Genomic DNA, 144,179 nt, shown 5'->3' on the forward strand with positions numbered 1-144,179 from the left:
AAACACTCATGGAAGGAGTTACAGAGACACAGTTTGGAGCTGAGATGAAAGGATGGACCATCTAGAGACTGCCATATCTGGGGATCCATCCCATAAGCAGCCTCCAAACACTGACACCATTGCATACACTAGCAAGTTTTTGCTGAAAGGACCCTGATATAGCTGTCTCTTGTAAGAATATGCCGGGGCCCAGCAAACACAGAAGTGGATGCTCACATTCAGCTATTGGATGGATCACAGGGCCCCCAATGGAGGAGCTAGAGAAAGTACCCAAGGAGCTAAAGGGATCTGCAGCCCTATAGGTGGAACAACAATATGAACTACCCACTATCCCCTGCAGCTCGTGTCTCTAGCTGCATATGTAGCAGAAGATGGCCTAGTGGAAAGAGAGGCCCATTGGTTGTGCAAACTTTATCTGCCTCAGTACAGGGGAACGCCAGGGCCAAGAAGTAGGAGTGGGTGGGTGGGGGAGTGGGTGGGGGAGCAGGTGGGGAACTTTTGGGATAGCATTGGAAATGTAAATTAAATAAATACCTAATAATAAATAAATAAATAAATAAATAAATAAATAAATAAATAAATAAAGCTGTATTCTTAGCTTCATGATCACTAGCATGCTATTTCCAAGCCAATATTCTCTGATGTATAGAAAGTAAGACAAAATTTTATAATTTTATAGAATATAATTATAAAGACTGAGAATTCGCTAACATTTATTTTAAACATCTATATGTCTTGCTTTTTTGTTTCAGATACAATTGTACAATATGGCTTAGTCTGGTGTAGAAATAAAAGTACATAGCGCAGACCAGTCTCAAATTCAGAGCAATCCTCCTGTCTCAAACTCTTAGGTGCTGGAATTACAAGTGTGTATCAAGACATCCAACTTTCATAATTTAAGCATTCGAAGGTTTAAAAATGTCTTCTACAAAACAATAATGATACTTTTTTGAGCTAGCAAGGAGTGTAGTGCCACAAACCTGTAATCCCAGCACCCAGGAAGCCGAGATATCAGTAAGACCCTGTCTCAATAATTATTATTATTATTACCGTGAGCTAAATGTTGATGCCTTAAAAGCCAAATTCACTATGAGAACTTGAAAACATGATTTCCTCCCAAGCCTGTAATTCAGACTCCTTCTTTTTTGTACTTTGCAAACATGACTTAATAGAACAGCAATGAATGAGCTGCTCCAGTGTTCAACTGCAGTAACAAAGCATGCACCACAGCAGCCATATATGCAGAATGGTAAATCAGACTTTCTCTTCTAAATTAACAAGGCTATGCATTTTGTTCTTAAACAAAAGTATACAGAGACCAAGCCTCTATAACCCTGCTACCAGAGAAGCTGAGGCAGGAGTATCACATAATAAGTACAACTCCTGTCTGGACTACAGAGTTAGCACCACGTGTCACCAGCCTAGGCAATCTAAGTGAGGACTTCTCCCAAATAAAGAGGACTGGGTCATCTATCTCTGAAGTAGGCCCTTGCCTACTTTCAACTTCCAGTCTGAGGGTACGTCTCCTCAACCTTGAGTCTATCCTCTACTTTAAGGCTAACCACACTTCAAACTGATAACATCATTATCAAAATAGAAAAGTAAAGATTTAAGTAGTCTGAAATCCTTAGGGGAAAAAGGAAGAGAGAGAAGCAGTGCAACACAGCCAAGACTGCTCCAGGAGGCAGCACACCCTGACAGCTGTGTGCCCACCAGCCCTGTGCCCACCAGCCCTTATCCTTCCAATACAGCCCACCCTCACAGTTCCTTCTCCACACTGCTCTAGTGTGCTTTCAGAGCACTAATACTTGTTTACACCTATCATGATGGGGAGCCTCTTAGGAAAAGGAGGGAAGACACAGTAGGAATCTCCAAAACAAAGAAGAAAATTAAGCACAGTGGAAAGGGGTTAAATTCAGTAATTTGGAAATAAGTGAGGTTTTGCTGTTGTTGTTGTTTTAGTTTGAGAGAGAAATCTCTCTATTACAGTCCTAGCTGTCCTGGAATTCTATATGTACACTCATATGTATATTATGGCTTTGAACTCTGAGAGACTCACCTTCCTCTGCCTCTCTGAGTACTAGCATCATCAAAGGCATTCACCAGCAGGCCCACGTAAGAAGGAACTTTTTTGTAACTAAAGAACTTCATTATATATATATATATATATATATATATATATATATATATATATATATGCAGCAAATTAAAAATCAACATGGCTGTTTTCTTATACAGTTAACAAAATACTAAAAAGTTATTTACAGTATCACTAAATTCCTTTTATCCCATATTCTAAATATATATCATTGGGAGAGAGAATTAAGTTTCATAAGAGGATAAATGTCCATATTATCAGTTATAAATTCACAAGATTTCCAAATGCATTGCTCTCAGTATCAGGAAGTTCAGGAAGTTCACCACTACTTAAAGTAACATGCATATTCAAGAACTTTATCTAACTTTCAACAACTCTTTTTGCACCCTTTCCCAATGCTACCTACCATAAACAAACAAACAAAAATTACAATTAAATTGCAGAAAGGCATTTAAGAGCACTGTCCCATTTGGACAGCCACAGATGCTATTTTTAAAACTCATGTACTTAAGAAATTAAATGTCATATTACTGAGCATTAACACCCCCAAATCAAAAATTCTGAAAACTATGCTAATTAGCATACGTTTAATTATGTTTCTAAAAGGTACAAGTAGATAATGCTGAGCTGAGCCAGTATTCGCTACATTTAATGTCCGAAATGCTATTATTCCTTAAGAAGAAATTGAATGTATTTTGTCGAAGCCTGTCTTCCAATCAGATCAGTAAACCCAGCAAAGAGTAAAAATTGGACACCTGCATTAAAAAAAAATTAAAAATCTGCTTAGCCTGACACGTGAATGAGGCCCTGGCAAATGATTCTCCAAGATTCTTCCCTCTCTGAGTGCACACTGTCTCCCTAGCATTGGTGTCTTTCCTCCCAAACTGATGATCAGAAGGGCAAGCAGAAATTTAAAAAAAAAAAAAAAAGAAAAAGAAAAGAAAAGAGTAGAAAAAAAGAAGAGAAGAGAAAAGAAAAGAAAAGAAAAAAGAAGAGAAGAGAAGAGAAGAGAAGAGAAGAGAAGAGAAGAGAAGAGAAGAGAAGAGAAGAGAAGAGAAGAGAAGAGAAGAGAAGAGAAAAGAAAAGAAAAGAAAAGAAAAGAAAAGAAAAGAAAAGAAAAGAAAAGAAGAAAAGAAAAAAAGGGGGTGGGATGGTGGGAGGAGAATCACAGAATAATGTTGCCTCCCTACCAGCCATCCAATAAGTGAAGTCCCTGGCTGGCAAGTCACCTAGTCAACAGAACCTCACTAATAAACACTACATGTAATGTGACCACGTAGATGTCAGATGAGCTTTCTTGTCATATCAGCTTGCATAAGTGTCACCTCATCTTTTAACTCAAAACTTCTTCATCCATAGGAATAGAATAATAGTTGTTGTTTCATAAAGTAATTGTGTGGACTAAAAACAGGCAATGCATGTGATAATCTTTGTATAATCCATGGCCAACAGGTAATGGTCACTATTCAGCAGTTAGTATTGGAATATGCTACCAATATCAAGCATTAATGTTTAAAGATTGGTCTTGAACCTATGCATCTAAACTGGTCAAAATAAGGCTGAAGAGATGGCTCAGAACTTCAGAGTGCTCTCTGCTCTTACAGAGGAATGGAATTCAGTTCTCAGTACCCATGCTTTGTGGCCCATGACCACTTATAATTCCAGACTCAGGGATTTTAATGCCCCTTTCTGATCTCCAAGGTTATCTGAATGTATGCATTCACATGCAGACATATACACATAAATTAATGGATTTACACATAAGTAAAATAGATCATACATATACTAGATTAATAGGTTATACACATAAATAAAATAAACTAGATTCATTAAAGTGGTGGTGGTGGTGGTGGTGGTGGTGGTGGTGTGTGTATGTGTGTATTTCCCCTGTGTATTTCTGCGGATAGAATTCAGGGTTTCAAACATATGATGGCAGTGAATAATAACTACCACTTAGTTACATCCCAGCCAATTCTCTCCACTTTTAACAAACAGTTAAGATGCTGCTTAATTTTCTCCATTTCCTACCTCCTCAAGGGCCCTTTCTTTTTTTCTATAGTCAGAAATGAATTCAGATATTTTTACATATCCTTTAATAATACCTAATTTAATATGGAGAGTAAACTTTAATAGCTGGTATAATACATCTAAAGTTGATTACTGTTTCACATTGTGAGCTGGTCTTGCTCAGGCACAAAGTAGAAACAGGAAATATGCTGAATGATGATCAGAAGGGGGATGTCTGCAGCCTGTCTTTAAGCCTGATATGTAAGCAGGTAGTGATTTCACACTTGGCTGAACTATGCAGAATTGCAGGTTCTGCAGGTTGGGATCCAGGGCTATGGTGAGGCCTGTGTGTCTCATGCATATTCAAAGTGAGATGCATTTGACTCCCAGGGAGGACGAATGGTGCTGGAAACTTCCACTACCTTTGTGTGCTTTGTGCTCTCTCTCCACAAAGATGCCTCCCCGCTATGGTGCTAATTTTAACTGTGGTCTCTGGGGAGGGGCTCAGTGTTGCTTCATTTACAGATGCTATCACATACAACTCTTGACAGAACTGAATATTTGCTGAATTCTCATTGTCAAGCCCTGGAAATGATTTTTATAGCTATCTGAGTTGAAAAACTATGGACATGTGGGGCCATTGAGATGGTGCAGCAGATAAAGGTGTCTGCACCAAGCCTGGATTCCTGAGTTCAATTCCTGGGAATCCATCATGGCAGGAAGAGAGAAGCAACTCTTGCTAGTTGTCCTCTGATCACCACATGTACACAGTGGTACGCACAACCCTGTACACATGCACATGTAATAAATGGATACATATATAAAGTTAACTTTAAAGGAAAACTATTGGCATGCCACATGTCATCTTCCCCCTTATTTAATTAAAAATTTTAGGAAATAAAAAATCTCCATACTATGAAATAAATGTTAGAAAAGTCTATACAGGAATGGGGGTGAGGGTTCCACTGACACAGTACCTGTCTTGTAAGCATGGGGGACATGAGCTCAATCTCAAGAACCAATACAACCTCTAGGTACAACAACGTGAATCGGTAACCTCCGCACTGGGGAGGCAAAGACAGAAAGCCCCGAGGCCTGTTGGTGTGATAGTGGGATCTATCTCAAAAACGAACAAACAAAATCCATGGAGGCTGACTAAGGAAGACACGGACATCAGCATCTGGACTCCACATGCCTGGCAGGAATGTGCAAGTATCTCTCCTGAGTAAAAATCCAGAACAATTCTAGGATTTTTGTTGATTACACCAATGTATGGATATGGATTTGAAAAACAACCACCATGATTTGTCAGCCATTTCTGAGCACTGTGTGTGTGTGTGTGTGTGTGTGTGTGTGTGTGTGTGTGTGTGTGTTTGTGTGTATGATTTGTCATATATATGTGTGTGTGTATATATATGTGTATATATATGTATATATGTATGTATGATTTTCTGATCTATTGGGTGATCTAGTGTTGACCCTTTCCTCCCCCTAACATTCAGTTAGCTAGAGTGTAAATATCAAATATTGGAAGAGGTAAAGACCAAATGTCTGTGAGAGCCCAGACAGTGTGGAGACCATGATACATTTCCACAGCACACCCCTTAAGAGGGAGAGCTCTGATCCATTGCTGCCATGAATGAATGGAAGCCAGAGAGTGCCAGATCTGACTAAGTCAGAGAATCATGCAAACTTTACTCAAATATCCCCACATGCATTCTGGTCTTTAAGAAACTTTGGTGGGTAACATAGTTATGTCCACAGTGCTTTGTAGGCCAATAAGACTTAAGCTGGGCCTGAACCCAGGTTGGGGGGGGGGGCTGTGGTTCATAACTGCATCTGTGTGTGTGCTAATAAATGGCTTCTGGGATTTTGCCTTGACATCAATGCAGATTAAACTCACCATCATTTGACAGGACAGGTTCCCAGTGATATAAGAACAGAGGGGATATGTCCAAAGGTCTTCCCATTTAGAATGTGAGATATGCTAATTTAAGATGTAAACAGTGCTATGGTGTCTGGCTTCAACTTCGCTGAACTAATCAGTCAAAAGTTCTGCAGTAAACTACATGACACAGGCCAACCTCCACCACAAGAGTTGAACCTTAATGAGTTACACACCAAACACTACTGCAGGAAATGCACGCCAATAACCTATATGACACATGCCAAGTACTGTTCTGTGGACTACATTCCAAGAAGGACATGATTAACCATCCTTCAAAACTTAAATCTTTCTTCATCATTTGCTCTGATGCATTTTGTCTTACTTAGGGCTATTATTGCTCTGATGACACACCATGACCAAAAGCAACTTAAGGAGGAAAGGGTTTGTTTGGCTTATGTATGTTTAATGACTGTTCGTTGAGGGAAGCCAAGGCAGGAACTCAATCTGAAAGAGAAGCTGGAGGCAGAGTTGATGCAGAGGCCATGGAGGGGCACTGCTTACTGGCTTACAACTTATGACTAATTCATCCATTTTCTTCTAGAACCCAGGAACACCAACCCAGGGATGGCACCACTCACTTAGGCTGGGCCCTTCCCCATTGATCACTAATTTTTAAAAAATGCCTACAGCTCTATTTTATGGAGGCATCTTCTCAACTGAGGTTCCCCCCTCCCTGATGACTTTAGTGTGAGTGTCAAGCTGACATAAAACTAGCCAGCACACTTTTCAATTGTTGTCTCTTAGTACTAATATTAACATTAATACAAATTCTATAACAACTCTAGTTCTAGATCTAGTTAACTACCTTTTTAACTTTCTTGAGGGTGTTAGTGAGGGGTTAGAGATTAGGTTTTTCTGTGTATCCCTGGCTGTCCTGGAACTCACACTGCAGACCAGGCTGGCCATGAACTCAGAGATGCATCTGTCTCTGCCTCCTGAATGCTGGTATTAAAGCCAGCTCATCATCCTATACCTTTATGCTAACTTTTATGGAGACAGGATCTCATTACAGAATCCAAACTAATCTCAAAGGAATGAGCCTCCTGATTATTGGGATTAAAATGATTTTATCTATAGCTAATCTCTTTCTCCTTCCCTCTCTCCTCTCTCCTTTTCTCTCAGTCTCTTTTCTCACTCGAGTATTTTTAACAGCACAAAACTGTTTTTCATCTCACTTACAGAGTCGTTTTCTAACAATTACACAGACCATTTTTATTGCAAATGCAGTGCCTCCAAATAGCTAAGCAAATTAGTATAAACACAGAACCAAAAGCTGTCAGGGTAGTCTTAAATTAAGCAAGTGGCAAGCGGAGATTGTGGTTAGCAAAAAAGGTTAACCACAGACAACTCACACAAGCGCTATAGAAGGTCCGGTCCTTGGCCTATTATAGCTGCACACACTTCACTCTTAGCAAAGAGCCCTTCAGAAACCCAGTATGCTCAATACACACCTGTGGGGAACCAATGAATGGGTATGCTTGCTCCTCTCACTCACTTTCATTCTGATTCACTTTTAGTATGTGTGTGTGTGATTCACTTTTAGTGTGTGTTCACACATGCCTGTGTTTGTGTGTGTATGTGTGTGTACAAGTGTATGAGTGGAGGTTGGAGAACAACCTTTGAGAGTTGGGCTTATTCTTCCACTGTGGGCTCTGTGGTGGAACTCTGGGTACCATGCTTGTGGTGCAAGCACTTTTTAATCAACAAAACCAACTCACCAGCCCACCATGCATTCAGCTAAATGCCTCCTTTGGTTAATGTGGCTAACAGGCTGATTTCATCACATCACCGTTCAGTTAAAATATCTCTGCACTGTAGTAAAAGGTTTGTCCCGTAGTCCCTCCCCCTCTCCTGTCCCGCCCCATACACACATGTTTCATAAATGTGTGCGTGTGTATGTATTTCCATCTTGTTTGAGACAGGGTCTCTTTCCTTCAGCATCATCTGGCTAGTTGGCCTTCTGGGGATCCCCATTGGGCTATTCAAAGACAGGCTGATCTCCAGTCGAGCTGAGGTGTGGAACCCTGGGACCCAGTGGTGATAATTCACCTACATGGGACAGAAAGAGTTCCCTCATGTCTCCTGGACTCAAGGCTCCTGTCGAAGTTATCACCCCCACAGCCCCCCAAAGAGAAGTGTGTGGCTAACAGTCATGTAGACAATGTCTCAAGCTTCTAACCTTTAGGTTAGACTCCTCCCAGTTGCCTAGCAACAATAAGATAACAGCCCACCATAAGAGGGGCTGTTTGGCTCCACCTCACTCTCTCCTTTCACTCTCCCTCTTACTCTCTCTCCTCTTTCTCTCTTTCCTCTTACTTTCTCCTCTCCTCTTCTCTCTCTCCTCTTCTCTCTCTCCCCCTCTTGCTTCCTTCCTCTTACTCTAGCTTTTCTCTCTCTCTCTCTCTCTCTCTCTCTCTCTCTCTCTCTCTCTCTCTCTCTCTCTCTCTCTCCACTTCTCTCCTTGTGGCCATAGCCAGTCTCTCTCTCTTTTTTACCTTCCCTCTTTCCCTCTGCCTTTCTAAAATAAAGCTCTAAAACCATAGACTGTCTCTGTTCATCAAGGCCAGCTGTGCTTGGATGATGGGATAGGCTTTCTCCTAATGAGCCGTGTCTAATCTCTCGATGGAAGGCCTTCCTGTGCTCCACCCATGAACCAAACTAAGGACTCTCCCCTACATGGGAACCTCTCTCCTTCTGCCCTCTCTCCTGTAACTCTGGGGCCAAGGGCATCGCCCTGGGGCCCCTGGTATTGGGGGCTGCCCCTTGTCCACCCCCCATCGAATGGGGTCAGTGGCTTAGATGCCCACCCAGGGCTGAGTGGAAAGTGTCTGGCAGCCCTCCCGTGTCTGCTTGCCCAGAGCACAGGAGCTCTGGCTGGACGTGGGCTCTCTCCCTCCCCCCTTTTCCCCTACCCCAATAGTTCCCAACACACCCCACCCCCATAGAGCTTTTACCTAGGTTTTGAGGATTCAAACTCAAGTCACCAAGTTTGCATGGCAAGTGCTTTTACTTACTGAGTTGTTTCCCACCCCTGAAGGAAATCATTATAAAATCTTGCTTTTATAGTATTTTCAATTTGTCTTGTGCATGCAAATACTTTCCCCATGAAGCTTTAAATTGCACCTTCCATCCTGAATTTCCCACATTAGGCCTCACAGGCAGAGGAGAGCATGAACTTGTAGTAGTTTCTATCTAGCTATTTGGACAGTGAGTTGGGCTGTGGCCCCTATTTATTAACTAGTTCAAAATCAACTCAACACACCACTTAGATGGCTGTCAGGAGGATGATCTGGGGGGGTTACTACTGCTTTTCCATACCAAGCAGCCTAAGGGATTGACTGCTTATGAGTTAGCTGGCAGGTAAAGGGAAAAGGCACTTCCAATGTCTTATACTCCCCGTTCCTCAAGCTTCTACAGAATTATACATGCTTGGCCACTCAGAAGATCCCTCCTGGAGGCGGGGGGGGGGGATGCTTACTGCATGAATCAAATCCAAATCTTACAAATGTTTTTCAGGGTATGTTCTAAATCTCTTGACAGAACTCCTCTAATGTGGCTTTTCAACCCATGAGAAATTGTTCACAGGCAATAAATAAATAAATAAATAAATAAATAAATAGATACTGGAGCTACAAAACAGCTCTCATGGTTGACTGAGAAGCCAGCAAGAACAGAAAGCTTTTAAAAATGCAGGAGATCTTGGCAGACAAGTCTTTGTATATAACACCACAGAACTGTGCTAAATAGTTTCCAAGCTGAGAAGGATCCAAATATATCATCTATAAAGATTCCTTATTTTAGTTTGCTTTGTTTATCTTGGACTTTTTTTCTGAAACACTGTCTCCTTTCTTGACACATGAAGATGACATGGCCACTTAAGTGCCTCTGCACGCTGTGTAAAAAAGCCTTAAAAGCTAAGAAGGACAAGGAGATGCCCTAATAAGGCACATATACTGTACAAACAAAACCTAAATATACCCCAACCAGGATCCCTTTCTTCTCTCACTATCTGCCCAAAGCAATGCCAAAGATCCTTCTCTCTAGGACCAACACAGTATATGAAACACCTAGCATCCCTAGCCTTGCAGATACATTGATAATCCTCAGCCTATTGGTGGTTCTGCAAGCACAGGGAAGCAGTTTCCCTGGAAGCATGGTCACTGTTGGCTGGATGAAAAAACCCGAGATCTTGGGACTTAATGTTTCAGATGACCTAACTGGATCCCACCATATCCACCAGGGAGGCAACACTGTCTAATCAGAAACTCCAAAGGCATTGCTTAGGTGCCACGCGCTCTGGTGGAGTCAGCTTGACAAATGAAAGTCTGGAAGCTTTGTCATGAGGAAAAGAGTTTCAAGGAAACTCCCTCCTGGAGTTTGGCCATCCCCCTAACCCATAAAATTAATTTTCCACTCCCGCGTTAGTCTAGTGTATGGATCCACGTGCCCTCTATTAAGCATTACCTTATAATAAGTGCTTTTTAAGATTGAATTCTGAATTAGCTAAAACCTCTCCCAGTGTTCCAAAATTCCAGACTACAGCAAGGAGTTTAACCTATTCAGTAACTAATTAAGCACTACAATAAATCAGAGCCATTAACTCAGTTGTCTGCAGAAAGAGCCTGGGAATCTCACTGAGATAGAAATCTTTACTACAAGTTACATTCCATGCCAAGAGCAAGTTGATATACTATCCTGATAAATGGGGAATTCTTCAGACAAGATAAAATTTTACAAGACCTAGGAATTTAGAGCTCCCTGACACCACATTATTCTTGAGGCCTGTCAAGAGTTAAAACCCCCTGGTGCTATTAACACTAAAGTGTGAAATTCTTGCCTGGCACTAGGCTGATCCTAGGCAGGGCTGCTAATCTCTATTGTAAACATTTATCTAGTTCCTGCAAATTCCATTCCCAGTCAATCTCTTGTATCTGGAAAACTTCAATGTACCTTGCCTGTTATGATTTGCAATTTATGATACACTCTGTATTATAAAAAGTCTGAGGCTCGACCAGAGATTACATTCAGATTCAACACCTCTCTTGTGTGCATCTGTTTGTCAATTCCTACACTTTGCCCATCTGCTCGAGAGAACCCATTCCACGCAGACACAAGGGCCCAGAGGGTCTGCAGCACTTAGGAATACTTGGGAGGGTCTCAGAAGAAAAAGTAGACAATGAGCTAACAGCCTCGATTGATATAAATTATTTCTCAGTAAGTAATTTGGGGCAACTTGCTTCTGCTTTACATTGCATTCTGGAATTATTTTCATAGCATACTATTAAAAACTGATATATAGTTATTTTAAAAGCTGTCTATGCAATCACCTCTTATATGCTTTCCATTAATTTAATAACAACTTAATGAGCTAGTATGTAAATCTAAGGAGTAGTTAGCCTTAAGGAAGCCAATACTGTGCTCATTCACAGGAAGGAGAAAAAGCAATGCAAACAAAAGTTCCCATCATCGACAAGAACTTTAGGCTTTTATTGAAGTGTTGCAAAAATTTCCCCAAAAGCATCTATAGCAATTTATGTTAAGAAGCCAAAGTTGAGGGGTAAGGAGAATATACTCAAATTCTTTAAGGGAAAATCCACTTATTTTATGGTTGTTTTGCATAAATTTTCCCCTGCAACCTAAGTTCATAATTTGTAGACATTGCTCATTCTCTGATACATTAATACATATACTAAATATAAATAAATTAATCAAGAATGCTTAGAAATCCAAGTTAACAGGATGCTGTGCCAAAAAAAAACCCAAAAACAAAAACCAAAACAACCCCCAAGAAAGCAGAACCAAACCTTGCACAATCTACAATCTATGTAAATACCCTGACTAAAATGTCAGTGGTGCTACGCAATTCCATGTCAGTGCAAAAATGCATGGATTTGATGTACCCTTGTTGTTTTTAAGGTCTTTAGCACTTTTGTTTCTAAATATCACCTTGCTTTGAAATGATTAGTAATTGCTACCAAATCACAAATCATCACAAATCCATTTTTATTTAGTCTGAATAAAATCCAGCATAAATGTATTACTTCATTCTAAGCATAATGGCTCTGTGTCTTTCTTGCCAGCTTTCTTCTTCTGGGCAAACCACAGATGAAATTGTCATTCCAGACTTAAACTGCACAGAAAGAGACGGTGAAGTCTGTCTTTGTTTTTGTTTTCTTTTTAGGTCTCCAGATCTAGCTAGGACACCTCTTTCAGACATGTAGTTGTGGCACCTGATTGGTCATATTTGAAATAGAAGTGCTTTAAACATCAGCCAAGTTTGGTAATCTGGAGGTCCCCACTGATCTTTATGGTGTCAATTGCAGGTAATGTTTGAATACGATGATATAAATCAAAAAGGTGGTGTCCATCCACCAACACTCTGAAACACGGTTGCTGGCAAAGAATCTCTATCCTGAACGGCTGGCCTGGGACGAATGGAAAGTAAGGGAATGCCAAATTCTCTTCGTCTCTTTCTCCTGAGATACAAGAGTTTCTAAAGACCTGCCGGTTTGTAAACACAACTTTGAGTTCAATCGCCACATCCGCAGGAGGATCTTCAGAGTCACCACAGGTCAAGCTGATGCCAAAGCTTTTGGGGTTGTGATCTACGATGCCCATCACTAATACCTTCTTTCCTGGTCTCATGCCACCTTTAATATGCCCACAGAAGTACACGCCAGCTTGAACTGGAGAACCCAGGGAGTTGTTTAAGTGCCCATGATCAAGTTTCACCACGACATCACTGTTGGCTCCCAACCCCGCCATGTTCCTGCAACAAGCATCAGGGACCTAAAAAACATTCTTATTAATCCATGTTAGTTATTCGCCCACCCCAGCAATCCTCCACATAATCCTCCTGACCGTCTCCTCACATAAGCCTCTTTCCCATGATTCCCTCTTTATCTTTCTGCCTGTCCCCACCAAAGGACCCTTTATGGTTTTCCATTCCCAGGTCCTCTGAGTTAAACATAGACCTGAAAATGTGATGGGAGGTAGTGTACAAGGGAGAACTCGGCTGTTTGTCCTTCTGGGTCCGGCTTACCTCACTTGATATAGTGGTTTCCAGTCCTACACAGTTACCTCCAAATTTCATTTTTCATTACAGCTAATAATATTTCATTATACACAGGTACCGCATTTTTACTGTCCATTCATCCACTGATGGACATCTAATCTGTTTCTATGTCCTACCTATTGAGAATAGAGCCACAATGAACATGGATAAGTGTGAGTTCTTGTATTAGGAAGTAGAGTCCTTTGGGTATACAGCCTACCTGTGGGTTTTTAAAAACACAGAAAAATTGAATAACTCCTGTTTTCGAACTTGGTTTGTTTTTGTTTTAATTTTATGTGCACTGATGTTTTGACTGCATGTATGTCTATGTGGGGGTAGGATCTCTGGAACTGGAGTTACAGACAGTTATTAGCTGCCATGTGGATGCTGGGAATGGAACCTGGGTCCTTTGGAAGAGTAGCCAGTGTTTTTGCTGAGCCATCTCTCCAGCCCCATCTTTTTGGTTTTTTGTTTTTTGGTTTTTTTGAGACAGGATCTTACTAGGTAGCTGTCAGTAGTCTCCCATTGGAACAGCACTGAGAGGGAGAAGAAGGCAGTTTTACAGGGAGAGCTTTACAGAGACAGACTGAAGAAAGAACAAGCTAGACACAGGAAAGGCATTAGGAGCCAGAAGATGAGAACGAGCCAGATTAGAAAAAGATTGCTAGAGCTAGTTTGAGGCCAACCAGAGCGACTTAGAGTCCAAGAGAAAATCCACATTGAATCAGTCAGTTGGGAAAGAAGATTGAGCCAGAACAGCTGAGGTGAACCAGCCAGGCAGAGATCAGAAAGAACAAGAAAGGGTAAGCTTATTTAGCAATAAGTCTCAGAGGCTGAAAACATCCTAAGCCTAGATAAGATTGTACAGAAACTAGAAGATTCCACAACTAGGCCTAGGTTAGCTGACAGAGGCAGTAAGCCATGGTGAATACAATTACATCAGAAGAATAAAAGTTAATTTTATAGATTTGCACCACTCTTTCTGCTGCCTTCCAAATTGAAAAAGAATGAAGGTCTGTCTACAACCTACACCATAGTCCAGGGATCTGATGGAAAAGACAAAATTAGTGGCTGTTTAGAGTTCTGTAAAAAACAAAACAACAACAACAACAAAAAAAAAACCAAAAAACAAAAAACCATGATGACCAGGCAAAGAACAGCTGTGTGACAGGCAGACTGTTTTTCTCCTGTTTCCTAAGAGAAGGAGGTGACTCAGTGTCTGAAGGAAGAAACCCTAACCATAATTCGTTAAAGAAGCTGAGATAGAATCTAACTAGAGTTCAAATGAGCTATCATAATTTGCCCTGGAAGGAAACTCTCAGGTTTCTGCAGTGTTTTTCAAAGGTTTTGCACACTAGTCACAAGCTTCTTCATAAATAGCCACATGATAGTGATGGTCCATAGCACGTTAATTTGCATTTGCTTAGGATTTTTCTCTTGTGACACTTTACATTAAAAAAACAAACAAACAAACAAAAAACAAAAAAATCCCAAATACTCAAAAGCAAAACAAAAGCCCCTAAAAACCAAAACCAAAAAAATATCAGGCTATTTGTGAGTACCACATGCACCATGCTTGCTGAATTCTTTTTGCTTTGAAAATACTGTGTGAAGGGGCTAGAGAGATGGCTCGGCAGTTAAGAGTACTGACTGCTTATCCAGAGGACCCAGCACCTACATGACAGTCATAACAATCTGTAACACGAGTTTCAGGGGGTCTGGCACACACACACACACGTACATACACTCACGAAGGCAAAACAGCAATGCACATTAAAGAAATACCATATGGAATTCCCTGCCCAGCTTGAGTGGTTTGCAACCCCTTCACACACACACACACACACACACACACACACACACACACACACACACATCAACCCATGCTCTTCCAAGTGCAGGCTGAAACATGGTTGCTTCTACAATTATCTTTCTTATCAGATTAAAGCTAGAGCTTTCTCCTGCACTGCTCCACTTGTCTCACACAGCAGCTGTGACTCCCTAGAATCTTATTTCTCTGTTTGTAAACAATTTCGGGTCAAAAATATGCAAATTGCTTTGTTTTCTGATCTCCTTTGAGGATCTAAAACAGTTTACTGTATAGGTGCTAAGAAGTGATCAGTGAAAGTGTTGCAGACCTGTACAAACTAGTCTGTGAGGCGCAGTGGATCCTGAGGTTAACTGAAACCACGAGTGGGAGGTTCTCCGTTTAAAAACAAACAAACAAACCACAAAGGCAGCCAGGCAGTGGTGGTGCAGTCCTTTGATTCCAGCACTTGGGAGGCAGAGGTAGGTGGCTCTCTGAGATCGAAGCTAGCCTGATCTACAGAGTGAGTTCCAGCAAGCCAGAACTACACCAAGAAACCCTGTCTGAAAACACCTAAAACAAAACAAAACAAAAAGCACAATCGACTTCCAAAACCATATAAAACTACTTTGTAGATAGCCTCTCACTAGAGACTTGAATCTAACTGCAGATTTCTTTTTTTTTTTACTTAAACTAATAAAATTTATTTTAAAATATGTCAATAAGGATTGACATTTTAAGTCATCAAAATAATTTATAATAAATGATTCTTAAATAGAACAAAAGGAAGCAAATTCACCCAAGAGGAGTAGACGGCAGGAAATAATCAAACTCAGGGGCGAAATCAACCAAGTGGAAACAAGAAAAACTATTCAAAGAATCAACCAATCAAGGAGCTGGTTCTTTGAGAAAATCAACAAGATAGATAAACCCTTAGCCAGACTCACTAGAGGGCACAGGGAAAGCATCCTAATTAACAAAATCAGAAATGAAAAAGGAGACATAACAACAGATCCTGAAGACATCCAAAACACCATCAGATCCTTCTACCAAAGGCTATACTCAACAAAACTGGAGAACCTGGATGAAATGGACAAGTTCCTAGACAGATACCAGGTACCAAAGTTGAATCAAGATCAGGTTAATGATCTAAACAGCCCTATATCCCCCAAAGAAATAGAAGCAGTCATTAATAGTCTCCCAACTAAAAAAAGCCCAGGACCAGATGGGTTTAGTGCAGAGTTCTATCAGACCTTCAAAGAAGATCTAATCCCAGTTCTTCACAAACTATTCCACAAAATAGAAACAGAAGGTACTCTACCCAACTCATTCTATGAAGCCACAATTACTCTGATACCTAAACCACAAAAAGACCCAACAGAGATAGAAAACTTCAGACCAATATCCCTTATGAATATTGATGCAAAAATCCTCAATAAAGTTCTTGCTAACCGAATCCAAGACCACACCAAAACAATCATCCATCCTGACCAAGTAGGTTTCATCCCAGGGATGCAGGGATGGTTCAATATACGGAAATCCATCAACGTAATCCAGTATATAAACAAACTCAAAGACAAAAACCACATGGTCATCTCGTTAGATGCGGAAAAAGCATTTGACAAGATCCAACACCCATTCATGATAAAAGTCTTGGAAAGATCAGGAATTCAAGGCCCATACCTAAACATGATAAAAGCAATCTCCAGCAAACCAGTAGCCAACATCAAAGTAAATGGTGAGAAGCTTGAAGCAATCCCTCTAAAATCAGGGACTAGACAAGGCTGTCCACTTTCTCCATACCTATTCAACATTGTACTTGAAGTCCTAGCCAGAGCAATTCGACAACAAAAGGAGATCAAAGGGATACAAATTGGAAAAGATGAAGTCAAAATATCACTCTTTGCAGATGATATGATAGTATATATAAGTGACCCTAAAAATTCCACCAGAGAACTCCTAAGCCTGATAAACAGCTTCGGTGAAGTAGCTGGATATAAAATTAACTCAAACAAATCAATGGCCTTTCTCTACACAAAGAATAAACAGGCTGAGAAAGAAATTAGGGAAACAACACCCTTCTCAATAGTCACAAATAATATAAAATATCTTGGCGTGACTCTAACTAAGGAAGTGAAAGATCTGTATAATAAAAACTTCAAGTCTCTGAAGAAAGAAATTCTAGAAGATCTCAGAAGATGGAAAGATCTCCCATGCTCATGGATTGGCAGGATCAACATTGTAAAAATGGCTATCTTGCCAAAAGCAATCTACAGATTCAATGCAATCCCCATCAAAATTCCAAATCAATTCTTCAACGAATTAGAAAGTGCAATCTGCAAATTCATCTGGAATAACAAAAAACCTAGGATAGCAAAAACTCTTCTCAAGGATAAAAGAACCTCTGGTGGAATCACCATGCCGGACCTAAAGCTCTACTACAGAGCAATTGTGATAAAAACTGCATGGTACTGGTATAGTGACAGACAAATAGACCAATGGAATAGAATTGAAGACCCAGAAATGAACCCACACACCTACGGTCACTTGATCTTCGACAAGGGAGCTAAAAACATCCAGTGGAAGAAAGACAGCATTTTCAACAAATGGTGCTGGCACAACTGGTTGTTAACATGTAGAAGAATGCGAATCGATCCATTCCTATCTCCTTGTACTAAGGTCAAGTCTAAGTGGATCAAGGAACTTCACATAAAACCAGAGACACTGAAACTTATAGAGGAGAAAGTGGGGAAAAGCCTTGAAGATATGGGCACAGGGGAAAAATTCCTGAATAGAACAGTAATGGCTTGTGCTGTAAGATCGAGAATTGACAAGTGGGACCTCATGAAACTACAAAGCTTCTGCAAGGCTAAAGACAACATCAATAAGACAAAAAATCCACCAACAGATTGGGAAAGGATCTTCACCTATCCTAAATCAGATAAGGGACTAATATCCAATATATATAAAGAACTCAAGAAGGTGGACTCCAGAAAGTCAAATAACCCCATTAAAAAATGGGGCTCAGAACTGAACAAAGAATTCTCACCTGAGGAATACCGAATGGCAGAGAAGCACCTGAAAAAATGTTCAACATCCTTAATCATCAGGGAAATGCAAATCAAAACAACCCTGAGATTCCACCTCACACCAGTCAGAATGGCTAAGATCAAAAATTCAGGTGACAGCAGATGCTGGCGAGGATGTGGAGAAAGAGGAACACTTCTCCATTGTTGGTGGGATTGCAAGCTTGTACAAACACTCTGGAAATCAGTCTGGCGGTTCCTCAGAAAATTGGACATAGTACTACCGGAGGATCCAGCAATACCTCTCCTGGGCATATATCCAGAAGATGTCCCAACCGGTAAAAAGGACACATGCTCCACTATGTTCATAGCAGCCCTATTTATAATAGCCAGAAGCTGGAAAGAACCCAGATGTCCCTCAACAGAGGAATGGATACAGAAATTATGGTACATTTACACAATGGAGTACTACTCAGCTATTAAAAAGAATGAATTTATGAAATTCCTAGCTAAATGGATGGATCTGGAGGGCATCATCTTGAGTGAAGTAACACAATCACAAAAGAACTCACACAATATGTATTCACTGATAAGTGGATATTAGCCCAAAACTTAGGATACCCAAGATATAAGATACAATTTACTAAACGCATGAAACTCAAGAAAAATGAAGACCAAAGTGTGGACACTGTGCACCTTCTTAGAATTGGGAACAAAACACCCAGGGAAGGAGTTACAGAGACAAAGTTCGTAACTGTGATGAAAGGATGGACAATTTAGAGACTGTTGTATCCAGGGATCCATCCCATAATCAGCTTCTAAACGCTGACACCATTGCATACACTAGCAAGATTTTGCTGAAAGGACCCAAATATAGCTGTCTCTTGTGAGACGATGCCGGGGCCTAGCAAACACAGGAGTGGATGTTCACAGTCAGCTATTGGATGTATCACAGGGCTCCCAATGGAGAAGCTAGAGAAAGTAACCAAGGAGCTAAAGGGATCTGCAACCCTATTGTTGGAACAACATGATGTACTAACCAGAACCCCGGAGCTCTTGTCTCTAGAGGCATATGTATGGAAAGATGGCCTAGTCGGCCATCAATGGAAAGAGAGGCCCATTGAACTTGCAAACTTTATATGCCCCAATATAGGGGAATGCCAGGGCCAAAAGAATGGGAATGGGTGGGTAGGGAAGTGGGGGGCGCTATGGGGGACTTTTGGGATAGCATTGGAAATGTAATTGAGGAAAATATGTAATAAAAATATTAAAAATTAAAAATATATATATACATAATATCTTCTGAAACTAAAAGTAATATGCACTCAACCAGTTTTTAAAATCTATTTGGAACATTAAACATAATAGAAGTAGAAAAATAATCTCTTATGAAGTCCTCTATGAAAGGAAATTGTGCCAGGCAGGGGTGGCACAGTCCTTTAATCCCAACACTTGGGAGGCAGAAGCAGGTGGATTTCTGAATTCGAGGACAGCCAGGACAGAGTGAGTTCCAGGACAGCCAGGGCTATACAGAGAAACCCGGTCTCAAACAACTAAATAAATAAATAAATAAATAAATAAATAAATAAATAAGGAAATTGTGACAGGTTCCTGAATTAGACAGAAACCGTTTCATCTCCAAGGGAGAACACATAGTGCAACTGTGGCTTCATAGAATGAATTGGGTAGTGTGTCTTCTGTTTGTACTTTGTAGAATAGTCAGGAACCCAGAACAGCTGTGGTTGCCTGTGCACGATGAAGTACTGCAACTATTCAATACTGCAAGGTAGACAGAGAAGGCTCACAGGGCTTCCACTTGTAAAATAAGAAATTTCTGAGGAAATTCTGAAGAACATCTTCAGGTTCCATATCACCAATGCTGTGAGTCTCAGCTAAGATCACCCTTATTGATTCTTGGGTCCTGCACATCCTAGAGATGCCACCCTCCTCCCAACCCTGCCCCTTGTAGATTTCCATTCATTCTCATGGTCATCTGGCCATATCTTCCACCTAGCAGCTGACTCAGACAGATGCAAACACCCACAGCCAATCAGTGGATGGAGCTTAGGAACTCTTAGGAAGAAGAGTTGAGGAAGTATTGAACACCAAGAAGGGGATAGGAACTCCACAGGAAAACCAACAGAGTCAACTAACCAGGATGCTTGAGGTTCTTAGAGACTGAACAATCAACTAAAAAGAATACACAGGATGAACCTAGGCCTCCAGCACATATACCAGATATGGAGCTCTGCTTTCAGGTAGGTGCTGAACAACTGGAGCAGGAGCTATCCCAAAAGTTGTTGCCTGTCTGTGGGACATGTTCTTCTAGCTGGGCTGCCTTCTCTAGCCTCAGTAGGAGAGGATACAACTAGCTCTGCAGAGACTCAATGTGCCAGGGTTAGAGGGATACGGGGGGGGGGCGTCTCTCACCCTTCCAGAGGAGAAAGGGGGAGAGAGGAAGAGAGAAGGGAGGGATCATAGGATGGGGTGACTGGGAGTGGAGGCATTGATCAGGATGTAAAGTGAATAAATAGAATACACACACACACACACACACACACACACACATATATATACACATACATACATATTTGGCCTTGGTTCCTGAAAACTCTGAGGAGTATATGACAAAGATAAGGCAAATCCACCTATACTTGAGCTTGACTTAAGGTCAGTTTTGGATGTGTTGAGTCAACCACAATACTAAAGGCACATTGCCACAGGAAGCAACAGTGTTTGAGAGTTTGGGAATTTTCACTCCCACTTCTGCTCCACAAGAAGAAGAATGAGAAGAAGAAGAAGAAGGAGAAGGAGAAGGAGAAGGAGAAGGAGAAGGAGAAGGAGAAGGAGAAGGAGAAGGAGAAGGAGAAGGAGAAGGAGAAGGAGAAGGAGAAGGAGAAGGAGAAGGAGAAGGAGAAGGAGAGGAGAAGAAGGAGGAGGAGGAGGAGGAGGAGGAGGAGGAGAAGAAGGGCTGTCACTCAAGTAGATTGCTGGTGGTTAATGTTATACTCACCCAGGCCCACCTAAATAAGCCTTCATAAGACCTCCCCACCCCCAAAGTATGGGGCTGGAGGGATTTTCCTATTTGTAAACACGCCAAGAAAATAGAGTGTCCCAAGAGACTCTGGCTGGGGAGTCTGGTGAATCTCATACTGGCCTTCCTCTGGTTGTTAGCTGTGTCCATCAAAACACTGTAATTAGTGGACAAAAGCACACTCAAGTGTTCACCTGAGTCAATCTAGCAAACTTAACTCAACTGAGCACAGGAGGGTATTGTAGAAGCCTCCAAATTACAGCCAGTTAGAAATACAGATTCCAACTTGAGACTTGTGACCAATAGTGTAAGTGAAGCAGATAACAGCTTCTCTGTTTTGCCAAAAATTCTTGTATTTTCTTTTGAAATAAAATGCTAGCAAAAAAATAACACATGCACACACACACACAAATGAAATTGCAGGAAAATTAATAGAACTATAAATACTCAGATTAACTTAATTTAGCAGTCTTATAAAGAAAATTAATGGGAATTTTTTCTCACCTGTGTTTTTTTATAACTGTATAAGCTCATGTATGTACTAGTGAGGTTAAATGAGAAGAAAAATTGTCTGGAAATAAATGAGATGGCAGTTGGTTATATGAGGTATGCACCAAGGACATCATATGCTCACATAAATGTGACTTTGTGTATAGACCTATACAAGGATAATAAATTGTTAAATAAAATTCATAAGACTCATCATGGATTCCAATCAGCCAGGCAAAAAGCAAAATGGAGTCATGCATGCTAAGATCCCAAAGGGACATGATGAAGTTGTTCACCTGACTTTGTAAAAACTCAGGACTCAAAAGAGAAGAAATATCTGAAAGGGGCCAAATTGATTTGACAGAGTAATAAGGTTCATTCTTCCTTAATTCTGCCACAGAAGGGATCACCTGGGATGTAACTCAAAGATAGCACACACCTGCCTGCCATGTAAAAGTATTGACTGCCAACACAAAAGCAAAATGTATGAACTTTCCAAAAATGCATATGGAAAACGGATAGTGTTTTAACTGAATCACTGAAAAGTTTAAGTTCAAAAGCATTGCAGAACTGAGCAAATGTCTCAGAACTAAGCTGGCATGATGAATCATGGCTTGCACTCAGGAGGCTGAGGCAAGAGGATTGCCATGAATTGGAGGCTAGCCTGAGCTACAGTGTGTGCTTAGATGAGCTTAGACTACAAAGAGAGGCCTTGTCTATAGGAACTCTCAGGTTTGGGCATGGCAGAGCACGTGTTTAATCCCAGCACTCAGGAAACATCAGCAGGTGGATCTCTGTGTGCTTGAGATCAGCCGGCTCTACACGGTGAGTTTTAGGACAGTGGGGGCTAGCATGGTGAAAGCCTCTCTCACAAATAAATCTCAGAACATTCAGAACAAGCAAAGTCTGGATCATGGAGAGCAACATTCGTTTTTTTACAAAATTTCTTCTTTAATGGCAGACTGGATCGCACTCCAGATCCTGGCTCTAAGTGATTCCTCAGAATTCCCAAACAAAATTCAGCAGCTTAATAAATAAATGGATACCTAAATAAATAAAATGAAGGGTAGATTATGACTCAGTAATAGATTGCTTGATTAACATGAGTGAAGCCCTAAGTTCCAGTCCCTATCCCCCTCTTCACCCTCCTCTCCCCCTCCCTCCCACTCTCTTCATCCCTCCTCTCTAACAGACACACACACACACACACACACACACACACACACAAGCCAAGACTAATTTTTTAAAGAAGGTCTCAGATTGTAGCCCAGCTGACCTTAAACTTTAAATCAGCTCACGAAATGCTGAAATTACAGGTGTGTGTTGCCACACCCAACCAGAAGTTTGCCTTAAAGGCATATGTGTGCTAGTGTGACCAGTGAGATGGGTAAGCAGGTAAAGGTGTTTGCCCTCAACCTGACAACTGAGTTCAATCCCTCATTCCCAGGACCCACACGACAAAAGGAGAAAACTTCCCCCTAACCCCCCAGGTTGATGTCTAACCTCCACCTATGCGCAACATGACCCACAAGCCCCATTCCCCAGTTGCACACACTATATACATATATATATATATATATATATATATATATATATATACATACATATGGTTCCTATATGAGCGAAAAACAATAATTGTCACTCTTTTCCACCATCACCGTCTTTTATCCTGCCCTTTCTCAAGTTCCCTCTGATTTTCATGGCTCTTTAATGTTTGACAGCCACCGGACCCAGAAACAGACTCTTAGGACATTAGCACTATGAAATTGCACATACCTCCTTCCCCGGAGTAGATCAGTCTAACAGCAATCAAGATTCCAAATCACTGGTGTGAGTAGGAATAGCATAGAGCTCAGGAGAAATCAGTCTCCACCTATCCCATTCCTAGAGAGAAATTTCTCAGGGGTGGGTTTGAATCCCAAGGGCCAATCACAGAGCTGGGTGGGGAGTCAATCACCTTTAAGACTGCCTTCCTACACTGGCAGCACTGTGAGACTGAGTGAATGCTGGTGTGGTGGAGAGGTGAGCACTAATCTAGCAGTTTACTCTTCTTTTAATTGTCTCTCTGATAAAGCTCCCTTTTCTTTAAATGTTTGCTTGTCTTGCCAGGGAGAATGATGGAGTGTGGGGTCTACACTCAAATTTCAATCTTTGAAACAGAGTCAAATGTAGCCCATGCTGACTGGTCTTCAATATGCCCTACAGCTAAAGATGCCTTTGAACTGGTGATCCTCCTGTCTCTACCTTTGGACTGCTGGGGTTACAGACTTGTGCCTGTACTGAATTTATGTAGTGGTTTGTGCATACTAGGCAAGCAATCAAAAGAATGAACCACATGCCCAGACCTCAGATTTTTGACGTAGAGAAGCCCTCCCCAATGACCCCTTCAAGAACTTACAATAGCTTTTCTTCTACTTGAACCCAAGTCCACAATAAAGCCAATGGTTCAGAGACTCAGAGGCAAGTGTAGTTTGGTTGTGAGAACAGGCAAGAGTTTGGTGTCAGAGTGCCTTTCTGTTCTCTGAGGGTATGTAGAACACAGAGATGCAGGCAGTTGCAACACCTGAGCCTCCCAGGTGCTGTGCATAGCTTTGGTGTCAGAGTGCCTTTCTGTTCTCTGAGGGTATGTAGAACACAGAGATGCAGGCAGTTGCAACACCTGAGCCTCCCAGGTGCTGTGCATAGCTTTGGGTGGCGTCTAGAAGATGCTGTGGATTTTGTTCTGAGAGCCCCATCTCCGTCTTCTTTTTGGGGGACAGGGTCTTGTGCTATAGTCCAGGCTAGCCTCTTGAAAACCAAGCTTATAGACATGGCCCACAATGCCTGGCTAGTCATCTCCCTTTAACAGCGTCCATCACATTTTGTCCATGGGCATGATATAACATTTTAAGGTAATTTTAATTCAGCGTCAGAATTAAGTCTTCAGTGATGATCTGTCCCAGTTGTTGCCTGCATGGGATTTACAGTTGTCTCCTAGATTCGTTTGCTCATCCTGTGCCATTCACGGTTTCGAGACCAGGTATTTTTAAGTACCTCCTTAAACACTCACATTCCTTTATGAAACTGTAACTTTCCACTTAACCTGTATGAATCTGGCTCACTTGTGTACAGCAGACAGTGGCGAGCATGGTCTAGCAGCAGTTGTCATTTATCTAGCTACCCCAGAACTATTCCTCAGGCAAGCACACTGAGCTGCACCACTTCCTCACAGCCTGTCAACAGCCAGTTAACACAGGGCAGAGGGAAGCAAGGGGTTTGGAAATCACAGCTGGGAGGTCTTGGTGAGCTTTCATGGTTGTACCATGTACCTCTGAGAGATGCGGACAGATACTCTTATAACCAGTACATATCACACAACCACCTTGCTTTTCTATGGTGATGTGGGGGATACTGTTTGGCATTACTGGCTCTTTATTTGATTTGGTCCTAGAGACCAAATCCAGAGTCTTGTGGTGTTCAACACATGACTCTACTCACTGAGGTACCTGTCCAGCACCTAAGTAGAATATTATTGCTAGCTGAGGCTTGCTTGCTTTCTTTTCAATTGTATGAATTGTACTGTCTACCCAGTCTACGTAGAGTCAATTGGAAATTTCATCGTCTGTATCATAGCCTTGTGGTCTCATAGCATCCTTTCTACTCACATTTTTTCAATTATCTTTTTACCTGCTAATTTAACAGAAAACCTCTAATTCTGTGGGTGTAGTTTGATTTTTTTTCCATTGATTTATTTACTTTACATCCAGATCACAGCTTTCCCTCCATTCTCCCTCCCCCTTTCCTCCCTCTCACCTCTATCTCTCCCTCCCTTAATCCTCAGAGAAGGATATGATCCCGTGGATATCAACCTGTGTGGGTATATCAATTTGCAGTAGAACTAGGTGCATCTTCTGTTGAGTCTAAACAAGGCAGCCCAGCTATGTGCAAGGGATCCAAGGGCAGGCCGCAGAGTCATAGACAACCCATGCTCAAGTTGTTAGGGGTCCAACCTGAAGACCAAGCTGAAAATCTGTTCCATATGTAGGTCTGTCTCCTGCATGCTCTTTGGTTGGTTGTTCAAGCTATGTGAGCCCCAGTGGACCAAGGTTAGTTGACTGTACATTTTCTTGTGGTGTCCAGGACCCCTCAGGTTCCCTCAATCCTTCATTTACACTTGCTTGATTAGAGTTCCACCAAGATATTTTATATTATCTGTGGCTATTGTGAAGGGTGTTGAAGGGTGGTGTGTTCCGGATTTATTTCTCAGCCCATTTATCATTTGTATACAGGAGGGCTGCAGGTCCTTTTATTAGTTAATTTAGTATCCATTATCAGCTGTAGGAATTCCCTGGTAGAATTTTGGGATCATTTATGTATACTAGCATATCACCTGAAAATAGCACATTTTCTTTACTCCTTCCTCTCTGCTTTATATCACCTTGATCTCCTTTTGTCGTTTTATTACTCTAGCTAAAATTTCAAGTACTATATTGAATAGACCTGGAGAAAGTGGGTAGCCTTGTCTTGTCACAGATTTTACTTTCATTCCTTTAAGTTCTTCTCCACTTAAGAATTTTAACTATTGGCTTGCTGTATATTGCCTTTACTGTGCTTATTTTATTTTTAAATATCTTTTTTTCATATACATCCTTTATTTTAACGCATGATTTTTTTGAGAAAAATATTTAAACAATTAATTCATGAATGATATGTAAAATTACTACTCTTTTACATAAATACAGTGCTTCAAAATATTACATCAAATATCTAATAGAATTACAAAGACAACTTTTAAATAATAATAAAGAATATAATTAACATCAAATGTCTGTAATAACTTATACTTAAAAGTTCAGAAACTTTTTAAGAATATTCAATATGGATGAACAGAATAGAAATTTTCAAATCACACATTTGAAAACTGCTCCGATTAAAATTATGTTGCTATGTCAATTATGCCAAATCAAATTGTCAAGTTACATAAATATTAATTTTACTGTAAAAATATAGCTTAGGTAATTTTTTGTTTGTAGAACATGATTTTAATATAACTGTTAATATTCAGCACACAGGAATTATTTTAATATATATTTTGTTGTTATGTCTCCCTTTTCATTTTTGATTTTATTAATTTGGATACTGTATCTGTGCCCTCTGGTTAGTCTGGCGAAGGACCAGCTCCTGGTTTTGTTGATTCTTTATGTCGTTCTTTTTGTTTCTATTTGGTTGAATTTAGCCCTGAGTTTATTTCCTGCCATCTGCTCCTCTTGGGAGTATTTGCTTCTTTTTCTTCTAGAGCTTTCAGGTGTGATGTCAACCTGCTAGTGTAAGCTTTCTTCCGTTTCTTTTTGAAGGCACTTAGAACTATGAGTTTTCCTCTTACCACTGCTTTTATTGTGTCCCATATGTTTTGGTATGATGTGTCTTCATTTTCATTAAATTCTAAAGAGCCATTACTTTCTTTATTTCTTCCTTGATCAAGTTATCATTGAGTAGAGCATTGTTCAGCTTCCATGTGTATGTGTGCTTTCTATTGATTTTGTTGGTATTTAAGACCAGCGTTAGTCTGTGGTGATCTGATAAGGGGTGCATGGGATGATTTCAATCTTCTTGTATCTGTAGAGACCTGTTTTGTGATGAATTATATGGTCAGTTTTGGAGAAGGTACCATGAGGTGCTGAGAAGAAGGTGTATTCTTTTCCTTTAGAATGAAATGTTCTATAAATATCTGTTAGATCCATTTGGTTCATAACTTCTGTTAGTTTCACTGTGCCTGTTTAGTTTTTGTTTTCATGTCTGTCCAATGCTGAGAGTGGGGTGTTGAAGTATCCTGCTATTATTGTGTGGAGTGCGATGTGTGCTTTAAGCTTTAGTAAAGTTTCTTTTATGAATGTGGGTGCCCTTGCATTTGGAGCATAGATGTTCAGAATTGAGAGTTCATCTTGGTAGATATTTCCTCTGATCAGTATGAAGTGTCCTTCCTTATCCTTTTTAATAACTTTTGGTTTCAAGTTGATTTTATTTGATATTAGAATGTCTACTCCAGCTTGTTTCTTGAGACCATTTGCTTGGAAAATTGTTTTCCAGCCTTTTATTCTGAGGTAGTATCTGTCTTTGTCACTGAGGTGCATTTCCTGTATGCAGCAAAATGTTGGGTCTTGTTTATGTAACCAATTTGTTAGTCTATATCTTTTTATTGGGTCCACTGATGTTAAGAGATAGTAAGGAAAAGTGATTGTTACTTCCTGTTATTTTTGTTGTTAGAGGTGAAATTATGTTGGTAAGGCTAACTTCTTTTAGGTTTGTTGAAAGAAGATTACTTTCTTGCTTTTGCTAGGGTGTAGTTTCCCTCCTTGTGTTGGTGTTTTCCATCTATTATCCTTTGCAGGGCTGGATTTATGGAAAGATAATTGTGTAAATTTGGTTTTCTCATAGAATATCTTGGTTTCTTTGTCTATGGTAATTGAGAGTTTTGCTGGATATAGTAAACTGGGCTGGCATTTGTGTTCTCTTAGGGTCTATATGACATCTGCCCAGGATCTTGTGGCTTTCATAGTCTCTGGTGAGAATTCTGGTGTAATTCTAATAGGTCTGCCTTTATATGCTATCTGACCTTTCTCCCTTACTGCTTTTAATATTCTTTCTTTGTTTAGTGCATTGGTGTTTTGATTATTATGTGATGGGAGGAATTTATTTTCTGGAGGAATTATTTTCTGGTCCAGTCTATTTGGAGTTCTGTAGGCTTCTTGTATGTTCATGGGCATCTCTTTCTTTAGATTGGGGACGTTTTCTTCTATAATTTTGTTGAAGATATTTACTGATCCTTTAAGTTGGGAATCTTCGCTCTCTTCTATACCTATTATCCTTAGGTTTGGTCTTTTCATCCATTGTTCCCTGGATTTCCTGGATGTTTTGGTTTAGGAAGTTTTTGGTTTTTTGCATTTTCTTTGACTGTTGTGTCAATGTTTTCTATGGTATCTTCTGCATCTGAGATTCCCTCTTCTATCTCTTGTATTCTGTTGGTGATGCTTGCATCTATGACTCCTGATCTCTTTCCTAGGTTTTCTAACTCCAGGATTGTCTCCCTTTGTGATTTCTTTATTGTTTCTATATCTATTTTTAGATCTTGGATGGTTTTGTTCATTTCCTTCACCTGTTTAATTGTATTCTCCTGTACTTCTTTAAGGGGTTTTTGTGTTTCCTCTTTAAGGGCGTCTACCTGTTTACCTGTGTTCTCCTGTATTTCTTTAAGGGAGTCCTTCATTTATGTCCTTCTTAAAGTCCTCTATCAGCATCATGAGAAGTGATTTTAGATTCCAATATTGCTTTTCAGGTATGATGGTGTATCCAGGACCTACTATGGTGGGAGAATTGAGTTCTGAGGATGCTAAGTAACTTTGGTTTCTGTTGCTTATGTTCTTATGATTGCCTCCTGCCATCTGATTATCTCTAGTGCTACCAGCACTCGCTACATTTGACTGGAGCTTGTCCTTCCTGTGATCCTGGTTGTGTCAAAACTCCTCAGAGTTCAGAATTCTTTGGGATCCTGGGATCCTGAGATCCTAGATATGTCAGAGCTCTCGGGAGTCAAGCTGTCTCTGGACCCCCTGAGATCCTGTTGTGACCAAGCTTCTGGGATCCTGGGATCCTGTGGTCTTGGGCATGTTAGAACACCTGGGAGTGGAGCTTCCTCTGGGTGTTGTGGGACTGACTGCAGAGTTCATGCCCAAAGTTCAAAAAGGATCTTCTTAAAACAGTTTCAGCCACACTACAGTTCTCAGACCTTAGCAGAAACTTTAATCTCAGCTCCCAGGAGGCAGAGACAGGTGAATATATTAAGTTTTAGGCCAGCCTGATCTACATAACAAATTCCAGGCCAGCCAGAGGTATACAGTGAGATTCTGTGTTTAAAAAAAAAAAAAAGGCAAAACCAACCCAAACCAAAACATTAAAAAAAGAACTGGTCAAAACCAACCCAAACCAAAACATTAAAAAAGAACTGGTTGCCTGCAGCAATCAAGCCTCTCCCAGTTCCAGGTTGGGGGAAGGAGGGCACCTTTACTATGTTTAAATATGCACCTTGTATCCCTGATCTCTCCAAGGTTTTTAACAGAAAGGGGTGTTGGATTTTTGTCAAAGGAATTTTCAGTATTTAATGCGATGATAATGTGAGGCTTTTTTCTTTCAAATCCATTGATGGATTTACATATGTTGAATCATCTTGCTTGCGTATAATGGATCCTATTTGATCATGGTGGATGATGTTTTTTATGTGTTCTTAGATTTCATTTGATTTGAATATTTTATTGAGTATTTCGCATCAGTGTTCATAAAAGAAATTGGTCTGAAATTCTCTTTGTTGAGTCTTGATGTGTTTTAGTTACTGGAGAGACTTTGGTCTCATAGAATGAATTAGGTAGTGTTCCTTCTGTTTCTCTTTTGTGAAATAGTTTGGGAAGTATTGGTATTAGCTCTTCCTTGAAAGTCTGGTAGATGTCTGCACTAAAACTGGCCTGGGGTTGTTTGCTTGTTTGTTTTGTCTTGTTTTTGTGTAAGAGATTTTTTAATGATGGCTTCTACTTCTATAGAGCTTATAGAACTGTTCATAATGTTTACCTGATCTTGATTTAACTTTGGTAAGTGGTTTCTTGATAGAAAATAGTTCATTTCATTTAGATTTTCCAATTTTGTGGAGTACAAGCTTTTGCCATAAGACCAAATGATCCTTTGGATTCCCTCTGTGTCTGTTGTTACATCCCCCACTTCATCTCTGCTAATTTGGATACTGTCTCTCTGCCTTTTATTTAGCTTGGCTAAGGGTTTGTCTATCTCATTTTTATTTTCTTTTGTTTTTTGTTTGCTTGTTTCTCAAAGAACTAGCTCTTGGTTTCATTGACCCTTTGTATTGTTCCTTGTTTCTAATTAATTGATTTCAGCCCCGAGTTTATTTCCTACCACCTACTCCTCTCGACTGTGTTTGCTTCTTTTTGCTCAAGAGCTTTCAGGTGTGCTGTCAAGTTGATAGTATCAGATCTCTCTAATTTCTTTATGAAAGCACTTACTGCTATGAACTTTCCTCTTAGCACTGCTTTTTCTGTTTCCCATAAATTTGGGTAGGCAGTGCCTTCATTTTCATTATATTCTAGAAAGTCTTTAATTACATTCGTTATTTCTTCCCTGAATCAGTGATCATTGGGTAGAGAATTGTTCAATTTCCATAAGTATATGGGTTTTCTACTTCTGTTGTTGAAGTCCAGCTTTAATCAATGGTTGTCTGATGAGATAGTAGAGGTTATTTCAATGTTCTTGTATCTGTTGTGATCTTGGTGAATGGTCAGTTTTGGAGAAGGTTCCATAAGGTTTTGAGAAAAAGGTGTATTTTGTGTTTGGGCAAAATGTTCTGTAGATAGCCATTAGGTTCATTTGATTCACAAGTTCTGTTTCATTATTTCTCTGTTTAGTTTCTATTTTGATGACCAGTCCATTGCTAAAAGTGAGGTGTTAAAGTCTGCCACTATTAATGTGTGGGACTTGATGTGTGATTTAAGCTTTAGTAATATTTATGAGTGTGGGTACCCTTGAATTTGGAGCATAGATATTCAGAATTAAAACTTCATCTTGGATGTTTTATTTGAGTATGAAGTGTCCTTCCCCATTGCTTTTAATTACTTTTGATTGAAAGTATTTTCTTAGATATTGGAATAAATTTGTCAGCTTACCCCTTGGGTCTGTTTGTTTGGAAAACCCTTTTCCATTTCTTTACTCTGAGATAGTTTCTATCTTTGAGGTATGCTTCTTATATGCAGGAGAATGATGGATTCTGTTAGCCTGTGTCTTTTTATTGGGGAATGGAGTCCATTGATGTTGAGAGAGATTAATGGCCAATGATTGTTCATTCCTGTTATTTTTATGTTGGTGCTGTGTGTGTGTGTGTGTGTGTGTGTGTGTGTGTGTATCTGTGTCCCTTCTTTTTGTTTTGCTGATGTACAGTTATTTTCTGTCTTTTCTTAGGTATGGTAAACCTTCTTATGTTGGAGTTTTTCTTATTATCTTGGTAGGGCTGGATTTGTGGATAGATATTATATTTGTTTTGTCATGGAATATCTTGTTTTCTTCACCTATGGTGATTAAAGTTTTAGTTTGATATAGTATTCTGGGGTGACATATGTGGTCTCTTTAGAGTCTCCAAGACACCTACCCAGGCCCTTCTGGCTTTTTTAGTCTCTGTTGAGAAGCTGGGTCTAATTCTGATAGGCCTTCCTTTATGTTACTTGGCTTTTCTCCCTTGACACTTTTATTAGTATTATTAGTATTTACAAATCAAATGTTATCCCCCTTCCTGGTTTCCCCTCCACAAACACCCTATCCCAACCCCCTTCCCCACTCCTTCTATGTGGGTGGTCCCCTACCTACCCACCCACTCCTGTCTCACCACCCTAGCATTCCCCTATACTGGGGCATCAAGCCTTTATAGGACCAAGGGTCTCCCCTCTCATTGATGCAAGATAAGGCCATCCTCTGCTACATATGCAGCTGGAACCATGGATCCCTTCATGTGTATTCTTTGATTGGTGGTTTAGTCCTATGGGAGCTCTGGGGTGGGTGTGGGGGTCTGGTTGGTTGATATTGTCGTTCTTTTTATGGGGTTGCAAACCCCTTCAGCTCCTTCAATCCTTCCCCTAACTCCTCCATTGGGGTCCCTGTGCTCAGTCCGATGGTTGGTTGCAAGCATCCACATCTGTATTTGTAAGGCTCTGGTAGAGCCTCTCAGGAGACAGCTGTATCAGGCTCCTGTCAGCAAGCACTTCTTGGCATCAGCAATACTGTCTGGGTGTGGTGGCTGTGTATGGGATGGATCTCCAGGTGGGGCAGTCACTTGATGGCCTTTTCTTCAGTTTCTGTTCCATTCTTTGACCTTGAATTTCCTTTAGACAGGAGTAATTCTGGGTTAAAATTTTGGAGATGAGTGTGTGACCCCATCCCCCAACCAGGGCCCATGCCCTGGTATTGCATGCTTTTAATATTCTTTCTTCTGTGCATTTAATAGGCTTTTTGTTGGGCTTTTTCCATTAACTTTATTCACTTTATATCCCAATCCACCCCATTCCAGGTTCCCTCCTCATGCAACCTGTCCCCCTGCCCCTTCTCCTCTAAGAGGTTGGAGTCCACCAGGGTATGTCCCCACCCTGGCACATAAAGTCTCTGCAAAGCTAGGCACATTCTCTCCCATTGACATCAAACAAGACATCCCAGCTAAGGAAATGGATTCCAGAGACAGGCCTGACCCAATTGTTGAGGGACCCACATGAAGACCAAGTTGCACATCTGCTACATATGTGGGGGTGGAGGGGCTCAGTCCAGTGCATATGTGCTCTTGAGTTCATGGTTCAGCCTCTGAGAGCTCCCAAGAGTCTAGGTTAGTTGACTCTGTTAATCTTCCTGTGGAGTTCCTATCGCCTTTGGAGCCCTCAATCCTTCCCCCAACTCTTCCATAAGAGTCCCAGAGATATGTCCAGTGTTTGGCTGTGGATATCTGTATCTGCTTCAGTCAGAGTCTGGGTGAAGCCCAGAAGACAGACTGTCAGAAGACAGTCATGCTAGGTTCCTATCTACAAGTATAACCGAGTATCACTAATAATATCATGGATTGGTGATTGCCCATGGATGTGTTTCAAGTTAGACTGGTCATTGGTTGGCCATTCCTTCAGTCTCTGTCCCATCTTTGTTTCTACATTTCTTGTAGACAGGTCAAATTTTGGGTCAAAACTTTAGTAAGTGTGTTGGTGTCCTTATCCCTCCACTGGGGGGCCCTGTTTGGCTACAGGAGGTTGCCTCTTCAGGTTCTGTATCTCCACTGATAAGAGTCTCAGAAAAGGTCATCCCCCTAGACTCCTGGAACCCTCCATCATCCCAAGTCTGTGGCACATTCTAGAGATGCTCCTCACCCCCACACTCCCACCTGCTGCAGATATCCATTCATTCTCCTGGCCCTAAAGCCATCTTTTCTGTTTCTCAAACAGATGACCCCCCCATTCCCCTCCACATGCCCTCTTCCACTCAGTTCCCTCCCTCCACCTGCCTCTTATGACTGTTTTATTCCCACTTCTAAGTGAGATTCAAGCATCCTCTCTTAGGCCTTCCTGCTTGTTTAGCTTCTTCGGGTCTATGGAGTATATCATGGGTATCTTAGACTTTATGGCTAATATCCACTTATCAGGAGCACACGCTATGTGTGTCCTTCTTGGTCTGAGTTACCTCACGCAGGGTGATATTTTCTAGTTATATCCATTTGCCTACAAAATTCATGATGTCCTCGTTTTTAATACCTGAATAATATTCTACTGTATAAGTGAAACACATCTTCTATATCCATTCTTCAATTGAGAGACATCTAGGTTGTGTCCCAGTTTCTGGCTATTATAAATGAAGCTGCTATGAACACAATTGAGTATGTGTCCTTGTGGTATAGTGGGACATCTTTTGGGTATATATGTCCAGGAGTGGTGTATTAGTCAGGATTCTCTAGAGTCACAGGACTTATGGGTAGTCTCTGTATAGTAAAGGAATTCATTGATGACTTACAGTCTGCAGTACAACTCCCAACAATGGTCAGTGGCAGCTGTGAATAGAAGTCCAAGGATCTAGCAGTTGCTCAGTTCCTCACGGCAAGCAGGCGAAGGAGAGCAAGAAAGTCTTCCTTCTTCCTTATATAGTCCTTATAGTGTCCTTATATGGTCTCCAGCAGAAGGTGCAGCACAGATTAAAGGTGCCACCACACCTTTAATCCCAGATGACCTTGAATTCAGAGATCTCCCTGTCTTAGTCGTCTGGAATCCATAGCCACTATGCCTCAAGATCTCCATACCAAGATCCAGGTCAGAAACTTCTATCTCCCAGCCTCCACATTAGGATCACTGGTGAGCCTTCCAATTCTGGATTGTAGTTCATCCCAGATATAGTCAAGTTGACATCCAGGAATAGCCACTACAAGTGGTATAGCTGGGTCTTCAGGCAGACTATTTTCAATTATCTGAGAAACCCCAAGTTTGATTTCCAGAGTGGTTGTACAAGTTTGCAATCCCACTAGCAACGGAGGAGTGTTCCCTTTCTCCACATCCTCACCAGCATCTGCTGTACTTGAGTTTTTTAATCTTAGTTATTCTGATGGGTGCAAGAACGAAATCTCAGAGTTATTTTTGATTTGCATTTCCCTGATGACTCAGGATGTGGAATATTTCTTTACCTGTTTCTCAGCTATTGGAGATTCCTCCATTTCTTAATTAGGTTATTTGGTTTGTTGGTGTCTAACTTCTTGTTCTTTATAAATTTCAGATATTAACCCTCTGTCAGATTTAGAGTTATTGAAGATCTTTCCCCAATCTGTAGACTACCGTTTTGTCCTATTGACAGTGTTCTTTGCCTTGCAGAAGCTTTGTAGTTTCATAAGATTCCATTAATCAGTTAATCTTAGAGCCTGTCCACTGACCTATACTGTTCAGGAAATGGTCTCCTTTGCCAGTACATTGAAGGCTATCTCCCACTTTCTCTTCTATATGTTTTGATTATTATGTGCTGAGGGGATTTTCTTTTCTGCTCTAATCTATTTGGTATTCTCTAAGCTTCTTGTATGTTTATAGGCATTTTTTCCATTAGGTTGGGGAAGTTTTCTTCTATGATTTTGTTGAAGATATTTTCTGCACCTTTGAACTGAGAACCTTCTCCTTCTATTCCTATTATTCATAGGTTTGATCATTTCATAATGTTTCAGATTTCCTGGATGTTTTTCGTCAGGAACTTTTAGATTTAACATTTTCTTTGACTGGTGTATGCATTTCTTCAATCATATCTTCTACACCTGAAATTCTCTCTTCTATCTCTTCCATTCTGTTGCTAATCACTTTGTAGTTCCTGTTCTCTTCCCTCTGTTTTCCAACTGTAGGATTCTGTCTGTATTTTCCCAATATGTAGGTTGCCATTTTGTCCTATTGACAGTGTCCTTTGCCTTTTCAAATTCATGAGGTCCCATTAACATCTGTTGATCTCCTATTTCCATTTTCATATTGTAAATAGTTTTATTCATTTCCTTCACATATTTGTGTTTTTCATGTATTTCTTTAAGGAAAGCATTCATTTCCTCTTGAAAAGCCTCTATCATCTGTATGAACTTGGATTTAAGGTCAAATTCTTGTGTTTCATCTGTTAGGTTATTCAGGAAACAATAATAAATACTTGAAATATTCTTGCCAAAAAATTACTTGACATCATTGTCGTTTTCAGCACTTTGATTATAATATTTCAGTTTATATATATATATATTCAGTCACATTATCCAACATGATTAGATATCATTCTAACAATTACTTCTTAGGAGAGTGGAGGGGGGAAATGAAGTAACACAAGGTACGTATGTGCATATTTAATGTGAACAATGTAATGAACTTGGAGATAAGTATATATACCCTGAGGCCATCAGCAGAGGCTTTATCATGAGCATAATCATCCTCTCTTCTACATGAACAGTATTGAAAATCCATTTATATTGTCTATAACACTTTACCTCTCTCCTGGGTCAGTGGTAAATGAAATTACCTTGCCATTCAACTGTTGCCAAATTCTTACTTAATATTGTTACTATGTAATGCCTGCTATAGGGGATTGGTCTTGAGAGTCTTGGGCTTTTTAATAACATGTAATCCTATAAGACTGTATGATTTGTTTTGTTTCTGATCTCAATTAGAATTTTTTCTCCATGTGGTTTTGTCTATAAATATTCATACATACATTCACCTCATGTAGATTCAAAACTCTGTCTTACTGTATAGACAGCATAAGGTAAATATGTATCAGGTTGTTATGGAGACTTACACCGTGGATTTTTATCAGCTTATTTATACATTGAGCTTAAAAGTAATTGGTGATTGGTGATCTCTTAGGCACAGGAGACTGGCACTGTAGATTTTTCATGTGACTTGAGAGTCTTGCGTGTTTTCAATAGGACCAAGACTCTCAAATTAATCCCTTTAATTAAGTGAAGGAATAGAACTCTATGTGAACTTTACCATTATTAGGAATTTGCTCTTTTTTGGCCATTTGCATAATTTTATTCTTTTTTAATTAATTATTTTATTTACATCCCAAATTTTATTTCCTCCCCCCCCCCGAATTCTTCACCCCATCCCCTTTCCCCTTGAGGGGGAGGAATTTGCTGTAAAAGGGGCAGGAGACTGTGCTGATGACCCCTGCTATGGCAGAAAGGTTACCAGTATTTGAGTTAAGAAAGCTGTCTCATTGACCCTATTTTCCCCCACAGTTCTCTAGAGCTGAAATCTCAGTTCTCACCTGTGGGTCAAGATGGAACATTTTGATCCACTGGGTTTCAACCTAAAAGATGTCCTGAGAAAGCTGGACAAGACTGAGTTGAACAATTTCAAGAGAACATTAAGGAGCTGTTCTCTGCCAGATACAATGAAACAGATCAACAAGCTGACAATGGACCTGGCCAATGGAGCTCAGCTAGCAGAAATTCTCACAGACCACTGCCCCAGTGCTTGGGTAAAGAGAGTCACCGTCCAGATCTTAGAGGAAATAAACCGTGTAGATCTAGCTGAGTTAGTAGTAAAGCAAATCGAAGGTGAGCAGAAACTATTTCATACTGTGTCCTAGAAAAGAAAAATTGTCTTAAAGGGTTTTGGATATATACAAACATCAGGCATGATGGGTAGCATCTTAATTCCAGTGATAGGGAAGCTGAGGCAAGAGGATTATTTAGAGTTGTAGACCAGCCTAGACTATATGGTAAGTCACTGTCTCAAAAAAAAAAAAAACAAACAAAAAAAAAAACTGAGGAGATAAAGTGCTTGCCATGAAAACATGAATACCCGAGTCTGATCCTCAGAGGCATATCATCTTTAAAAGCCAAGCATTATAGCACACATGTAATGCCAAAAGTAGAGAGGTGGTGGAGAGAGTAGGATCCCTGGAGCTCTCTGGAAAGCCAGCCTAGCCTTCTTGCTGCTGAACTCCTAGGCAATTGGATACTCTGCCTCAGAGACTAAGGTGTTTGGTGCCTGAAGAATGACCCCTCAAGGTTATCTTTTTGCCTACACATACACACACACACACTCCACATGCTTACACACACACATACATGTGCACACAAAGACACAGGCATAGTTGCTCCCTATGTATATGAAATATGAAATGCAGAAATAGCATTGAGCTTTGCAGAGCTATTCAGAGCACAAATGCTATAGCTTCACTGAGTCTGAGGAATATCTGTCTGGGTTTTTCCCCCCTTTCAATGTCTGTTAGCATGTGAGGTAACTACCAAGAGCTCCTCCTCATGGTGTCCTTAAACTGATGCTGTTTATGTACAATTTATTCACAATCCTGTTTTTATTTTCTAAGACTCAGTTTTAGATTTGTGTGTGTACATGAACGTGTGTGTGTGTGTGTGTGTGTGTGTGTGTGTGTGTGTGTGAATATCATGTGTGTGCAGGTATCAGCAAAGGCAAGAAGCAAGAGGCAAGAACCCTTGTAGCTCAAGTTCCAGGCAGTAACAAGGTCCTCAACATGCTGGGAACCAAATTCAGATCCTGGGGAAGAGAATATGTGCTCTTAACTGCTGATCCATCTATCCCAACCATGACCTCAAATCTTTAGATATTATGAATGATGTTAACCTAGAGTATACTTTCCATTTTGTTTTTAATACTAACTTAGAATTCCTTCACCTGGTGACATGTAAATATCTGCATACATACATAGCCATACTCTCTTACAAATGGATATCTCTACCATCCTTTAGATCTGCAGCCTAGCCTACTTTCTGTTGAGCTCCTGGCTAAGAGGAGATTCTGCCTCAGAAACTAAGGCATATGGTGCCACCAGTATCACTAATGGGAGCATTCTCTCATCTTTAGTGGCATCCCTTGTTCCCTCCTGTCACTTCCAAATACCTGTACCCGACAGCAGCACACTACCTCCCTCAACTTGTAACTTTCAAATGGCTGTAGACATGGTCAGATGTCTATAATGAGATGAAATCTCCTGCAATGGAGACCCTTTGTTTTATGCTTATTCTTGGAGATGTCCTAAAAAACTTAAGGTACACTGGCATATAGGATGTGTGATTGGGGATAAATAATAAAATATTAGTGTAGGGCTTCACCTAAGCATGAAAACTGAGAGCTTTATAGCTCATCTTCAAGATGGAAGTAGAGAAAGAGCAAGACTGGGCCTGATGCCAATTTTGAAACCTCAAAACCCACCCCACCCCCAGTGACACATCCTACAAATAGACCACACCTCCTAATCCTTTCTAAACAGTCCATCAGCTAATAACCAGACATTCAATACATTGAGTATACAGGGGCCATTCACATTCAAACCACCATACACATCCCTTTTCTAGAATCTATGATCATAGAACCAGACAAGAGCTCCCTCCTGTGGGGCAAGCTTCATACATTCAGAAAGCAAGGTGTTACCCACAGAAGAGTTGAGCCAGAGTGAAGACAGCTGGAATGCATCTGGGTAAACATGCAAATTTCATCTACCTTTTTTTTCCGTTTCAGAAGCAGTATTAAAAGTACCTGAGGAAAAGGTTTCTTGTAAACAAAGTAAGTTCCTTGTGGATAATTTTTATTCAAGGGAGATGTGAATGCCTTAGGATTCCTTTTTAAAATATATGAGTCTGTGTTAAAACACCAAAGGATATGAAAAGATGGCCCCTAAGGTCTGGCCTGAGTAGTGATAAGCTCCGGCAAGGTACTGTCTAATAGGAGCCAGCAGGTACATATGAGGGGGGAGAGAAGTAAGCTGTTCCTTATCCAGAGAGGTGGACTGGAACTTGGCTTTCCTTTTTCTTATTTGTTCTTTTCATTTAAAAACTTGATGTGTATAATGCATTTTTATTGTATCCACCCATATTCCCTGCCTTGCCATTTATACACTCTCCATTTTCCACACTGACTTTTTATTCTACTGTCCTCCCCCCATCCACCCCCTTCCCACAATCATTCCCCCTTCCCTATCCCTTCTCTTCTGAGTGGGTGGGGCTCCTCCTGGAAATCTCCATACCCTAGCACTCCCAAGTCTCTGCAAAGCTAGAAGCTTCCCTTCCCACTGAAGCCAGACAAGGCAGCCCAGCTAGAACAACATATCCCACAGACAGGCAACAGATTTTGGGATAGCCCCAGAGCCAGTTGTTTGGAACTCACATGAAGACCAAGCTGCACATCTGCTACATATATGCAGGGGGGCCTAGGTCCAGCCCATGTATGCTCTTTGTTTTGTGGTTTGGTCTCTTGAGTCCCAAGGGTTAGTTGACTCTGTTGGTCTTGCTGTGGAGTTCCTATACTCTTAGGGGCTACAATCCTTCCTCTCATTCTCCCATAAGAGTCTCTGAGCTCCATCTACTATTTGGCTGTGGGTGTCTACATTTGTCTGAGTCAGCTGCTGGGTGGAGCCTCTCAGAGGACAGCCATGCTAGACTCCAGTCTGCAAGTGCACACTGAAGTTCATATAATCCTTTTTAAAAACCCTTTGAGCCATCCTACTGTATGAGTAGGGGTTTAGAACTGTCTACTGGAGCATGGGTATCCTATCAGGGTTACATCTTGGTTCCGTTGTTGTTTTTACATCCCACTCACTGCGACCATCACAAAGACCCTCTCTCCCCATTCTCCCTCCCCTTCTCCGCTGAGAGTGTAACCCACCCCCTGGGTATCCCACAACCCAGGCACATCAAGTCTCTGCAGGTTTAGGCACATAACTGGTAAGTTTAACTAGCATTACTTAAAGGAGCATGGATGAGGGTCTGTTTGCAGGAACATAGGCACCTTACCAGTAGGTATATCAATGAAGAAACATTGCTCCCTCTGGATGGTATATTGACAGGCTCAATCTTATGCAGTTAACTACTTATTCTAAGACTTCAAGTGTACACCAGCCTTGTTATGCCTGGAGCACAGCATTCTCCTCCTCTCTGGCTCTTACATTCTTTTCCATCCCCTCTTCTGCAATGTTCCCTGAACTTTGGAAGAAGTGATAATGAGTGTCCATTTAAGGCTAAGCATCCATCAACCGTCATTTAGTATCAACACTTACTTATAAGTCTGCTGTTCATGACCATTCACTGACAAAATTTGACCTAGACCAAAGATCAATAAGCTATAGTAGCCTGAATGCCAAATATAGAACGGCATCATCCGTACTTCTAAAGTCCATAGGCTTAGAGTCCTTTTTAGAATATTTACACTTTCACTTTATTTGCATTTATGTGGATGACATACATGTACATGGCATGGCACATATATGGAGGTCAGAGGACAACTTGTTCATCTTAGTTCTAAACTCCCATTGTCCATGATATCACTACTGTATCCTGCTGCAGTCATCAGACTTGGTAGCAAATGTCTACCTGCTCATCTATCTTGTGCTCCCAATTTTTGTATTCCTAAGTGGTAGAATAAAAGGGAAATGTTGCACTGCCACTCTCAAAATCATGAGGAGTTTGAACTTCTGTGTCCGTAACAAGCTTTTATATGAAACTTCTTAATTTTTTACTTCATTGAGACAGGTTCTCACCATATAGCTCAGGCTGACTCTGAACTCAAAATCCTTCCATCACAGCCTACCCAGTGCTGACATTATGGCCATGTGCCTCTGTGCCCTTGCCATCAAATAGATTTTGTATGAATACAGATGCCTATTTGCTTTTAATAGCTGTGGCTGCTTTACCACAGAAGTGGAAATGTGCAAGGCATATGAGTTGAAAAGCAGAAACAATTTACCGTCTGGTCCTTCAAAGGGACAACAATTAACCCTGGCCATCTTAGTTTCTTTTCTTGTGGCTAGGACAAAATATCTTGACAATGGTAACATAAGGGAAAAAGGATTCATTGGGGATCATAACTCCAGGTTACAGTCCATCGTGACAGAGAAGTTATAAAGGCGGGAACCTGAGGGAACTGGTCATATTGCACTGACAATCAAGAGCAGACACCAGAGTCTAGGACAATTGCTGAGCACTTAAGAGAATTTGCTGCTCTTCCAGAGGACCTGAGTTGGGTTTCCCCCAGCAATTCACAACTTCCTGTAATTCAAGCTCCCAAGAGTCCTATGTCCTCTTCTGAACTCCTGGGGCATATGAACACATGTGAAAGACGCTCACGCAAATACACAGACATACACATAAATGAAATCCAAAGGTAAAAGAAAGAGACTGAGGAGTGATGAGTTAACATATGCATGCCAGGGCTCAGCTTATTCTTTCCATTTTATGCAGTCCAGAATCCCCTGCGCAAGGAAGCATCATGCCACAATTACGATGGGACCTTTCCATATCAATTAACCAGAATCAAGACAATCCCTCAAGGACAGTCCCTCAACATGGACCTGGAAAGTTCTCTCCTCTGTGTTGAGTTGACAATATTAGCTATCACAAGGATTTAGGGTATCATTTTTTCCCAGTGTTTTCTTCTTGACACTGCTGGTGTACTATAAAATATTACTTGGGCTCTAAGCAGCAGTCAACTAAAAGATAATTTCAAAGGTGCCATGACCATTCCTGCCTAAGCCTAGACCATCCAACTGCTTTAAGGAAATGTGTTAGTGGATCTTATGATATCAGTTGACAGTCTCTCAGATCTTGAATTTTACAAGGTTTTAAGGAATTGTACCTGCTACAAGGTAAATGGTTAACTAGACATTCTGAGTAAACAATCACCAGACAATAAATTCGTTAAATACTCAGTTGAGAAAGTTTGAGTTTATTCAAGGGACTCAATGATTTAATAAACAACTACCCGTGTGATGGTTAGATCCACATGAAGCCATACATCACCACCCACATTTGAACCCAAGAACTTATTCATAAGATAAATAAGTCTGTTCTGTTTTAAAAGTCTTCTTGTATAGGCCAGTAAGTACCTCAAACTTGGAACCCTCCTACTTCTATCTCATTAAGTTCTGGACATCCAAGAATGTATGTATGCTTGATTTGAGTTTGGCTCTTTAAGATTTCACATCTGAGATCATATGGTGCCTGCCTCTCTCTGCCTGACTCCTTTTACTTAGTATAATTTTAGTTTTTATTATTTATAAATTTAGTTTTTATTGTTTAATTATATTTTACTTGTGTGTGTTCACAGATAAGCATTCTCATCTGTGGTTGTATGTGTGTATACCCATGCACCTGGAAGCCTGAGGAGGATACAGGGCACTCTCTGCTTTATTCCCTTGAGATAGCTTGGAGCTAGGCACCTATGAACTAGCAAGCTGCTCTAGCCCTCTTGTCTCTGCCTCCCACTATACTGGAATTACAAGTGTTCATGGCTAAGGCCAGGTTTTTACATGGATGCTGGAGGTTTGAAGTCTGTTCTTTATGCTTGCACAAGAGTTCTTACCCATTAACTTACCTCCTCACCTCCTTATAAACTTTCCATTATTTCCATTCCCCCATTTCAGAGATCCTAATGTTTAGACTTGCTGGCTGGCTGGCCATTGTCTCAGCATATGTGCAATTATATGTGCTGTTCCCTGGTAAAAGTCAACCTGGTTTCTAGTTAGGCAGTTATCTAGTTCTCTCCTGAAATCTTGCTGTTGAAAGCTTTCATGGGGGAATCCTCCCTGAATTCCAGATGCTTGTAACCAATTACCTCCTGGATATTTTTCCAAAAGTTTTCTAGATTCTACTCTTTAACATGTGTGTGTGTGTGTGTGTGTGTGTGTGTGTGTGTGTGTGTGGTGGGGTATTGCAATTGTGCTGCATATTGTGTGTGCACCTGTTATAAGTAGTGCTCATTGTGTTTTGTGAGCTGGTGTGTGCATGCTTGTGTATTCATGAGCACACATGTACACTCATGTGCTCATATGTGTATGTAGGTGTGTGTGTGTGTGTGTGCAGGTGACTTCAGGCTTGTGCATGTCAAAGCCACATCTGGTGGTAAAAGGACAACAGCAGGTGTTTGTCCATTCTTTCCTTTCACCTTGTGCTAGGTAGGCTTCTTTTGTTCTTTACTGCTGTGCTACAGGATAGGTAATTCATTAACTCCCAGGGATTCTCCTTTCTCCACCTCCCATTTCACAAGAGCACTGGGGTTACAGATGTTCACTACTGTGTCCAGCTTTCTGTGAGCTTCTGAGTATCCAAGCTGAGACCCTCACACCTGGTCAGCAAGTGTTCTACCCATCTAGCCTTCTCTCCAGATCCATAACTCATCCATTTATGATCCAAGGTTTAGCTTCCAATCCTTCTTTGAGATACTACTCTATTTCTGTGCTTATTCATCCCAGACTCCAGGAAGTTTCCTGCAGAAATCTTGCTAGTGCTTTTAGGAATGTCCTTATGTATTTCTCTTCCTCATACTACAGAACATCACATGCTGTGTGACACTCTGGTCAGGATGGTGCTTCCAAAAGAGATGATAGGAGTGAAAAGTACCATCATATGATGACAAAGATATTTTAGCATAGCAGTGCACAGAGTATCTCATGTTAGGGATGGTTCTGGCATAAGTAAACCTATCATACTACTAATAGAATTAAAGTATAGAATATACAGTTTTATAGTGCCATGGCAATGGTAATTTATCATACCATTCATTTTATTCATACAGTATATGCCTTCTAACTAGAAAGGTGTCTGTATGCATACAAGCCCATGTGTACAGAAGTGTGCATGTGGAGTGGTATGTGATTTTAATCATGCGAATGCCCAAATATGCATAGATCATGGACTCATACAGTGGCAAATGAAAGATGTCTCTCTTTTAGGAGAACCCTCAGGGACACTACCCTCCCCATGGAATTTTGTTCAAGGAGCTCAAAGGCCAGGTTAGTATTACAACATTCACTGGTACTGTAAGCTAAGCAAAGCCTACGTCCTCCTTCCACACTTCTTCTGAAAACTACAATTTGTCTCCTGCTGCTTCTACCATTTTATTTTGATAATGTCAGAATGAGCATTGTTCCTACATTACACCAGCCCATCCATCCCTCTCCACTTCGAACTCCTCCATTTTCCCCTCCCCTCTCTAGTTCCTAATCTTTTTTTATTATTTTTAAGATTCCCAGTTCAAAATAAACAATTATTCATTTTTATATTTTTATTCTCTCATACCACACATTCCCAACTGCAGCATTCCCTCCCTATGCTTAGCCCAGTTCCTCTCTAGTTTTCCTTCCCTTCAAATCCCACAATCAGCCCTATCTAAACAACCACAGCATGTAGGCAGAGAACCTAGTACAGACCCCTGCAGGCTCTGGGATTGTTGCTTCAGTATCTGTGAGCTCCTATGAGGCCTACTTAGCTGATTCTGTGGTCCATGTTTTCCAGGTATTCTTCATCCCAGGCTCCTACAATCCTCCTTCTCCTATTCCATAGGGTTCCCAAAGCTCTGCCTTTGGTTGTGGGTCTCTGCATCCATTCACATTAACTGCCAGAGGAAGCCTCTCTGATGTCAACTGGGCTGTGCACTAATGTATGAGTTTGGGAATAATTTTATTAAACATTTTTTGTGAGGAGGAGGGGTTCGTCAGTCGTTTTTAGTCTTGTTACAGGAAATATTTTAAAAAGGCACCATCATGCATTATCACTAGCTACTCACTGTCCCCAGCAACCTTGCTGCCTCCATGGCTAACCCTATGCAATGCCTTTCTACTTCAATCTCCTCAGGGTTTTCCATGGTTGCCCATCTCATGGTTCTCTTGCTGTGGATTCTGCTCACATTTCCAGCCCTGGTAAAATCAAAACTCTAGAGACTTGTAATTTATCAGTCAGATTTATACTAGTAAATTCTCAACCCACAAAATGCCCACACAATGAACTCAAAACTCAGTTAATATAAACACAGGCTACACACCTAGATAGGGAAAGCACACCCTACTTATAATTTAATCATCTACTTAAGAAATCCCCAATACTTATGGCTCCCAGAACTGTGTGGTTCCTCTTCCTCTCCTATAGGTTCCATCTTGTCTCTTTCTCTCCTTTCCTCCTTCTCTCCCTCTACTCTCTGTACTCATCTCTAAAATTCTCAGCCCACCTTCCTTTTCCACTGCCCAATCACAGGCTTTCACCTTATCTTGTACCAGTCCTCACCTGCATATAGACAGCAATCCACATAGTCTTTTCCTAGGTCTCTGAGCCATTCAGCTTCCAATTCCTGACCATCCAGGCAGTGTCAGTCATGGGCTCCTTCTCATGGCTTGGCCCTCATATTAGACCAATGATTGGCCATTCCCACAATCTCTGAGCCACCATTGCCTCAGCACATCTTGCTGGTAGAACAGGTGTGGGTTGGAGGTTTTGTGGTTGAGTTGGTGTTGGTCCCACAACTGGGAGCCCTCCCAAGTTACCAAAGATGGCCAGTTCAGGCTCTGTATCCTCTATTACTAGGAGACCTCACTATTGTAATACTCTTAGATTCCAGGGAGTTTCTGCTGCAATAGGTTTCCACACAGCCTCCTAAATGCCCCCTTATTCCAGTCAATCTTCTCCCAGGACTCTTTACCCTCTGCCCCTCCCTCCTTGATCTGATTCCTCCCCATCCCCACCCACCCACTGACAGGACACTTGAAAAATCTATTTCCCCTTCCCAGAAAGATCTGTGTCTTGTTTAGAGCCCTCCTTGTTAATACTTAGTCTCTCTCGGACTGTAGATTGTAGTATGATCTTCTTTGACAGCTAATATTCACTTATTTTTTTTTAATTTTTAATATTTTTATTACATATTTTCCTCAATTACATTTCCAATGCTATCCCAAAAGTCCCCCATAGCGCCCGCCACTTCCCTACCCACCCATTCCCATTCTTTTGGCCCTGGCATTCCCCTATATTGGGGCATATAAAGTTTGCAAGTCCAATATTCACTTATAAGTGATGACATATCGTGTTTATCTTTCTGGGCCAGGGATGTTATTTTTTTATCTTAGCAACACACCATGTATAAATATAATTCATTTTCTTTATTTAAGTTCTTTGGTTAAGAAACATGTAGGTTGTTTCTGGTTTCTGGCTGTTAGGAATAAAGCTACAATGAACATAGTTGAGTAAGTACCTTGTAGTAAGATGGAGTGACCTCTGGGTGGGTATAAGCCCAGGAGTGATATAACTGGGTCTTGAAGTAGAAGTACTCCAAATTTTATGAGTAACTATCACATTGATCTCCATATTGGTTCAACAAGTTTGTACTCCCACCAGTAATAGTGGAGTGCTTCCCTTGCTCCACATCCTCACCAACATAAGCTATTGTGTTTTATTGATCTTAGCCATTCTGACAGGTGTAAAATGGGATCTCAAAGTAATTTTGATTTGCATTTCTCTGGTTGCTAATGATGGTGAACATTGGTTTAAGTGTTTCTTGGCCACTGGAGATTCCTCTATTGAGAATTCTCTGTTTAGCTCTGTACTCTATTTAAATCGAATTATTTGGTTTGTTGCTGTTTAGTTTCTTGAGTTATTTATATACTTTGTATATTAGCTCTCTGTCTTATGTGGGGTTGGTGAAAAGAATGTGTCTGTGCTATCAGTTATCTAGTCGTCTCCTATGCCAATACCCTCAAGGCTCTTCTCTATTTTCAATTCTGTCAGGTTCAAAGTGTCTGTCCCTTCTTCCCCTTCACCTCTGAGAAGAAGGTGTAGTTTAGAGACATGAATAACTACTTGTACTTCCTTAGGGCTATAGGTCTATTTAAATTGTTTATTTGATCTTGATTTAATTTTGGTAAATGGTATCTGTCATTTTCTTTTAGATTTTCCAATTTTGTATCATACAGATTTTTAAAGGAAGCCCTGATGATTCTTTGGATTTTCCCAGTGTCTGTTATGTCCTCCCTGTCATTTCTGACTTTGATGATTTAGATATTCTCTCTCTGCCTTTTAGTTAGTTTGGATAAGGATTGTCTATCTTGGTTTTGTTGTTGTTGTTGTTTATTTTTCCTCATTTCATTGATATTCTCTCTCTCTCTCTCTCTCTCTCTCTCTCTCTCTCTCTCTCTCTCTCTCTCTCTCTCTCTCTCTCTCTCTCTCTCGACAGGGTTCCTCTGTGTAGCCTTGGCTGACCTGAAACTCACTCTATAGGCTTGGCTAGCCTCACACTCAAAGTACTTATCTAAATCCACATCTTGAACTCTTCTCTAACAGTTTCAGAGTTTTGTATTGTCTATCTCTAATAACAATTTTTAATAATTTCATTATTCCTTTGAGAATTTCATAGACTTCATTTTGATCCTATTCACCATCCTTACCCAACCTGCTCCCAGATCCTTCCCAGATCCTCTATGAAAATTTGAATAGAATAACAAGAGAATTTAAGCATTCTAAACAAAGAAGTTACTTTTCCATAGTAGAAAGCAATTTTCCCTAATTTTCGTTACCTTGGGCTAAAATAAAAAGGAGCTAGTGAGATGATTCAGCAGTAAGAAAAGCATGCTGTTCTTGCAAAAGAGCTGAGTTTGGATCCAAGAAGTCCCTATCAGGCCACTCTCAACCACTTGTTAATTCCACTCCAGGGAATCTAATGCCCTCCTCTGGCATCTATGGGCACTGCACTCATATGTCCATATCTGCACACACTCATAGGCCCACACTGAAAGCTTTCTAAACGTTTTTTAATGGGACTCTTTAAAAAAAAAACATTTGCATCAAAATATATGATGTCCCCATCATATCTTGCTGAAATAAACTTGGATTGAAGTTGCTCTTAAAGAGCTGTGTTCTTCGTTTCCCTTTTCTACTTTATACAAGATAATTTTTCACAATAACCAACTATGTTCTGTCTATCCTCCCCCCTCATTGGTGGTCAAGAGGACAAGCAAAAAGAGGAATGGAAGATTAGATACACAGCTAAATGGAAGAAGAACTTCTGGCCTAAATGCAATAAAGAAATCTATGTGGCTACCGAGAGCTACAGGACACTCCTGGCATTGTGTAACCCAAAGATAAAAACCCCATTTGCTCATGCAATTGTGCTGCATGGCCCTCCAGGCTCTGGGAAAACCACAATGGCAAAGCAGCTAATGTTAGAATGGTCAGAGAGTAAGCAGGCCCAGATTTTCTCATGTGCCTTCTACATCAGCTGCAGGGAAGTAAATAATACTAAACCTTGCACTTTTGCTCACCTCCTCTCCATGGACAATCCCTCCTGGAGGGACTGTGTGATGCGAGATCTAGTCCTGGGAAAGGAATTCTTATTTGTGGTGGATGGTTTTGATGAACTGGCATTCCCAGCAGGAGCTTTGATCCGTGACCTCTGTGGTGACTGGAACACAGTGAAGCCTGTAGAGGTCTTACTGGGCAGTTTGCTGAAGAGGAAGATGGCACCTCATGCCACCCTGCTAGTAACCACAAGGACACAGTCTTTGCACCAAATCTTTGTCATGATGGATCAGCCACTACTAGTAGAAACTCTAGGCTTCTTGGAGCAAGAAAAGCAGGAGTACTTTCAGAAATACTTTGAAGATGAGGAGGTTGAGGAGGACGATAAAGGTGAGGGAAAGGCACTGAGAGCTCTCAAGGAAGTGAAACGCAATGCTGATCTCTACCAAATGGCCTCACTTCCTACTGCATGTGGGATATTCTGCCTCTGTCTGGAGTTAAGGATGAAGAAGGGGGAAGACCTGGCTCTGACATGTCAGACCTACACCTCTATGTTCCTTAACTTCCTCTGCGAAGTCTTCTCACCAGAAACCTGTGAGGGCCATCTCAATAAGGAATTACAAATCTTATTCAAGAAAATATGTATCCTGGCTGCCAAAAGTCTCTCGGAACAGGTGCCCATACTCTGTGAAGAAGACTTCTTGAAATTAAAAATGAACCTAAACAATTTGCATCCCATAGTGTGCAGGCACATCCTCTTTAAGGACAGTTCCAGTACACACTGTCTCTCTTTCATCTGCCTCAGTATACAGCAGCTCCTGGCTGCAATAATATTTGTTCAGGAGCTTGGACAGGAAAGCAAGAATGTCTCTAAATATAGTATACAGAACATGCTTTCGAGGGAAGCAAGATTAAAAAACCCTGACCTGTCTGGACTGCTGCCATTTGTATTTGGCCTCCTGAATGAGACTCATATTCAAGAGTTGAAGACCATTTTTGGCTGCCAAATATCAACTGAGGTCAAGAGAAAATTCCTGGAGTGTGAGTCAGGGGAAACTAAACCCTTACTATTACTGATGAATATGCAAGAAATCTTGTCCTGTCTCTATGAATCTCAGGAGGAGGAGTTTGTGAAGGAAGCCATGATCCTCTTTGAGGACATCTCCTTGCATTTGAAAACCAGCACTGACCTCATTCATGCTTCATTCAGCCTCAAGAACTCTCAGAACCTGAAGACAATGTCCCTGAAAGTAGAAAAGGCGGTCTTTCCAGAGAATGTTGCTGCACTAGAGTCCACAGCTAAGCATCAAAGGTAAGAACCCTACTTCCTTGCATACTTCTTAATAGTACTTCTATCCTCCAACTCATCCCTTGTATATTTAATAAGAGGCTGAAGTCTCTCATTCTCTATAGGTCAGGGTAGGACATTTTGTACCTGTTCAACTTCCTTCCTAATTAATAATAAAAGTGAAAATGATGATATAATTAAGGACGCCAGCCTGAGAGTCAAGCATCTTAGGTCCTATGGTCTCCTCTCCTCTGGTTAGCATTTGTTTGATTGCTTTCCCTACAGCATTTGCATACAGAGTGGATGCTCCTGACTGTATCCTTCCTCTCTCTGCCCACCTTTCTGCTGAAACCCTGTTATTCATGGGTCTCCTCATTCCACTTTTACATCACATATGTTTTTATTACACTTGTTTATTAAGTATGTGTGTGCAAAAGTCAGAGGATAGCTTATGAAAACCAGTTTTCTCCTTGAGTCTCATGTATCCTAGACATTGGATTCATCAGGCTGGGCAGCAAGCACCTTTCCCCAGTGAATCATCTTGCCTGTCCTCACATTCTATGTGCTCTGTTAAAGCCTTTTTTGCTTTGTGAAATGAGATTTTATTAACTATGTTCCACTTGAAGGCCTTGCTCTGTATTACTTTCAAATATAAAAACTATTTGCCATATTCACCAGTGAGATCAAACACAACTCCTAATGAATATTCCACATGGATACTACCATTGAGCTAAAGCATCAGGTCTCTGAACACTATTCTCTAAATAATCCTTAAAGCATTTTTTTGTTTTACCCACTTATAGATGCTTCTCTACTTTTCCTAAATGTCCAACATCATTAGCCATTATTAAAATGAAAATTAAATGTATTTTGAGGGCCTGGAGAGACAGCTCAGCAATACGAGCACTTGCTGGTCAGCCAGAGGAACTAGTTTCAATTCCCAGAACCTTCATGGTGATTTACAACTGTCTGAAAGTCCAGCTTCAGGGACTAGAGTACCCACTTCTTGCCCACATGTATGCAGGCATTCATGCAGGCAAAAGCTCACACACATAAATCATAAATTTTCAAATTCATAGTCCTCCCCTAGCAATCCCCAGCTTTGTACTTTTCTCAACCTCAAGCAGTTTCAATAAGAATATTTGTCTTTTTAAAATTGCTGTTTATGAGAGAATGTTAACTAATTGTCCATCTGGTTTAGCTTACTTTGCTTTATACAATGTCCTTTGTGTTGTTGCAAATGACTAAATATTATTGTTCTGTAAAGAAAAATGAAATCATAACAGTTCCAGGAACACGAATAACATTACAAATTACTAACCAAAGAAGACAGATTCAGAGCTAAATACCGTGTTCTCTCTCAAACAGATTCTAGATTTTAATGTTTATATATATATATATATATATATATATATATATATATATATATATGGAAGGTTAGGTTATGAAATTACTCAAGGCTGTACTGATTAATTTTCTGTGATATAAATGTAAAACTAGAGTCATCTGAGAGAAGAAAGCATCAGTTGAGAAACTGGCTTGTAAGCAAGTCTGTGGGATATTTTTTTGATTGATATTGATATGGGAGGGACCAGCCTACTGTGGGTGGTTTTATTCTTAGGCTGGTGTTCCTGGAGGGGGGCATATTAGAAGATAGATTGAGCAAGCCAGTAATCAGCATTCCTCCATGGCCTGTACTTCAGTTCCTCAGTCATGAATTTTGATCAGGAAGAAAAAGGCAAAATAAAACCTTTAACTCCACAAGTTGCTTTTGGTTATGATATTTAATCACAGCAACACAGAATCAAAGTAGACCAAAGGCCATGATATGGGAAGATTCCTTTAAGAGAAAAAAAGGACTGCAGATAATAGAATATATTGCCTGAAAACATAAGTGGATCAGAATAAAGCAGGCAGGTGAGTCGAGGTAAACCAGAAAGAACAAAGTACACAGGGAAATGTCGAAGCAACAACCCATCTGGATGCTGATACAATAGACAAATTTCAAAAGCTTTTTTGGAAACTATGAAGATGGCTTAGTCCTTAAAGCTCAGTCCTTAGATCACTTACAGTGAGGCAAGTGCAAAGACCTGACTTTAGGTCCTCAGAACCCACACAAAAACACAAGGTCATGAATGCCTATAACCTCCATAACAGAAAGATGGAAGGTGGAGACATGCAGGTCCCTGGAAGCTTAAATGTCTGATGGCCTTGCCTCCTTGGTGCAATTGCAAACCAGCGAGAGATTCTGCCTCAAGTAAAAAAGGTAGAAGGTGCTAGAAGATTCACGGGAGCATGCAAGCACACATGAATATACAGAGAAATAAAAATTGGCCTCTTTGTTTTTTGTAGGTCCCCGGATGAACAACGCATGCTAACTTTCTGGACAGACTTTTGTGACACATTTAATTCAAATGAGAAACTGGTCTTTCTAGACATTCACGAAAGCTTCCTCAACAGCTCTGCACTGGAGATTCTTTGTGAAAAGCTGCCCTCTGCTTCCTGTTGTCTCCAGAAAGTGATGTAAGTAGGAGCTGATCTCTAGAGGAGAACCCCTGACCGTACAACCAAAGCACTCACAATTATAGAGTAATGGGAAAATCCTCAAACTCATATCCCAGACTCAAACCAGGTATCCAAGACATAGTATGTAAATCTAAGGAGTAGTTAGCCTTAAGGAAGCCAATACTGTGCTCATTCACAGGAAGGAGAAAAAGCAATGCAAACAAAAGTTCCCATCATCGACAAGAACTTTAGGCTTTTATTGAAGTGTTGCAAAAATTTCCCCAAAAGCATCTATAGCAATTTATGTTAAGAAGCCAAAGTTGAGGGGTAAGGAGAATATACTCAAATTCTTTAAGGGAAAATCCACTTATTTTATGGTTGTTTTGCATAAATTTTCCCCTGCAACCTAAGTTCATAATTTGTAGACATTGCTCATTCTCTGATACATTAATACATATACTAAATATAAATAAATTAATCAAGAATGCTTAGAAATCCAAGTTAACAGGATGCTGTGCCAAAAAAAAAAACCAAAAACAAAAACCAAAACAACCCCCAAGAAAGCAGAACCAAACCTTGCACAATCTACAATCTATGTAAATACCCTGACTAAAATGTCAGTGGTGCTATGCAAATCCATGTCAGTGCAGAAATGCATGGATTTGATGTACCCTTGTTGTTTTTAAGGTCTTTAGCACGTTTGTTTCTAAATATCACCTTGCTTTGAAATGATTAGTAATTGCTACCAAATCACAAATCATCACAAATCCATTTTTATTTAGTCTGAATAAAATCCAGCATAAATGTATTACTTCATTCTAAGCATAATGGCTCTGTGTCTTTCTTGCCAGCTTTCTTCTTCTGGGCAAACCACAGATGAAATTGTCATTCCAGACTTAAACTGCACAGAAAGAGACGGTGAAGTCTGTCTTTGTTTTTGTTTTCTTTTTAAGTCTCCAGATCTAGCTAGGACACCTCTTTCAGACATGTAGTTGTGGCACCTGATTGGTCATATTTGAAATAGAAGTGCTTTAAACATCAGCCAAGTTTGGTAATCTGGAGGTCCCCACTGATCTTTATGGTGTCAATTGCAGGTAATGTTTGAATACGATGATATAAATCAAAAAGGTGGTGTCCATCCACCAACACTCTGAAACACGGTTGCTGGCAAAGAATCTCTATCCTGAACGGCTGGCCTGGGACGAATGGAAAGTAAGGGAATGCCAAATTCTCTTCGTCTCTTTCTCCTGAGATACAAGAGTTTCTAAAGTCCTGCCGGTTTGTAAACACAACTTTGAGTTCAATCGCCACATCGGCAGGAGGATCTTCAGAGTCACCACAGGTCAAGCTGATGCCAAAGCTTTTGGGGTTGTGATCTACGATGCCCATCACTAATACCTTCTTTCCTGGTCTCATGCCACCTTTAATATGCCCACGGAAGTACACGCCAGCTTGAACTGGAGAACCCAGGGAGTTGTTTAAGTGCCCATGATCAAGTTTCACCACGACATCACTGTTGGCTCCCAACCCCGCCATGTTCCTGCAACAAGCATCAGGGACCTAAAAAACATTCTTATTAATCCATGTTAGTTATTCGCCCACCCCAGCAATCCTCCACATAATCCTCCTGACCGTCTCCTCACATAAGCCTCTTTCCCATGATTCCCTCTTTATCTTTCTGCCTGTCCCCCCCAAAGGACCCTTAATGGTTTTCCATTCCCAGGTCCTCTGAGTTAAACATAGACCTGAAAATGTGATGGGAGGTAGTGTACAAGGGAGAACTCGGCTGTTTGTCCTTCTGGGTCCGGCTTACCTCACTTGATATAGTGGTTTCCATTCCTACACAGTTACCTCCAAATTTCATTTTTCATTACAGCTAATAATATTTCATTATACACAGGTACCGCATTTTTACTGTCCATTCATCCACTGATGGACATCTAATCTGTTTCTATGTCCTGCCTATTGAGAATAGAGCCACAATGAACATGGATAAGTGTGTGTTCTTGTATTAGGAAGTAGAGTCCTTTGGGTATACAGCCTACCTGTGGGTTTTTAAAAACACAGAAAAATTGAATAACTCCTGTTTTCGAACTTGGTTTGTTTTTGTTTTAATTTTATGTGCACTGATGTTTTGACTGCATGTATGTCTATGTGGGGGTAGGATCTCTGGAACTGGAGTTACAGACAGTTATTAGCTGCCATGTGGATGCTGGGAATGGAACCTGGGTCCTTTGGAAGAGTAGCCAGTGTTTTTGCTGAGCCATCTCTCCAGCCCCATCTTTTTGGTTTTTTGTTTTTTGGTTTTTTTGAGACAGGATCTTACTAGGTAGCTGTCAGTAGTCTCCCATTGGAACAGCACTGAGAGGGAGAAGAAGGCAGTTTTACAGGGAGAGCTTTACAGAGACAGACTGAAGAAAGAACAAGCTAGACACAGAAAAGGCATTAGGAGCCAGAAGATGAGAACGAGCCAGATTAGAAAAAGATTGCTAGAGCTAGTTTGAGGCCAACCAGAGCGACTTAGAGTCCAAGAGAAAATCCACATTGAATCAGTCAGTTGGGAAAGAAGATTGAGCCAGAACAGCTGAGGTGAACCAGCCAGGCAGAGATCAGAAAGAACAAGAAAGGGTAAGCTTATTTAGCAATAAGTCTCAGAGGCTGAAAACATCCTAAGCCTAGATAAGATTGTACAGAAACTAGAAGATTCCACAACTAGGCCTAGGTTAGCTGACAGAGGCAGTAAGCCATGGTGAATACAATTACATCAGAAGAATAAAAGTTAATTTTATAGATTTGCACCACTCTTTCTGCTGCCTTCCAAATTGAAAAAGAATAAAGGTCTGTCTACAACCTACACCATAGTCCAGGGATCTGATGGAAAAGACAAAATTAGTGGCTGTTTAGAGTTCTGTAAAAAACAAAAAAACAACAACAACAAAAAAAAAAAACCAAAAAACAAAAAACCATGATGACCAGGCAAAGAACAGCTGTGTGACAGGCAGACTGTTTTTCTCCTGTTTCCTAAGAGAAGGAGGTGACTCAGTGTCTGAAGGAAGAAACCCTAACCATAATTCGTTAAAGAAGCTGAGATAGAATCTAACTAGAGTTCAAATGAGCTATCATAATTTGCCCTGGAAGGAAACTCTCAGGTTTCTGCAGTGTTTTTCAAAGGTTTTGCACACTAGTCACAAGCTTCTTCATAAATAGCCACATGATAGTGATGGTCCATAGCACGTTAATTTGCATTTGCTTAGGATTTTTCTCTTGTGACACTTTACATTAAAAAAACAAACAAACAAACAAAAAACAAAAAAATCCCAAATACTCAAAAGCAAAACAAAAGCCCCTAAAAACCAAAACCAAAAAAATATCAGGCTATTTGTGAGTACCACATGCACCATGCTTGCTGAATTCTTTTTGCTTTGAAAATACTGTGTGAAGGGGCTAGAGAGATGGCTGGGCAGTTAAGAGTACTGACTGCTTATCCAGAGGACCCAGCACCTACATGACAGTCATAACAATCTGTAACACGAGTTTCAGGGGGTCTGGCACACACACACACACGTACATACACTCACGAAGGCAAAACAGCAATGCACATTAAAGAAATACCATATGGAATTCCCTGCCCAGCTTGAGTGGTTTGCAACCCCTTCACACACACACACACACACACACACACACACACACACACACATCAACCCATGCTCTTCCAAGTGCAGGCTGAAACATGGTTGCTTCTACAATTATCTTTCTTATCAGATTAAAGCCAGAGCTTTCTCCTGCACTGCTCCACTTGTCTCACACAGCAGCTGTGACTCCCTAGAATCTTATTTCTCTGTTTGTAAACAATTTCGGGTCAAAAATATGCAAATTGCTTTGTTTTCTGATCTCCTTTGAGGATCTAAAACAGTTTACTGTATAGGTGCTAAGAAGTGATCAGTGAAAGTGTTGCAGACCTGTACAAAGTAGTCCGTGAGGCGCAGTGGATCCTGAGGTTAACTGAAACCACGAGTGGGAGGTTGTCCGTTTAAAAACAAACAAACAAACCACAAAGGCAGCCAGGCAGTGGTGGTGCAGTCCTTTGATTCCAGCACTTGGGAGGCAGAGGTAGGTGGCTCTCTGAGATCGAAGCTAGCCTGATCTACAGAGTGAGTTCCAGCAAGCCAGAACTACACCAAGAAACCCTGTCTGAAAACACCTAAAACAAAACAAAACAAAACAAAAAGCACAATCGACTTCCAAAACCATATAAAACTACTTTGTAGATAGCCTCTCACTAGAGACTTGAATCTAACTGCAGATTTCTTTTTTTTTTACTTAAACTAATAAAATTTATTTTAAAATATGTCAATAAGGATTGACATTTTTAAGTCATCAAAATAATTTATAATAAATGATTCTTAAATATACATAATATCTTCTGAAACTAAAAGTAATATGCACTCAACCAGTTTTTAAAATCTATTTGGAACATTAAACATAATAGAAGTAGAAAAATAATCTCTTATGAAGTCCTCTATGAAAGGAAATTGTGCCAGGCAGGGGTGGCACAGTCCTTTAATCCCAACACTTGGGAGGCAGAAGCAGGTGGATTTCTGAATTCGAGGACAGCCAGGACAGAGTGAGTTCCAGGACAGCCAGGGCTATACAGAGAAACCCGGTCTCAAACAACTAAATAAATAAATAAATAAATAAATAAATAAATAAATAAATAAATAAGGAAATTGTGACAGGTTCCTGAATTAGACAGAAACCGTTTCATCTCCAAGGGAGAACACATAGTGCAACTGTGGCTTCATAGAATGAATTGGGTCGTGTGTCTTCTGTTTGTACTTTGTAGAATAGTCAGGAACCCAGAACAGCTGTGGTTGCCTGTGCACTATGAAGTACTGCAACTATTCAATACTGCAAGGTAGACAGAGAAGGCTCACAGGGCTTCCACTTGTAAAATAAGAAATTTCTGAGGAAATTCTGAAGAACATCTTCAGGTTCCATATCACCAATGCTGTGAGTCTCAGCTAAGATCACCCTTATTGATTCTTGGGTCCTGCACATCCTAGAGATGCCACCCTCCTCCCAACCCTGCCCCTTGTAGATTTCCATTCATTCTCATGGTCATCTGGCCATATCTTCCACCTAGCAGCTGACTCAGACAGATGCAAACACCCACAGCCAATCAGTGGATGGAGCTTAGGAACTCTTAGGAAGAAGAGTTGAGGAAGTATTGAACACCAAGAAGGGGATAGGAACTCCACAGGAAAACCAACAGAGTCAACTAACCAGGATGCTTGAGGTTCTTAGAGACTGAACAATCAACTAAAAAGAATACACAGGATGAACCTAGGCCTCCAGCACATATACCAGATATGGAGCTCTGCTTTCAGGTAGGTGCTGAACAACTGGAGCAGGAGCTATCCCAAAAGTTGTTGCCTGTCTGTGGGACATGTTCTTCTAGCTGGGCTGCCTTCTCTAGCCTCAGTAGGAGAGGATACAACTAGCTCTGCAGAGACTCAATGTGCCAGGGTTAGAGGGATACGGGGGGGGGGGCGTCTCTCACCCTTCCAGAGGAGAAAGGGGGAGAGAGGAAGAGAGAAGGGAGGGATCATAGGATGGGGTGACTGGGAGTGGAGGCATTAATCAGGATGTAAAGTGAATAAATAGAATACACACACACACACATATATATATACACATACATACATATTTGGCCTTGGTTCCTGAAAACTCTGAGGAGTATATGACAAAGATAAGGCAAATCCACCTATACTTGAGCTTGACTTAAGGTCAGTTTTGGATGTGTTGAGTCAACCACAATACTGAAAGGCACATTGCCACAGGAAGCAACAGTGTTTGAGAGTTTGGGAATTTTCACTCCCACTTCTGCTCCACAAGAAGAAGAAGGAGAAGGAGGAGGAGAAGGGGGAGGAGGAGGAGGAGGAGGAGGAGGAGGAGGAGAAGAAGAAGAAGGGCTGTCACTCAAGTAGATTGCTGGTGGTTAATGTTATACTCACCCAGGCCCACCTAAATAAGCCTTCATAAGACCTCCCCACCCCCAAAGTATGGGGCTGGAGAGATTTTCCTATTTGTAAACACGCCAAGAAAAGAGTGTCCCAAGAGACTCTGGCTGGGGAGTCTGGTGAATCTCATACTGGCCTTCCTCTGGTTGTTAGCTGTGTCCATCAAAACACTGTAATTAGTGGACAAAAGCACACTCAAGTGTTCACCTGAGTCAATCTAGCAAACTTAACTCAACTGAGCACAGGAGGGTATTGTAGAAGCCTCCAAATTACAGCCAGTTAGAAATACAGATTCCAACTTGAGACTTGTGACCAATAGTGTAAGTGAAGCAGATAACAGCTTCTCTGTTTTGCCAAAAATTCTTGTATTTTCTTTTGAAATAAAATGCTAGCAAAAAAATAACACATGCACACACACACACAAATGAAATTGCAGGAAAATTAATAGAACTATAAATACTCAGATTAACTTAATTTAGCAGTCTTATAAAGAAAATTAATGGGAATTTTTTCTCACCTGTGTTTTTTTATAACTGTATAAGCTCATGTATGTACTAGTGAGGTTAAATGAGAAGAAAAATTGTCTGGAAATAAATGAGATGGCAGTTGGTTATATGAGGTATGCACCAAGGACATCATATGCTCACATAAATGTGACTTTGTGTATAGACCTATACAAGGATAATAAATTGTTAAATAAAATTCATAAGACTCATCATGGATTCCAATCAGCCAGGCAAAAAGCAAAATGGAGTCATGCATGCTAAGATCCCAAAGGGACATGATGAAGTTGTTCACCTGACTTTGTAAAAACTCAGGACTCAAAAGAGAAGAAATATCTGAAAGGGGCCAAATTGATTTGACAGAGTAATAAGGTTCATTCTTCCTTAATTCTGCCACAGAAGGGATCACCTGGGATGTAACTCAAAGATAGCACACACCTGCCTGCCATGTAAAAGTATTGACTGCCAACACAAAAGCAAAATGTATGAACTTTCCAAAAATGCATATGGAAAACGGATAGTGTTTTAACTGAATCACTGAAAAGTTTAAGTTCAAAAGCATTGCAGAACTGAGCAAATGTCTCAGAACTAAGCTGGCATGATGAATCATGGCTTGCACTCAGGAGGCTGAGGCAAGAGGATTGCCATGAATTGGAGGCTAGCCTGAGCTACAGTGTGTGCTTAGATGAGCTTAGACTACAAAGAGAGGCCTTGTCTATAGGAACTCTCAGGTTTGGGCATGGCAGAGCACGTGTTTAATCCCAGCACTCAGGAAACATCAGCAGGTGGATCTCTGTGTGCTTGAGATCAGCCGGCTCTACACGGTGAGTTTTAGGACAGTGGGGGCTAGCATGGTGAAAGCCTCTCTCACAAATAAATCTCAGAACATTCAGAACAAGCAAAGTCTGGATCATGGAGAGCAACATTCGTTTTTTTACAAAATTTCTTCTTTAATGGCAGACTGGATCGCACTCCAGATCCTGGCTCTAAGTGATTCCTCAGAATTCCCAAACAAAATTCAGCAGCTTAATAAATAAATGGATACCTAAATAAATAAAATGAAGGGTAGATTATGACTCAGTAATAGATTGCTTGATTAACATGAGTGAAGCCCTAAGTTCCAGTCCCTATCCCCCTCTTCACCCTCCTCTCCCCCTCCCTCCCACTCTCTTCATCCCTCCTCTCTAACAGACACACACACACACACACACACACACACACACACACACAAGCCAAGACTAATTTTTTAAAGAAGGTCTCAGATTGTAGCCCAGCTGACCTTAAACTTTAAATCAGCTCACGAAATGCTGAAATTACAGGTGTGTGTTGCCACACCCAACCAGAAGTTTGCCTTAAAGGCATATGTGTGCTAGTGTGACCAGTGAGATGGGTAAGCAGGTAAAGGTGTTTGCCCTCAACCTGACAACTGAGTTCAATCCCTCATTCCCAGGACCCACACGACAAAAGGAGAAAACTTCCCCCTAACCCCCCAGGTTGATGTCTAACCTCCACCTATGCGCAACATGACCCACAAGCCCCATTCCCCAGTTGCACACACTATATACATATATATATATATATATATATATATATATATATATATACATACATATGGTTCCTATATGAGCGAAAAACAATAATTGTCACTCTTTTCCACCATCACCGTCTTTTATCCTGCCCTTTCTCAAGTTCCCTCTGATTTTCATGGCTCTTTAATGTTTGACAGCCACCGGACCCAGAAACAGACTCTTAGGACATTAGCACTATGAAATTGCACATACCTCCTTCCCCGGAGTAGATCAGTCTAACAGCAATCAAGATTCCAAACCACTGGTGTGAGTAGGAATAGCATAGAGCTCAGGAGAAATCAGTCTCCACCTATCCCATTCCTAGAGAGAGATTTCTCAGGGGTGGGTTTGAATCCCAAGGGCCAATCACAGAGCTGGGTGGGGAGTCAATCACCTTTAAGAATGCCTTCCTACACTGGCAGCACTGTGAGACTGAGTGAATGCTGGTGTGGTGGAGAGGTGAGCACTAATCTAGCAGTTTACTCTTCTTTTAATTGTCTCTCTGATAAAGCTCCCTTTCTTTAAATGTTTGCTTGTCTTGCCAGGAAGAATGATGGAGTGTGGGGTCTACACTCAAATTTCAATCTTTGAAACAGAGTCAAATGTAGCCCATGCTGACTGGTCTTCAATATGCCCTACAGCTAAAGATGCCTTTGAACTGGTGATCCTCCTGTCTCTACCTCTGGACTGCTGGGGTTACAGACTTGTGCCTGTACTGAATTTATGTAGTGGTTTGTGCATACTAGGCAAGCAATCAAAAGAATGAACCACATGCCCAGACCTCAGATTTTTGACGTAGAGAAGCCCTCCCCAATGACCCCTTCAAGAACTTACAATAGCTTTTCTTCTACTTGAACCCAAGTCCACAATAAAGCCAATGGTTCAGAGACTCAGAGGCAAGTGTAGTTTGGTTGTGAGAACAGGCAAGAGTTTGGTGTCAGAGTGCCTTTCTGTTCTCTGAGGGTATGTAGAACACAGAGATGCAGGCAGTTGCAACACCTGAGCCTCCCAGGTGCTGTGCATAGCTTTGGGTGGCGTCTAGAAGATGCTGTGGATTTTGTTCTGAGAGCCCCATCTCCGTCTTCTTTTTGGGGGACAGGGTCTTGTGCTATAGTCCAGGCTAGCCTCTTGAAAACCAAGCTTATAGACATGGCCCACAATGCCTGGCTAGTCATCTCCCTTTAACATCGTCCATCACATTTTGTCCATGGGCATGATATAACATTTTAAGGTAATTTTAATTCAGCGTCAGAATTAAGTCTTCAGTGATGATCTGTCCCAGTTGTTGCCTGCATGGGATTTACAGTTGTCTCCTAGATTCGTTTGCTCATCCTGTGCCATTCACGGTTTCGAGACCAGGTATTTTTAAGTACCTCCTTAAACACTCACATTCCTTTATGAAACTGTAACTTTCCACTTAACCTGCATGAATCTGGCTCACTTGTGTACAGCAGACAGTGGCGAGCATGGTCTAGCAGCAGTTGTCATTTATCTAGCTACCCCAGAACTATTCCTCAGGCAAGCACACTGAGCTGCACCACTTCCTCACAGCCTGTCAACAGCCAGTTAACACAGGGCAGAGGGAAGCAAGGGGTTTGGAAATCACAGCTGGGAGGTCTTGGTGAGCTTTCATGGTTGTACCATGTACCTCTGAGAGATGCGGACAGATACTCTTATAACCAGTACATATCACACAACCACCTTGCTTTTCTATGGTGATGTGGGGGATACTGTTTGGCATTACTGGCTCTTTATTTGATTTGGTCCTAGAGACCAAATCCAGAGTCTTGTGGTGTTCAACACATGACTCTACTCACTGAGGTACCTGTCCAGCACCTAAGTAGAATATTATTGCTAGCTGAGGCTTGCTTGCTTTCTTTTCAATTGTATGAATTGTACTGTCTACCCAGTCTACGTAGAGTCAATTGGAAATTTCATCGTCTGTATCATAGCCTTGTGGTCTCATAGCATCCTTTCTACTCACATTTTTTCAATTATCTTTTTACCTGCTAATTTAACAGAAAACCTCTAATTCTGTGGGTGTAGTTTGATTTTTTTTTCCATTGATTTATTTACTTTACATCCAGATCACAGCTTTCCCTCCATTCTCCCTCCCCCTTTCCTCCCTCTCACCTCTATCTCTCCCTCCCTTAATCCTCAGAGAAGGATATGATCCCGTGGATATCAACCTGTGTGGGTATATCAATTTGCAGTAGAACTAGGTGCATCTTCTGTTGAGTCTAAACAAGGCAGCCCAGCTATGTGCAAGGGATCCAAGGGCAGGCCGCAGAGTCATAGACAACCCATGCTCAAGTTGTTAGGGGTCCAACCTGAAGACCAAGCTGAAAATCTGTTCCATATGTAGGTCTGTCTCCTGCATGCTCTTTGGTTGGTTGTTCAAGCTATGTGAGCCCCAGTGGACCAAGGTTAGTTGACTGTACATTTTCTTGTGGTGTCCAGGACCCCTCAGGTTCCCTCAATCCTTCATTTACACTTGCTTGATTAGAGTTCCACCAAGATATTTTATATTATCTGTGGCTATTGTGAAGGGTGTTGAAGGGTGGTGTGTTCCGGATTTATTTCTCAGCCCATTTATCATTTGTATACAGGAGGGCTGCAGGTCCTTTTATTAGTTAATTTAGTATCCATTATCAGCTGTAGGAATTCCCTGGTAGAATTTTGGGATCATTTATGTATACTAGCATATCACCTGAAAATAGCACATTTTCTTTACTCCTTCCTCTCTGCTTTATATCACCTTGATCTCCTTTTGTCGTTTTATTACTCTAGCTAAAATTTCAAGTACTATATTGAATAGACCTGGAGAAAGTGGGTAGCCTTGTCTTGTCACAGATTTTACTTTCATTCCTTTAAGTTCTTCTCCACTTAAGAATTTTAACTATTGGCTTGCTGTATATTGCCTTTACTGTGCTTATTTTATTTTTAAATATCTTTTTTTCCATATACATCCTTTATTTTAACGCATGATTTTTTTGAGAAAAATATTTAAACAATTAATTCATGAATGATATGTAAAATTACTACTCTTTTACATAAATACAGTGCTTCAAAATATTACATCAAATATCTAATAGAATTACAAAGACAACTTTTAAATAATAATAAAGAATATAATTAACATCAAATGTCTGTAATAACTTATACTTAAAAGTTCAGAAACTTTTTAAGAATATTCAATATGGATGAACAGAATAGAAATTTTCAAATCACACATTTGAAAACTGCTCCGATTAAAATTATGTTGCTATGTCAATTATGCCAAATCAAATTGTCAAGTTACATAAATATTAATTTTACTGTAAAAATATAGCTTAGGTAATTTTTTGTTTGTAGAACATGATTTTAATATAACTGTTAATATTCAGCACACAGCAATTATTTTAATATATATTTTGTTGTTATGTCTCCCTTTTCATTTTTGATTTTATTAATTTGGATACTGTATCTGTGCCCTCTGGTTAGTCTGGCGAAGGACCAGCTCCTGGTTTTGTTGATTCTTTATGTCGTTCTTTTTGTTTCTATTTGGTTGAATTTAGCCCTGAGTTTATTTCCTGCCATCTGCTCCTCTTGGGAGTATTTGCTTCTTTTTCTTCTAGAGCTTTCAGGTGTGATGTCAACCTGCTAGTGTAAGCTTTCTTCCGTTTCTTTTTGAAGGCACTTAGAACTATGAGTTTTCCTCTTACCACTGCTTTTATTGTGTCCCATATGTTTTGGTATGATGTGTCTTCATTTTCATTAAATTCTAAAGAGCCATTACTTTCTTTATTTCTTCCTTGATCAAGTTATCATTGAGTAGAGCATTGTTCAGCTTCCATGTGTATGTGTGCTTTCTATTGATTTTGTTGGTATTTAAGACCAGCGTTAGTCTGTGGTGATCTGATAAGGGGTGCATGGGATGATTTCAATCTTCTTGTATCTGTAGAGACCTGTTTTGTGATGAATTATATGGTCAGTTTTGGAGAAGGTACCATGAGGTGCTGAGAAGAAGGTGTATTCTTTTCCTTTAGAATGAAATGTTCTATAAATATCTGTTAGATCCATTTGGTTCATAACTTCTGTTAGTTTCACTGTGCCTGTTTAGTTTTTGTTTTCATGTCTGTCCAATGCTGAGAGTGGGGTGTTGAAGTATCCTGCTATTATTGTGTGGAGTGCGATGTGTGCTTTAAGCTTTAGTAAAGTTTCTTTTATGAATGTGGGTGCCCTTGCATTTGGAGCATAGATGTTCAGAATTGAGAGTTCATCTTGGTAAATATTTCCTCTGATCAGTATGAAGTGTCCTTCCTTATCCTTTTTAATAACTTTTGGTTTCAAGTTGATTTTATTTGATATTAGAATGTCTACTCCAGCTTGTTTCTTGAGACCATTTGCTTGGAAAATTGTTTTCCAGCCTTTTATTCTGAGGTAGTGTCTGTCTTTGTCACTGAGGTGCATTTCCTGTATGCAGAAAAATGTTGGGTCTTGTTTATGTAACCAATTTGTTAGTCTATATCTTTTTATTGGGTCCACTGATGTTAAGAGATAGTAAGGAAAAGTGATTGTTACTTCCTGTTATTTTTGTTGTTAGAGGTGAAATTATGTTGGTAAGGCTAACTTCTTTTAGGTTTGTTGAAAGAAGATTACTTTCTTGCTTTTGCTAGGGTGTAGTTTCCCTCCTTGTGTTGGTGTTTTCCATCTATTATCCTTTGCAGGGCTGGATTTATGGAAAGATAATTGTGTAAATTTGGTTTTCTCATAGAATATCTTGGTTTCTTTGTCTATGGTAATTGAGAGTTTTGCTGGATATAGTAAACTGGGATGGCATTTGTGTTCTCTTAGGGTCTATATGACATCTGCCCAGGATCTTGTGGCTTTCATAGTCTCTGGTGAGAATTCTGGTGTAATTCTAATAGGTCTGCCTTTATATGCTATCTGACCTTTCTCCCTTACTGCTTTTAATATTCTTTCTTTGTTTAGTGCATTGGTGTTTTGATTATTATGTGATGGGAGGAATTTATTTTCTGGAGGAATTATTTTCTGGTCCAGTCTATTTGGAGTTCTGTAGGCTTCTTGTATGTTCATGGGCATCTCTTTCTTTAGATTGGGGACGTTTTCTTCTATAATTTTGTTGAAGATATTTACTGATCCTTTAAGTTGGGAATCTTCGCTCTCTTCTATACCTATTATCCTTAGGTTTGGTCTTTTCATCCATTGTTCCCTGGATTTCCTGGATGTTTTGGTTTAGGAAGTTTTTGGTTTTTTGCATTTTCTTTGACTGTTGTGTCAATGTTTTCTATGGTATCTTCTGCATCTGAGATTCCCTCTTCTATCTCTTGTATTCTGTTGGTGATGCTTGCATCTATGACTCCTGATCTCTTTCCTAGGTTTTCTAACTCCAGGATTGTCTCCCTTTGTGATTTCTTTATTGTTTCTATATCTATTTTTAGATCTTGGATGGTTTTGTTCATTTCCTTCACCTGTTTAATTGTATTCTCCTGTACTTCTTTAAGGGGTTTTTGTGTTTCCTCTTTAAGGGCGTCTACCTGTTTACCTGTGTTCTCCTGTATTTCTTTAAGGGAGTCCTTCATTTATGTCCTTCTTAAAGTCCTCTATCAGCATCATGAGAAGTGATTTTAGATTCCAATATTGCTTTTCAGGTATGATGGTGTATCCAGGACCTACTATGGTGGGAGAATTGAGTTCTGAGGATGCTAAGTAACTTTGGTTTCTGTTGCTTATGTTCTTATGATTGCCTCCTGCCATCTGATTATCTCTAGTGCTACCAGCACTCGCTACATTTGACTGGAGCTTGTCCTTCCTGTGATCCTGGTTGTGTCAAAACTCCTCAGAGTTCAGAATTCTTTGGGATCCTGGGATCCTGAGATCCTAGATATGTCAGAGCTCTCGGGAGTCAATCTGTCTCTGGACCCCCTGAGATCCTGTTGTGACCAAGCTTCTGGGATCCTGGGATCCTGTGGTCTTGGGCATGTTAGAACACCTGGGAGTGGAGCTTCCTCTGGGTGTTGTGGGACTGACTGCAGAGTTCATGCCCAAAGTTCAAAAAGGATCTTCTTAAAACAGTTTCAGCCACACTACAGTTCTCAGACCTTAGCAGAAACTTTAATCTCAGCTCCCAGGAGGCAGAGACAGGTGAATATATTAAGTTTTAGGCCAGCCTGATCTACATAACAAATTCCAGGCCAGCCAGAGGTATACAGTGAGATTCTGTGTTTAAAAAAAAAAAAAAAGGCAAAACCAACCCAAACCAAAACATTAAAAAAAGAACTGGTCAAAACCAACCCAAACCAAAACATTAAAAAAGAACTGGTTGCCTGCAGCAATCAAGCCTCTTCCAGTTCCAGGTTGGGGGAAGGAGGGCACCTTTACTATGTTTAAATATGCACCTTGTATCCCTGATCTCTCCAAGGTTTTTAACAGAAAGGGGTGTTGGATTTTGTCAAAGGAATTTTCAGTATTTAATGCGATGATAATGTGAGGCTTTTTTCTTTCAAATCCATTGATGGATTTACATATGTTGAATCATCTTGCTTGCGTATAATGGATCCTATTTGATCATGGTGGATGATGTTTTTTATGTGTTCTTAGATTTCATTTGATTTGAATATTTTATTGAGTATTTCGCATCAGTGTTCATAAAAGAAATTGGTCTGAAATTCTCTTTGTTGAGTCTTGATGTGTTTTAGTTACTGGAGAGACTTTGGTCTCATAGAATGAATTAGGTAGTGTTCCTTCTGTTTCTCTTTTGTGAAATAGTTTGGGAAGTATTGGTATTAGCTCTTCCTTGAAAGTCTGGTAGATGTCTGCACTAAAACTGGCCTGGGGTTGTTTGCTTGTTTGTTTTGTCTTGTTTTTGTGTAAGAGATTTTTTAATGATGGCTTCTACTTCTATAGAGCTTATAGAACTGTTCATAATGTTTACCTGATCTTGATTTAACTTTGGTAAGTGGTTTCTTGATAGAAAATAGTTCATTTCATTTAGATTTTCCAATTTTGTGGAGTACAAGCTTTTGCCATAAGACCAAATGATCCTTTGGATTCCCTCTGTGTCTGTTGTTACATCCCCCACTTCATCTCTGCTAATTTGGATACTGTCTCTCTGCCTTTTATTTAGCTTGGCTAAGGGTTTGTCTATCTCATTTTTATTTTCTTTTGTTTTTTGTTTGCTTGTTTCTCAAAGAACTAGCTCTTGGTTTCATTGACCCTTTGTATTGTTCCTTGTTTCTAATTAATTGATTTCAGCCCCGAGTTTATTTTCTACCACCTACTCCTCTCGACTGTGTTTGCTTCTTTTTGCTCAAGAGCTTTCAGGTGTGCTGTCAAGTTGATAGTATCAGATCTCTCTAATTTCTTTATGAAAGCACTTACTGCTATGAACTTTCCTCTTAGCACTGCTTTTTCTGTTTCCCATAAATTTGGGTAGGCAGTGCCTTCATTTTCATTATATTCTAGAAAGTCTTTAATTACATTCGTTATTTCTTCCCTGAATCAGTGATCATTGGGTAGAGAATTGTTCAATTTCCATAAGTATATGGGTTTTCTACTTCTGTTGTTGAAGTCCAGCTTTAATCAATGGTTGTCTGATAAGATAGTAGAGGTTATTTCAATGTTCTTGTATCTGTTGTGATCTTGGTGAATGGTCAGTTTTGGAGAAGGTTCCATAAGGTTTTGAGAAAAAGGTGTATTTTGTGTTTGGGCAAAATGTTCTGTAGATAGCCATTCAGTTCATTTGATTCACAAGTTCTGTTTCATTATTTCTCTGTTTAGTTTCTATTTTGATGACCAGTCCATTGCTAAAAGTGAGGTGTTAAAGTCTGCCACTATTAATGTGTGGGACTTGATGTGTGATTTAAGCTTTAGTAATATTTATGAGTGTGGGTACCCTTGAATTTGGAGCATAGATATTCAGAATTAAAACTTCATCTTGGATGTTTTATTTGAGTATGAAGTGTCCTTCCCCATTGCTTTTAATTACTTTTGATTGAAAGTATTTTCTTAGATATTGGAATAAATTTGTCAGCTTACCCCTTGGGTCTGTTTGTTTGGAAAACCCTTTTCCATTTCTTTACTCTGAGATAGTTTCTATCTTTGAGGTATGCTTCTTATATGCAGGAGAATGATGGATTCTGTTAGCCTGTGTCTTTTTATTGGGGAATGGAGTCCATTGATGTTGAGAGAGATTAATGGCCAATGATTGTTCATTCCTGTTATTTTTATGTTGGTGCTGTGTGTGTGTGTGTGTGTGTGTGTGTGTATCTGTGTCCCTTCTTTTTGTTTTGCTGATGTACAGTTATTTTCTGTCTTTTCTTAGGTATGGTAAACCTTCTTATGTTGGAGTTTTTCTTATTATCTTGGTAGGGCTGGATTTGTGGATAGATATTATATTTGTTTTGTCATGGAATATCTTGTTTTCTTCACCTATGGTGATTAAAGTTTTAGTTTGATATAGTATTCTGGGGTGACATATGTGGTCTCTTTAGAGTCTCCAAGACACCTACCCAGGCCCTTCTGGCTTTTTTAGTCTCTGTTGAGAAGCTGGGTCTAATTCTGATAGGCCTTCCTTTATGTTACTTGGCTTTTCTCCCTTGACACTTTTATTAGTATTATTAGTATTTACAAATCAAATGTTATCCCCCTTCCTGGTTTCCCCTCCACAAACACCCTATCCCAACCCCCTTCCCCACTCCTTCTATGTGGGTGGTCCCCTACCTACCCACCCACTCCTGTCTCACCACCCTAGCATTCCCCTATACTGGGGCATCAAGCCTTTATAGGACCAAGGGTCTCCCCTCTCATTGATGCAAGATAAGGCCATCCTCTGCTACATATGCAGCTGGAACCATGGATCCCTTCATGTGTATTCTTTGATTGGTGGTTTAGTCCTATGGGAGCTCTGGGGTGGGTGTGGGGGTCTGGTTGGTTGATATTGTCGTTCTTTTTATGGGGTTGCAAACCCCTTCAGCTCCTTCAATCCTTCCCCTAACTCCTCCATTGGGGTCCCTGTGCTCAGTCCGATGGCTGGTTGCAAGCATCCACATCTGTATTTGTAAGGCTCTGGTAGAGCCTCTCAGGAGACAGCTGTATCAGGCTCCTGTCAGCAAGCACTTCTTGGCATCAGCAATACTGTCTGGGTGTGGTGGCTGTGTATGGGATGGATCTCCAGGTGGGGCAGTCACTTGATGGCCTTTTCTTCAGTTTCTGTTCCATTCTTTGACCTTGAATTTCCTTTAGACAGGAGTAATTCTGGGTTAAAATTTTGGAGATGAGTGTGTGACCCCATCCCCCAACCAGGGCCCATGCCCTGGTATTGCATGCTTTTAATATTCTTTCTTCTGTGCATTTAATAGGCTTTTTGTTGGGCTTTTTCCATTAACTTTATTCACTTTATATCCCAATCCACCCCATTACAGGTTCCCTCCTCATGCAACCTGTCCCCCTGCCCCTTCTCCTCTGAGAGGTTGGAGTCCACCAGGGTATGTCCCCACCCTGGCACATAAAGTCTCTGCAAAGCTAGGCACATTCTCTCCCATTGACATCAAACAAGACATCCCAGCTAAGGAAATGGATTCCAGAGACAGGCCTGACCCAATTGTTGAGGGACCCACATGAAGACCAAGTTGCACATCTGCTACATATGTGGGGGTGGAGGGGCTCAGTCCAGTGCATATGTGCTCTTGAGTTCATGGTTCAGCCTCTGAGAGCTCCCAAGAGTCTAGGTTAGTTGACTCTGTTAATCTTCCTGTGGAGTTCCTATCGCCTTTGGAGCCCTCAATCCTTCCCCCAACTCTTCCATAAGAGTCCCAGAGATATGTCCAGTGTTTGGCTGTGGATATCTGTATCTGCTTCAGTCAGAGTCTGGGTGAAGCCCAGAAGACAGACTGTCAGAAGACAGTCATGCTAGGTTCCTATCTACAAGTATAACCGAGTATCACTAATAATATCATGGATTGGTGATTGCCCATGGATGTGTTTCAAGTTAGACTGGTCATTGGTTGGCCATTCCTTCAGTCTCTGTCCCATCTTTGTTCCTACATTTCTTGTAGACAGGTCAAATTTTGGGTCAAAACTTTAGTAAGTGTGTTGGTGTCCTTATCCCTCCACTGGGGGGCCCTGTTTGGCTACAGGAGGTTGCCTCTTCAGGTTCTGTATCTCCACTGATAAGAGTCTCAGAAAAGGTCATCCCCCTAGACTCCTGGAACCCTCCATCATCCCAAGTCTGTGGCACATTCTAGAGATGCTCCTCACCCCCACACTCCCACCTGCTGCAGATATCCATTCATTCTCCTGGCCCTAAAGCCATCTTTTCTGTTTCTCAAACAGATGACCCCCCCATTCCCCTCCACATGCCCTCTTCCACTCAGTTCCCTCCCTCCACCTGCCACTTATGACTGTTTTATTCCCACTTCTAAGTGAGATTCAAGCATCCTCTCTTAGGCCTTCCTGCTTGTTTAGCTTCTTCGGGTCTATGGAGTATATCATGGGTATCTTAGACTTTATGGCTAATATCCACTTATCAGGAGCACACGCTATGTGTGTCCTTCTTGGTCTGGGTTACCTCACGCAGGGTGATATTTTCTAGTTATATCCATTTGCCTACAAAATTCATCATGTCCTCGTTTTTAATAGCTGAATAATATTCCACTGTATAAGTGAAACACATCTTCTATATCCATTCTTCAATTGAGAGACATCTAGGTTGTGTCCCAGTTTCTGGCTATTATAAATGAAGCTGCTATGAACACAATTGAGTATGTGTCCTTTTGGTATCTTTTGGGTATATATGTCCAGGAGTGGTGTATTAGTCAGGATTCTCTAGAGTCACAGGACTTATGGGTAGTCTCTGTATAGTAAAGGAATTTATTGATGACTTACAGTCTGCAGTACAACTCCCAACAATGGTCAGTGGCAGCTGTGAATAGAAGTCCAAGGATCTAGCAGTTGCTCAGTTCCTCACGGCAAGCAGGCGAAGGAGAGCAAGAAAGTCTTCCTTCTTCCTTATATAGTCCTTATAGTGTCCTTATATGGTCTCCAGCAGAAGGTGCAGCACAGATTAAAGGTGCCACCACACCTTTAATCCCAGATGACCTTGAATTCAGAGATCTCCCTGTCTTAGTCGTCTGGAATCCATAGCCACTATGCCTCAAGATCTCCATACCAAGATCCAGGTCAGAAACTTCTATCTCCCAGCCTCCACATTAGGATCACTGGTGAGCCTTCCAATTCTGGATTGTAGTTCATCCCAGATATAGTCAAGTTGACATCCAGGAATAGCCACTACAAGTGGTATAGCTGGGTCTTCAGGCAGACTATTTTCAATTATCTGAGAAACCCCAAGTTTGATTTCCAGAGTGGTTGTACAAGTTTGCAATCCCACTAGCAACGGAGGAGTGTTCCCTTTCTCCACATCCTCACCAGCATCTGCTGTACTTGAGTTTTTTAATCTTAGTTATTCTGATGGGTGCAAGAACGAAATCTCAGAGTTATTTTTGATTTGCATTTCCCTGATGACTCAGGATGTGGAATATTTCTTTACCTGTTTCTCAGCTATTGGAGATTCCTCCATTTCTTAATTAGGTTATTTGGTTTGTTGGTGTCTAACTTCTTGTTCTTTATAAATTTCGGATATTAACCCTCTGTCAGATTTAGAGTTATTGAAGATCTTTCCCCAATCTGTAGACTACCATTTTGTCCTATTGACAGTGTTCTTTGCCTTGCAGAAGCTTTGTAGTTTCATAAGATTCCATTAATCAGTTAATCTTAGAGCCTGTCCACTGACCTATACTGTTCAGGAAATGGTCTCCTTTGCCAGTACATTGAAGGCTATCTCCCACTTTCTCTTCTATATGTTTTGATTATTATGTGCTGAGGGGATTTTCTTTTCTGCTCTAATCTATTTGGTATTCTCTAAGCTTCTTGTATGTTTATAGGCATTTTTTCCATTAGGTTGGGGAAGTTTTCTTCTATGATTTTGTTGAAGATATTTTCTGCACCTTTGAACTGAGAACCTTCTCCTTCTATTCCTATTATTCATAGGTTTGATCATTTCATAATATTTCAGATTTCCTGGATGTTTTGCGTCAGGAACTTTTAGATTTAACATTTTCTTTGACTGGTGTATGCATTTCTTCAATCATATCTTCTACACCTGAAATTCTCTCTTCTATCTCTTCCATTCTGTTGCTAATCACTTTGTAGTTCCTGTTCTCTTCCCTCTGTTTTCCAACTGTAGGATTCTGTCTGTATTTTCCCAATATGTAGGTTGCCATTTTGTCCTATTGACAGTGTCCTTTGCCTTTTCAAATTCATGAGGTCCCATTAACATCTGTTGATCTCCTATTTCCATTTTCATATTGTAAATAGTTTTATTCATTTCCTTCACATATTTGTGTTTTTCATGTATTTCTTTAAGGAATGCATTCATTTCCTCTTGAAAAGCCTCTATCATCTGTATGAACTTGGATTTAAGGTCAAATTCTTGTGTTTCATCTGTTAGGTTATTCAGGAAACAATAATAAATACTTGAAATATTCTTGCCAAAAAATTACTTGACATCATTGTCGTTTTCAGCACTTTGATTATAATATTTCAGTTTATATATATATATTCAGTCACATTATCCAACATGATTAGATATCATTCTAACAATTACTTCTTAGGAGAGTGGAGGGGGGAAATGAAGTAACACAAGGTACGTATGTGCATATTTAATGTGAACAATGTAATGAACTTGGAGATAAGTATATATACCCTGAGGCCATCAGCAGAGGCTTTATCATGAGCATAATCATCCTCTCTTCTACATGAACAGTATTGAAAATCCATTTATATTGTCTATAACACTTTACCTCTCTCCCGGGTCAGTGGTAAATGAAATTACCTTGCCATTCAACTGTTGCCAAATTCTTACTTAATATTGTTACTATGTAATGCCTGCTATAGGGGATTGGTCTTGAGAGTCTTGGGCTTTTTAATAACATGTAATCCTATAAAACTGTATGATTTGTTTTGTTTCTGATCTCAATTAGAATTTTTTCTCCATGTGGTTTTGTCTATAAATATTCATACATACATTCACCTCATGTAGATTCAAAACTCTGTCTTACTGTATAGACAGCATAAGGTAAATATGTATCAGGTTGTTATGGAGACTTACACCGTGGATTTTTATCAGCTTATTTATACATTGAGCTTAAAAGTAATTGGTGATTGGTGATCTCTTAGGCACAGGAGACTGGCACTGTAGATTTTTCATGTGACTTGAGAGTCTTGCGTGTTTTCAATAGGACCAAGACTCTCAAATTAATCCCTTTAATTAAGTGAAGGAATAGAACTCTATGTGAACTTTACCATTATTAGGAATTTGCTCCTTTTTGGCCATTTGCATAATTTTATTCTTTTTTAATTAATTATTTTATTTACATCCCAAATTTTATTTCCTCCCCCCCCCCCGAATTCTTCACCCCATCCCCTTTCCCCTTGAGGGGGAGGAATTTGCTGTAAAAGGGGCAGGAGACTGTGCTGATGACCCCTGCTATGGCAGAAAGGTTACCAGTATTTGAGTTAAGAAAGCTGTCTCATTGACCCTATTTTCCCCCACAGTTCTCTAGAGCTGAAATCTCAGATCTCACCTGTGGGTCAAGATGGAACATTTTGATCCACTGGGTTTCAACCTAAAAGATGTCCTGAGAAAGCTGGACAAGACTGAGTTGAACAATTTCAAGAGAACATTAAGGAGCTGTTCTCTGCCAGATACAATGAAACAGATCAACAAGCTGACAATGGACCTGGCCAATGGAGCTCAGCTAGCAGAAATTCTCACAGACTACTGCCCCAGTGCTTGGGTAAAGAGAGTCACCGTCCAGATCTTAGAGGAAATAAACCGTGTAGATCTAGCTGAGTTAGTAGTAAAGCAAATCGAAGGTGAGCAGAAACTATTTCATACTGTGTCCTAGAAAAGAAAAATTGTCTTAAAGGGTTTTGGATATATACAAACATCAGGCATGATGGGTAGCATCTTAATTCCAGTGATAGGGAAGCTGAGGCAAGAGGATTATTTAGAGTTGTAGACCAGCCTAGACTATATGGTAAGTCACTGTCTCAAAAAAAAAAAAAACAAACAAAAAAAAAAAACTGAGGAGATAAAGTGCTTGCCATGAAAACATGAATACCCGAGTCTGATCCTCAGAGGCATATCATCTTTAAAAGCCAAGCATTATAGCACACATGTAATGCCAAAAGTAGAGAGGTGGTGGAGAGAGTAGGATCCCTGGAGCTCTCTGGAAAGCCAGCCTAGCCTTCTTGCTGCTGAACTCCTAGGCAATTGGATACTCTGCCTCAGAGACTAAGGTGTTTGGTGCCTGAAGAATGACCCCTCAAGGTTATCTTTTTGCCTACACATACACACACACACACTCCACATGCTTACACACACACATACATGTGCACACAAAGACACAGGCATAGTTGCTCCCTATGTATATGAAATATGAAATGCAGAAATAGCATTGAGCTTTGCAGAGCTATTCAGAGCACAAATGCTATAGCTTCACTGAGTCTGAGGAATATCTGTCTGGGTTTTTCCCCCCTTTCAATGTCTGTTAGCATGTGAGGTAACTACCAAGAGCTCCTCCTCATGGTGTCCTTAAACTGATGCTGTTTATGTACAATTTATTCACAATCCTGTTTTTATTTTCTAAGACTCAGTTTTAGATTTGTGTGTGTACATGAACGTGTGTGTGTGTGTGTGTGTGTGTGTGTGTGTGTGTGTGTGTGTGAATATCATGTGTGTGCAGGTATCAGCAAAGGCAAGAAGCAAGAGGCAAGAACCCTTGTAGCTCAAGTTCCAGGCAGTAACAAGGTCCTCAACATGCTGGGAACCAAATTCAGATCCTGGGGAAGAGAATATGTGCTCTTAACTGCTGATCCATCTATCCCAACCATGACCTCAAATCTTTAGATATTATGAATGATGTTAACCTAGAGTATACTTTCCATTTTGTTTTTAATACTAACTTAGAATTCCTTCACCTGGTGACATGTAAATATCTGCATACATACATAGCCATACTCTCTTACAAATGGATATCTCTACCATCCTTTAGATCTGCAGCCTAGCCTACTTTCTGTTGAGCTCCTGGCTAAGAGGAGATTCTGCCTCAGAAACTAAGGCATATGGTGCCACCAGTATCACTAATGGGAGCATTCTCTCATCTTTAGTGGCATCCCTTGTTCCCTCCTGTCACTTCCAAATACCTGTACCCGACAGCAGCACACTACCTCCCTCAACTTGTAACTTTCAAATGGCTGTAGACATGGTCAGATGTCTATAATGAGATGAAATCTCCTGCAATGGAGACCCTTTGTTTTATGCTTATTCTTGGAGATGTCCTAAAAAACTTAAGGTACACTGGCATATAGGATGTGTGATTGGGGATAAATAATAAAATATTAGTGTAGGGCTTCACCTAAGCATGAAAACTGAGAGCTTTATAGCTCATCTTCAAGATGGAAGTAGAGAAAGAGCAAGACTGGGCCTGATGCCAATTTTGAAACCTCAAAACCCACCCCACCCCCAGTGACACATCCTACAAATAGACCACACCTCCTAATCCTTTCTAAACAGTCCATCAGCTAATAACCAGACATTCAATACATTGAGTATACAGGGGCCATTCACATTCAAACCACCATACACATCCCTTTTCTAGAATCTATGATCATAGAACCAGACAAGAGCTCCCTCCTGTGGGGCAAGCTTCATACATTCAGAAAGCAAGGTGTTACCCACAGAAGAGTTGAGCCAGAGTGAAGACAGCTGGAATGCATCTGGGTAAACATGCAAATTTCATCTACCTTTTTTTTCCGTTTCAGAAGCAGTATTAAAAGTACCTGAGGAAAAGGTTTCTTGTAAACAAAGTAAGTTCCTTGTGGATAATTTTTATTCAAGGGAGATGTGAATGCCTTAGGATTCCTTTTTAAAATATATGAGTCTGTGTTAAAACACCAAAGGATATGAAAAGATGGCCCCTAAGGTCTGGCCTGAGTAGTGATAAGCTCCGGCAAGGTACTGTCTAATAGGAGCCAGCAGGTACATATGAGGGGGGAGAGAAGTAAGCTGTTCCTTATCCAGAGAGGTGGACTGGAACTTGGCTTTCCTTTTTCTTATTTGTTCTTTTCATTTAAAAACTTGATGTGTATAATGCATTTTTATTGTATCCACCCATATTCCCTGCCTTGCCATTTATACACTCTCCATTTTCCACACTGACTTTTTATTCTACTGTCCTCCCCCCATCCACCCCCTTCCCACAATCATTCCCCCTTCCCTATCCCTTCTCTTCTGAGTGGGTGGGGCTCCTCCTGGAAATCTCCATACCCTAGCACTCCCAAGTCTCTGCAAAGCTAGAAGCTTCCCTTCCCACTGAAGCCAGACAAGGCAGCCCAGCTAGAACAACATATCCCACAGACAGGCAACAGATTTTGGGATAGCCCCAGAGCCAGTTGTTTGGAACTCACATGAAGACCAAGCTGCACATCTGCTACATATATGCAGGGGGGCCTAGGTCCAGCCCATGTATGCTCTTTGTTTTGTGGTTTGGTCTCTTGAGTCCCAAGGGTTAGTTGACTCTGTTGGTCTTGCTGTGGAGTTCCTATACTCTTAGGGGCTACAATCCTTCCTCTCATTCTCCCATAAGAGTCTCTGAGCTCCATCTACTATTTGGCTGTGGGTGTCTACATTTGTCTGAGTCAGCTGCTGGGTGGAGCCTCTCAGAGGACAGCCATGCTAGACTCCAGTCTGCAAGTGCACACTGAAGTTCATATAATCCTTTTTAAAAACCCTTTGAGCCATCCTACTGTATGAGTAGGGGTTTAGAACTGTCTACTGGAGCATGGGTATCCTATCAGGGTTACATCTTGGTTCCGTTGTTGTTTTTACATCCCACTCACTGCGACCATCACAAAGACCCTCTCTCCCCATTCTCCCTCCCCTTCTCCGCTGAGAGTGTAACCCACCCCCTGGGTATCCCACAACCCAGGCACATCAAGTCTCTGCAGGTTTAGGCACATAACTGGTAAGTTTAACTAGCATTACTTAAAGGAGCATGGATGAGGGTCTGTTTGCAGGAACATAGGCACCTTACCAGTAGGTATATCAATGAAGAAACATTGCTCCCTCTGGATGGTATATTGACAGGCTCAATCTTATGCAGTTAACTACTTATTCTAAGACTTCAAGTGTACACCAGCCTTGTTATGCCTGGAGCACAGCATTCTCCTCCTCTCTGGCTCTTACATTCTTTTCCATCCCCTCTTCTGCAATGTTCCCTGAACTTTGGAAGAAGTGATAATGAGTGTCCATTTAAGGCTAAGCATCCATCAACCGTCATTTAGTATCAACACTTACTTATAAGTCTGCTGTTCATGACCATTCACTGACAAAATTTGACCTAGACCAAAGATCAATAAGCTATAGTAGCCTGAATGCCAAATATAGAACGGCATCATCCGTACTTCTAAAGTCCATAGGCTTAGAGTCCTTTTTAGAATATTTACACTTTCACTTTATTTGCATTTATGTGGGTGACATACATGTACATGGCATGGCACATATATGGAGGTCAGAGGACAACTTGTTCATCTCAGTTCTAAACTCCCATTGTCCATGATATCACTACTGTATCCTGCTGCAGTCATCAGACTTGGTAGCAAATGTCTACCTGCTCATCTATCTTGTGCTCCCAATTTTTGTATTCCTAAGTGGTAGAATAAAAGGGAAATGTTGCACTGCCACTCTCAAAATCATGAGGAGTTTGAACTTCTGTGTCCGTAACAAGCTTTTATATGAAACTTCTTAATTTTTTACTTCATTGAGACAGGTTCTCACCATATAGCTCAGGCTGACTCTGAACTCAAAATCCTTCCATCACAGCCTACCCAGTGCTGACATTATGGCCATGTGCCTCTGTGCCCTTGCCATCAAATAGATTTTGTATGAATACAGATGCCTATTTGCTTTTAATAGCTGTGGCTGCTTTACCACAGAAGTGGAAATGTGCAAGGCATATGAGTTGAAAAGCAGAAACTATTTACCGTCTGGTCCTTCAAAGGGACAACAATTAACCCTGGCCATCTTAGTTTCTTTTCTTGTGGCTAGGACAAAATATCTTGACAATGGTAACATAAGGGAAAAAGGATTCATTGGGGATCATAACTCCAGGTTACAGTCCATCGTGACAGAGAAGTTATAAAGGCGGGAACCTGAGGGAACTGGTCATATTGCACTGACAATCAAGAGCAGACACCAGAGTCTAGGACAATTGCTGAGCACTTAAGAGAATTTGCTGCTCTTCCAGAGGACCTGAGTTGGGTTTCCCCCAGCAATTCACAACTTCCTGTAATTCAAGCTCCCAAGAGTCCTATGTCCTCTTCTGAACTCCTGGGGCATATGAACACATGTGAAAGACGCTCACGCAAATACACAGACATACACATAAATGAAATCCAAAGGTAAAAGAAAGAGACTGAGGAGTGATGAGTTAACATATGCATGCCAGGGCTCAGCTTATTCTTTCCATTTTATGCAGTCCAGAATCCCCTGCGCAAGGAAGCATCATGCCACAATTACGATGGGACCTTTCCATATCAATTAACCAGAATCAAGACAATCCCTCAAGGACAGTCCCTCAACATGGACCTGGAAAGTTCTCTCCTCTGTGTTGAGTTGACAATATTAGCTATCACAAGGATTTAGGGTATCATTTTTTCCCAGTGTTTTCTTCTTGACACTGCTGGTGTACTATAAAATATTACTTGGGCTCTAAGCAGCAGTCAACTAAAAGATAATTTCAAAGGTGCCATGACCATTCCTGCCTAAGCCTAGACCATCCAACTGCTTTAAGGAAATGTGTTAGTGGATCTTATGATATCAGTTGACAGTCTCTCAGATCTTGAATTTTACAAGGTTTTAAGGAATTGTACCTGCTACAAGGTAAATGGTTAACTAGACATTCTGAGTAAACAATCACCAGACAATAAATTCGTTAAATACTCAGTTGAGAAAGTTTGAGTTTATTCAAGGGACTCAATGATTTAATAAACAACTACCCGTGTGATGGTTAGATCCACATGAAGCCATACATCACCACCCACATTTGAACCCAAGAACTTATTCATAAGATAAATAAGTCTGTTCTGTTTTAAAAGTCTTCTTGTATAGGCCAGTAAGTACCTCAAACTTGGAACCCTCCTACTTCTATCTCATTAAGTTCTGGACATCCAAGAATGTATGTATGCTTGATTTGAGTTTGGCTCTTTAAGATTTCACATCTGAGATCATATGGTGCCTGCCTCTCTCTGCCTGACTCCTTTTACTTAGTATAATTTTAGTTTTTATTATTTATAAATTTAGTTTTTATTGTTTAATTATATTTTACTTGTGTGTGTTCACAGATAAGCATTCTCATCTGTGGTTGTATGTGTGTATACCCATGCACCTGGAAGCCTGAGGAGGATACAGGGCACTCTCTGCTTTATTCCCTTGAGATAGCTTGGAGCTAGGCACCTATGAACTAGCAAGCTGCTCTAGCCCTCTTGTCTCTGCCTCCCACTATACTGGAATTACAAGTGTTCATGGCTAAGGCCAGGTTTTTACATGGATGCTGGAGGTTTGAAGTCTGTTCTTTATGCTTGCACAAGAGTTCTTACCCATTAACTTACCTCCTCACCTCCTTATAAACTTTCCATTATTTCCATTCCCCCATTTCAGAGATCCTAATGTTTAGACTTGCTGGCTGGCTGGCCATTGTCTCAGCATATGTGCAATTATATGTGCTGTTCCCTGGTAAAAGTCAACCTGGTTTCTAGTTAGGCAGTTATCTAGTTCTCTCCTGAAATCTTGCTGTTGAAAGCTTTCATGGGGGAATCCTCCCTGAATTCCAGATGCTTGTAACCAATTACCTCCTGGATATTTTTCCAAAAGTTTTCTAGATTCTACTCTTTAACATGTGTGTGTGTGTGTGTGTGTGTGTGTGTGTGTGTGTGTGTGTGGTGGGGTATTGCAATTGTGCTGCATATTGTGTGTGCACCTGTTATAAGTAGTGCTCATTGTGTTTTGTGAGCTGGTGTGTGCATGCTTGTGTATTCATGAGCACACATGTACACTCATGTGCTCATATGTGTATGTAGGTGTGTGTGTGTGTGTGTGTGTGTGTGCAGGTGACTTCAGGCTTGTGCATGTCAAAGCCACATCTGGTGGTAAAAGGACAACAGCAGGTGTTTGTCCATTCTTTCCTTTCACCTTGTGCTAGGTAGGCTTCTTTTGTTCTTTACTGCTGTGCTACAGGATAGGTAATTCATTAACTCCCAGGGATTCTCCTTTCTCCACCTCCCATTTCACAAGAGCACTGGGGTTACAGATGTTCACTACTGTGTCCAGCTTTCTGTGAGCTTCTGAGTATCCAAGCTGAGACCCTCACACCTGGTCAGCAAGTGTTCTACCCATCTAGCCTTCTCTCCAGATCCATAACTCATCCATTTATGATCCAAGGTTTAGCTTCCAATCCTTCTTTGAGATACTACTCTATTTCTGTGCTTATTCATCCCAGACTCCAGGAAGTTTCCTGCAGAAATCTTGCTAGTGCTTTTAGGAATGTCCTTATGTATTTCTCTTCCTCATACTACAGAACATCACATGCTGTGTGACACTCTGGTCAGGATGGTGCTTCCAAAAGAGATGATAGGAGTGAAAAGTACCATCATATGATGACAAAGATATTTTAGCATAGCAGTGCACAGAGTATCTCATGTTAGGGATGGTTCTGGCATAAGTAAACCTATCATACTACTAATAGAATTAAAGTATAGAATATACAGTTTTATAGTGCCATGGCAATGGTAATTTATCATACCATTCATTTTATTCATACAGTATATGCCTTCTAACTAGAAAGGGGTCTGTATGCATACAAGCCCATGTGTACAGAAGTGTGCATGTGGAGTGGTATGTGATTTTAATCATGCGAATGCCCAAATATGCATAGATCATGGACTCATACAGTGGCAAATGAAAGATGTCTCTCTTTTAGGAGAACCCTCAGGGACACTACCCTCCCCATGGAATTTTGTTCAAGGAGCTCAAAGGCCAGGTTAGTATTACAACATTCACTGGTACTGTAAGCTAAGCAAAGCCTACGTCCTCCTTCCCCACTTCTTCTGAAAACTACAATTTGTCTCCTGCTGCTTCTACCATTTTATTTTGATAATGTCAGAATGAGCATTGTTCCTACATTACACCAGCCCATCCATCCCTCTCCACTTCGAACTCCTCCATTTTCCCCTCCCCTCTCTAGTTCCTAATCTTTTTTTGTTATTTTTAAGATTCCCAGTTCAAAATAAACAATTATTCATTTTTATATTTTTATTCTCTCATACCACACATTCCCAACTGCAGCATTCCCTCCCTATGCTTAGCCCAGTTCCTCTCTAGTTTTCCTTCCCTTCAAATCCCACAAACAGCCCTATCTAAACAACCACAGCATGTAGGCAGAGAACCTAGTACAGACCCCTGCAGGCTCCGGGATTGTTGCTTCAGTATCTGTGAGCTCCTATGAGGCCTACTTAGCTGATTCTGTGGTCCATGTTTTCCAGGTATTCTTCATCCCAGGCTCCTACAATCCTCCTTCTCCTATTCCATAGGGTTCCCAAAGCTCTGCCTTTGGTTGTGGGTCTCTGCATCCATTCACATTAACTGCCAGAGGAAGCCTCTCTGATGTCAACTGGGCTGTGCACTAATGTATGAGTTTGGGAATAATTTTATTAAACATTTTTTGTGAGGAGGAGGGGTTCGTCAGTCGTTTTTAGTCTTGTTACAGGAAATATTTTAAAAAGGCACCATCATGCATTATCACTAGCTACTCACTGTCCCCAGCAACCTTGCTGCCTCCATGGCTAACCCTATGCAATGCCTTTCTACTTCAATCTCCTCAGGGTTTTCCATGGTTGCCCATCTCATGGTTCTCTTGCTGTGGATTCTGCTCACATTTCCAGCCCTGGTAAAATCAAAACTCTAGAGACTTGTAATTTATCAGTCAGATTTATACTAGTAAATTCTCAACCCACAAAATGCCCACACAATGAACTCAAAACTCAGTTAATATAAACACAGGCTACACACCTAGATAGGGAAAGCACACCCTACTTATAATTTAATCATCTACTTAAGAAATCCCCAATACTTATGGCTCCCAGAACTGTGTGGTTCCTCTTCCTCTCCTATAGGTTCCATCTTGTCTCTTTCTCTCCTTTCCTCCTTCTCTCCCTCTACTCTCTGTACTCATCTCTAAAATTCTCAGCCCACCTTCCTTTTCCACTGCCCAATCACAGGCTTTCACCTTATCTTGTACCAGTCCTCACCTGCATATAGACAGCAATCCACATAGTCTTTTCCTAGGTCTCTGAGCCATTCAGCTTCCAATTCCTGACCATCCAGGCAGTGTCAGTCATGGGCTCCTTCTCATGGCTTGGCCCTCATATTAGACCAATGATTGGCCATTCCCACAATCTCTGAGCCACCATTGCCTCAGCACATCTTGCTGGTAGAACAGGTGTGGGTTGGAGGTTTTGTGGTTGAGTTGGTGTTGGTCCCACAACTGGGAGCCCTCCCAAGTTACCAAAGATGGCCAGTTCAGGCTCTGTATCCTCTATTACTAGGAGACCTCACTATTGTAATACTCTTAGATTCCAGGGAGTTTCTGCTGCAATAGGTTTCCACACAGCCTCCTAAATGCCCCCTTATTCCAGTCAATCTTCTCCCAGGACTCTTTACCCTCTGCCCCTCCCTCCTTGATCTGACTCCTTCCCATCCCCACCCACCCACTGACAGGACACTTGAAAAATCTATTTCCCCTTCCCAGAAAGATCTGTGTCTTGTTTAGAGCCCTCCTTGTTAATACTTAGTCTCTCTCGGACTGTAGATTGTAGTATGATCTTCTTTGACAGCTAATATTCACTTATAAGTGATGACATACCGTGTTTATCTTTCTGGGCCAGGGATGTTATTTTTTTATCTTAGCAACACACCATGTATAAATATAATTCATTTTCTTTATTTAAGTTCTTTGGTTAAGAAACATGTAGGTTGTTTCTGGTTTCTGGCTGTTAGGAATAAAGCTACAATGAACATAGTTGAGTAAGTACCTTGTAGTAAGATGGAGTGACCTCTGGGTGGGTATAAGCCCAGGAGTAATATAACTGGGTCTTGAAGTAGAAGTACTCCAAATTTTATGAGTAACTATCACATTGATCTCCATATTGGTTCAACAAGTTTGTACTCCCACCAGTAATAGTGGAGTGCTTCCCTTGCTCCACATCCTCACCAACATAAGCTATTGTGTTTTACTGATCTTAGCCATTCTGACAGGTGTAAAATGGGATCTCAAAGTAATTTTGATTTGCATTTCTCTGGTTGCTAATGATGGTGAACATTGATTTAAGTGTTTCTTGGCCACTGGAGATTCCTCTATTGAGAATTCTCTGTTTAGCTCTGTACTCTATTTAAATCGAATTATTTGGTTTGTTGCTGTTTAGTTTCTTGAGTTATTTATATACTTTGTATATTAGCTCTCTGTCTTATGTGGGGTTGGTGAAAAGAATGTGTCTGTGCTATCAGTTATCTAGTCGTCTCCTATGCCAATACCCTCAAGGCTCTTCTCTATTTTCAATTCTGTCAGGTTCAAAGTGTCTGTCCCTTCTTCCCCTTCACCTCTGAGAAGAAGGTGTAGTTTAGAGACATGAATAACTACTTGTACTTCCTTAGGGCTATAGGTCTATTTAAATTGTTTATTTGATCTTGATTTAATTTTGGTAAATGGTATCTGTCATTTTCTTTTAGATTTTCCAATTTTGTATCATACAGATTTTTAAAGGAAGCCCTGATGATTCTTTGGATTTTCCCAGTGTCTGTTATGTCCTCCCTGTCATTTCTGACTTTGATGATTTAGATATTCTCTCTCTGCCTTTTAGTTAGTTTGGATAAGGATTGTCTATCTTGGTTTTGTTGTTGTTGTTTATTTTTTCTCATTTCATTGATATTCTCTCTCTCTCTCTCTCTCTCTCTCTCTCTCTCTCTCTCTCTCTCTCTCTCTCTCTTTCGACAGGGTTCCTCTGTGTAGCCTTGGCTGACCTGAAACTCACTCTATAGGCTTGGCTAGCCTCACACTCAAAGTACTTATCTAAATCCACATCTTGAACTCTTCTCTAACAGTTTCAGAGTTTTGTATTGTCTATCTCTAATAACAATTTTTAATAATTTCATTATTCCTTTGAGAATTTCATAGACTTCATTTTGATCCTATTCACCATCCTTACCCAACCTGCTCCCAGATCCTTCCCAGATCCTCTATGAAAATTTGAATAGAATAACAAGAGAATTTAAGCATTCTAAACAAAGAAGTTACTTTTCCATAGTAGAAAGCAATTTTCCCTAATTTTCGTTACCTTGGGCTAAAATAAAAAGGAGCTAGTGAGATGATTCAGCAGTAAGAAAAGCATGCTGTTCTTGCAAAAGAGCTGAGTTTGGATCCAAGAAGTCCCTATCAGGCCACTCTCAACCACTTGTTAATTCCACTCCAGGGAATCTAATGCCCTCCTCTGGCATCTATGGGCACTGCACTCATATGTCCATATCTGCACACACTCATAGGCCCACACTGAAAGCTTTCTAAACGTTTTTTAATGGGACTCTTTAAAAAAAAAAAAAACATTTGCATCAAAATATATGATGTCCCCATCATATCTTGCTGAAATAAACTTGGATTGAAGTTGCTCTTAAAGAGCTGTGTTCTTCGTTTCCCTTTTCTACTTTATACAAGATAATTTTTCACAATAACCAACTATGTTCTGTCTATCCTCCCCCCTCATTGGTGGTCAAGAGGACAAGCAAAAAGAGGAATGGAAGATTAGATACACAGCTAAATGGAAGAAGAACTTCTGGCCTAAATGCAATAAAGAAATCTATGTGGCTACCGAGAGCTACAGGACACTCCTGGCATTGTGTAACCCAAAGATAAAAACCCCATTTGCTCATGCAATTGTGCTGCATGGCCCTCCAGGCTCTGGGAAAACCACAATGGCAAAGCAGCTAATGTTAGAATGGTCAGAGAGTAAGCAGGCCCAGATTTTCTCATGTGCCTTCTACATCAGCTGCAGGGAAGTAAATAATACTAAACCTTGCACTTTTGCTCACCTCCTCTCCATGGACAATCCCTCCTGGAGGGACTGTGTGATGCGAGATCTAGTCCTGGGAAAGGAATTCTTATTTGTGGTGGATGGTTTTGATGAACTGGCATTCCCAGCAGGAGCTTTGATCCGTGACCTCTGTGGTGACTGGAACACAGTGAAGCCTGTAGAGGTCTTACTGGGCAGTTTGCTGAAGAGGAAGATGGCACCTCATGCCACCCTGCTAGTAACCACAAGGACACAGTCTTTGCACCAAATCTTTGTCATGATGGATCAGCCACTACTAGTAGAAACTCTAGGCTTCTTGGAGCAAGAAAAGCAGGAGTACTTTCAGAAATACTTTGAAGATGAGGAGGTTGAGGAGGACGATAAAGGTGAGGGAAAGGCACTGAGAGCTCTCAAGGAAGTGAAACGCAATGCTGATCTCTACCAAATGGCCTCACTTCCTACTGCATGTGGGATATTCTGCCTCTGTCTGGAGTTAAGGATGAAGAAGGGGGAAGACCTGGCTCTGACATGTCAGACCTACACCTCTATGTTCCTTAACTTCCTCTGCGAAGTCTTCTCACCAGAAACCTGTGAGGGCCATCTCAATAAGGAATTACAAATCTTATTCAAGAAAATATGTATCCTGGCTGCCAAAAGTCTCTCGGAACAGGTGCCCATACTCTGTGAAGAAGACTTCTTGAAATTAAAAATGAACCTAAACAATTTGCATCCCATAGTGTGCAGGCACATCCTCTTTAAGGACAGTTCCAGTACACACTGTCTCTCTTTCATCTGCCTCAGTATACAGCAGCTCCTGGCTGCAATAATATTTGTTCAGGAGCTTGGACAGGAAAGCAAGAATGTCTCTAAATATAGTATACAGAACATGCTTTCGAGGGAAGCAAGATTAAAAAACCCTGACCTGTCTGGACTGCTGCCATTTGTATTTGGCCTCCTGAATGAGACTCATATTCAAGAGTTGAAGACCATTTTTGGCTGCCAAATATCAACTGAGGTCAAGAGAAAATTCCTGGAGTGTGAGTCAGGGGAAACTAAACCCTTACTATTACTGATGAATATGCAAGAAATCTTGTCCTGTCTCTATGAATCTCAGGAGGAGGAGTTTGTGAAGGAAGCCATGATCCTCTTTGAGGACATCTCCTTGCATTTGAAAACCAGCACTGACCTCATTCATGCTTCATTCAGCCTCAAGAACTCTCAGAACCTGAAGACAATGTCCCTGAAAGTAGAAAAGGCGGTCTTTCCAGAGAATGTTGCTGCACTAGAGTCCACAGCTAAGCATCAAAGGTAAGAACCCTACTTCCTTGCATACTTCTTAATAGTACTTCTATCCTCCAACTCATCCCTTGTATATTTAATAAGAGGCTGAAGTCTCTCATTCTCTATAGGTCAGGGTAGGACATTTTGTACCTGTTCAACTTCCTTCCTAATTAATAATAAAAGTGAAAATGATGATATAATTAAGGACGCCAGCCTGAGAGTCAAGCATCTTAGGTCCTATGGTCTCCTCTCCTCTGGTTAGCATTTGTTTGATTGCTTTCCCTACAGCATTTGCATACAGAGTGGATGCTCCTGACTGTATCCTTCCTCTCTCTGCCCACCTTTCTGCTGAAACCCTGTTATTCATGGGTCTCCTCATTCCACTTTTACATCACATATGTTTTTATTACACTTGTTTATTAAGTATGTGTGTGCAAAAGTCAGAGGATAGCTTATGAAAACCAGTTTTCTCCTTGAGTCTCATGTATCCTAGACATTGGATTCATCAGGCTGGGCAGCAAGCACCTTTCCCCAGTGAATCATCTTGCCTGTCCTCACATTCTATGTGCTCTGTTAAAGCCTTTTTTGCTTTGTAAAATGAGATTTTATTAACTATGTTCCACTTGAAGGCCTTACTCTGTATTACTTTCAAATATAAAAACTATTTGCCATATTCACCAGTGAGATCAAACACAACTCCTAATGAATATTCCACATGCATACTACCATTGAGCTAAAGCATCAGGTCTCTGAACACTATTCTCTAAATAATCCTTAAAGCATTTTTTTGTTTTACCCACTTATAGATGCTTCTCTACTTTTCCTAAATGTCCAACATCATTAGCCATTATTAAAATGAAAATTAAATGTATTTTGAGGGCCTGGAGAGACAGCTCAGCAATACGAGCACTTGCTGGTCAGCCAGAGGAACTAGTTTCAATTCCCAGAACCTTCATGGTGATTTACAACTGTCTGAAAGTCCAGCTTCAGGGACTAGAGTACCCACTTCTTGCCCACATGTATGCAGGCATTCATGCAGGCAAAAGCTCACACACATAAATCATAAATTTTCAAATTCATAGTCCTCCCCTAGCATGCCCCAGCTTTGTACTTTTCTCAACCTCAAGCAGTTTCAATAAGAATATTTGTCTTTTTAAAATTGCTGTTTATGAGAGAATGTTAACTAATTGTCCATCTGGTTTAGCTTACTTTGCTTTATACAATGTCCTTTGTGTTGTTGCAAATGACTAAATATTATTGTTCTGTAAAGAAAAATGAAATCATAACAGTTCCAGGAACACGAATAACATTGGAAATTACTAACCAAAGAAGACAGATTCAGAGCTAAATACCGTGTTCTCTCTCAAACAGATTCTAGATTTTAATGTTTATATATATATATGGAAGGTTAGGTTATGAAATTACTCAAGGCTGTACTGATTAATTTTCTGTGATATAAATGTAAAACTAGAGTCATCTGAGAGAAGAAAGCATCAGTTGAGAAACTGGCTTGTAAGCAAGTCTGTGGGATATTTTTTTGATTGATATTGATATGGGAGGGACCAGCCTACTGTGGGTGGTTTTATTCTTAGGCTGGTGTTCCTGGAGGGGGGCATATTAGAAGATAGATTGAGCAAGCCAGTAATCAGCATTCCTCCATGGCCTGTACTTCAGTTCCTCAGTCATGAATTTTGATCAGGAAGAAAAAGGCAAAATAAAACCTTTAACTCCACAAGTTGCTTTTGGTTATGATATTTAATCACAGCAACACAGAATCAAAGTAGACCAAAGGCCATGATATGGGAAGATTCCTTTAAGAGAAAAAAAGGACTGCAGATAATAGAATATATTGCCTGAAAACATAAGTGGATCAGAATAAAGCAGGCAGGTGAGTCGAGGTAAACCAGAAAGAACAAAGTATACAGGGAAATGTCGAAGCAACAACCCATCTGGATGCTGATACAATAGACAAATTTCAAAAGCTTTTTTGGAAACTATGAAGATGGCTTAGTCCTTAAAGCTCAGTCCTTAGATCACTTACAGTGAGGCAAGTGCAAAGACCTGACTTTAGGTCCTCAGAACCCACACAAAAACACAAGGTCATGAATGCCTATAACCTCCATAACAGAAAGATGGAAGGTGGAGACATGCAGGTCCCTGGAAGCTTAAATGTCTGATGGCCTTGCCTCCTTGGTGCAATTGCAAACCAGCGAGAGATTCTGCCTCAAGTAAAAAAGGTAGAAGGTGCTAGAAGATTCACGGGAGCATGCAAGCACACATGAATATACGGAGAAATAAAAATTGGCCTCTTTGTTTTTTGTAGGTCCCCGGATGAACAACGCATGCTAACTTTCTGGACAGACTTTTGTGACACATTTAATTCAAATGAGAAACTGGTCTTTCTAGACATTCACGAAAGCTTCCTCAACAGCTCTGCACTGGAGATTCTTTGTGAAAAGCTGCCCTCTGCTTCCTGTTGTCTCCAGAAAGTGATGTAAGTAGGAGCTGATCTCTAGAGGAGAACCCCTGACCGTACAACCAAAGCACTCACAATTATAGAGTAATGGGAAAATCCTCAAACTCATATCCCAGACTCAAACCAGGTATCCAAGACATAGGGAATTTAGATAGCCCTGCTATTAATTTTATCTAGAGAAGAATCACAGAGTAACTGCAATATAATGCAGGAGACAGTTTTGACATTCATAAATACCATAAGAGAAATCAAGATGCCTAGGTATCTTGACTCCTACTATGGCAACCATTGGGATCTAAATAGAACAGAGTCCCCAACCTCTGTGGGAACTTGAGTGGTGTATTTGTTGGAGGGAAGAAGGTTGGCCTACATATTTGTAGAATGGTGAGCAGTGCCCCTCCCTAACCCCCACATGCTAGATATCAACATCACTTTCTGCCTTCAGTCATAAGATACCTCTGTGCTTACAAGTATCCAAGTATCATCTAGTGTCCCTAGGGGACACAGAATCATGACATGCTGAAAGCCACTAATGTAGGAAGAATGAGAGCAATGTGCTTGAGGCATGAACATAGAAAACCAACTGGGCAGTGTGTGTGTCCATTACCAAAAACATGTTAATGAAATTGGAATAAAATTAGTCATGTAAAAATATTGGCAGGGGAAAGGTTAAATCTGTAACTTAAACACATGAGGGCAGAGTGTGGGAAATGTTTCACTCTTACTCGGGGTTAATCTGTAGATTGTGTGCCTAGAAGATTGAAATCTAGCAAGATCTAAGTCACACGGGTTTCAAGGACTTCAGATAGTTTCTAATGAGAAATGTTGGACAATAGAAACAAAGCTTGAGTTGTGATGAGTAAGATCTGGAAATAGCATATGCTATAGTGTTATTATAATATCAATATTATATACTCTATATTTGCTGAGAAGAGTTGAGAGTGGTTTGGAGTGGGGTGGTTTAGGTGGTATTTTAAGATGGGGGTCAATGTAGCCCTGATTTTCCAACCACTCATCTATAGACTAAGTTGGTTTCAGACTTCTGACAATCTACCTGTCTCCAATATGGTCGGATTACACCACACATAACATGAGAGCATAGATCTTCTGTATTTCTCTCCCTCTCCCTCTCCCTCTCCCTCTCCCTCTCCCTCTCCCTCTCCCTCTCCCTCTCCCTCTCCCTCTCCCTCTCCCTCTCCCTCTCCCTCTCCCTCTCCCTCTCCCTCTCCCTCTCCCTCTCCCTCTCCCTCTCCCTCTCCCTCTCCCTCTCCCTCTCTCTCTCTCTCTCTCTCTCTCTCTCTCTCTCTCTCTCTCTCACACACACACACACACACTTCCACCTATTTTCTTCTAACACTATGTCCAGAGAACCTGATACATTATTCTGGAATCTGAGGGCAGGTGTACTCACACAAGTATATACCCGACTTACTGATACCCAAACATAGACACACACTATCACATAGTTAAAAATAAATCTTTTGGGGCTGGTGAAATGGCTCAGCAGGTAAGAGCACTGACTGCTCTTCCAAAGGTCCTGAGTTCAAATCCCAGCAACCACATGGTGGTTCACAACCACCCATAATGAGATCTGACACCCTCTTCTGGTGCATCTGAAGACCACTAAGGTGTACTTCTTTATAATAATAAATAAATCTTTGGACTGAAGAGAGCAGGGTTGACCAGAGTGAGCAGAGATCCTAAATTCAATTCCCAGCAACCAGATGAAGGCTTATAACTGTATCTTATATCTGTACAGCTACAGTGTGTACTCATATACATTAAATAAATAAATAAATAAATAAATAAATAAATAAATAAATAAATAAAGCTTTTAAAACGATTTTTTTAAAAAATAATCTTTTAAAATTCTATCTGATATAGAGATTATTATATGGTTGCACCAGAAAAGGAGCATCTTGCCCCAAATCAACATGTTTGTAACTATGAAGTGAAAAAAAGGTAGCTGTGTGAGATAATATGTTAATTATCTTGATTTGGTCAATTATTTGACTAGGTCGATCTATAACAAAACAATGTGGTATAGCCTAAATACAAGTCGGTCAACAATGCCTTTAATAATGGGGTGGTTTAATTTGGGGGAGCTAAAATGTAAGCATACTGCCTCCCTTTGCTTCTGTTTATTGTATAGTAGAGGGATAGAAAGTCAAAATCAGATTTCTAGAAATTTTTATTATATTTATTGATAATTGTATGGAGAGGAATGTGAGGTATATATTTGTGTGAGTGGAGCCACAGGACAATTGGCCAGAATTGATTCTTTTGTTTTAACTACATGGGCCCCTGGGATCAAACTGAAGTTAACAGGTTTGGTGTCAAGTATGCCTATTTACTGAGCCATCTCACCAGCACTCAAGATTTCCTCTTTTGTATTCTTTTCTTTAGCCTCAAAAATATTTCCCCAGATGATGCCTACAAGAAATTGTGCCTCATTTTTAATGGTTATAAAACCATCTCACATCTGATCCTGCAAGGTGGCAACCTGGACAGCATGCATCACTCACTGTGTGAGGTTCTGAAAAATCCAGCCTGCAATCTGAAGTTTCTCAGGTCTGTCTCTTCATTCCCTAAAAGTGGCTTTATCTCTGGGATCTCCCAGGGATCCATGTTATTTGACACTGTTGGTCTTCCTATGGAGTTGTTATCCACTTCAGCTTCTTCAATCCTTCCCCTAACTCTTCCTTAGGGGTTCCCAACTTCAGTCCAATGATTGGCTGCGAGTATCTGCGTCTGTCTCAGTCATCTCCTGGTAGAGCCTTTCAGAGGGCAGCCATGCTAGGCCCCTGTCTGCAAGCACAACATAGTGCTTGTAATAGTGTCAGGGTTTGGTGCCTGCCCATGGGATGGATTCCCAGTTGGGCCAGTCACTAGTTGGCCATTCCTTCAGTCTCTGCTCTGATTTTGTCCCTGGATTTCTTTTAGACAGGAACAATTCTGGGTCAAAAATTTTGAAAGTGGCTTGATGTCCCCATCCCTCCACTGGAGGGTCCCTGTCTAACTACTGGAGGTGGTCTCTTCAGGTTCCTTCTCCCTACTACTTGGTATTCCAGCCAAGATCACCCCCATTGAGACCAGGGAAGCTCTCACATCTTCTGTCTCTGAGACTTTCTAGAGGTTTCCCCCACACCCACACCTACCAGCCCCATATTTCCATTCATTCTCCTGGACCTCTGGGCCTCTGGGCCTCATTTCTGTCTCTTGACATACCTAATAAGATTGTTTATGCTGAGAGAGAGAGACAGAGAGACAAAGAGAGACAGAGACAAAGAGAGACAGAGACAGAGAGAGACAGAGACAGAGAGAGACAGAGATAGAGAGACAGAGAGAGACAGAGAGAGAGACAGAGAGACAGAGACAGAGAACATTAACATTCAGAGTACATAGACTAGAAGATAGAAAATTAATTCAGTCTTTATCTTCCCTGAACTCTGAACAACCTAAACAACTATAGATGGCAATCCTGTGACCAAGAAACTCCTAGAATTTAAGTAACAGCTCTGTTGGGTCATTTTCTTGTGGTTGTTGTAGTTATACTTCTTGGGTTATCATTCAACATAAGCTTTAAGACCCCTTCTTTCCAGCAAAGGTGCTCCAGACCATCAGTTAAGCCCTTCCCTGGCTTCACTTTTGACTGGGATATCAGCTGTTGGGAAGTTCTCTACTGCTTATCCCTCCACCCACATCCTGTGGTTCATGGGTCCTAACATGACTATATTTGAACCAGCAGCAGTAGCAGAGACACAATGTAAGGGCACAAACCATCCTATGTATTTCCAGATATGTGATATTCATCCATTTCTCTAGGTCCTCTTGTCAATATAGAGGAGATAACATACAATCTATAAGGACTAAGACATGAGATAAAACAAGTCATGAGATAAGTTGTAACTGATATGAATACTATCCATGGAAAGTGACTTTTTTTTTCCTTTTCCTGAGAGAATTATCTAGGAGACAAAGTGTATAACTTGAATATTTGAGACTCAATTCCACTTTAAATGACTAAGCTAATGCCAAAAATGAAAGGAAATTTCATGTAAGCTCAATGTATGTAATGTTTGGAAGTAATTAGCAGTGCACATTGTACCTGATACCTTGATTTAATTTAGTTACATAGTTACAGTGTAACTCTGAGAGGTTCTTCATGATCTTTAGCATGTCTTAGCTGTGTGACAAATGTCTACATGTCATTCTGTGTGGGTATTGACTTAAAACATTCAATGTTAAAATACAATTATTTCCAACATAATATTTGAGATAATAAAAATCCGTTACTTGCCTGTAGTCATGGGACTGGAGAGACTGAAGCAAGAGGGCTGAAACTTTGAGATCCACATAGTGATACCCAGTCTCACAAATGATATATATGAATATGGGTTTGGTGGTGCATACTTTTGATCCAAGAACTTGGGAGACAGAAGCAGGTAGATCTAAAGGCTAGCCTGGTATGCATAATGCGTTTGGAGTCAGTCATGATATACAGATAAACCCTGTCTCAAAACTATATATATATATATATATTCATAAATTTATGGCAGTACAATTAGCAATACATGTATGCACATGGGTATGGGGCTATCCTTGAGCAACCTATCAGTGGTCACAACACCAAAGCAAAAGTGACTCTCCTTCCCCAAGCTGGCACTGATGATATCTCTTCAACTAAGGGTGGGGCTAAAAGAGAACATGAATTTGGGGTGGAAATCTGTTGAGTTGTCAGTAGGAATTAGGACGGGATGTGAATTAAATATATATCTGTATGAAATATTAAAAGAAGAAAATTAACTTGAGATGGGATATCTCTGTGTAGTTCTGACTGGCCTGGAACATACTGTGTAGACCATACTAGCCTGTACCCTACAGAGATCTGCCTGCCTCTACCTCTTGAATGCTGTATTGGAGGCATGTATGATCAAAATTTATGTAGGAGAGAATGAAACTTGGTAAACCTAGGCAATTTAGACCATGTTTTTGTACTCAACAATGTAAGGAGAGCACAAAATGGCCAAAGAGTATAAACATTGTGTTTGAACAGTTAGGAAGTATTCCTACAATAGGAAACAAAACTCGAAAGTTTGTCTGTGGGAAGTTTATCCAAGGAGGAAAAAACTTGATCAGAAACAATATGGACCCTTCAATTAGCTGCAGTCAGTTTCTGCTATCTCTTTGTAAGCCTGATTTGATGTTTTCTATATCTTTCAATTACTTCTCTTACTTTGGCTTGCTATATACTTATTAAACCCATTCACAATGGCAAGAACAGCTATCCTACCTACAACATTCTTTGGACCATTCAGAATATACTTGTTCTCATTTCTTCCACAGCCTGGGATCTTGTTCTACTGCTGCTCAGAAATGGGATGACTTCTTCCCAGTCCTGAAAGTCAATCAATCCCTGATATATCTGGATCTCACAAACAACAGTCTCTTGGACAAAAGTGCTAAGCTTCTATGTAATATTTGGAAGGAACCAAAGTGCATACTGCAGAGGGTATCGTAAGTATGCCCTCTCTTTCTATTGAACATTGCTTTGGACACTGAGCTATAGACAGAAGAGATATGGTTGATTCCACACTTACACAGCCACCCATATTGTTGTGGGATACACTTAAATCCAACATAAATCCAACAAAACTCCACTAGTCAATGCAGATGACAAAAAGTTATTGTAATTGGGGCCACATAACAGATTCAGAAGCTAAACTGTAACCCTGAAGAGAAATTGCACAGCATATTTAGAGGATGAGACCACAAAGTGAGGGGCAGTGGGGTGTACTGTATGTAGCATTGCCCAATCATATCTTGACATAAGGGGTTGATCAAGTTAGGATTAAATTCCTGGACTTGGATAACATGGATTTAGTTTGACCCTGCCAGAAAGATGGAGAAATTGCCCTTGAGTTGTCTGGACTCAGACAAGTACTTCCTTATAATAGAAGCCATTTAGCTATTGGGAAGTCCCCAGCTACCCTAGGGCCTGGGACCTTGAATTTAGTTTCTCCCTGTGATTAAACAGAATCTGAAAATGAAATGGTAGTACCTAAAATATGTCTCTTTGTTCCCAACACTATGAACCCCACTCATGCATGCAGACACCTGCTTCTGAGTTTTTGACTGTGCATCACTCATTTTGCTCTTCTCTCTTTGTTGAGAATTTCATGCATGCGTATGTCTGTATGTCACTTGATAAAACTCATCCCCCATCTTCTCTCCTCTGAGTTCCCTCCATCCCGTCTTCACCATTCCCTCCCAACTTCACATGCTCTTTGCCTAAATCCACTGAGTCTACTTACTGTACATAGGAGTAAGACAATCTACTGGTCACCTCTCGGCAGACACATCCCTGAAGAAAACTTGATTCTTCTTACCCTGAAAACCATCACCTGCCAAGCTCCTCAATGTGAGACCCTCCCTCATCCCTGCTGGATTTTAGCTGGCTTAGTCTTAGGAAGTCTTAGATTGCTTTCCTAAATCTAAATCTCTTGTGTGATCATGATGGTGTAGTGGAAATCAACAAGAACTTGAGTTTATGTTCTGGAGGCAGCTAGAAATGCCCTCTCCTGACTTAATAGTCCAGCTTGGTCCAGCTGTGTGCTTTATCCGCAGGTTGGAGAACTGTCAGCTCACTGAAGCCTGCTGCAAGGACCTCTCTTCCGTTTTGATGGTCAGCCGAACTCTGACACACCTCAGCCTGGCCAACAATAAACTTGGGGATAACGGAGTGAAAAACCTGTGTGAAAGCTTAAGCTACACGGAGTGCAAACTACAGACCCTGGTGTAAGTCTTCTCTGCCTGCAGGAGGCATTGCAGCTGTGTGTGTGTGTGTGTGTGTGTGTGTGTGTGTGTGTGTGTGTGTGTGTGTGTGTGTATTTGTGAAAGAGACAGAGAGACAGAGAGACAGGGAGACACAGAGAGAGAGACAGAGAGACAAAGAGACAGACAGACAGACAGACAGACAGAGAGGCAGAGAGGCAGAGGGGCAGAGACAGACAGAGACAGACAGAGACAGAGATGGACAGAGATGGACAGAGATGGACAGAGACACAAACAGAGACACAGACAGAGACACAGACAGAGACACAGACAGAGAGATATGAAGGGAAATCATGATTTTCTTAACTACTACAAATACTATGCTAAGATCTTCCATGTGTGTGATAGAATATGAGAATGGCATTGGCTGGTGATGCACCCCAGTGGTAATGGTTATGTATAGCATAAGTAAAACCCTGGCTTCAGTATTTCCACCATTATAGAATATGTGATGTTAATATTCTATAGGTGAATCGAGAAGAAGATATGGTTTCCAGATCTGACTTCAATTTTGGTTTTGGTTTTGGTTTTGGTTGAGATGATGTCTTATGTATCCCAGGCTGGCCTAGAATTCACTGTGGACCAGACTTTGAACTCTCCTGATCCTTCTCCTACCAAGTACCTTGATTAGAAGGATGTACCACCATACCTGGACTTTTCTTTTTACTTCTGCTTTTAATTTTTTTTTGTAAAGTATGACCCATTGGGTCCAATTTGTACTACTGACACGAACTCAGGTGTAGGATCATCCACTTGGGGGAAGGACAACCTACCAGTAAGCACCTCCCAAAGAATGGTGACTCTACCTCCTCCAGCAGTCACCAACTACTAATAGTTTGTAGTAGTGAGAGAAGGTCCTCAGAAACCCTCCCTCATATGAGTAGTATTTTTGCCTGACTTGGTCTTCTGGAGATAACCATGGATGCTGTGACTTCATGTGTGCAGCGGCATGTCATGTCCAGAAGACACTATTTCCATCAGTCCTCCCACCCTCGAAGCACTCCTCCTCACCCTCACACCACTCCTCCCTTCCCACCCTCACACCACTCCTCCCCATCCACACAGCTCTTGTTTCTGTCCTTTTGTAAGATAGTGTCTCCCAGGCTGACTTTATATTCAAAACAATCCTCCAGTTTCAGACTCCCAAGTGCTGTGCCACCAAGCCCAACCTAACATCCTCTCCAAGTCTGTGTTTTTAGCACTGTGTAACATAAAGTATACATGGTTAGAGGTGGAATCAACTTGTCAACAAGATCAATATGGATCCATTATAATTTTTAACATAATTTTTTGAGATTAAAACGTAATTACAATATTTTTCCCTTCCATTTCTTCCCTCCAAACTTTACCATATATCCCTCCCTATTCTCCTTCAAATTTATGGCCTCTTCTCACTAATTGTTATTGCATGCACATGTGTATACACACACACACACACACATATATGGATCCTGTTAATACCATATATTATTTGTAGGTATGTGTTCAGGGCTGATCACTTGGCACTGGTCCCTGAGGATAGACCATCTCTATTTCTCCCAGCTCTCCTCAGTTGCCTATTGTTATTTGTTTAGAGTTGAGGCCTCGTGGGCTTTTCCCTATCCAGTTTTGCCTGTTAACTAGTATCACCCTTATTTATTCAGCTCATGTTTGGTCAGTCATGTTGGTGAGACTTGATGAGTGTAGCTTATGACAGTACTAGGAGATATAATTTCATAGTAAATTTCCTGACCCTCTGGCTCTGTTGATCTTTCCACCCCCTCTTCTGCAATCTTCCCTGTCCCTCAGGTTCAGGAGTTTTTGAAGATATATCCATTGAAACTGGACTCCAGAACTCTACATCTTCATTGGTTGTGATGTTCTGCAGTAGTCTCTTACTGTTGCAAAGAGAAGGTTTGTAGGATTAGTTTCCACAAAGTAATGGGGCTGTACTGCAGAGATTGTGTTTAGCATTGACAGTACTATACTGGGTAACAGAGCATCACTACCAACATTTAAACACTGGCTCTGATTGGATGAGGGTCACCAGTACAGTTTGTTCTCATTTGCATCCTATTACTGTAATAAACACTGTGACAAGAAGCAGTTTGGGTAGGAAAGGGTTTGTTTCATGCTACATCTTGTAGTCCATCATGGATGGAAGCTAAAGCAAGACCTGGATGCAGGATTTGATGTAGAGGCCATAGAAGGAGCTCTGCTTACTGTATAGTTCACTTTGCCCTTTGATACAACCCAGTACCACCTGCCCAGGAATGACACCACCTACAATGAATGGGGCATTCCCACAACAACCATTAATTAAGAAAAAGCCTTACAGACTTGCCTACAAGACAATCTTTTTTTAATTAGGTATTTTCTTCATTTACATTTCAAATGCTATCCCAAAAGTCCCCCATACCCTCCCTCCCCGCTACCCTACCCACCCACTCCCACATTTTGGCCCTGGCATTCTCCTGTACTGAGGCATATAAAGTTTGCAAGACCAATGGGCCTCTCTTTCCAATGATGGCCGACTAAGCCATCTTCTGATACATATGCAGCTAGAGACACGAGCTCCAAGAGGTACTGGTTAGTTCATATTGTGTTTCCACCAATAGGGTTGCAGACCCCTTTAGCTCCTTGGGTGCTTTCTCTAGCTACTCCATTGGGGGCCCTGTGATCCATCCAATAGCTGACTGTGAGCATCCACTTCTGTGTTTGCTAGGCCACTGCATAGCCTCACAAGAGAGAGCTATATCAGGGTCCTTTCAGCAAAATCTTGCTGGTGTATGTGATGGTGCCTGCATTTGGTGGCTGATTATGGGATGGATCCGCAGGTATGGCAGTCTCTAGATGGTCCATTCTTTCGTCTCAACTCCAAACTTTGTCTCTGTAACTCCTTCCATGGGTGCTTTGTTCCCAATTCTAAGAAGGGGCAAAGTGACCACACTTTGTTCTTCTTGAGTTTCATGTGTTTTGCAAATTGTATCTTGTATCTTGGGTATTCTAAGTTTCTAGGCTAATATCCACTTATCAGTGAGTAAATATCATATGAGTTCTTTTGTGATTGGGTTACCTCACTCTGGATGATGCCCTCCAGGTCTATCCATTTGCCTAGGAATTTCATAAATTCATTCTTTTTAATACCCTAGTAGTAATCCATTGTGTAAATGTACCACATTTTCTGTATCCATTCCTCTGTTGAGGGGCATCTGGGTTCTTTCCAGCTTCTGGCTATTATAAATAAAGCTGCTATGAACATAGTGGAACATGTGTCCTGCTTACCAGTTGGAACATCTTCTTAATATATGCCCAGGAGATGTATTGCAGGATCCTCTGGTATTACTATGTCCAATTTTCTGAGGAATCTCCAGACTGATTTCCAAAGTGGTTGTACAAGCTTGCAATCCAACCAACAATGGAGGAGTCTGCCTTTTTCTCCACATTGTTGCCAGCATCTGCTGTCACCTGAATATTTGATCTTAGTCATTCTAACTGGTGTGAGGTGGAATCTCAGGGTTGCTTTGATTTGCATTTCCCTGATGATTAAGGATGCTAAACATTTTTTCAGGTGCTTCTCGCCCATTCAGTATTCCTCAGGTGAGAATTCTTTGTTTAGCTCTGAGCCCCATTTTTTAATGGAGTTACTTGATTTTTCTGGAGTCCACCTTCTTGAGTTCTTTATGTATATTGGATATTAGTCCCCTATCTGACTTAGGATAGGTAAAGATCCTTTTCTAATCTTTTGGTGGCCTTTTTGTTTTATTGAAAGTATCTTTTGCCTTACAGAAGCTTTGCAACTTTATGAGGTCCCATTTGTCAATTCTCAATCTTACAGCAAAAGCCATTGCTGTTCCGTTCAGGAATTTTTCTCCTATGCCCATATCTTTGAGGCTTTTCCCTACTTTCTCCTCTATAAGTTTCACTGTTTCTGGTTATATGTGGAGTTCCTTGATCCACTTATATTTGACCTTATTACAAGGAGATAGGAATGAATCAATTCACATTTTTCTACATGATAACTGCCAGTTGTGCCAGCACCATTTGTTGAAAATTCTGTCTTTTTTCCACTGGATAGTTTTAGCTCCCTTGTCAAAGACCAAGTGAACATAGGTGTGTGGGTTCATTTCTGGGTCTTCAATTCTATTCCATTGGTCTACTTGTCTGGTGCTATACCAATACCATGCAGTTTTTATCACAATTGCTCTGTAGTACAGCTTTAGGTCAGGCATGGTGATTCCACCACAGGTTCTTTTATCCTTGAGAAGAGTTTTTGCTATCCTAGCTTTTTTGTTATTCCAGATGAATTTGCAAATTGCCCTTTCTAACTCAGTGAAGAATTGAGTCAGAATTTTGAAGGGGATTGCATTGAATCTGTAGATTGCTTTTGGCAAGATAGCCATTTTTATAATGTTGATCCTGCCAATCCATGACCATGGGAGATCTTTCCATCTTCTGAGAGATCTTCTTTAATTTCTTTCTTCAGAGACTTGAAGTTCTTATCATTCAGATCTTTCACTTCCTTAGTTAGAGTTACTCCAAGGTATTTTATGTTATTTGTGACTATTGAGAAGGGTGTTGTTTCCCTAATTTCTTTCTCAGCCTGTTTATCGTTTGTGTAAAGAAAGGTCATTGACTTGTTTGGGTTATTTTTATATCCAGCTAGTTCACTGAAGCTTTTTATCAGGTTTAGGATTTCTCTGGTGGAATTTTTAGGGTCATTATATATACTATCATATCATCTGCAAAAACTGATATTTTGATTTCTTCCTTTCCAATTTGTATCCCCTTGATCTCCTTTTGTTATCGAATTGCTCTGGCTAGTACTATGTTGAATAGGTATTGAGAAAGTGGACACCCTTGTCTAGTCCCTGATTTTAGTGGGATTGTTTCCAGCTTCTCACCATTTACTTTGATGTTGGCTACTGATTTGCTGTATTTTGCTTTTATCATGTTTAGGTATGGGCCTCAAATTCCTGATCTTTCCAAGACTTTTATCATGAATGAGTGTTGGATTTTGTCAAATATTTTCTCAGCATCTAACAAGATGATCATGTCGTTTTTGTCTTTGAGTTTGTTTATGTAGTGGATTATGTGGATGGCTTTCTATATATTAAACAATCCCTGCATCCCTGGAATGAAACCTACTTGGTCAGGATGGATGATTGTTTTGATGTGTTCTTGGATTCGGTTAGCCAGAACTTTATTGAGGATTTTTGCATCAGTATTAATAAGGATAATTGGTCTGCAGTTCTCTATCTTTGTTGGGTCTTTCTGTGGTTTAGGTATCAGAGTAATTGTGGCTTCATAGAATGAATTGTGTAGAGTACCTTCTCCTTCTATTTTGTGGAATAGTTTGTAAAGAACTGAAATTAGATCTTCTTTGAAGGTCTGATAGAACTCTGCACTAAACCCATCTGGTCCTGGGCTTTTTTTGGTTGGGAGACTATCAATGACTGCTTCTATTTCTTTAGGGGATATAGGACTGTTTAGATCATTACCTGATCTTGATTTAACTTTGGTACCTGGTATCTGTCTAGAAATTTGTCCATTTCATCCAGGTTTTCCAGTTTTGTTGAGTATACCTTTTATAGAAGGATCTGATGGTGTTTTGGATTTCTTTAGATCTGTTGTTATGTCCCCCTTTTCATTTCTGATTTTGTTAATTAGGATGCTGTCCCTGGTTAATCTATCTTGTTGATTTTCTCAAAGAACCAGCTCCTCATTTGGTTGATTCTTTGAATAGTTCTTGTTTCCACTTGGTTGATTTAGCCCCCGTGTTTGATTATTTCCTGCCGTCTACTCCTCTTGGGTGAATTTGCTTCCTTTTGTTCTAGAGCTTTTAGGTGTGTTGTCAAGATGCTAGTGTGTGCTCTCTCAAGTTTCTTTTTGGAGGCACTCAGAGCTATTTTCCTCTTAGAAATGCTTTCAATGTGTCCCATAAGTTTGGGTATGTTGTGGCTTCATTTTCATTAAACTCTAAAAAGTCTTTAATTTCTTTCTTTAGTCCTTCCTTGACCAAGGTATCATTGAGAAGAGTGTTGTTCAGTTTCCACCTGAATGTTGGATTTCTATTACTAATGTAGTTATTGAATATCAGCCTTAGTCCATAGTGATCTGATAGGATGCATGTGACAATTTCAACATTTTTGTATCGGTTGAGGCCTGTTTTGTGACCAATTATGTGGTCAATTTTGGAGAAGGTACCATGAGGTGCTGAGAAGACGGTATATCCTTTTGTTTTAGGATAAAATGTTTTGTAACTATCTGTTAAATCCATTTGTTTCATAACTTCTGTTAGTTTCACTGTGTTCCTTTTTAGTTTCTGTTTCCACAATCTGTCCATTGACGAAAGTGATGTGTTGAAGTCTCCCACTATTATTGTGTAAGGTGCAATGTGTTCTTTGAGCTTTACTAAAGTTTCTTTAATAAATGTGGCTGCTCTTGCATTGGGAGCATAGATATTCAGAATTGAGAGTTCCTCTTAGAAGATTTTACCTTTGATGAGTATGAAGCTCCTCTCCTTGCCTTATTTATTTATTTATTTATTTATTTATTTATTTATTTATTGGTTTTTTCGAGACAGGGTTTCTCTGTATAGCTCTGGCTGTCCTGGAACTCACTTTGTAGACCAGGCTGGCCTCGAACTCAGAAATCCACCTGCCTCTGCCTCCCGAGTGCTGGGATTAAAGGCGTGCGCCACCACCGCCCAGCTTTTTTTTTTTTTCTTGCCTTTTTTATAACTTTGGGTTGGAAGTCGATTTTATTAGATATTAGAATGGCTACTCCAGCTTGTTTCTTCAGCCCATGTGCTTGGAAAATTGTTTTCCAGCCTTTCATTCTGAGGTAGTGTCTGTCTTTTTCCCTGGGATGGGTTTCCTGTAAGCAGCAAAATGTTGGGTCCCTACAAGACAATCTTATGGAGGTACTTTCTCTATTGAGGTTTCTTCTTCCCAATGACTCTAGCTTCTTTCACGTTGACAAAAAAGTAAATAGTGAAATTTGTATGTAAGGTCTGGAGTTCCTTCCTCAACACCATGAAAAACAAAGGACAGAGGAGGGAGGAAGTAAAGGAAGGAAGAATGGTAGCTATCAGCTTTTCCTATTTTTTTAACATTTGTAATAATGTTAAACAGCCAAGGTCTGATAACTACTTGGTTATTTGAATGTGATGAAATACTGAGTTCATGGTTAGAGGTAGATGGAAGGAAAGAACACCCCAATAATACACTACATAAGTATCCAACCAAACACAGAAGTCCAAAGCCATAAAGACCCTATCCACCTAACTAGCCATACCTTGAACTTACAGTCTAATTATGTTAGAAGGCACTATTATCAGTACAGGCAGGATGACACATACCTGTAATATTAACATTTGGAAATCAAAGGCAGGAGGATCATAGCCTATGCTACAGAGTGAGACTCTGATCTCTCCCCCCAAAAAAAAATCACCACAGAAAACTTACTACCTTCTAAGATCACCAAACACAGCAGTGAATTAATTATCAGCATTTATGAAGAACCTACTGTGTACAGGCACTATGCCAGGAACTGATCTATGACCTATCCATAAAGTACTACCAATTTAATGGTTTCTCTGTTGGAGGATAAGAGCTGCATTTACTTTTGAGCATAAGTAAAAGATGGTTGGACACTGAATCCATTAAACGATGTGTCCTCTTCATTCTCCTCTAGGATCTTTGCCCTCATCTAACCACAGGTAGCTCTCTTGGTTGACATTAGCAGGCATGGGGTTTCCTTTCATACCAATTAATTTTATTTACTCATTTCTTTGAGAATTTTGTATACATATACAATGTATTTTAATCATAATTCACTCCTTTCCAACTTCCCTATGGGAAGGAAGAGTTTTTGAGAAACCCATTCTATGATTTCATTCCAATATCACTTATCATAATGTCTCTAAGCTTGACTGAAACCAATGGCTTGAGGTAGAATGTAGTGGTTTGGATGCATCATCCCAGAATGGACTAAGGTGTTTATTTGTTTCTGGTTTTTGTCCCTGTGCATGTGATTTTCCAGACTGTGGTCCTGTAACATCACCAATACTGGTTGCCACCATCTCTCAAAGATGCTCAGACAAACACTGAGCCTGAAACACTTGGATCTGGGGCTAAATCGCATCGGAACCACAGGAGCAAAGTTTCTGTGTGAGGCTTTGAAGAACCCCAAGAGTAAATTGAAAAGTCTATGGTGAGTTGTGCCCTTTTGGACTGTAACCTCTACCTTAAAGGAGCTTTCAAGTGTAGCAGACCCTTTCAGAAGCAATATGGGGAAGTCCTGAGTCAAGTCAGTCATGTTTTGTATTCCATTTTTTTCTAGTATTAGTGTCTATAGCTGGTACATAGAGATCAGTAGGACAACAGGAAGGGGGTTGATTCTTTCTTCCCACCACAAGAGATCTAGAGTTCAAGCACAGGTTGGCAGGCTTGGCAGCAAGGGCCTTTACCCACTGATCTACCTCTCTAGCCCCAAGTTAAGTGTTCTTTCAAATCACCAGGCAAAGGGCTGTAGAGATATTGGCCCAGCACCTAAGATCTCTTTGTTGCACACAAAGAACATAAATATTGTTCCCAAGCTCACATCAAGTGGCTCCAAATTGGCTGTAACCAACCGCTCTAGGGACTCTGCTCACTTCTTACCTCACTGGCCATACAGACATGTGTGTAAAGTTTACTTTTGTTTATTTGTTTGCTTTCTTTTCTAAATGCTCTGTTTATTTCATTCTCACTACATTCTCTGAGGTGAGACAAACATTTCACAGATAAAGAAGTCCTAGGATGTGAAGAAGAGGGGACTCATGTCTTCAGATTTTCCACCAGTTACAGTCATCTTCTATCAATAGCATACTGGTCACCATCAATCACCATGTAGGGCTTGATAAACTGCACTTCCTCCAGCTGTCTTCTCACCTAGGCATAGTACTGCTGTTTCCACAGGCCAATTATCCACAGGTTAGAGGCAAGGAATTGGAATGCAGAGCACAGCTTCAACATCCCTGATGTGCTGAAGTCATTCTTCACCATGTTTAGGCTGTTCAGGTGCGGGTTTCAAGAGAGGGCTGATGACATTGCCTCACAGTGGTTGGAAGTGAACTCACATACTCCCAAACCAAGTCTCCCCAGGGAGCTGCTACTTTGCTTCAGTCCCTCGAACAGAATTATGACTCCTTTGTTTCCCAGGGCAGTGTTACCAAGTCTTTGAACTGCTTGGTTGTTGTGATCATACAACAGGTCCTGGCAGCAGTTCTCCGTGAGCGGGCAGTCCACTAGTTCCAGTTCTTGAAGGTAACAAGTGGGCTCCTTTAAAGCTTCACACAGTAGCTTCATTGCACTATTCTGTACAGGGTTCATGGCCAGGCACAGGTGTGTCAGCTTTCTGTTGTTTATAAGTATCAATGCCAGGAAGTCTTAGGCATCATCTATAATATTGCAGCAATTCAGTATCAGTCACTGGAGAGCACATTCTGGATTCCTCATGAACTGACACAGCTATTGCTTCAGTCCCCAGGCTGTTGCTTAACAGGCTCAGGTGAGTCAAGTTCTGGTTGCTGAAAAGGTTGCTGGAGGCCAGAAGGTTGCAGCTGAAAGGTGTGAGGTCACAGCTGTCCGGTATCAGCTTCTGCAGTGGACACATTGAACTACTCAAGACATTCCCAAGTGATATCATGCTCTTTACCGCCACCTTATTTTTTGCCAGGCCGAGGTACTTTAGACTGGTGGTTGAAAGCAGGAGCATGGAGATCATCTCCTAACCAGAGAGGGTTAACTCCCAGGAATCCAACCCCAGAGTCTCCAGGGAGCAGCTTGGATGTTTCAGCACAACACAGGCTAACTTGATGTCATCATCCTTCATGGGAGTGTTCCCTAGATCAAAGTACTTTAAGTTCTGATTACTAACAAGGAGCATCCAAAGATATTTCAGGCCAGACACTACATCTGCACTCTTAAATGTCAGAATCCTCAGCTTGAGGCACAGTATCTTCACAGCCCATTTGTTCAGGATGCTGTTACTCAAGTCCAGCACCTTCAAGTTTGGGTGGGTGCTGAACACAGAGCAAAAGGTTCCCCACCACTCCATGAGGAGGGGCTTACATTGTGTCTCCTGGAGAGCAACAATAGGGCACAGCTCAAGAGTATTATCCACTGAGAAGACATCTCTGATATCTACCCTGATTGTCTTCAGGTTCTGACAGTGCTGGAGACAATAGGAAGGTACCATCAAGTCCATCTCCTGGTTAATCAGAAGCCACACTTCTTGGAAGTTGTTAAAAGCCATGTGAACAAACTCTATATCTTGAGACTCAGATAATAGAAGGCATCCAGGATGTCTATCAGGCTGGTGCCCTTGACCTACTGACCTATTAGAGAGACCCAGTGTTGGAGCTTTTGCTTGAGAGTCAGAGTCACAGGACATTCGAACAGAACCTCCAGAGTCTTCAAGATATCCTTGTTCATGAGGCCAAATAAGAAATGATCCATACTGAGGAGGTGAGTATCGTCTCTCTTTACCTCCATGATGATCCTTTGGTTTTTAATGAAGGAAAAAAATATTGATTCCATTCCCCCAACCATTCTAAAACATAAGACAGCAAAAAAATCCTGAAGGCTGAGATAGAAGAAAATGTAACACTGCTCACTGCTGTGGTCAACCTGGAGAAGGATGTTCATATGAAAGAGGGCTGAGATCTCAGCTGACATCCTGCACAAACTCATTAGGGTAATTTGCTCTTCCTGACTGAGTTCTTGGAAGGCCTTCTCAAGGTGAATTGGTGGAACACCAATGTAGCATATAAACTGGTGAGAGTCTGGCAGGGTATGGTGAATCTCTTTCCCAGATTCTGCAGCTATAGAGCCTCACAGACCATTGAGCATACAAAGGGAGCCTGGCACTGGTCAAATAGCTGGTGATTTTCTATCATGGAATGGAAGACTTGCATTCTCTGATAGTCATCGGAGATGTTCTCACAAACCAGGTGAGGTCTCTTTTATGCAGATAGTCCTTCAACCAGTATATAGGGGGGGGGGCACCACCATCGACTTGGGCTTTTCTAAGCCTGTGTTTCTGGTGGTAATGATGAGAAAGAACTGGGGTAGGAGGAACTTCCTTAGGCGGCTGTACATCAGGATGTATATGGACTGTTCATCCTTCCAGTCTCTGGTGAGTGTCATATTGTCATGTTGAAGGACAGAGCCCATATCATCCAAACCATCTATAACAAACAGGAGTCTTTCTAGTTGGAACATGATCTTTGTCACTGCAGTCTAGAAGTCTGGCCACTCCTTGGCAATAAGCTATGCCAAACTGCTCGTCCCTGTCCACTTTCTTACTCTTACAGAGGAGGAGGAGAAGAAGATGAAGGAGGAGAAGAAGATGAAGGAGGAGAAGAAGATGAAGGAGGAGAAGAAGATGAAGGAGGAGAAGAAGATGAAGGAGGAGAAGAAGGAGGAGAAGATGATGAAGGAGAAGATGATGAAGAAGATGATGAAGGAGAAGAAGATGAAGGAGAAGATGAAGGAGAAGAAGATGAAGTAGGAGAAGAAGATGAAGGAGGAGAAAAAGGAGGAGATGATGAAGGAGGAGATGATGAAGGAGGAGATGATGAAGGAGGAGATGATGAAGGAGAAGATGATGAAGGAGAAGATGAAGAAAGAGAAGATGAAGGAGAAGGAGGAGACAGACGGAGATGGAGAAGGAGACAGAGACGACAGAGATGATGACATTGGACATGTCTTGGTAGAGTTCACCCTGTGAACAGCCCAGAACAATACTTCTGGCCAAGCTGACTTCCAAACTCATGGTTTTCCATGTAGGATAATGGTGTGAGGCCTGAAGATTTTCTGGTATGGTTTAAAAGCATCGGTGATACTTTTATCTCTGGGCTGTCATAGTGTAGATCCACACTGGTGTTGAATTTAGCAATCACATGGGCCTTGTAGTCTGTAGGTTACCTTGTTCATCTGCTTTTGTCAGTGCATCTTCTTCCTCAGGTTGTAAGGCTTCTGATGTTTCTTCCCAGTCTGGTCCTTGGTCTTTCAGGATTGCTTTACTGTCTTTTTCTGGAGGACTCATTGTGCTTTCTGATGTTTATTCCTGCACTGGTCCTTGGTGCCCCGCATATAAAATTGCTTTTTAAAAAAGTTTAGCTAGTAACCTTTATATGCCCCAGTACGGGGGAATGCCAGGGCCAAGAAGTCGGAGTGGGTGATTAGAAGCAGTGCTGGGGGAGGGTATAGGGGACTTTCAGGATAGCATCTGAAATGTAAATTAAGAAAATATCTAATAAAAATTGAAAAAAAAAGAAATACAAGAAAAAAGGTTAGCTAGTGGATGTGATTGCTTGCTGTTCAATTATGAGACTGGGGTTCATATTCCCAGCATCAACATAAAAAAGCCAAGTGTGATGGTGCATGCATACAATGTCAGCACTGGGAAAGCAGGGACTGGAGCATCTCTGGAACTCAATGGGCAGCCATTCTACCCAAATTACAAATCCCAGGTTCATAGAGAAGACATCTCAAAATATGAGATGGAGAATGCTGAAAACAGTATCAAGCCCCTGGCCTCCAGACACAGAGGCACATGTGTACATTCACACATGAACACATATACATTTAAACAAACAGGGTATACAGATGTCTCCTCTGAAAAAAATTTAAGGAAAAGATGAATTAAGCCAAGCAGAAGCACTCACTGCTGCCTAACCCCCAAGATTTATAGAAATAAGAGTTGGACATTATACCTAAGTCCTCAGTAAGGTCAATGTAGTCTACTTGATTCTGTCCTACAAATCCCAGATAAGTTAGGATCATCAATCAAATGCTCTTGATGACAGCCCTTAAATGGTGAGAGACTTGTGAGAGATAATACTCTGCATAGAAGTGTGGTCATATGATTGTCACCCAACAAATGTCCTCCCTATTCATTCACATTGTCACAGGTGCCAGGGTTCCTTGTCTTCTCGTGGCTGAGCAATACTCCATTGTAGGTATTTACCACGCTTTCCTTAACCCACCAAATCTGTTGGTGGTGCTTGACTTGTTATACTTGAACTAGTATCAGTCGTCTTCAGTGAATGTCAGGAAAACTTAAACAGCCAGATTCACAGAAGCAGAGAGTATATAGTATATACAATATACATACTGTATATACAATACTACATATATAATATATACAATATGCCTACTATACATATAGTATATATAGTATATATACAATATACATAATATATACATAAATACACTATTATACAATATTATAAAAACAACAAATTTGGGAACTCTAACATAGTGTGGTGGTGATCAAAATTATTTCTTTGTAACCATTGATGCACAAGAGGCAACAAATCATCATGTTGTATACTCTGCATATAAACTTTATCAGATATTTTGAAACAGGTTTTACTACATAGTCCAGGGTACCCTAAAATTTGCAGTCTTCTAGTCCAGATTCCTGAGATCTAGGTTAAAAGGTGGGTATCACTATGTAACCTAGCTTTTCAATTAAATACTTTAACATAAAACATGTTATCTTGTGTTTGTAACACATGTTAGTATGGTATATTTGCAGTGTTCCATACCTATTTTTATAGTTTGTAATAGAAATGCTTGTGATCTTTCAAAATTTTAGCACCCAAGCAATACCACAGGATAATTGAAACAGAATCCCTGGAGTACAATCCAGATACCAGTATCTTTGGTGGTGAGGGGACAAGAAAAAAAATCTTAAACTGGGAGTGATGGTGCATGACTAACATCCCATATCTCAGGAGGATGAGGCAGGAGGATTGAGGGGTCACTGCCAGACTTGGCTACATAGTAAGACTCAATCTCAAAAATAAAACAAAACCACACTTATGCATAAGACAGGATATTGGAATAGATGAGGCCTGGAGCTCACTATCCTCCTCCCTCAGCCTAGCAAGTGCCTGAGTGACACCAGGCCTGGTTAACTCCATAGTGTGGCTATTATCAAAATTGTTGCAGTCAGGCATCAGGATTTTTAGTATACCTCTTAATTCTAATGTTTGCTAGTATGTATGAATCATATATTAAAACAGAGTCATTGGAAAACAGGATGAGTTGTAGCCAGGCAGTGGTGGTGCATGCCTTTAATCCCAGCACTTGGGAGGCAGAGGCAGGTGGATTTCTGAGTTTGAGGCCAGCCTGGTCTACAAAGTGAGTTCCAAGACAGCCAGGGCTATACAGAGAAATCCTGTCTTGGAAAAAACAAAAAAGCAAAACAAAACAAAAACAAAACAAAAAGCCAAATAGGATGAGGTGTATCTGCTGAAAACATGGCATGAAAACATTTTGTCATGAATTAAATGAAGCCTAGCATTATTGCCACATGGAGTTCATCCAACAGCATGGACTAAACTTAGCCCATGACCTGAGATGATCTTGATATTCCATATATGTGACCCTGCATACATGTCATCATGTATGTGCCCATCACTTGATCACTTCTACAGCCTCTCCTCTCTGTCCCTGCACACTTGGCAACCCCAGATTTTTCCTGTGTTGAACATATCCATTTTCCTGTTTCCCTACAGTTAATTGAGATCTTAGTTCAAAATGGAATGGGTCTTTCTCCCCTACCTAAAAACTTCAGTATAAACTGTCCCTCTAAGCAGATTATTTCCTCACTTTGTGTGTGTTCCTCTATCCATTCTTTTTTCAAAGTCCAGTCTATTCTGAAATCTTGGAACCTTCTTCCAGTTATATAGAATTTGTACCTATACCTGGTCAAACATAGCAACATCTAGGTGCATGTGTTGACTTTACACGGGTATATATTCAGACATCTTTGTTTCAACTGTGGGTTTTCTTCTCAAACTTTATTTAAATGTTTACCATACTTATTTACTTCGTGGTGGAGGGAGAGTTAGAGCATTCCAAAACATGGGTGTGTTCTCTCCTTCTAACATGTGAATCCCAAGGATCGAACTCAGGTCATCAGACTTAACCTTTATCCACCACTCATCTCACAATATGTCATCAACTTTTCCCCATGTATCCCAAGCTAGCTTCAAATTCTCTAAATAGCAGAAGAGGACTTTTGACTCCTGGTCCTCCCAAGTGCTGGGACAACTGCCAAACACCTCCATGCCCCATGTTATGTAGATGTTGTGATTGTGTGCATCACATATGTATAGCCTGCTCAGCTTGATACTATTTCAAATAATACCTGTAAGCCAACATCAGGCCTTTGTGTGAGCCCTTTCTCTGTCTGGAGATCTACTCCAGATATCTGCTGTTCTTTCTCTTCATTCTCTCATGTCACCCATAGCCCTTGATATGGCACCCCCAAATACTCCTTTCCTTTTATAATCTTTGCTTGTGCATGTAATATACTACACAGTACACTATTTTTGTTTTCCTTGAGGGAAGAAACTTCTGTTGCTCATTTGTTTAGCCCTTATACCCCATGTGCCTGTCATACAGCATGATACCCATAGAATTGGCTGAATTAATTAACTACTTCTTAAATTTGTAACTTTATTCTATGAGATTTGCATATATGTATACCATGTATTTTGATCCATTCCTCCACTACCCTTGAGTCTTTCTGGGACTGCCTAATCCATCTTCCTCCCAACTTCATGTTCTTTTTTTGTTTTTATCAATATTAGTATTAATCAGTCCACTTAGTCCAGTGAATACTGATCATATGCACATAGGTGTGGGGACATGGGCAACCTACCATGTCTTCATCTCCAAAGTGATTCTTCCTCTGTCAACTGACAATAGCTCCCCAGAAAGGACTGGAGCCTCTGGAGCCCTGCCCTCATCTATGCTGACATTTTGTTTAGCTTAGTCTGTATATGTCTCCTGCAGGTAACTACAGTTGCTGTGAGTTCTTGTGTGCGACGGTTAGCCCATGTCCATATGATAGTGTCTCACATGACTTTTCTCCATGCTCCAGCTCTTAGACTATCCGCCCCCTCTTTTTTTTATTGATTTTTTTGGGTTTTGTTTTTTGTTTTTTGAGAAGGGGTTTCTCTGTGTAGCCCTGGCTGTCCTGGAACTCACTTTGTAGACCAGGCTGGCCTCGAACTCAGAAATCTGCCTGCCTCTGCCTCTCGAGTGCTGGAATTACAGGTGTGTGCCACCATGCCCGGCTTATCCACCCCCTCTTACAAGATTTTTTCCTGAGCCTTGAAAGGAGAGAGGTTGAAGATGACCCTTTATGGCTAAGCAGCACTTCATTTATTCTTAACACTGTGATCAGTTATAAGATTCTTTATTAACCACACTTCTAAAAAAAAGAAAAGGAAGCTTCTTTGACTAAACTTGAAAACAACACAGATTGTGGTTATAAATACTTCTCAGTTTGACAGTGTGTGACCATCTAGAGAAATGGCATCCAGTTCCCCCATGAGAAAACTTTCAACCCTGTTTATAGTACCATGTAACCTCCTTTCCAACACTCAAATCTGAGCAGAAACGTGTTGGTAACCCCTATAACTGTCATGCCCCTACTGTACAAGCAAGCACAACTTCTCTAGAAGGTGAGTATTAGAGTATACAGGATCCAGTACTAGATAAGACTTAATGAGTTAAGTTTTGTGTTTTGTCTGCAAGGCTGTGTGGATGCTCCATTACTCCACTGAACTGCCAAGACTTCTCTGAGACTCTTAGAAGCAACAAGAGCCTGAACACTCTAGACCTGTCTCAGAACGCCATGGGAACTGATGCCATAAAGACATTCTGTGAAGCCTTGAAACTTCAGATTTGCCCCCTGCAAATGCTCAGGTATGATCTCACTATTTCCAATTCCATAGGGTTTCATACATCAGTTGCTGGCAAGCAGCCTCATCCATTGGCATTTAGTCAGCAAATCTTTTAATTTTTCAAGACAGGGTTTCTCTGTATAGCCTTGGATATCACTTTGTAGACCAAGCTGACCTCAAACTCAGAAATCTGCCTGCCTCTGCCTACCAAATGCTGAGATTAAAGGTGCGTATCGCCACATCCAGTGGTCACCAAACAAGCACTGGTGGGTAAAGAGAGTCATAGAGAGAATGCACGAGAGACCAAGAAGCCACAATTGTTAGACACTTATCTATTAGGGTAGACAAACTCCAACTCTAACATGATGTCCGAAAAAGTGGGAGCCTGGTGTGAGAGCTCAGGCCTATTTTCTGAACCTTGGCAAGTTGAGATAAGATTGCCATACATGGGCTTACATGGGGAGTCTCAAGCTCTCTCAAAATAACACAAATAAAAATGTGGCTGGGGAGATAGATTACTTATTAAAGTGCCTGTTACTCATACATGAGAACCCCAGAACACACATAGTGTGTGAAGGTATAAGTCTGTAATTCCAGCTTTGGGGAGGCAAAAAATAGTCAGATTCCCCAAAACTTGATATACAGCTTAATATAGCCAATTGATGAGCCCTAGTTTCACAGACCCTGATTCAAAATATAATGACTGAAGGATTCATTACTCTGTGTTGTATCTGTATGACTACTGATATCTTTTTTCCATATTAAATCAACATGCAGGACTGTGTGTGTGGCTCAGTTGATAGTGTAGTTGCCTAGTGTGTACCTTGAGTTTGATCCTGAGAACTGCAGAAAACTGGCTGTGATGGCAAACTTGAAAGATGGAGGTGGAGCCAGAGAGGGGCTGGATGTAGGCCACTGCACAGAGGTAGTGGATGTACGGCTTTGTCTTCATACAGGTTCCCCACAGGTGGAGTATGGGCTGTCCCTGACTCTGTTGCCTATCTGTGGATTCTGTCCCCATAACTGGGCTGCCTTGTCTGGCCTCAGTGAGAGAGGATGTTCCTAGTCCTGTGTGACATGATGTGCCAGGAGGAGAGGATACCCAGGGAGGGCCTCCCTGTTTTTAGGGGAGGAGAAAGGAGATTTTTGAGCAAGGACAGGGAGAGGTGGGGCTAATATTGGGGTGTAAAGTGAATAAGTAATGAAAAATGTTGAGGTGGGAAAGATGAAAAATTCAAGGTCATCAATAATTACATAATGAATTTGGGGCTAGCATAGGCTACATGAGACCCAAAAGGCTGGGGTTGGGAAGTTAGTAAAATTCTTGCTGTGTTAACATGAAGACCTTAGTTTGGATCATCAGTACCCACCTAAAAGCTAGGCATGGCCATACAGATCTAGAATGCCACTAGTTAGAGACAGAGTCAGAAAGATTCTAACAGCTTACTAGCTAGCCAGTTTAATCAAAATGTTAAGTTCAGGGTGTATGAGCGACCCTGTCTTAAAAACAAAGATGGTTGGGAATGAGCAGATTGCTAGAGGTTAAAAGAACATACTTGCTTGTTCTTGCAGGGGGCCCAGGTTTGTCTTCATCACCTGTAAAGTGGCTCACAACCATCTGTAACTCCAGCTCCAGGGATCCAGTGCCCTCTTCTGAGCCCCAGTAGGAATGTCGGGCATGAAAGTGGTACACATACATACAAAACACTAATGAAATAAGTTGAAAATGGGTATGATGGTTGAGAGACATCCCTGTAGCAACCTCTGGCTTCTATATTCAGCCACAGGGGTGTATTCCACCAACACATGCATGGGCACATATGCATATACCATATACCAAAATAAGATTTAAAATATGCAAGTCCACTTTGTAGTGCAGTATTAAAGTGACCCATAAAACATTTAAGGCATGCGAGAAGTTTACATGGATTTTTCTCAAAACAACAAACCATTTTTCTCCTCTGGTTGCAACCTAGATTGAAATTTGATGAAGCTAAACCCAGTATCCAGAACCTGATCCAAGAGATGAAGGCGAGCCATCCACAACTGAGAATCAGCAGTGACCGAGTGGATCTTAAGAATCCTCCTCTTCCTCATTTCATTTTTTGAGGCCATTCTCTGGGCACCCTCTCTGATTTATTGACATCTGAGATAACTGTCCTTATCCTTCCCAGATCTATGTATAAAACTCACACATGTCACTAAACAAGAATAAATGTAAAACGTTCGTATCACTGGTATATTGGGGAATAAAAGAGAAAGCATGAATGATGAATTGTGTTTACTAATGGGTCCCCACAAAATTCAGAGAAAATCTTAGGGTAACATGTAACACTATTCCCGAGCAGTGCTAATAACTACACATGCCAGATTGGGCACCAGTGGCAGACCAAAGTATGAATACCACGAAAATCCAGTTTGGTAAACCAGAAATTTTTATTAGGATTACTTCCAGAAGCAGCAATGACTCAAAGGCAGCCACATCACCAAAGCCCGTCCCAGCATGGGCAATGACTCAAGAAAGCTGACAACTTGAGGCGTGCTACACAACCTGCAGGCCATTGGACAGTTTGGAGAGGTTCTAAAAGGCAGCTGGGGCCAGTCTGGTCTGAGTGTCTCTCAGCATCCTCACTACTCTATATACTTGGGGAATAATGGGCCTAGTATACCTGTCTCAGTCACTGAGTTGGTTCTTTCCTGTGTTAAAGGGTCTGCCCTACAGTATGGTATGGTTCACCTCCCTTAGGAACACCCTGCATCTTAATGAGATTCCCTACAAGATGAAAGTATTATCCCCAAAGAAACCACTACACAATAGCAGCGAGATGCAGAGCAGGAAATGAATGTGGCAATTGTTTGGTTGTACCTATATCTATAGTCCTATGATCACTTCTGGTTTTATGTTTTGTTTGCAGCCCTGGGGACCGAGGCCAAGGAGACACACAGTCAGTAGAGGAAGCACAGAGAGTGAAATGTGTATCCTTGACCTAGGCACGACATGTCCAGGACTCTAGTGCTTCAGCCCCACAGGACTGGCTACAGCTTACCTAAGGGATGGCAAAACTTTCCTAAAGAGTCTAAGTGCAATTGAGTGACCAGTGTGGATAAAAACTAACAACAGTGGTTCTATCACCCTGGCTATATCAAGTGATGAATCTGGGGTCACTCAGATTTGCCATGGCTGAAAATAAATTTTATCGAGAAGAGGTTTTTTGTTTAAAAACCAGCACCTGGACTGGTTGGTGCCAGGATTGCACCTAGGGCCATTCCCCAGCCTTTAATCCTATCAGCCCAGAGCTTATAAAGGCAAAAACCATTAGATTGTGTATATTCTGCCTACACATAAACAAAGGCTTATTTTAACATATACATCTTACAGTTGTCCAAGTCATCTTTTGAGCAGAGTAAGCAAGCTTGATTACAAAAAGCAAAAGTAGCAGTTAACCTTCTGACCTATTTTGCAAAAGCAGCATATTTTACAAGATCTATTTTAAGACTACCCTTCAATGTCTGGGGAAGGAGGAGGTGGGCTACTAGCGTGAACAAGCTAGGTACTTACATGTGAGAGGCTTTTTTTTTTTTTGCTTTTATATTTTTCTCTCTCCAGCATAGTAATTAAAACCTTTAATGTTAACCATAATATTAAACCTGAGACTGAGACCTACAGAGATCGCCCACCAATCTTTGCTAAGTTCTTCCCTTGTGCTGTACCTCATAAACATGATGAAGATCCAGGTTGCTAGAAGTATTTGCCCCACAATGGTAGCAAGCATCTACCTGATCCCTGATTTCCTAGGTGAACATCTCTATCCATCCTTTCTTCATCCTCTCTTCACCTTTCATCTAGTCAGGGTTTTAAGATCCAGTCTATGTTGGTCACAGTAGGTACAGATGTTGTCTATTGAGTTATATTGCAAAGTTTTGTTTTGTTTTGTTTTGTTTTGTTTGTGTGGGGGGGGTGTGGATGTGTGATGTATGCCTGTGTGCTCATTCATGTGCGTGTGAAGGTCAGAAGTCAGTGTTTGGTGTCCATTCTTCACCTTACTTTTTATTCCTTTTTTTAATGAGATATTTTCTTTATTTACATTTCAAATGTTATGACCTTTCCTGGTTTCCCCTCCAAAAATCCCCTATCTGCTTCCCCCTCCCCCTGCTCCCCAACACACCCACTCCCACTTCCTGGCCCTGACACTCCCACACACTAGGGCATACAGCCTTCACAGGACTGAGAGCCTTTCCTTCCATTGATGACCAACTAGGCCATTCTCTGCTACATATCCACCTGGAGGCACGACTCCCACCATATGTTTCTTTGATTAGTGGTTTAATCCCAAGGAGCTCTGGTGTTACTGGTTAGTTCATATTGTTGTTCCTCCTAGGGGGCTTCAAACCCCTTCAGCTCCTTGGGTACTTTCTCTAGCTCCTATATTGGGAACCCTGTGCTTCATCCAATGGATGGTTGTGAGCATCCACTTCTGTATTTGTCAGGCACTGTCAGCCTCTCAGGAGACAGCTTTATCAGGCTCTTGTCAGCAAACTCTTGTTGGCATCTGCAATAATGTCTGGATTTGGTGGTGGTTTATGGGATGGATCCCCAGGTGGGACAGTCTCTGAATGTTCATTCCTTCAGTCTCTGCTCTGAACTTTGTCTCTATAACTCCTTCCATAGGTATTTTGTTTGCCCTTCTAAGAAGGATCGAAGGATCCAAAATTTGGTCTTCCTTCTTGAGTTTCATGTGTTTTTCACACCCTTTACAATAGTTAATATAAAATACCTTGGTGTGACTCAAACTAAGCAAGTAAAAGATCTGTATGATAAGAACTTCAAGTCTCTTTCCAGAGATATCAAGGCTTTCATTATATCATCTTCTTTTATTAGATATTTTCTTCATTTACATTTCAAATGTTATCCTGAAGTCCCATACACCCTCCCCCTGCCCTGCTCCCCAACTCACCCACTTCTGCTTCCTGGCACTGGCATTCCCCTGTACTGGGGCATATGATCTTTGCAAGACTAAGGGCCTCTCCTCCCATTGATGGCCAACTAGGCCATCCTCTGCTACATATGCAGCTAGAGACACGAGCTCTGGGGGTACTGGTTAGTTCATATGGTTGTTCCTCCAGTAGGGTTGCAGACCCCTTTAGCTCCTTGGTTACTTTCTCTAGTTCCTTCATTAGGGGCCCTGTGTTCCATCCAATAGATGACTATGAGCATCCACTTCTGTATTTGCCAGGGACTGGCATAGCCTCACAAGAGACAGCTATATCAGGGTCCTGTCAGCAAAATCTTGCTCGTATATGCAATAGTGTCTGGGTTTGGTGGAAAGACCTGAAGAATGTTGTGAATCAGGCCCAGCTACAAGATCAGATTTTTTTCCATCCTTGAAATGTTTAGGGGGCTCAAGCAAAGGAGGTATATCCATGCACATCCTGACATATTATTCTTGAGATGTCACACTCAAGAGCCTTGGTTTTTAATACTTTCTGCATTAATAACATAAGTGACTTTGTCATTTAGAAGACTGAACAATAAAGTTTATATTAAAATTGGCAAAAGACAAAAAGAACTTCAAGTCTCTAAAGAAAGAAATCAAAGATCTCAGAAGATGGAAAGATCCCCCATGCTCATGGATTGGCAGGATTAATATAGTAAAATAGCTATCTTGCCCAAAGCAAGCTACACATTCAGTGCAATTCCAATCAAAATTCCAACTCAGTTGTTCACAGAGTTAGAAAAGGCAATTTGCAAATTCATCTGGAATAACAAAAAACCTAGAATAGCAAAAATTATCGTCAACAATAAAAGAACCTTTGGTGTTTTCACCATCCCTGACCTCAAGCTGTACTTCAGAGCAATTGTGATAAACACTGCACAGTACTGATACAATGAGAGACAGATCAATGGAATAGAATTGAAGACCCAGAAATGAACCCACACACCTAAGGTCACTTGATCTTTGACAAAGAAGCTAAAACCATCCAATGGGAAAAAAAAAAAAAAAGACAGCACTTTCAACAAATGGTGCTGGTTCAACTGGCAGTTAGCATGTAGAAGAATGCGAATTGATCCATTCTTATCTCCTTCTACAAAGCTAAAGTCTAAGTGGATCAAGAAACTCCACATAAAACCAGAGACACTGAAACTTATACAGGAGAAAGTGGGGAAGAGCTTTGAGGATATGGGCACAGGCGTAACATTCCTGTACAGAATAGCAATGGCTTGTGCTGTAAGATCAAGAATCAACCAATGGGACCTCATAAAATTGCAATGCTTCTGTAAGGCAGAGGACAGTATCAATAAGACAAAAGGGCAACGAACAGATTGGGAAAGGATCTTTACCAATCCTAAACCTGATAGGAGCTAATATCCAATATATACAAAGAAGTCAAGAAGTTACACTCCAGAAAACCAAATAACCATGTTTAAAAATGGGGTACAAGCTAAACAACGAATTCTCAACTGAAGAATACCAAATGGCTGAGAAGCACCTAAAAAAATGTTCAACATCCTTAATCATCAGGGACTAATATACAATATATACAAAGAGGTCAAGAATCTGGACTCCAAAAATTCAAATAACCCCATTAAAAAATGGGTATAGAGCTAAACAAAAAAAATCTCAACTGTGAAATACCGAAGGACTGAGAAGCACCTGAAAAAATGTTCAACATCCTTAATCACCAGGGAAATGCAAGTCAAAACAACCCTAAGATTCCACCTCACACCAGTCAGAATGGCTAAAATCAAAAACTCAGGTGACAGCAGATGCTGGCAAGGATGTGGAGAAAGAGGAACACTCCTCCATTGTTGGTGGGATTGCAAGCTTGTACAACCACTCTGGAAATCAGTCTGGCGGTTCCTCAGAAAATTGGATATAGTACTACTGGAGGATCCAGCAATACCTCTCCTGGGCATATATCCAGAAGATGTCCCAACCGGTAAAAAGGATACATGCTCCACTATGTTCATAGCAGCCCTATTTATAATAGCCAGAAGCTGGAAAGAACCCAGATGTCCCTCAACAGAGGAATGGATATAGAAATTGTGGTACATTTACACAATGGAGTTCTATGCAGCGAAAACAATGAATTTATGAAATTCTTAAACAAATGGATGGATCTGGAGGATATCATTCTAAGTGAGTTAACTCAATCACAAAAGAACACACATGATATGCACTCACTGATAAGTGGATATTAGCCCAGAAGCTCAGAATACCCAAGATACAATCTGCAAAACACGTGAAATCCACCTTACTTTTTGAGACCAATTCTCTATGCTTATAACTCCCTGATTTGGCTAAACTGACTGCATAGTGAGCCTAGTACCCCTGTCTCCATCCCTCCAGCACTGGATTACAGGCCTGCCTGGTGGTGATTTTGTTTTTGTTTTGCAGCCCAAGAATCTTCTCTGTCCCAGGTTAAGAACAGCTTAGGACTACAAGAATAAATTTTTAAAATTTAAATGGCAGTTTGACCACATGACCATTTAGCAAACCATAGCAGATTACACACTAGGGGCTATAACCTCTCCAGGCATAAGCTTTTGACCAGTCTTTTTAATGTTTGTGTATTTGTCTACACGGGTCCAAGTACATGTGTATGAAGGTGCCTGTGGAGCCCAGAATTAGGTGTTAGTTCCCTCAAAGCTGGAGTTACAGGCAGTTGTGAACCACTAGAATTGGGTGCTATGAACCAAACTCAGGTCCTCTTTTTTAAAAAGCAGAAACTTAATTGCTGAGATCTCTCTCCAGCCCCTCAACCAGGGTCTTAATTCATCTTTTTGGTTAATTCATTTTTCTTGAGGTATATTTCCTGTGTTCTATACTCTCAGTCCCATCCTCTGTCTGCAAACCACACTCACAGCTGAAGATGGCTGGAGGACTCACTGCTATTTACAGGAATGGTACACGTGTGCAGAGGTGAACAAGCAAAGCAATGCTTGTTCTCATGACACTGATTTATCTGGATCAACAGCCTCCTCCCACTACTAGCTTCTAAGAACACAGTCTTTACTCTACTGCAGAAAATGTATGTATACATGTTTTGGATCTGTTCACATTGTTAACCAAGAAGGAAGTTCTCACTGTGAGTACTTTGGTAAGGCATACAGGAAGACCATCCTTCCACAATTCAACAATATCTTCAGCAACTCAGTAGCACTGTAGCATATTCATGTTTGCATGTCAGGGAGGCACCCAGGGGCTTATTGAAACTGAGTAGGTAAAGGGGTTCCTGAAGAAAATAACCAAAGGTTACGGGTATCTGTCCCTATACAATTCTCCAGAACACTGACTTCATTCATTGGCTCCTCCAAACATCATTGATAGGTTCCTATCAGCTAAGCCATATATCCCAATCCTTAGCTGTCCCTGGAGAACAGGTCATTAGTGAATATGAGTGGGTGTTTTCCTATGCCACGCTCAATCACAATTCTAGAAGAAAAACCCCACTGAGGTACAGTAATTTTCTACATACCCCAAACCAAGACCACATCCCAGGCCCCTAAATAGGATGACAGGGACCTCTTATCCAGTGTTGACCCAAATCTCTGGGCACGCTCCGAATCCCTCTATTCACCAGTATGCAACAGTAATGACAAGACTACCATGGCAGCCTATACTATGTGCAGGGATGCTGTTGCACAAGGGAAGACAAGAAGTAAATAAGGCAGGAAGTGAGGTTGGTAGACAGAAAGCAAAGTCAAGAATAGAAAGTAGCAGCAGGTGAGGCTGGAGAGATGCTTCAGCAGTTAAAAGTGCATTTGTCCTTCAGGAGAACCAGAGTTCAGTTTCTAAAACCCACATTGGGCAACTTATAGCCACCTGTAACTCTGACTCTAAGAATTACATAATTTTTTAAATAAAAAATCTAAAACCAAATGTGGTGGCAGAAATGGATCTCTCATCCCTGACTGTTGGGACATCCATCATATGTAATATTTGGGTAACCAGAAAAAGCTTAGACATCCACATATCCCACCTGCCCCTATTTGAATATCAAAGGCTGCTATTCTCCACAATTATTGCTGGTTCTTTTAATTTTGAAGAAGGGGATAGGGGCAGACTGAATGGCTGGATTATGGTTTGTAGTTTGGTCTCTTGTCGATTAGGCTCTTAACTCCCTGTAATATCAGTATTTCCAATCAAGATTACTTAGAGTTTAATTGTGAAAGATTTGTAAAAATGTCTTATAACAGTTATTTGCATATTTTGAAATTGACATATATATTTAAGTATCAAGAACAAGAAGGTGTGCTACGTAAGAACTCTTCTCCACTGATAGGTCCTTCCCCTTTAGGAAAAATTTTTTTTTCTGTCCTTGACTAGAGATGGACAAGCAGCTAAGAGTGCGTACGGTTCTTCCAGAGGATGCGAATTCAGTTCCCAACATCCATGTCAGGCAGTTACAACTGCCTGTAACTCTAGCACTGAGTATCTGATGCCCTCTTCTGGCCACGGGGAGCATTGTACTCATGTACACATGCCCATATACACTGGATTTAAAAACCAATCCTTTTAGATTATTTTTAATATTTTTTCTGTCTTTAATTCTCCTTAGTAGCAGACTATACCCCACAAAAGCATGCGTGCTTGCCAGTTTATCTTAATTTTAAAATGTAGGTTTATTTACTTTAACAATTCCAGGGCAGGAACCTGTAACTCGGTGGTAGAACATATGGGAAGCCTTAAGTTTCAACAACACCACTACAAAATAAATACACAAGTCCCCAAAAGTGTCAATGCGTGTGCACGCGCATGTACATGGGCATATGGGTGTGTGCAAAAGGCAACAGCTCGACAGCCACCATTTTCATTGTCTCAAAGTGACTTATCTGAAGACAGAAAATACAAGCAAAATAGAAGCTTCAGTTTGCAGAAAGTAAACCAATGTTGTGGATGTGTATACACTGTTCATGAAGTTGTAATAGCCATCTTGTTTGAGAGATCAACTGTCACAGACATTCTAGTCATAATAAGAGATACCTCTTATTATAATGGCCTCAAAATGGAAGAAAATATGTAGGAAAAAACATGATGGATACAGAATTTGGTACTTTCTATAGCTTTAAGCACCCATTTCAAGTCTTGAAATATATCTACTATAAACAAAAAAGACTATGATGATCATATATATTATATACTAATAAAAAGGAACACCCTACCCCACTTTCTGGAGGGCACATTTTCCTTCTAAAAAGTAGACATGTCCAACTGTGACTTAAGATGAGGTTAGGGTAAAGGCTAAAGCCATGGACTATCCGAGGAACACAGACTATTAGAGAACAAGAGTTTGTGCACAAATGATGGAACAGGTCAGCTGTGAAAGGCAGGTATTTTCTAAATTAATCTTGACTCCATGTTAGAGAAGGTTGAAGAAAGGCCATTACATAGGTCTATTATGATACCTACAATGTGCAAGATATCAGAAAAGAGACTTTCCCATACCATTGTGGAGTACTGATAGCAAAGTAGACATTGGCTCAACTCTTGATTGAGCACCAAGAAAGCCCATGACCCACCATCCTACCTTGTTGGCTCTGCCTCATATTTATTCTCCATGCTCAATTTTTATATAACCTCCCCACTCTTGAGTATGTCCATGTCTGTGGCTGTAGTGGTGATATCCATGGTTGTGCATGGATATCTGGCCAATCCCTCTGCTGAAAGCCAAGTTATTTCTAGGCCAGTGGGAGGGGTGGTAGCGGCCTTTACACAACTCTCATCCTGTGTTGCAGGCATTTCTTCCAACTGTGCCAATCCTCTGCTAGAAGCCCCCCACCAAGATTATTATAATCATGGCACCAAGGCATATCCCAACCAGATTCCCCTTGGCATAATGCTGGTGAGCAAAACATAAAGGAGAGAAATTTGGCAACAGATGTTAAAAGGCTCATCTCCACACCCAATTCCATAGGTGCTTCATGATTTGAGATGCTGTTCCTCCATCAGTTACAATGATCATCCCCACCATCACAAACAAGATCAGAACAGAATAAGGTCAGTTCTCTATACAGTGATGCTTACATGGATCCCTTCCTGAATCCCAATACAATTTCTCTTCTAACACAATCAACACCTTGTTATACTACTGACTTATAAAAGATAACTTACCCCATTTTTAATCCCAGCAGTTGGAAAGCAGAGTCCAGTGGATATTTCTGATTCTGGGGATTCCTGGTCTACATAAAAAGTAGAAGTCAGCCAGGGTTACCCAGTGGGAACCTGCCATTAAAAAACTTAATTACATAAGTAGGGACCAGAAAGATAACTCAGTTAGTAAAGTGCTCAACTGGCACGTATCAAGTTCTGAGTTTGATCCCCAGCATAATGTAAGCTGAGTATGGTGAAAAAGGCTTGCAATTCCAGCACACAAGAGATACAAACAGAGGAACAGTTCAAGGTCATCATCTGCTATAGAATGGATTTGAGCCCAGCCAAGGCCACATGAAATTATGACTCAGTGAAAAATGACTATAGATAGACTTTGCTGGTAGAAAAGAGAAACCCATCCTTTAGCCCCCTTTGTATTAAGCTTTAAATGTCTACTTACTCACCAGCTGTAGATAGTTTGTTTGTGGGTAAGATGGAAGGTCTCCTGGAGGCGTCTAAGAGTTTCAAACAGGAATGTTATTAGGAAATAGAATAATGACAGTTCATCCCAAGTGCTCCCACTCTCCAGACTCCTTCTGAGACAACTGTGTTCTCTAAAGCTCCTTCATCTGGCACACATTGTCCAGCTACTGGGGTTAATAAATTCAAAAAGCCCTGCACTTAGTGCCCAGTGGCCTCAAAGAATTGGACCATTTTTCAACTGATAGACATTTAAGTAGTTTCCACTTTGGGGCTGGTATGAATTGGAGGTGTTAGAAACATCCACATATGAGAACCTGTATGGACAAAAGTGTAGGAGTTTGAATGGGAATGCCCCCCATAGGCTCAAATATTTGAATGTCTGTTCCCCAGTTGGTAAAAGTGTTTGGGAAGGATTAGAAGATGTGGCCTTGTTGGAGAATCTCTCTGTCTCTCTGTCTCTCTCTGTCTCTCTCTGTCTCTCTCTGTCTCTCTGTCTCTCTCTGTCTCTGTCTCTGTCTCTGTCTCTGTCTCTCTCTCTCTCTCTCTCTCTCTCTCTCTCTCCCTCCCTCCGTCCCTCCCTCCCTCCCTCTTTACCTCCCCCCTCTCTGTATCTCGACCTTGCTTTCTCTCTCTCTCACTCTTTTTTTTTTTTTTTTTTTTTTTGGTTTTTCGAGACAGGGTTTCTCTGTGTAGCCCTGGCTGTCCTGGAACTCACTTTGTAGACCAGGCTGGCCTCGAACTCAGAAATCCGCCTGCCTCTGCCTCCCGAGTGCTGGGATTAAAGGCGTGCGCCACCACGCCCGGCTCTCTCTCACTCTTGTTCACACACTCTCTGTACCATGATGGTCATACACTCACCCTCTGAAACTGTAAGGCCCAGTAAACTTTTTTTTTTCTGTTAGTTACATTGGCCATGGCGTCTTATCACAGAAATTAAAAAAAAAAAAAAAAGCAAGAATAGTAAGTTTTTGTTGTAGCCGGCCAGCAGCTCACATATCCAGGTTCGAGCCTGGAACCAGCTGCAGGTGATGACATGCAGGATAGGGCATAGTCTCCAGAATAGCTCCAGGTCCTCTCAGCAGGTAGCAGTATCTTAAAGAGGAACAGCAGCAGTGGCAGAACAATAGAGTAATCTAGGGAGGAAGGCTCCGCCCTAGATAATCTCCTTAGTGGCAGCAAGGTCAAATTCTGGCTTAGCCTGCTTCAGGCTTATAGGAGGCTACATCTCCTCTCTGTTATTAATATTCAAAAGAGCTGGACTGAGGCATAAAATTTATTTATGCTCCATAGTCCTGCCTGGGAATTATGGTGGCTGGTGGTTGTACCTGCCTTAGGATGGCAAATCCTCTCGAACGATCCAATTCCGTCATCAGAAGTTACATGCAGCTAGTTTGTGTTATAATTCAAACAAACATGGCTCTGTGGTGTAATATCAACAACCACTGCCTTTTGGCATGTACCCCTGTCTTAGATTGGTATGATCTGGGATCTGGTTGCCCATCATTGACTAACCGGCCCTTATAGAGCACCTTATTCCCAAATCAGACCAAAGCCACAATATGTACTTAGAATTCTTGATGAAAATTAATAACTGCCACCTGTGCACTGTTGGGTGGGGTGGGGATGCATGCCCGCTGCAGTCAGGCTGAAGGGCATTGACTGACCTGCTTGAAAACAAAGTCTAGACAGTGAAAGGCACAGTACAAAAGCTTCTTTTGGGGAAGTCCAGGTACTCCATTCAATTGCAAATTAGCAATGATCTGGCTAGACTTAGAGCTCCCTGTGTGGGAGAGGTGACTTTGAGAATGGCAGAAAGGCTTACAGCTTCCCTGGGAGTGGAGGCTGTGCTTTAATTTAACTTTTTGGCTAAAGAGGATTTTTAGCCATAATCAAGGTTAGAGTCATACTTACTAGAAGATTCAGGATCTGTGTCTAGTTATTGAACTAATCTCTCAGGCAGCCATGGTGGTCCATCTTCTTTTTGTGAAAAAAACACAGACTGAGCCACTTCCCCAGATTAGGACCGGGTCTGGACCCTTCCATTCGTTAGTTAATGGGTCCCACCACTTTACCATGGCATAAGAACTAGAAGTAACTGGATGCCAGTGGCGATCCACTGCAGACTGACCTTTAACATCAGTTTGCAAAAAATTTAGAACAAATAAAGCAAAAGCAAGATGGGCCTTTGGTGACCTTGGGGGATATAACTACCCCTGTTTTGTTTTCTTGTTTGTTTAGGTTTTTTGTTTGTTTGGTTGGTTGGTTGGTTGGTTTTTTTAAAGCCAATTTTTTAAAGTGCGATGAGCACATTCATCTATTCCTTGTCCCATGGGGTTATAAGGAATTCCAGTTTTATGTTTGATGCCAAATTCTTTTTTTTTTTTAAAGATGTATTTATTTATTTATTATATATAAGTACACTGTAGCTGTCTTCAGACACTCCAGAAGAGGGCGTCAGATCTCGTTACAGATGGTTGTGAGCCACCATGTGGTTTCTGGGATTTGAACTCCAAACCTTCGGAAGAGCAGTCGGGTGCTCTTACCCACTGAGCCATCTCACCAGCCCCCCAAATTCTTTACAAAAGGAAGTAAAATTTTTGCTAGAGTAGGGTGGCCCGTTATCTATCTTGATAAGTTTAGGCAATCCCATGGCATTTAAAGGCTTGTAGGCAATGATCAATTACATTTTTGGAGGCTTCTCCAATATGCAGAGAAGCAAAAAGAAATCCTGAACAAGTATCAATACAAACATGTATATATTTTAATTTTCCAAATTCTGCATAATGAGTTACATCCATTTGCCAAATATGATTAGGCATGTGGCACTGGAGATAATGTAATACATTTAGGATATTGTTTTACAAACATTCTTGCCTGCTCCTTAGTGATCTTAAGTCGGAGCCTTAAGGTCTGGCTAGAGAGATGAAAATTTTCATGACCATGCTTGGCCAAAGCAACAGGATCTGAAATTAAGGATTCTCCTATTAGAGCTCTGTCTATGCAATCATTGCCTTCAGCTATAGGTCCAGGAAGACAAGAATGAGATCGTATGTGGCCAATATAGAATGGGTGTTTTTGGGCAAGAATGATGTTTTGTAATTGTAAAAACAGGGATCCTGCTGATGTATTAAAGTTAAAAGTACCACAGGTCTCCTCCAATAAGGGTACCAATTGTGCAAAATATAAACTATCTGTAAAAATATTAAAAGCCTCATGCACAGACTGAAAGACATTCAGTACTGCTGTTAATTCTGCTAATTGAGCTGAGAGGCCAGGAGTCTTTATGATTACCTGTTGATTATTTATAAGATATCCAGCTCACCCTTTAGAGGAGCCATCAGTAAACACTAGAACAGCATTGTGTAAGGGTAGTAAAGAGGTCACATTAGGAAATATCACCTCATGTACATTTAAAATTTTTATCAACCTATATTGATGGTAGTGGCTGTCTATAGTTCTTTTAAACCCTATTTGAGCAAGCAACCAATGTGTACTGTGCTGTTTCAGCCAAGTATCTTGACTTACACTGTAAGGCTGAACAATAATATCTGGCTCTTTGCCAAAATAAGTTAGTGCCTGTTTCCTTTCAATGATAATCATCTGGGCTACTGCTTCATAATATAGCAAGATATTGCGTTTAGGAGAAATCCTCAAATGTATCTACATTAGAGGAGCCTTTTGCCATAACAATTCTGTAGGCACATGAATCATATTAAAAATTAACAGGTGTAATGGCAAAGAGTAATCTATATAAGTGACAAATTGCTCTTCAATAGCTTTTTCCACTTGTTATAAGGCCAGCAATCCTTCTGAGGTTAAAGATCTAGGGGAGGTTGGATCAAAACTCACTTTAAGACTATCAAACAAAGGTTTCAACTCCCTTGTAGTACGCTTTAAATAGGAGCAAAACCAATTAATATCACCTAACAATTGTTGAAAATCATTCAAAGTCCTTAAGTTGTCTCTGAGAATAACTATCTTCTAGGGAAAAACAGCTTGATTAGTAAATTTAAAACCCAAACAATTATAAGGACCCTGAGTTTGTATACTTTCAGGAGCTATATGTAATCCTTTTCAGCTTAAGCTTTTTGTAAATGTCTATAACACAAAAGCAAATCCTGGGGGTCTTATCCAGGCAACCCAGGACAATTTCTTAACTGTCCCAAAACAGTGTTCTTAAAGGAACTGTATTTTTTCTTATAAGTTGCATAAGCAATTGCAAACTTGAGAATTAATAGCATCTGATGGATGAACAATTTTAAGCAATTGTAAGCTCTGAGATATAATGTTGACTATTAATATGTAACTTAAAGTTTGATTGTTCAACATTTTAAAACACCATCTACAGCACACAATTTAATTTTCTGTGCTGAAGCAGGAGAAAACTCAAAAGAATAGGTGTGTGATCCAATTCACATATACTTTTCTCCCATAGAAAGGCCGTTTTTAAACACAGTAAATGGGATGCATGCATGCATGAATTTATAGAAGATATAGAAGCATGCATAAAAACAATTTTTAACTTACGTTTGGGATAATGATTATCAATTTTATTTAAAATGATGGTATACAATAGATCAAACATCAATATTCTGTAATAAACAAATTAATGGCTGTTTGGAACAAGGAACAGACACTTAGGTTTTTAAGACACAATTTTTGTTATAGTTTTTCTAAAATATATGAATTTATCTTACAATTCTTTGTTAGCACCACAGCGGCCTTAATGGGATGCTGAAACTTTACTTTGACGTGAAGAAGGATGATTTTACAACAATATTTTCTCTAGCCAAGGAGTTGTTGTGGGCACATTTAATAACCAATAACTAAAATAGGCAGCTAAGATTTAATTACCATTGATTATAATTGATAACAACTATAAAAGCTTTCTTTAATTTTGGCAAGGCCTTTTGTTCTTTGCCAGTTAATTTGTGTCTCACTTAATAGCACCTGACAAAAGCTTGAGTTCTCCTGTGGTGAGTTTAAGGTGAGTTCTTAGCCAATTAACATCTCCTGGAAGCTTTTGAAAATAAAATTTTGAAGCAAATCAAATTTTCCTTCTTAGATTTTCTGGACCACGATTTTCTAGTATAGCTAAAAACCTAAGTATTAAAAGATATTGCCCCTGAATCTTAAGGAATCTTCCCTGAAGGCAGGGAGAGGTGAGGTTCCCCAGTCATGGTTTGGGAAACATAGGGAGTGCCACACAAGCATCACTGAAGCTGCTCTGAGCTGAGCTCAGCATCAACCCAAACGCAAACATTTCTCAATCTGAGCACTCTGCCAGAGTCCTGGCCCAAAGATTATCCCTATTTTGAAGTATCTTTAAAGACCTGTTTTCCTAGGTTTGTTCATGTTGTCTAGAATGACTCCAACCCTGAGATCCCAATTTTAAGATAACTTTCTGTTACAAGCAAAAGGCTACCTGCCCCTTTAGGAGCTGCATTTGCAATCAACTCCCAGCAGGGCTTTTCCAGTCACACTAGCACTTCTCTAAATTTTCACATAGCTCTAAACACATACACAAAACACACAAAACAGAAACCAACAGATCCAGACACATGCAACTCTTACTCATCCTCCATCAGCAGGCAAAAGAATTAGAAGGGTAAGCTTCCATTTTATAAACAAAACTTGGTCCCTCTGACCATCTTTGAAGACCACCAGACGTCTCTGGCTCTCCCCACTCCCCAGGGTGTCCCCTGGTGAGGTGACAGTCTTCCTAGCACATCTGCTGACCACAGTCCTCCGATCCTTACAGCCCGAAGGGACAGCTGCAAATACCAAGCACGCGTTTCAGAAAACTCCATTGTCTATAAACACCAGAGAAACCAAACTCAGGCAGATCTAAACTCAGCCTGTGCCATGTTTCAGAGACACAGGACAAAACGCAGACAACAAACCAACACAACGAGCACATGTTCATTTCCAGAAACATAAGACACTCAGAATGAAGACACCTGGTGGCACGCACACAAGAGGGGATTCCCCGATTTTCTCTCTGTCCCTGGGAGAGTTTCAAAATCTACTTTCCTCCCGCCTGATGCAGTTTCCAACTGCGGCCATCCAGCTGATTATAAAATTCCTTTTATTAAACCCCTTATATTTCTCTCACCTAAAAAAGTAGCTTCTGGAAGCTGTGGCCGACTGCCTGCCTGTTGAGTTCCTAGTTCCCGATAACTCACTGCTGAACCTAAGTGAATCCAGCGTGCAGTTTTAGTGCTGATCTAGCTTAGCCTGTACCAACCTTCTCCGGTATGAATTTTCTTCAATTCTTTTCTTCTTCCATGGAGCTCCAAACCAGCAGTGCTTCTTCCAAATGTCCTCTGCCTTTCCCAGGCCTGTGTTGGTTCGCCACCCTATATAATCTCCTTAGTGGCAGGAAGGTCAAGTTCTGGCTTAGCCTGCTTCAGGATTATAGGAGGCTACAAGTTTTCTTTTTCTTTTAGGTTTTTAATTTTTCTTTGGTACTAGCACGAGTTTCAGAATCACTGGGTCATAGGATAACTCTGTTTAACTTCTGAGAGAATGCACGACTAGTTTTCAAATCATATGTAGTAGATACAATGAAGAAAACTCTGGGGTGGTTTAAATAGTTATGGCTCCCATAGACTCACGTGTTTGAATGCTTGACCCATGGAAAGTAGCACTATTAGGAGCTGTGGCCTTATTGAAGTAAGCTGTGGCCTTGGTGGAGAAAGTGTATCATTATGGGAGTGGGCTTTGAGGTCTCCTATGCTCAAGCTACACTTAGCATGGCACACAATCTCCTTCTGTTGTCTATGAATCAAGATGTAGAACTCTCAGCTCCTTCTCCAGCACCATGTCTGCCTGCATGCCACCATGCTTCCCACCATGACAATAATGATCTAAACTTCTGAAACTGTAAGTCAGCCCCAATTAAATGTTTTCCATTATAAAAGTTGCCTTGGTCATGGTGTCTCTTCACAGCAATAAAACCCAAAGTAAGAGTCTCTAATACCCTTGTCATTTGTCACTTCCCTGGTGCTTGTCCCCAGGAATTAGATGTGGAGATGAGAACCATGGGAAAAGTTTTAGAACTGCATCAGGAATCACAGATGCGAAGAAGTATGCAATGGGAGGTGAAATAAAGACTTAAAATAGCCTTCTGATTTCTGTCTGTTCCCGGAGATGATCTTGTGCCACAGCACTCCATACCCAAATACCGCCAGGAGAGAGCTGTTCTCCCAAGAGTACAGACAAGTCTGTGAGTGCAAGTAAGACAACCACCTCAGCTCAGAGGAACCTGCCCAGAACCCTCAGGACACAAGAACCGAGGAGCTGCCTAGGACAGGATCCTTCTGGTTTCTGTCTGCACCCAAGAGCTGACCCTGTGCCACAGAGCTCCATACCCAAATTCCTCCTGCAGAGAACTGGTCTCCCAGTAGTACTGACACACAGGCTTGCAGGAGAGACAAGCCACAGTCAGACAGCAAGACCAGCTAAAACCAGAGATAACCAGATGGCGAGAGGCAAGGGCAAGAACATAAGCAACAGAAACCAAGGCTACTTGGCATCATCAGAACCCAGTTCTCCCAACACAGTGAGTCCTGGATACCCCAACACACCCAGAAAAGCTAGACTCTAATTTAAAATCACATCTCATGATGATGATAGAGGACTATAACTGCAGATTTCTTATTAAGTCCCTAATGTCTTTGTGAGTCCAACTCCCTATGTCTCAAATCCAATTGGAAAGTGGTTAGTTACACCAAGGGCTAACCACATCAGCAGACACAACTTACTGCCAGGCTGGCATTGGAGCCTGCAGGGGTCTACATGGATGTCTTTTCTCCTCCAGCAGGCAGGGGGCAGTACTTTTTTGCACTGTGAAAGCTAGAAGCAGGGAGGACCTTCCTAATCAGTTTGATATTAATTTCTTTTTGTCCTGAAGACAAAGTAATTTAAGTGTAATTTAGAACCAGGTGAAGAGCCTATACATCTCCAGAACATGTCAGAAGTAACTAGAGCTAGTCAGGGCAGCAACAAGGAGTGGTGAATTGATAGGTTGATTCATTGCTGTGTAAATGCACTGTGTAAATGCACTATTAGTACTTGAATCTAAAATGTACATTATATATGGAATGTGTCTTTCCCAGCTGGTGGTAATATTATAGGAGGTGGCAGAAACTAGAAGATCAGACAGTGAATCACGGAGTCTTGCTTGCCATTGAAAGTTAGCTCTGGTTGCTTACCTCTCTGCTTCCAGGCTCTTCCCAGGAGTGAGGTGGGCAGCTTCCTCTGCCACATGTTCCTGTAGCCACAGCCTTCTGTCTTACTACGGGCTCAGATTCCGTGACACCAAGGGCTACAGACTGAAATCTCTGAAACCATGATGTCTTAGTTAGGTTTCTATTGCTGCTACAAAAGATCATAACCAAAAAGCAAATTCGGGAGGAAAGGATTTATCTGGCTTACACTTCCAGATCATAGTCACCGAAGGAAGTCAGGACAGGAACCCAAACAGGACTGGAACCTGGGAGGAGTTGCTGAAGCAGAGGCCTTGAAGGGGTGGCGCTTTCTTGTTCCCCATATAGTGTTCAGTCTGCTTTCTTATAGAACCCAGGACCACCAGATGAACCCACCTGCCATGGACTGGGCCTCCCCCATTGATCACTAATAGAGAAAATGCCTTACAGTCGGGTCTCATGGAGGCATTTTTTTCAACTGAGAGTCCTGCCTCTCTGATGACTAATCGGTATCAAGTTACCACACAAAACCAGCCAGCATACATAAGAAAAAGAAAGGATTCTCTTTAAGCCATTTTTTAAAGTATGGAGATCACAGAAAGGTCAACTCTTTAGGCACAAAATTCCTTCTCATGATGACTAAAAAGGAGTTGCATCCTTTTAGACATCTAGAGATTTGAGTAGCTTTTCTTTAGATTGGGGGGAGTGAGGGCTCCAGAGACTGAGAGAATCCAGAGTTTCACCTGCTGCTTTTGATTTTTTTGTCCCCTGCCACTAACTGGAGAGAGGGGGAAGGGAAAGATAAACACTGTGGCATCCTGGGAGTGTAGCTGAGGGGGCAGAGGAAGCTTAGCAAGGCACAAGGGATGGGGAGCCAGTTCCTGGCCCCCTAAAATAAAACAATATGGCATGAAACTAAGGGGTATAGTAGAGGAGCTACTGGGAGAGTTACAGAGCCTTAGGGGTGGTGGCTCTCATAGATCTGTAGTCTTTATTTCATTTCTAACAATTGACCTACTCATGTGATAATTTCATGTCATTTTTCAAGGAATAACCTCTTGCTTAGTTCATTTACAGACATCTGCTTTACTTCCTGCTCCCACATGAAATCCTGGGTGTTTTGGTGCACACCTGTGATCCCAGAGTTTGGGAGGCAGAGATAGTGTTAATCCTGAAAAAAATCACAGGAAAAAACCCATCTCACAATTTTGAGCCAAATTTGAAGCAAGTTTCAATTAAATGTCAGCCATGATAACAGACTCTGGCCAGGTCCACTCTTGGGTTCCCAGGAAATGGCTGTGTGTCACGTTTTGTAGATGCTTAGAAGAGCAAAATTTTATGGCCCCCATCAGGACCAATCAGGAGCCAGGATAGATCCTGACATATTTCCTGCCTACACAATTCCCACCCACTTCCAATCAAGCATATCCGGTGCAAACAACATTGTTTAAGGGATCAAAAGTATATGGCTTGTTATTACCCAAGAGCCACAACCGCCAACATTCCAGAAAGCTATCTGTCCTTGGGCAAGTGGGGCTCACAGGCTAACATTGTCTCCTCCCATAGGAGGAGGGTTTGAGGGCCAGCCCACATACCTGAGCTGGTTGGTGATATCCCGGTCAATGAGGCCCTATTTCAAAAATTAAAGTGGACTACTCCTGAGGAATGACAGCTGAAGTTTGCCCCCTGGCTCCACACATTCACACATGTACACATCCACACACATGCACAAGCCTCACACACAACATGCACAGATACAGGTGGTGGCATTTCATTTGTTGTTTTGCTTTTTTGAGACAAGGTTTTTCTATGTATCCCTGGCTGTCCAAGAACTTGCTCTGTAGACCAGGCTGGCCTTGAACTTACAGATCCAGAGTGTTGGGACTCATCTAAACACCTAATTCCTGACATGTCCCCAGTGTGTGTCTATTCTAAGGAAGAGTCATTTATCCACACTCCTTACAAACAGCAATGATGTAACGAGGTTTCACACGAGGTAAATTAGTCTTCCCAATGGAACCTGTAAGTCTTAACTATGCCAGCTCTCACATTAGCAAGATGCTAACTTCACTCATCCTTGGTGGGTGGAATTTTGCTCCTGGAGTGTCACCAAATTAAATAATCAGTAAGCACAGTTGTGACGAGCATCAGGCTCTGGATTTAGGTGTATGTCTCCTGTAGGTCGCAGCTCCCTACGCATGAGTCAAGTGAAGGTCCTAAGACAACAAGTCCTCGGGTATGTGGGTGTGAGGGAAGCAGCTGGAACCTCAGGGATCTCTTTAAGCAGTGGCATAAATGCTTGGTGGGAGAGAGCATGTTAGAGCTCACATGACATAGGAAGCCACTGAGACACTGTGGGTACCCTCGGCACATCCACATCTCCACTTAACCTGCCCTGCTTGGACCACTTAGCTGAATTGAATTGGGAGGAGAGAAAGAAGTCAGTTTCCCAGAGAGGGAAAAGCTCAAAGTCTGTGGGCTTCTCATTTTCCTGATCTCAGATGTGTCTGTGAGTTTCAGTGAGTGTCTTACAGGAAAGAGGGTGAAAACTCAGTCTGAGCTGTCATTCATGCCAGCTATGTTGCTTTCCTGTCCTCTTTAGCTTGTTATCTCAGGCAATCTATTTTATTTTGTTTTTGTTTGTTTGCTTTCAGAAGACAAGCAATGTGTGTGTGTGTGTGTGTGTGCGCGCGCGTGCGCGCACGTGCATGCATGCGCACTTGTGTTTGCATAGACTCTATTGGCAACAAAATAATGTTATAGTTAAACATCCATTAAAATAATGCACTTAGCACAGCCTGCCCTGAGGGAGGAACACTATTGTTAAAGAACTATTCAGCTAAGGCAACAACCTCTGGATCTTCAGCATTCTGGTACCATCTGCTGGTCACATCGATGTCAGCTGTCGAGACTTGGCCAACTTTGCCTTCTTCAAAAAGGCAACAGAAGGTAACCAGTTGTATGCTCTCCATTAGGAAGGTGACCTCTAGAGAAAAAAACCTTGACATTTTCCCTTTTAATGGAATTTCATAGAAGTTCAGGATGTCCTTTGGGTAATTTACAATCAAAGGGCAAAAATCAAAAGTATTTGATATCAAAACTGTTAGCTATGAGCCAGTCATGGTGGCACAAACCTTTACTCCAAGCATTTGAGGGGCAGAGGCAGGTGGATCTGTGAGACTGAGGCGAGCCTGGTCTACAGAGGGAGTTCCAGGACAGCCAGAGCTACACAGAAATATCCTGCCTGGAAAAACCAAACCAAACCAAACAAAATATCAAAAGCAAAAACAAAATGAAAATAAAAAACCCAACCCAATCCAAACAACAAAACACCTCCAAAACTATTAGCTATGCTCAACTCCTTTCACTCCAAGAATATATCCTAACCATGTAAGAGAGCTAGACTAATGGTGGCAGACTAGATTGATGGTGCCAGACTACTTTATAGCTGTATCATTTTCCATTTATGTGTTGTTTTATTCCTTCTTAAGAACAATAGACTCGGGGATAGAGAGATGGCTCAGCAGTTAAGAATGTGTACTGTTAAGAGTGGGAGACAAGTGCTGGCTTTGTAAGCACATATACTAAAATTGGAAGGATACAGAGAAGATTAGCATGGCCGCTGCCCAAGGATGACATGCAAATTCATGAAGCGTTCCATACTTTTTAAGGTAAAATCTTCCAAGAGGTACTCTCAATTCTGAATATCTATACTCCAAATGCAAGGGCAGCCACATTCTTTAAAGAAACTTTAGTAAAGCTCAAAACACGCATTACACTTCACACAATAATAGTGGGAGACCTCAACACACCACTTTCATCAATGAACAGATCATGAAAACAGAAACTAAACAGGGACACAGTGAAACTAACAGAAGTTATGAAACAAATGGATTTAACAGATAGCTACAGAACATTTTATCCTAAAACAAAAGCATATACCTTCTAGTCAGCACCTCATGGTACCTTCTCCAAAACTGAACATATAATTGGTCACAAAACAGGCCTCAACAGATACAAAAATATTGAAATTGTCCCATGCATCCTATCAGATCACCATGGACTAAGGCTGATCTTCAATAACAAAATAAATAATAGAAAGCCAACATTCACGTGGAAACTGAACAATGATCTCCTCAATGATACCTTGGTCAAGGAAGGAATAAAGAAAGAAATTGAAGACTTTTTAGAGTTTAATGAAAATGAAGCCACAACATACCCAAACTTATGGGACACAATGAAAGCATTTCTAAGAGGAAAACTCATACCTCTGAGTGCCTCCAAAAAGAAGCTAGAGAGAGCACACATTAGCAGCTTGACAACACACCTAAAAGCTCTAGAACAAAAGGAAGCAAATTCACCCAAGAGGGAGTATATGGCAGGAAATAATCAAACACAGTGGCGAAATCAACCAAGTAGAAACAAGAACTATTCAAAGAATCAACCAAATGAGGAGCTGGTTCTTTGAGAAAATCAACAAGATAGATAAACCCTTAGGCAGACTCACTAGAGGGCACAGGGAGGGCATCCTAATTAACGAAATAAGAAATCAAAAGTCTTGTGAGCGCCCAACTCTCCAGCAACAATGATGCCACAACAGGATCCTTCCGCACACGTTTATTGGGAGAGCTTGATTGCAGAGGCGAAAAGACCCCAAGCCCAGAACTGGTGCTGCTTATATAGGCCTAGGAGAGGCGTGTCTCACACCTGGATTGGTTATGCTTTCCACCTCATTTGCATGTTCCTCATCTGATTGGTTATACTCTCTCAGTACCTCACTGAGCCTCATTATCATACCTCATTTGCATGTCTCTCATCTGATTGGTTATTCTCTCTCAGTACCTTGCAGAGCCTCATTATCATGCCCGGGCCAGGCAGTGACTTGGTGAAAACTTTACTGTATATAAACACATTGGTTGTTTACCCAGACTTATGCGTGGTGACCAGTGGTATCCAGCACCACCCTGCAACGGCACATGTGGCTTCCCACCCCCCCCTTTTGTTTTAATAAAATGAGGCTGGACTAGGCCTGTGCAATTCTGTCCATCCGCCGTGGCTCCTGTTTTAGGTGGTTCCTCTAATGTCACGGCCTTACCCGTCATAGTGTAACCCTATTGCCACCGGGCCCCATGTCTTAGGTTGGTCTGTGCACGAGGAAAGTTGCCTGTCTCTGGATACCACAGTGCTGTGTGACAGTAACTGCCAAATGACCTAGGGCGAACTCTACAAAAGAGGCCAGCCAAATTTTAAAAAAAAAAAAATGAATTAGTGGGGAAATCATGATCACCCTACCACGTACAATGAGGAAACCTCAGCGATGTGCAAGGGCTGATCAATGATCGTTGAGTCTCTCTCATCCCAGTGCAATGGATCCATAAATCCGTGGGGTTCAAGAGTAGAGAACTCAGATGCCGACTAATTCTTGAGCATAGATAACCAAACTTCAGGGGAGGTGCCGTTTTCAATGGCTAAAAGTGCCTGAGTTATAATCACCTTGTGATGTTTTTGTTGGGTTCTGAATTTGCAAACCAACCAGAGCATGAATACCATTCCACAGCATATGGCAGCACCAAACAAAATCACTCCCACCCATTCCTTAAAGTAAGAAAATGCAGAGGTAAGCCAAGAGGTAAAGTCTCCAAGGGTCACAGGTTCCACTCTGGTTCCATTAAGGTTCAGGATCTGTATCTGCAGCCTCTTCTTCAACCTTTTCAGCTCCTGTGACCAGTTCCCCTTCAGATAATTCAATAGGTCTGTACTTTTAATAAAAGAATTATTAATATACCTATTGGGAGTAATACACACATGCAGAGTTGATGCTACACAACTCATTTGTGACAGCCATCATCTGTTCCATGTTATGTTGTAAAATATCCACTCTCTGATTCACTAACATTAACCCTGAGGCGATATGAGAATCCACCCTTCGCAGGTTAAGCAATGCCTCAGACTTTTTCTGCTATCTGACTTATGGTGTCAGCAGTATTAACTTGATTGGCCATAACAATTCCTGCAGTAACCGCTGATGCTGCAGACACCACAATGGCAGTTACAGTGGCAGCTGTGATTCCAAAATCTCTCTTCTGCCTAACAAGACTCATTATTGGGAACTTCTCTGGATCTGCCTCAGCAGGTACAGGGACAAAGATTGGTAAATGTACCACTACGGCTAAGAATTTGGTTTCATTCCAGCATTGCATCAAAAAACTAGTGACATTTGTACAATCTAATCATTCTGTATTATTTTGAAATTCAGCCAATATAAAGAAAAATGGGGGAATAACACAAACTTCTACTGGAGAGGTAGTCATATTTCTGATAACTCTATTAGTTGTCACATTATCTAAATGAGCAGAGGTATTGGAAAGTGTGGCAGAAACATTCAACATCTCATGAAAGGTTCCAGTCAGCAGTGCAAAGGCTGACAGACTGGAATTAGCACCTGCCTCATTACTTAAAATCTATTGGTAATATGGACAAATATTTTCTTTTCCTGTAGCATCTCCTTTATCATTCATTACAGCAAAATCTAATGGAGGTGACAAAACAAAACCCTTTGCTATTTCTTTCCGAGGAAAAATTTTTGATTGACAATGTGAAAAATCTATAGGAAATGTGAGGTCTGGATGATACCAAGGCATGCTGTGTATAGCAGTAGGATTGCCAACAGGCCATCGTGATCTTTTGGGAATAGTCACATTTCCCTTTATCATAATAGTGGTGATGTTTATAGGTGATGTTCCATTATTTCCAACATCACCTGAGCCTGATTGTGCTCCTTGGACAACTTGCGTTAAAGCATTAAGTAACACTCCAGAGCTCACTTTATTTTGGATAATGGGATCTGCCCAATTAGAGATAATCTTTTTCTTTAAAAATATACAGGGTGTAAAAGGTTTATCCACATTATGCACAAAGCATAGTGTATAATTTAAATGAAAACTCGTACTATTATACACCCGTGGCTCTTGAGGAGTTTGTCGTGCACAAGGCGCATCCAAAAAACATTCCGTTGCAAAAAACAAAGGCAAGGTAGAATTGGAATGTACCTGTAAAGGTACTGGCCATGATCTTACACAAAGAGCTCCCTGGGATCTGATTAATATAGGATCAGGGCCATACCATTTATTATCAAGGATATTTTTCCATTTGACCATTTCATTGGGCGGTTGAGGCCATTGTCCGTACCTTTCGGCTGGTGATCTTCCAGCATCATCCAATTTTTTTAAAATTACCAGTAAATATTGTAAGGGATAGAGCCATCTTTGGCGTCATAGCCTCTATTCCCCCTTTTTGTTTTTGCAAATATTGTTTCAAAGTACGATGGGCTCTTTCAATGATGCCTTGGCCCTGTGGATTATAGGGCAACCCAGTAATATGTTTCACTTAGATTTGTTTGCAAAATTGGCTAAATTTAGAAGAAGTATATGCAGGACCATTATCTGTCTTTAGCACTAGGGGCTTACCCCATGCAGCCCAAGCCTCTAAGCAGTGAGATATGACCAGAACTGCTTTTTCCCCTGTCAAGGGAGAGGCATGTAGGACACCAGAACTGGTATCGATGGACACATGTACATATTGTAATTTACCAAAAGCTGGGATATGCATGATGTCCATTTGCTAAACACCTAGGGGTCGCAATCTGTGAGGATTCATGCCCATGGAGGGTGCATTAATAAATTCTACACATTTACCACACTGTAGGACAATATCTCGGGCTTCTGTTCGTGTGAGCTTAAACTTTTGTCGCAATGTAGAAGCAGGGACATGATAAAGTTGATAAAATTTTTAGCACTTTCTATAGAACTTTGTGATAGGAAAACCATATCTCTGGTGGATGAATCAGCAATTGCATTTCCCTTGACCATAGGTCCAGGTAATGATGTATGTGCTCTAATATGTTGAATATAAAAGGGGTGCTCACGCATCAAACTATACAATCTTGTATTTTCATCAAAATTTCAGATACTGGACTAGACTGCTTAAAATTTCTGGCAGTCTCTAATGCTAGTACAGCATTAACCACATAAACAGAATCAGAGATAATATTTATGGGCATAAGAAATCTTTTAAAAACTTCTAAAACCACCAAACATTCTACCAATTGAGGGGCTCCTGGTGTAAACTGCAACCGTACAGCCTTTTCATTAATCACATAACTTCCAATTCCTGTTTTGGATCCATCTCTATAAATATCAATGGCTCCTTTTATAGGAGTATTAGTCGTTACCTTTGGAAATATCACTGGATGCAATAGCATAAAATGTAATAAAGGATGTTTAGGATGATGATTATCAATTAAACCAGAATAAGCACATCTAAGAATGGCCCATTCATCTATAGTAGCACACAATATTTGCATTTGTGCAGCAGTATAAGGAACAATTATGCTATCAGGCATTTTTCCAAAGTGAGTAATTGAACTTTTTATACCTTTATGGGCCGTATTTGCCACCATGGTGGGATAATGCTCTATAGTGTTATTAGGGGATATTTGTGGATGTATACATTCTAAAGGGCCATCTTGCCATAACACAGCAGTTGGCAAATTTAAGGTTTGTAATATGCATAGGCATAAAGGTTCTTGCTCATTTATACGATTTAACTGTGCTGTTTGGATCGCTTTTTCTACCTTCCTAAGAACATCAGAAGCATCAAGTGTTAATTGTCTCAATGAGGTAATATGTGATTCTCCTTCTAAAATTTGAAATAAAGGTTTTAATTCCGAAGTAGGGGTCCTTAAATAAGGTCTAATCCAATTTATATCTCCTAATAATTTTTGAAAATCATTTAGTGTCTTTAAATGATCTTTTCTTATACTAATCTTTTGTGGGGTGACACACCGTAAAGTAATAGTGGCTCCTAAAAAATGACTAAGATTAGACTCCTGTACTTTTTCTTTTGCAATAATCAAGCCATTAGTTTTTAAAGTTTCATTAAGCAAGCCATAAGCTTGCTGTATACTTTCGTCTTCAGGTCCACAAATCACAATATCATCCATATAATGACAAATTTTTAAGGAGGGGAAACCATCTCCAACTGGGTGCAAAGCTTTTCCTACGTATAACTGACATATGGTAGGGCTATTTGCCATTCCTTGGGATAATACCCGCCATTGATACCTTCTATCAGGCTCCATATGATTAATAGAAGGCAAGGAAAATGCAAATCTAGGTTTATCTTTCTTATTTAATGGGATGGAAAAGAAACAATCCTTAATATCTACTACTATAATTCTCCAATCCTTAGGTAGAGCTGAGAGTAGGGGGAGTCCTCTTTGTTCAGGACCCATAACTCGCATTTGTGCATTAATGGCTCTTAGGTCATGCAACAAACTCCATTTACCTGACTTCTTCTTTACAACAAAAATAGGGATATTCCAGGGTGATTGTGTGGGTTCCACATGTCCCAGGTCTAATTGTTCTTGTACTAATTCTTTAGCTACTTTTAACTTCTCAGAGGGTAAAGGCTACTGAGGAACCCACACCGTGTCCTCTGTACACCACAGAATGGGCAAAGGCTCCTCAGCAGCCCCTAGAAAAAAACCAGCCCTTTCTTATCTGCTTTTTCTGTGGCTTTAACTGGTGAAATTCTACCTTGTAAATTTTTTCCAAGACCAAGTCCAGGTATATATCCCATTCCTTTCATCATTTCCTTGCTTTTCTGAGAATAATCATTAGTCAGTATAAAGTTCATGGCTGACAACACATCTCTTCCCCATAAGTTTACAGGTAAAGGTGGTACATAAGGTTGAAAAAGCCCTGTCCTTCCTTCTTAATCCTTCCATTGTAAGGATTTTGCACTTATAGTTGGGGTAGCCTCATATCCTAATCCTTGTAAGCTATGTGACGATTGATTAACAGGCCAAGAAGCAGGCCACCAGTTACTGGATACAATGATTTATCTGCTCCTGTATCCATTATACCTTGAAAGGTTTTTCCTTCTATTTGTAATTGTAAAGTGGGACGATTATCAAAATCTAAAGATATGTAGGCCACATTAGTTCCTTTAGAAGCAAGTCCCTTATCCCTTCTGGGATTCTGGTTACTAGAGAACATGTTATGCAAACTAGGAAGAATCAGCAATTGAGCACCGCAAACTCCAAGAGAAATGGCCACGGTACCTCGTGGTACAGAACACATAATCTTAACTTGTCCCTCATAATCTGAGTGTATAACTCCAGGATGTATCATCAAACCTTTCAAAGCAGAAGAGGACCTACCCAACAGTAGACCCACTGTATCCTTTGGTAAGGGACCTCTCAAATCTGATGAAATAGGCTGGGACCCCATTTGAGGTGTAAGAATTACTCTGGAGGTGGCACAGATGTCCAATCCTGCTGAACCCGGAGTGGCTCTCCTCGGTCTCTGGGTGGCCTGATAGACACTGAGGTCTGGAGTGCCCCATACATTTGGGGGCCCTGGGGACGGGGGCCCCTCACTCCGTTTTTTTTTTGTTTGTTTGTTTGTTTGTTTTTTGTTTTTTTTTTTTTTTTTTTGGCTGTTGCACTTTAAACTGAGGTATTCGCCTTCCTTTTATATCTCTGACTGATCTACATTCATTTGCCCAATGTCTTCCTTTCCCACATTTTGAGCAAATACCTGGTACTTTCTTTTCAAACCTACTCTTTCTACCCTTTGTACACTGCTTTTGCATATGACCTATTTGTCCACAATTATAGAAGGTTATTTCTTTTGTTTGTGCCATCAAGACTGCAGCAGCCAGCCCTGCATTTGAAAGGGGTCCTCCTATTTCTCTACAGGCTTTCATCCACATCTGTAGTCCTTTCTCTTTCCAAGGTGTGATAGCATTTCTGCATTCTTTGGTACATTGCTCATAAACTAATTGTTCAATTAGTGGCAATGCGGCCTCGGAATCACCAAATATGCATCCTGCTGCTTCCATCATGTGAGCCACAAATTCAGAGAACGGCTCATTAACTCCCTGAATAATTTTTGTCAAGTTACCAGATACCTCTCCTCGATTAGGCAATGTTTTCCAAGCTTTCACTGCTGCCTGAACATAGATCTGCACTGGGTATGCTAATTGATTTTTTTTTCTCCATATATCCTGACCTGTAAGCATATCAAAGCTCGATGCTGGTTGCCCTGCAGTAGCATTAGCATGGGCCTGACTCAAACACATATCATGCCATATAGACTTCCAATCTAGATACTGCCCCATCGTAAGACATGCCTTTACCACACTCATCCAATCAAAAGGAGCCATGGCATTGTGAGCCAGTCTATCAATCTGGGACTGAGTAAAAGAGGCATTGACTCCATAGGTCCTTACTGACTCTGATAACTCTTTCACTTGTTTATGCGATATTGGCTCATAATATTGCTGTTGAGCTTGATCATGAAAAACAGGAAAAGCCTGACATATTTTTCACAACC

The 144,179-nt window shown here is 40.8% G+C and overlaps 3 protein-coding genes, 1 non-coding gene and 2 pseudogenes across 4 annotated transcripts; 3 read left to right on the forward strand and 3 right to left on the reverse strand.

The window, feature by feature from the left end:
- Window positions 1-12,320: 12,320 nt before the first annotated feature.
- LOC147003738 (galectin-like protein 2 pseudogene) lies at window positions 12,321-12,818 on the reverse strand (annotated as a pseudogene).
- Window positions 12,819-36,793: 23,975 nt separating this feature from the next.
- On the forward strand, window positions 36,794-52,360 carry LOC147003739 (NACHT, LRR and PYD domains-containing protein 2-like). The gene is made up of 5 exons (XM_085841086.1): window positions 36,794-37,073; window positions 39,019-39,063; window positions 44,222-44,281; window positions 48,255-49,857; window positions 52,186-52,360. Exons 1-5 carry the CDS (start codon window positions 36,794-36,796, stop codon window positions 52,358-52,360), a joined length of 2,163 nt encoding a protein of 720 aa, XP_085697212.1.
- A 1,016-nt stretch (window positions 52,361-53,376) lies between these two features.
- LOC147003740 (galectin-like protein 2 pseudogene) lies at window positions 53,377-53,874 on the reverse strand (annotated as a pseudogene).
- Window positions 53,875-74,084: 20,210 nt separating this feature from the next.
- On the forward strand, window positions 74,085-115,103 carry LOC147003741 (NACHT, LRR and PYD domains-containing protein 2-like). The gene is made up of 11 exons (XM_085841087.1): window positions 74,085-74,364; window positions 76,315-76,359; window positions 81,528-81,587; window positions 85,371-86,973; window positions 89,270-89,440; window positions 91,829-91,993; window positions 94,769-94,939; window positions 96,050-96,220; window positions 104,282-104,452; window positions 112,846-113,016; window positions 114,971-115,103. Exons 1-11 carry the CDS (start codon window positions 74,085-74,087, stop codon window positions 115,101-115,103), a joined length of 3,141 nt encoding a protein of 1,046 aa, XP_085697213.1.
- Window positions 105,066-108,331, reverse strand: Nlrp5 (NLR family pyrin domain containing 5). Its single transcript, XM_085841107.1, is given in 13 exon segments — window positions 105,066-105,095; window positions 105,097-105,292; window positions 105,356-105,458; window positions 105,461-105,489; window positions 105,491-105,751; window positions 105,753-106,569; window positions 106,572-107,003; window positions 107,006-107,285; window positions 107,287-107,618; window positions 107,980-108,042; window positions 108,045-108,128; window positions 108,131-108,202; window positions 108,205-108,331. Coding segments are annotated over 13 exon segments (2,826 nt in total).
- Window positions 115,104-136,340: 21,237 nt separating the features above from the next.
- Window positions 136,341-136,447, forward strand: LOC115030273 (U6 spliceosomal RNA). Its single transcript, XR_003835859.1, has one exon. It is a non-coding gene; the product is annotated as a U6 spliceosomal RNA (small nuclear RNA).
- The last annotated feature ends 7,732 nt before the right edge of the window (window positions 136,448-144,179 follow it).

This window comes from Mus caroli, unplaced genomic scaffold (genome assembly GCF_978045245.1).
Source record: "Mus caroli unplaced genomic scaffold, Mus_caroli_1 scaffold_8, whole genome shotgun sequence".
Lineage (NCBI taxonomy): Eukaryota > Metazoa > Chordata > Mammalia > Rodentia > Muridae > Mus > Mus caroli.

Bases quoted from the DNA above. Each gene is read 5' to 3' on its own strand.
- LOC147003741 (XM_085841087.1), top strand. From the start codon at position 74,085: ATGGAACATTTTGATCCACTGGGTTTCAACCTAAAAGATGTCCTGAGA. The intron at 74,365-76,314 runs GTGAGCAGAAAC...TTTCCGTTTCAG, and splicing joins AGTAGTAAAGCAAATCGAAG to AAGCAGTATTAAAAGTACCT. The intron at 86,974-89,269 runs GTAAGAACCCTA...TGTTTTTTGTAG, and splicing joins TCCACAGCTAAGCATCAAAG to GTCCCCGGATGAACAACGCA.
- LOC147003739 (XM_085841086.1), top strand. From the start codon at position 36,794: ATGGAACATTTTGATCCACTGGGTTTCAACCTAAAAGATGTCCTGAGA. The intron at 37,074-39,018 runs GTGAGCAGAAAC...TTTCCGTTTCAG, and splicing joins AGTAGTAAAGCAAATCGAAG to AAGCAGTATTAAAAGTACCT. The intron at 49,858-52,185 runs GTAAGAACCCTA...TGTTTTTTGTAG, and splicing joins TCCACAGCTAAGCATCAAAG to GTCCCCGGATGAACAACGCA.